The sequence below is a fragment of the Thalassophryne amazonica genome, chromosome 14 (assembly GCF_902500255.1).
Source record: "Thalassophryne amazonica chromosome 14, fThaAma1.1, whole genome shotgun sequence".
Classification (NCBI taxonomy): Eukaryota; Metazoa; Chordata; class Actinopteri; order Batrachoidiformes; family Batrachoididae; genus Thalassophryne; species Thalassophryne amazonica.
Window position 1 is genome coordinate 23,904,533 of NC_047116.1, and position 144,179 is coordinate 24,048,711.

Genomic DNA, 144,179 nt, shown 5'->3' on the forward strand with positions numbered 1-144,179 from the left:
ATAGCCAAAACATCCCACAGACACTGAGGTAATGAATGTGAAGGACAATAATCTGATCTCAAAGAGACAACCTTTTTCTGTGCCTGTTGCTTTAAATGGAAAGAATCTGTCCGAAGACAATGTGGGTGTGTCTCACTGAGCACAGAGTGGCTCAAGGGGTGTGTCTTCCAGAGAAATTCATGGCAGAATGTTTCAAGTCTAAAGTTTTGGAGTTTCTGCCTACACAGTCACATGACTGTGTGACTTTGAGGTTGTTTAACATGAAATCTAAACCACATGTAACTGTAAATTATTATTATTATTTTTAAATCCGCAACACTGCCCTCTCTAATGCATGTCACATTTATGTGTTGATCACAAAATTAATATGAAAGAATGATCATATTGACAAAATATATGTAAAAATTAACAATCACTTTCAGAAACAAACTTGTTTGTATTTAATAATTTGATACCAAAATGGTGACGTAGACAGTCAAAAAAATGATATAAATCAAAGGTTTGACATTGTTATGAGATCCTGAATTAGCAGGTATATGTGATTTTATTATGAAAAAATGCAAAATGTTGAGATTCTAATTCAATCAAAATTAGGAGATATATTATAATTATTATATTATAATTAATTATTATATTATAAATCAAAATTAGGAGATATATTGGGCTAAATCATTAATGCCCCCCCCCCCCAAAAGTAAAAATGATGAAAGACTAAAATTGTCTTTTTTGTTTTTTTGCAGAGCAAATGATCTTTACAGCACAATGTCCAGGTCCGAGTTTGAAGCAACAAATACAAATCACCAAATGTAAGATAAACCTGTCGAGTTGAATGACTTTAAGAGACGAAAAACACCTTGGCTTAGTTTGCTATATTTAAGTTTTAAAACTATATTTGCAATGGGGTTTGTGCAGACGGAAGTAAGCACAAGTCAATACTCTTGTATCCAACATAGGCTCTTTGACAGTACCGCCAAACTAACTTACGTTGTATATTTGTCACATATTTGGACACATGTATGCTTTTTCAGTGTGTTGTGGCTGTTTGATAGGAGTAATTCGTTTAGATGTTTTGTTCCGAAAAGTCACGGGAAGGCGTAAGTTAGCGGATGTGGCTAACTTGAGCTAACACTAGTTAGCCACTCGTTCACGTGTTGCTGTTATGAATTATTGCCGTGCTTTGGTTTGCGTATTTGAAAGGTTCACCACAGTTTAGTGTTACGATGGAGATGTTAATCTCCGACAATCTGAATGTAAACCAGCATATGTTATCCCTCTGTGGAAAAGTAACGATATTTAGCTGTAAACGTGTGTCTGACTTGATGTTCTGCAGCTTTAGTTATAAACATGAAGAGAACAGATTCGTAAGAGCATCCGATGGAGCAGCTGTCATCAGCAGAAAAAGTTCCACGCGTGTGGTCATCGTGAAATGTCAGTGTGCCACAGATCTCCGAAAAAGGGCTGCAACACAGTGCGTGTTAGTCGCCAAAAGAAGTCAGAAAAGTGAGAGTTTTCACTATGTTCTTCTCACAGTGGGCAGCTCCGGACTTGAGCCCCACATTGAGTTTAAACTCCCGTATCGAATCAGGGACAGTGTGTCCATCCTTCAGGGGCCCACAGTGCTGTGGAGCCACGCAGGTAATGTGTTCTACATGTCCCTTCAAGCCGGACAGGTGAGACAGATTCCCATGCAGCTGTCCCACAGTGTTTGTGGAGAACTTCCCCTTCAGAAAGCTCAGATATTCATTCTAGGGAAGCAAAATCTTACCAAAGAGCAGGTCAGCAGCACGGTTGGGAGCCAGACATTGGGATATTTTCTCGAGAACGGAGATCTGTTTGACAGCAGTATGCTTTTACCGCATCCTTACATTTCCATTACTCAGTGCATCATAGTGCTCTCAGCTGAAAAAGAATACAGCAGGCTCAGGACTGCAGTGGTTGCAGCAACGTCTAAACAACAGCTCGTTTATTTTGAGAACGGAATAGTAAAAGATGTCTGTCGGCTCCCTTTTGAGCATCCTGAAGCTATTCAGTTGGCTAACACAGGAAGAAATGGCTGCCTGTTTGTCGTCTGGTTTCACCAGGGGCATGTCTGTGCCGTACGCAAGGATACATTTCAGGTAACGTGCATATAGTCTGTCTGCAGCAGTGGTCTGTAACAAGTAAAATCAGATCTGGTTTTTGTGTATCCCTTACTTTTGCAGAGAATCAAGGCTGCTAAATGTCATGGTCTGCCCTCTTTGTCATAGAGTGCCTTAATTGAGAGAGTGGCGACATGATGAGTCGAAAAAAAAAACAGTCAGGTGACTCGTGCCATCTTGGGTTCAAAATAGCGTTCGCTGTTAATCTATCTGGATGTAAATCCAGTTATTTATTTATTTGCTGAAAATGATGGGTTGATGTGCATTTGGATGCACAAATAGACACAACAAGGGCTTCAACATGTACAGATTCCCTTCAAATCCGAACAGAAGAAAAGTTTGGGAAAGTAAAGTCAGCCGTGTGGGATGGACGTGACTTCATCATCAAATTTTGAGAGGTAAATTTATTGTTCAGTCCCATGTACAGTAAAACTTTATTTACTGTAAATAAAGTACTGTAAAGTAAAATTTTATAACGGATTTTCACTCACATCGGATAAAATGTCTCGTCCGATAGCAATGTATTTCCATTAAAAACCCAGAGCAGTCTGGATGTGCACACTAACAGAGCTGCAAATTAAAGTTCAGCGCTCTGACACTCACGGATTTGAGGAAAGTGGGACCGGAGTCATTTCCCTGATTAAAAGCCCGACCGTGTATTTTTTTTTTCACATTGTGCTCAGACTCTGACTCACAGCCTGGACGTGCACCTGTTAAATCAGACACAAAAGGCTGTGATTTGATGCTTTTCTCTTTCACTCTTTCATATTGTAATAGTTTTTGCGGTGCGCGCGCTGATTACAAATGGATCAGAAAAGTCTGCAACTTTACAACACTGAGTGGAAAAAGAGGAAATTGTTCATCTTACCTTCGAATTGGAGGTGATGATTGTAGAAAAAAAAGCTTGTTGAGGGTCAAATTAATCCATAATAAAGCGTAATCCAGCGACGGAGAACTTTAAAACTGTCACGTACATCATTGCATAACACAGTTACAGAGTTGCAGAAGCATAAAATCAGGCTTTAAATTCATTAAATAAATCATCATAAACTGTAAATTTATGTAAATTTGATAGCTTAACTATTTTTATTTTTATTTTGATAGTACCTGTACCTGGATGTGTTGCTGTATGTGGTTAAATGATTTTAAAAAATGTTGAAAACATAAAAGGTTCATTCATTAGTTCAGCACAGTGAACCAAAATGGTGCCATGTTCTGAGTTGACGCCATTCTCTCAATTAAGGTACTCTACTTTGTCAGTCAGACATTATACACATTAGATGATTCTGGTTTACAAAAGGGTCATTCCATGTCAATTCAGCGAATATTTGAGGGGCCTCGTGCACTTTGTCTCAGATTTTCTTTAAATTTTAATCAAATATTCCCAGACTATACAGATGCTTCAGTGTCTCAAACATGGATGCTCGCAATAGTCAATGTAATATCGTCCATAGTTTGAGCATACATAAACTTCACAGTTTAGTGTCATTGTCTGTTGTTTGACTATAGTCCAAGTCTGGGTGTCCATGACAACTGCCACAGAAAATTTCAGGCCTCTAAGTCCATTATTTGCTGAGATATTCTACTTTGAACATGGCTCCAGAAATGACGGCCATAATTTTTGCCTAAAAAACAGCAGACCCCATGCTCACTAAATTGGCCATATCTCAGAAACTACTTGACCTACAGGCCTCAAACATCAGATTTGTTGTTCTGAATAGTCTGGGAATATTTGATTAAAATGTGAAGAAAATCTGAGACAAAATGCGTGAGGCCCTCGTTGAATTGACATGGAATGACCCAAAACTCTTACTGGTCTGGTTCCGACCTATTTATACTGTTTACTTCAGAGATCTCAAAGCCGTTATGCTCTGTGCTCATATGACATGTTATGCTGTTGTGTACCTTGTGTCCGCTCTGAAGCGGGAAAGAAAGCCTTTAGTTTTTCAGCTCCCTCTGATTGGAACATTCTCCAATCCGAATTGAAACTGTCTGGATTGACTTTTCATGGACACCTTCCGGTCTATTTTATGAGATTGCGATGGGGTTCTTTTGCGCAATGGCTGTCTTTCTAAATTCTAAACTGTTTGAAACTTTACATCGATGCAGTGTTAATATGACCAAGAGGATTGTACTTTATTTACTACTAATGTTTTCATGTTGATGTTAATCTGTCTATTACAACCCCTGGCAATAATTATGGAATCACCGGCCTCGGAGGATGTTCATTCAGTTGTTTAATTTTGTAGAAAAAAAGCAGATTACAGACATGACACAAAACTAAAGTCATTTCAAATGGCAACTTTCTGGCTTTAAGAAACACTATAAGAAATCAGGAAAAAAAATTGTGGCAGTCAGTAATGGTTACTTTTTTAGACCAAGCAGAGGGAAAAAAATATGGAATCACTCAATTCTGAGGAATAAATTATGGAATCGCCCTGTAAATTTTCATCCCCAAAACTAACACCTGCATCAAATCAGATCTGGTCGTTAGTCTGCATCTAAAAAGGAGTGATCACACCTTGGAGAGCTGTTGCACAAAGTGGACTGACATGAATCATGGCTCCAACAAGCGAGATGTCAATTGAAACAAAGGAGAGGATTATCAAACTCTTAAAAGAGGGTAAATCATCACGCAATGTTGCAAAAGATGTTGGTTGTTCACAGTCAGCTGTGTCTAAACTCTGGACCAAATACAAACAACATGGGAAGGTTATTAAAGGCAAACATACTGGTAGACCAAGGAAGACATCAAAGCATCAAGACAGAAAACTTAAAGCAATATGTCTCAAAAATCGAAAATGCACAACAAAACAAATGAGGAACGAATGGGAGGAAACTGGAGTCAACGTCTGTGACCGAATTGTAAGAAACCGCCTAAAAGAAATTGGATTTACATACAGAAAAGCTAAACGAAAGCCATCATTAACACCTAAACAGAAAAAAACAAGGTTACAATGGACTAAGGAAAAGCAATCGTGGACTGTGGATGACTGGATGAAAGTCATATTCAGTGATGAATCTCGAATCTGGATTGGGCAAGGTGATGATGCTGGAACTTTTGTTTGGTGCCGTTCCAATGAGATTTATAAAGATGACTGCCTGAAGAGAACATGTAAATTTCAACAGTCATTGATGATATGGGGCTGCATGTCAGGTAAAGGCACTGGGGAGATGGCTGTCATTACATCATCAATAAATGCACAAGTTTACCTTGATATTTTGGACACTTTTCTTATCCCATCAATTGAAAGGATGTTTGGAGATGATGAAATCATTTTTCAAGATGATAATGCATCTTGCCATAGAGCAAAAACTGTGAAAACATTCCTTGCAAAAAGACACATAGGGTCAATGTCATGGCCTGCAAATAGTCCGGATCTTAATTCAATTGAAAATCTTTGGTGGAAGTTGAAGAAAATGGTCCATGACAAGGCTCCAACCTGCAAAGCTGATCTGGCAACAGCAATCAGAGAAAGTTGGAGCCAGATTGATGAAGAGTACTGTTTGTCACTCATTAAGTCCATGCCTCAGAGACTGCAAGCTGTTATAAAAGCCAGAGGTGGTGCAACAAAATACTAGTGATGTGTTGGAGCGTTCTTTTGTTTTTCATGATTCCATAATTTATTCCTCAGAATTGAGTGATTCCATATTTTTTTCCCCTCTGCTTGGTCTAAAAAAGTAACCGTTACTGACTGCCACAATTGTTTTTCCTGATTTCTTATAGTGTTTCTTAAAGCCAGAAAGTTGCCATTTGAAATGACTTTAGTTTTGTGTCATGTCTGTGATCTGCTTTTTTTCTACAAAATTAAACAACTGAATGAACATCCTCCGAGGCCGGTGATTCCACAGTTTTTGTCACGGGGTTGTATGATGTGTGCTGCCGCCTTTCTTGGCCAGGTCACCCTTGAAAAAGAGGTCTTGATCCCACAGGTTTTTTTGTCTATCTGGTTAAATAAAGGTGATTATTATTATTATTATAAATGTTAAAAAACCTCACCATAGTGACATCTTGTGGTCAGATGCCCATTTCATGTGAAAGGATGAATTAAATGGGATGTGAAGGTAAAACTTTGTCCTAGATTTGGTGTGTTTCTGTGTAAATTTTTATATATGTGTATGTTAATGTTTTTGTTTTGTATATCTTGTTCTGTCAATCAATCAACAATTATTTATAGAGTGCTTTACAGCACGGACTGATGTCCAAAGCGCTTAACATTAAAAAAGAAACAAATTCACAAAAATAAAACACATATACAATAAAATTTTAAAACGGTACATAAAAAACATGTCACCTCTCCACTAGGTGTTAAAAGCCATTTTAAATAAATAAGTCTTTAACTTAGATTTAAAAAGTGCTAGGTCAGGAATAGTACTTAATTCAAAAGGTAGCTTGTTCTACAGTCTGGGGCCAGCTACCGCAAAGGGATGATCACCCCAGGATTTATATCTTGGCCTTGGAACATCTCATTAAAGCTGGCCGTAAAGCTGGCCAGACGCCTGTAATGTCCTACTGTAAGTGCGCAAAGTTAAAATTTCAGACAACTAGGGAGGTGCAAGGCCATAAATAGCTTTAAAAAACAAACATTAAAATCTTAAAATCAATTCTAAAATGAACTGGAAGCCAGTGGAGTGAATACAGGACGGGCATAATATGCTCATGTCGAAAATGTTTATGTGTTTATGTGTTCTGTATTATAAATTATGAAGGGGGATTTTATTATGAATTGTAGGGACTGCCTAAGTTTTCTTAATCGCTTTTATTAAGATTAATTCATACATACACACACACACTTCAACCTGCTGCCATGCAAGGTGCTTTACTCCACACAGGGAGCAACTTGAGGACCTTCCTCAAGGGCACCTTTGTGATTTTTCTGTCTTTATGGGGAATCAAACCTGTTTTTACTGCTTAGGCTGGGAGGGTTTCTTCTTTTGCTCAAAACCTCTTCTGCAGTGGAGAATATTCTGTCACAGCTTTATACAAGTTTCTCTGAACAAGCAACAATGGCTTTAGAGGCCACAAGGACCCTACAATTGACCACAAGTCTTCACAAACAACTTGATAAGCCTGCTAGTCTCTGTTTTACATTATGCTGATTGTGCATGTTAAAAAATGGCAACATGGCCCAAAATAGGAGGTCCTCACCTGTATCTATTGGAACCCAAAACCTCATAGCTGAATATGCATTGTTATTAAGGACGTACAGAAATCTTGAAGATCTAATTGACTCCTTTGGGCTCGGGTCATTAAACATGGAAAGAGTAGCATCACACGAATGGAAAAACAGTTGCTTGTGATTGGTGATCACTTGGACCTTTCAGGAGTTATGTATACACTCCAGAATGAACGGTATATTATCCTGCAGACTATATTTAATCGTAAATGCTGCTGGCTGTCATCCGGTTCGCAGAGTGTCACTTATCAAGACTTACATCTCATCCAGCTGACAGGTTTTTATTGGTCTGTGTTCTTAAACGCTCTTTTCCAGGTAGCCTCCCATTGGTCCGGCGTCAGTTCTGTCCACGTAGATGACTTTGTGGGATGTGGAACAGACCAGATCCTGCTTGTTTTTGGGGATCAGTCGGTAACAGGACGTTGGTTGGATAATTTCCTCATCACAGACCTGTGCGGCATTTCGTATTCTGTAAGCAATAACCTTCCTCGTCTGTGATTATTCTGCTTTCCTGTTGCATGTGCTCACGTTAATAATGTGCAAATGTTAAATGGGTCATGATGACTAATTATACATATTTTAGCGTGGTCAGGACAATGGAGTAGCAGAGACACCGCCTCCTCCAGCAGAAAATCATCTCCTCACTCTTCGAGCTTTAGAGTCCAGGCTACAGGTAGGCAGTTCTAAAATATTGCTGTGTGAGTATAACGTCTGTGTCCCACAAGACTGTTATCGTCACACAAGGCTGTTTATGTGTCAACATATGTTCAGAAAATACAGATTTGACTTAAGAGTAGATAGTACAGAGTGTATTGAGTAAAAGACCTAACCAGAAATAAATACAAAACTTTATGTTGTGTTTCGCTGCTCCGATTCAGTCTACAGATCATAAAACGAAGCTCACGCACTTGTTGTCATGGAAATGGAAGGATATGCTAATATTCGTCCCGATCCAAAATGCTATTTTTATTTATTTTTTGTGTGTGTGCGCAGAACCAGTTTCCTCATGTGTTGAACATTTTGAGCATTTTTAAGCATCTTTCTGGAGAAGTGGGGAACTAACTGATCAGCGTGGGTGCAGGTTTTAATGTTCTGGTTTCTGTCATTGTCCTAATGACTACTGACTAATGAGTACTGAATAGTGGCAGCATATTTAGAGTCCTTCACCGCACCAAGAGATTCCAATTTTAGTTGAGGATAAGAAGAACAGCATTTCGACCTGGTTGAAGAAGTTCGGTCCCAATTCCAAGATCTAAACAGCTTTATTTACTCTAGGCTGTTATACCACCTTTGCAATTTCATTGAGATTTTGCTGTTTGCAGCTGACTGGAAGATCAGCCATTAAGAACCCTAGCACTGGAGATGTTTAGCATCCTGGCAGGCGGGTCAGCCATATACAGCTGATGATAGTAGCCAGTCCAATGGGACAGGACATCAGAGTTGTCTGTCAGGACTGTGCTGTTGCTTGCTGCCACTGCGTTGGGATGAGATGTAGGTTTGGAGGAACATAGCTGTTGGATTTGTCTGGAGCCAGGATCCAGCAGCTCATGGTGTCTTGACTTGTTGCTAGGCCATTTTCACAGTGGCTGCCAGATCCGTTGGGACAGATACAGTCCTTGTCAGCCCCGACAGTGTGCCAGTCGCTTTGAAGTCACCCATGATGAAAAGAGTGTCAAATTCAAACACAGGGTGATGCTCAAGAGTAAGATGTCGCCCTCTCCAAGATATCACTCATTGCAGTCGGAGTGTTGCCTGAGACAACAGACAAGTCACCCAAGTAATGCCAGTCCCTGAGCCTTATAATACGCTTGGTGATGGGGATAATGTCTGACATCATTGAAAGCAGCCAGTCAACCACAACAACTGCTGCTTCCCCCTGGAACATCAACCACTGGTACGATCAGATCACAAGCTGGTGTGTCCACACATCGAGATCTGGCCAATTCAAAGTCCGCTGACTTCCAAGACAAACCACAACAATGCAAAGCTTTACATTATTTAGCAGCATTATTTTTAACAGTGTAAATGGGGAGTTAATTTTGATGATAATGTCATTTAGGCTGTGTACTCTGTAACCTGTTTTAGACTCAGGCTTCTTGAAATATATATTTTCCCCTCAGGATCCATGAAGTTGGCCTCATCCACCTATAGTATCTGTTACTTTATACTATAGGTCTAATTTTGCCTTGTTTATTTATCTGTTTATTTCAGAGTGGGTTAACAGTGCTTCAGGACCTTCAGAGAGAAGTCCGGGTAAAGGACAGGGTTCTAATGCAGTCGATTCGAGCGCTTACTGATGTGGTCTCAGACAAAGAACCGACGCTCACCCAGCATGAAGAGGTACTCTGTGGATATAAAGAAATAAACAGCCATGATTTACCACCACTGATTTAATTTCATAATTAATGTTTGTAATACTCAATCGCACTTCCTTGAAAACTGATGCATTTAGTTGAATTCAATTTCTGACTTGCAGATTGATATTTGAAATATTAAAGGTGTTTATAAATTACATTTTAGACAATAACATGTCTGCCAACAACTATTTTTTCATATAAAGATTCAGTGGGTTAGTGCCATCCTGTACAAAGAATGAAATCAATCAATCAATTTTCAATCAATTTTATTTATATAGCGCCAAATCACAACAAACAGTTGCCCCAAGGCGCTTTATATTGTAAGGCAAGGCCATACAATAATTACATAAAAACCCCAACGGTCAAAACGACCCCCTGTGAGCAAGCACTTGGCAACAGTGGGAAGGAAAAACTCCCTTTTAACAGGAAGAAACCTCCAGCAGAACCAGGCTCAGGGAGGGGCAGTCTTCTGCTGGGACTGGTTGGGGCTGAGGGAGAGAACCAGGAAAAAGACATGCTGTGGAGGGGAGCAGAGATCAATCACTAATGATTAAATGCAGAGTGGTGCATACAGAGCAAAAAGAGAAAGAAACACTCAGTGCATCATGGGAACCCCCCAGCAGTCTAAGTCTATAGCAGCATAACTAAGGGATGGTTCAGGGTCACCTGATCCAGCCCTAACTATAAACTTTAGCAAAAAGGAAAGTTTTAAGCCTAATCTCAAAAGTAGAGAGGGTGTCTGTCTCCCTGATCTGAATTGGGAGCTGGTTCCACAGGAGAGGAGCCTGAAAGCTGAAGGCTCTGCCTCCCATTCTACTCTTACAAACCCTAGGAACTACAAGTAAGCCTGCAGTCTGAGAGCGAAGCGCTCTATTGGGGTGATATGGTACTATGAGGTCCCTAAGATAAGATGGGACCTGATTATTCAAAACCTTATAAGTAAGAAGAAGAATTTTAAATTCTATTCTAGAATTAACAGGAAGCCAATGAAGAGAGGCCAATATGGGTGAGATATGCTCTCTCCTTCTAGTCCCCGTTAGTACTCTAGCTGCAGCATTTTGAATTAACTGAAGGCTTTTCAGGGAACTTTTAGGACAACCTGATAATATTGAATTACAATAGTCCAGCCTAGAGGAAATAAATGCATGAATTAGTTTTTCAGCATCACTCTGAGACAAGACCTTTCTAATTTTAGAGATATTGCGTAAATGCAAAAAAGCAGTACTACATATTTGTTTAATATGCGCATTGAATGACATATCCTGATCAAAAATGACTCCAAGATCTCTCACAGTATTACTAGAGGTCAGGGTAATGCCATCCAGAGTAAGGATCTGGTTATACACCATGTTTCTAAGATTTGTGGGGCCAAGTACAATAACTTCAGTTTTATCTAAGTTTAAAAGCAGGAAATTAGAGGTCATCCATGTCTTCATGTCTGTAAGACAATCCTGCAGTTTAGCTAATTGGTGTGTGTCCTCTGGCTTCATGGATAGATAAAGCTGGGTATCATCTGCGTAACAATGAAAATTTAAGCAATGCCGTCTAATAATACTGCCTAAGGGAAGCATGTATAAAGTGAATAAAATTGGTCCTAGCACAGAACCTTGTGGAACTCCATAATTAACCTTAATCTGTGAAGAAGATTCCCCATTTACATGAACAAATTGTAATCTATTAGATAAATATGATTCAAACCACTGCAGCGCAGTGCCTTTAATACCTATGGCATGCTCTAATCTCTGTAATAAAATTTATGGTCAGCAGTATCAAAGCAGCACTGAGGTCTAACAGAACAAGCACAGAGATGAGTCCACTGTCTGAGGCCATAAGAAGATCATTTGTAACCTTCACTAATGCTGTTTCTGTACTATGATGAATTCTAAAACCTGACTGAAACTCTTCAAATAGACCATTCCTCTGCAGATGATCAGTTAGCTGTTTTACAACTACCCTTTCAAGAATTTTTGAGAGAAAAGGAAGGTTGGAGATTGGCCTATAATTAGCTAAGATAGCTGGGTCAAGTGATGGCTTTTTAAGTAATGGTTTAATTACTGCCACCTTAAAAGCCTGTGGTACATAGCCAACTAATAAAGATAGATTGATCATATTTAAGATCAAAGCATTAAATAATGGTAGGGCTTCCTTGAGCAGCCTGGTAGGAATGGGGTCTAATAGACATGTTGATGGTTTGGATGAAGTAACTAATGAAAATAACTCAGACGGAACAATCGGAGAGAAAGAGTCTAACCAAATACCGGCATCACTGAAAGCAGCCAAAGATAACGATATGTCTTTGGGATGGTTATGAGTAATTTTTTCTCTAATAGTTAAAATTTTATTAGCAAAGAAAGTCATGAAGTCATTACTAGTTAAAGTTAAAGGAATACTCGGCTCAATAGAGCTCTGACTCTTTGTCAGCCTGGCTACAGTGCTGAAAAGAAACCTGGGGTTGTTCTTATTTTCTTCAATTAGTGATGAGTAGTAAGATGTCCTAGCTTTACGGAGGGCTTTTTTATAGAGCAACAGACTCTTTTTCCAGGCTAAGTGAAGATCTTCTAAATTAGTGAGACGCCATTTCCTCTCCAACTTACGGGTTATCTGCTTTAAGCTGCGAGTTTGTGAGTTATACCACGGAGTCAGGCACTTCTGATTTAAAGCTCTCTTTTTCAGAGGAGCTACAGCATCCTAAGTTGTCTTCAATGAGGATGTAAAACTATTGACGAGATACTCTCTCACTTACAGAGTTTAGGTAGCTACTCTGCACTGTGTTGGTATATGGCATTAGAGAACATAAAGAAGGAATCATATCTTTAAACCTAGTTACAGTGCTTTCTGAAAGACTTCTAGTGTAATGAAACTTATTCCCCACTGCTGGGTAGTCCATCAGAGTAAATGTAAATGTTATTAAGAAATGATCAGACAGAAGGGAGTTTTCAGGGAATACTGTTAAGTCTTCAATTTCCATACCATAAGTCAGAACAAGATCTAAGATATGATTAAAGTGGTGGGTGGACTCATTTACATTTTGAGCAAAGCCAATTGAGTCTAATAATAGATTAAATGCAGTGTTGAGGCTGTCATTCTCAGCATCTGTGTGGATGTTAAAATCGCCCACTATAATTATCTTATCTGAGCTAAGCACTAAGTCAGACAAAAGGTCTGAAAATTCACAGAGAAACTCACAGTAACGACCAGGTGGACGATAGATAATAAATAAAACTGTTTTTTGGGACTTCCAATTTGGATGGACAAGACTAAGAGTCAAGCTTTCAAATGAATTAAAGCTCTGTCTGGGTTTTTGATTAATTAATAAGCTGGAATGGAAGATTGCTGCTAATCCTTCACCTCGGTCCGTGCTACGAGCATTCTGGCAGTTAGTGCGACTCGGGGGTGTTGACTCATTTAAACTAACATATTCATCCTGCTGTAACCAGGTTTCTGTAAGGCAGAATAAATCAATATGTTGATCAATTATTATAGCATTTACTAACAGGGACATAGAAGAGAGAGACCTAATGTTTAATAGACCACATTTAACTGTTTTAGTCTGTGGTGCAGTTGAAGGTGCTATACTATTTTTTCTTTTTGAATTTTTGTGCTTAAATAGATTTTTACATGTTATTGGTGGTCTGGGAGCAGGCACCGTCTCTACGGGGATGGGGTAATGAGGGGATGGCAGGGGGAGAGAAGCTGCAGAGAGGTGTGTAAGACTACAACTCTGCTTCCTGGTCCCAACCCTGGATAGTCACGGTTTGGAGGATTTAAGAAAATTGGCCAGATTTCTAGAAATGAGAACTGCTCCATCCAAAGTGGGATGGATGCCGTCTCTCCTAACAAGACTAGGTTTTCCCCAGAAGCTTTGCCAATTATCTATGAAGCCCACCTCATTTTTGGACACCACTCAGACAGCCAGCAATTCAAGGAGAACATGCGGCTAAACATGTCACTCCCGGTCCGATTGGGGAGGGGCCCAGAGAAAACTACAGAGTCCGACATTGTTTTTGCAAAGTTACACACCGATTCAATGTTAATTTTAGTGACCTCTGATTGGCGTAACCGGGTGTCATTACTGCCGACGTGAATTACAATCTTACCAAATTTACGCTTAGCCTTAGCCAGCAGTTTCAAATTTCCTTCGATGTCGCCTGCTCTGGCCCCCGGAAGACAATTGACTATGGTTGCTGGTGTCGCTAACTTCACATTTCTCAAAACAGAGTCGCCAATAACCAGAGTTTGATCCTCGGCGGGTGTGTCGTCGAGTGGGGAAAAACGGATAGAAATGTGAATGGGTTGGCGGTGTACACGGGGCTTCTGTTTAGGACTACGCTTCCTCCTCACAGTCACCCAGTCGGCCTGCTTTCCCGGCTGCTCGGGATCTGCCAGAGGGAAACTAACGGCGGCTAAGCTACCTTGGTCCGCACCGACTACAGGGGCCTGGCTAGCTGTAGGATTTTCCACGGTGCGGAGCCGAGTCTCCAATTCGCCCAGCCTGGCCTCCAAAGCTACGAATAAGCTACACTTATTACAAGTACCATTACTGCTAAAGGAGGCCGAGGAATAACTAAACATTTCACACCCAGAGCAAAAAAGTGCGGGAGAGACAGGAGAAGCCGCCATGCTAAACCGGCTAAGAGCTAGTAGCTGTGCTAAGCTAGCGGATTCCTAAAAACACACAAAGTGAATAATGTGTAAATAATTTAGAGGTGATTCAGCAGATGGAGTGCTTTAGTTAAGGCACGTGAAGATTACACTGTGAAACAAATCGTTATCTAGTTAGATCAAGATCTAGATATCTAGATCAATCTAACTGCGCAGATTAAACAGCTAACAGATACAGCAAAACACCGCTGTGCTCCGGAAAAGGAAGTGATACAATACCGCAGTGAGAGCCAACCAGCCAAGGGAAATAACACTCCCTCAGTGCTATTACGATTTCTGTCCCTTGTTGACATTCTTGGTCTGGCATGCAGGCATGTTTAGTGCATGAGGTTTCAGCATCCTACCCTAAACTGTTCATCCCCAACACCCAGTGTATAGATAGACAACAGTGGTCCCTATTCAACACATAACAGTTGAATTTTACAGGATGATGGACAGCAGTTACTTTCCAGACATATGTCCAAAAACCACAGAGGCCAAAAATACTTCTGACCAGTACAACTGAGTTTTCCCACATAGTGAGGCGTTCTACCGGTTAAAAGACTCCAAACGTCCAACGCTGTCTTCGGTGTGGAGGAGCGAGGTTTGGGAAGGAGTGGCTGAGAAGGGAAGCTTTGTTTTGATTCTGATACCAGAAGTATTGTGACATCTAGTGGCAGAAAAAAACAGGATTTAAACTGGATTTTGTTCCTGCAATAGAGGCTGATGTCATTTTCATCATAAAGTCAGTTTTTCCATGTCGGTCATGTGCTTCGTTTCACTCACTCATTCCATATGTGGGTTTCAGTTGAACAAGATGAACCTTTTGACATAAGCTCGTTGATGGTATCTGCCCCTAAAAGGTCAACTACGACTTACCACCTCAAAACAGTGATGTGTGCAGCATCATGAAGTGAAAATCAACATAAAGCCCTACCATTATTTAATGCTTCGATCTTAAATATGATCAATCTATCTTTGTTAGTTGGCTATGTACCACAGGCTTTTAAGGTGGCAGTAATTAAACCATTACTTAAAAAGCCATCACTTGACCCAGCTATCTTAGCTAATTATAGGCCAATCTCCAACCTTCCTTTTCTCTCAAAAATTCTTGAAAGGGTAGTTGTAAAACAGCTAACTGATCATCTGCAGAGGAATGGTCTATTTGAAGAGTTTCAGTCAGGTTTTAGAATTCATCATAGTACAGAAACAGCATTAGTGAAGGTTACAAATGATCTTCTTATGGCCTCGGACAGTGGACTCATCTCTGTGCTTGTTCTGTTAGACCTCAGTGCTGCTTTTGATACTGTTGACCATAAAATTTTATTACAGAGATTAGAGCATGCCATAGGTATTAAAGGCACTGCGCTGCGGTGGTTTGAATCTTATTTGTCTAATAGATTACAATTTGTTCATGTAAATGGGGAATCTTCTTCACAGACTAAAGTTAATTATGGAGTTCCACAAGGTTCTGTGCTAGGACCAATTTTATTCACTTTATATATGCTTCCCTTAGGCAGTATTATTAGACGGTATTGCTTAAATTTTCATTGTTACGCAGATGATACCCAGCTTTATCTATCCATGAAGCCAGAGGACACACACCAATTAGCTAAACTGCAGGATTGTCTTACAGACATAAAGACATGGATGACCTCTAATTTCCTGCTTTTAAACTCAGATAAAACTGAAGTTATTGTACTTGGCCCCACAAATCTTAGAAACATGGTGTCTAACCAGATCCTTACTCTGGATGGCATTACCCTGACCTCTAGTAATACTGTGAGAAATCTTGGAGTCATTTTTGATCAGGATATGTCATTCAAGGCGCATATTAAACAAATATGTAGGACTGCTTTTTTGCATTTACGCAATATCTCTAAAATTAGAAAGGTCTTGTCTCAGAGTGATGCTGAAAAACTAATTCATGCATTTATTTCCTCTAGGCTGGACTATTGTAATTCATTATTATCAGGTTGTCCTAAAAGTTCCCTAAAAAGCCTTCAGTTAATTCAAAATGCTGCAGCTAGAGTACTGACGGGGACTAGAAGGACAGAGCATATTTCACCCATATTGGCCTCTCTTCATTGGCTTCCTGTTAATTCTAGAATAGAATTTAAAATTCTTCTTCTTACTTATAAGGTTTTGAATAATCAGGTCCCATCTTATCTTAGGGACCTCGTAGTACCATATCACCCCAATAGAGCGCTTCGCTCTCAGACTGCAGGCTTACTTGTAGTTCCTAGGGTTTGTAAGAGTAGAATGGGAGGCAGAGCCTTCAGCTTTCAGGCTCCTCTCCTGTGGAACCAGCTCCCAATTCAGATCAGGGAGACAGACACCCTCTCTACTTTTAAGATTAGGCTTAAAACTTTCCTTTTTGCTAAAGCTTATAGTTAGGGCTGGATCAGGTGACCCTGAACCATCCCTTAGTTATGCTGCTATAGACGTAGACTGCTGGGGGGTTGCCATGATGCACTGTTTCTTTCTCTTTTTGCTCTGTATGCACCACTCTGCATTTAATCATTAGTGATCGATCTCTGCTCCCCTCCACAGCATGTCTTTTTCCTGGTTCTCTCCTTCAGCCCCAACCAGTCCCAGCAGAAGACTGCCCCTCCCTGAGCCTGGTTCTGCTGGAGGTTTCTTCCTGTTAAAAGGGAGTTTTTCCTTCCCACTGTAGCCAAGTGCTTGCTCACAGGGGGTCGTTTTGACCGTTGGGGTTTTACATAATTATTGTATGGCCTTGCCTTACAATATAAAGCGCCTTGGGGCAACTGTTTGTTGTGATTTGGCGCTATATAAAAAAAAATTGATTGATTGATTGATAAAGAGGAAAGACCAGAATGGTGCAACAAAGTTGAATTATCTGGGCGGTATAGCAACAGAAATCATGTGAAGGAAGGAGCAGACTTTGCTCGGGGTCATCACCTAGGGTGAGGCAGCTGCTTCTGCAGGAGATCTGAGATTAAGTGGTAGCAGAGGGTCAATGGTTCTATTCTCCAATGAGAGGAACAGGAAGTAATGACTGTGTTATTGTTGGTCACGCTTTCCTCTCTGTCAGTCAGGTTGACAAGTTGTCCTACTTGAAACGGCATTTCACATGAGGCGGAAACTCTCAGTGTCTATAATGCATCTGCAGACATGTAGACAGCAACAAGCAAATGCAGGCAATGTGCAATGCCTGGCTTTGCGGTTCAGACAGTAGGCATTAACCACATCCTATTGCACGTTCTACCCCTTGCTTTAGAAAATAATTATGCCTTAAAAGGATCAGACATTTTTTAAAATTATTGCCGCAACAATTTAGCTTGTTGTCAGTTTCCACAGTTTCTGTGGTCAGATGGAAATGAGTGAAACAAGCGCTGCCGCTGTCACTGCTGTCACATGCTTGTCATCGCTGATTACAGTCTTTGCACTTTCTGTCCAGGAAAGCCTGATTGCTCTGTGGGACGATGATGATGAGTCAAAGGATGACGTCTCGGTTGACAGGACACAAGAGATGCCAGCAGCGTCTTCAAATCCTCAAGTTGACAAGCTATGGCATCGTGTCATAGAGGGCCGAGTGATTGTGGGAGTGATACTAGCGACCAACAGCTCTACGTAAGTATTAATTGTTTTCAGTTGTTGTACTGCTTATGTTTTGCAAATTCTTGAAGTTTTCTGATTCAGGCTTTTCTGTTGTAATTCCTGGAAATAATTATTCACCTGGTGGCTCTTTAATCTTTATAGTTTGCTTGTTAATCTGGTTGGCTGGAGGTGTGTGTGTGTGTGTGTGTGTGTGTGTGTGTGTGTGTGTGTGTGTGTGTGTGTGTGTGTGTGTGTGTCTTGTTAAGAAAAAGGCCATATTTAGAGCTGATCACCAGGACAAACATCATCTTTGGATTAGCGGCTTCCTCTGTGATCAGCAGCCCTTCAGGTCATGGTGATGGAGCACCGTCTTAAATGGGGACTCTTTGCATTCTTTATGATGCATTCATACTCTGACTATTAGCTTGCCGTTTGCCGACGGACAGTGAAAAGTTGATTAATGTTGACCAGGACCAAGGTGCTCCAGACTCCGCAGGTGCTAAGTGGACATTAGTTGGACAACGCTGTTGTTAAAAAAAATTTTTCAACATGCTTAAAATCTACATTCATGCTAAAACACCAGCAAGAGTTGAGCTACGCTATCGCTACATCACCTCCGCTAGTACACAGTTACTGCTCTGTTCCCCTTCGTCGGCCTCCGCTGGCCAGCGTCGGAGGGTTGACTGGACACACCACCTGCTCTGGGTCTCTTGGGCATGAAGAAAAATGTGGAAATGTGTAGGAATATATAGAACCTGTCTTAACAGCGCACCAGTAGCAAGTGACGCAATCGCAGAGTTACGTCAAGTTTATATAGGCTATATCGCCTGAAGTCACAAACGTTAATTGACTATCAGCTCCGCCAAGATGTGCAACTTGGCTCGAGGTGGCTTCTCAGGAGTTTTGCCCTTGGACAAGACACTTCATCTGCATTGTCCCGGTCCACCCAGCAGTAAGTGGGCATCGAACTGAGGTGGGGAAGTTAACTGTGTTGGCCTGGCATCCTATCTGGGAAGTTGGGGGATGGTCATAGACTCTAATCTTCTTTATGTTCTGGAGACGAGTACCAGCACCAGTGGGTCTCAGGGCCAATATGAGACTTACTTTCCTTCTTCTTCTGAAGGAACTGGTCCTTTGGAGGTCCAAAACTGTGTTCCAGAAGCCTCGGCTTAAATCTTTATTTTCTTTTTTTTTTTTTCTGCTCTTAACAGCAAGAAGCTTTTACTCTTCATTCCATCAGTTTTGTACTTTTCCGTACTGACTGACTGAAAATCTGACACAAAGGGTGTTTTATGATTAATTTTGCACTAATGAACAGATGTGTATAAATACTAACATCCCCCCCATCCTACACACTGTGGTTTTAAGATGACAGCCAACTGTTGTGTCTCCAAGCAGGTACCTGCCAGTCACCAAATCACATTTATCACCAGTACTTCCATTGCTGTGTTGGTTTGTAATTCACTCTCATATGAACAATAAAGGCAGCAAATGCTGTGTACTGTAAGTTTTGTAAGTCCTAAATATAGCTGTGGCGTTTGCTCCTTTAACTCTTCCATCAGGTGCTCATATTTACTGTTTGTGTGTATTTGATTCTGTATTTGTGTATTTGAGATGACCTGTGGTTCATGTGATATACCGTTGTTTTTGGTGCGTTGCTTTTCTTCCAGACCGGTGGCCAGTGTGAGTTTATCCGTCCTGACAGAGATGGGCCAGAGCTCAGCGCCTGCGGTCATCCAGACCCACAGCCAAGTGTTCTGGCTTACCACTCTCAGCGCCTCCTCCTTTCCCTCTTCCTCACCCTCAGAGCCTGTAGCCAAAAGAAGCAGGCGGCACAGCGCCGGCAGACCCGGTGATCTCAGCACATGCGGACTGGCTGTGACTGCTGTGACCAGCCTGACACCTCTGCTGAACTCTGGATGTGTCAAGTGCCATGTCCTGCTCCATTATGTCCACCACACGCGTGATTCCTTTGGTCTTGTGAGCAATACAAAACCAGCGGTTCTACATTGTGGTCATGTAGCTTTACACAGCCGCAGCTATTTCCAAACCCAACTGCTGACAGACCCGAAACTCAAAACAGGTGAACTGTGATCTTTTAAAACTGCTCACGCGTGGGAGCCGAGCTGTTCTGACATTTGATTGTTTGTGCTTGTCTTCTCTTTGTGCTCAGGTGAGGTTAAGGAGGACTTTCTGAGTCTGTTGGCAGTGCTGGATCAGTGGGTTTTTCTCGTAGACTCTCCCGACCACAGCTTGGGTGACATCGATGACTGGATGGAGAAAAGAACAGCTTCTGTGAGAATAGCCGTGAGCCCAGAGTATCTGCTGTTCAACTCCTCGCAACTGTCTGACCTCATGCTGCTGCGCTGGAATCAGATAACACCATTCCAAGGAGAGCTGTCAGTGCACAGCAGGTAAATCCTTTTTATTTAACAATAATGTGGCTACAGTTTAGATCTTAAAGGTATACACTGCAAAACATTAATTCTTACAAAGCAGATTTGTCTAATTTCTAGTCAAAATGTATAATCTATAATATATAATATCAGTGGTGGGCACAGCTAACCAAAATGTTAGCCTTGATAATCGCTAATCATCTAAGTGAAAAGTTATCTTTTATAACGCTAAACCGATAAACCACCAAAAAAAAAATTATCAGAAGCTACAGCTAACCGCTAACTTTCAGTATTGTTCTCCAGTACGCTCTCAGCTACTAACAAGCCGATTTTGAGTTTAAACACCGCCAACACTTCTGAAAGAATCAAATGCGATCACAAACCCAGAGGCAGCCAGTGAGTCAGACCTTCTGTCTTTATGCACCCTACTCACTGCTGTAAGGAAGCGAAATATACCTTGATAGCATACAGTGGTCCAGCTATGAGGCAGATGTCTTGAAAAGGAAAGCAGGTTTGACTTGTGGTTTTGATTTATAAATCAAATTAATCCAGATAGAATTACTACACTCAACAAAAATATAAATGCAACACTTTTGGTTTTGCTCCCATTTTGTATGAGATGAACTCAAAGATCTAAAACTTTTTCCACATACACAATATCACCATTTCCCTCAAATATTGTTCACAAACCAGTCTAAATCTGATAGTGAGCACTTCTCCTTTGCTGAGATAATCCATCCCACCTCACAAGTGTGCCATATCAAGATGCTGATTAGACATCATGATTAGTGCACAGGTGTGCCTTAGACTATCCACAATAAAAGGCCACTCTGAAAGATGCAGTTTTGTTTTATTGGGGGGGGGATACCAGTCAGTATCTGGTGTGACCACCATTTGCCTCATGCAGTGCAACACATCTCCCTCGCATAGAGTTGATCAGGTTGTCAATTGTGGCCTGTGGAATGTTGGTCCACTCCTCTTCAATGGCTGTGCGAAGTTGCTGGATATTGGCAGGAACTGGTACACGCTGTCGTATACGCCGGTCCAGAGCATCCCAAACATGCTCAATGGGTGACATGTCCGGTGAGTATACCGGCCATGCAAGAATTGGGACATTTTCAGCTTCCAAGAATTGTGTACAGATCCTTGCAGCATGGGGCCGTGCATTATCCTGCTGTAACATGAGGTGATGTTTTTGGATGTATGGCACAATGGGCCTCAGGATCTCATCACGGTATCTCTGTGCATTCAAAATGCCATCAATAAAATGCACCTGTGTTCTTCGTCCATAACAGACGCCTGCCCATACCATAACCCCACCGCCACCATGGGCCACTTGATCCACAACATTGACATCAGAAAACCGCTCACCCACACGACGCCACGCACGCTGTCTGCCATCTGCCCTGAACAGTGGGAACCGGGATTCATCCGTGAAGAGAACACCTCTCCAACATGCCAAACGCCAGCGAATGTGAGCATTTGCCCACTCACGTCGGTTACGACGACGAACTGGAGTCAGGTCGAGACCCCGATGAGGACAACGAGCATGCAGATGAGCTTCCCTGAGACGGTTTCTGACAGTTTGTGCAGAAATTCTTTGGTTATGCAAACCGATTGTTTCAGCAGCTGTCCGAGTGGCTGGTCTCAGACGATCTTGGAGGTGAACAATGCTGGATGTGGAGGTCCTGGGCTGGTGTGGTTACACGTGGTCTGCGGTTGTGAGGCTGGTTGAATGTACTGCCAAATTCTCTGAAATGCTTTTGGAGACGGCTTATGGTAGAGAAATGAACATTCAATACACGAGCAACAGCTCTGGTTGACATTCCTACTGTCAGCATGCCAATTGCACGTTCCCTCAAATCTTGCGACATCTGTGGCATTGTGCTGTGTGATAAAACTGCACCTTTCAGAGTGGCCTTTTATTGTGGACAGTCTAAGGCACACCTGTGCACTAATCATGGTGTCTAATCAGCATCTTGATATGGCACACCTGTGAGGTGGGATGGATTATCTCAGCAAAGGAGAAGTGCTCACTATCACAGATTTAGACTGGTTTGTGAACAATATTTGAGGGAAATGATGATATTGTGTATGTGGAAAACGTTTTAGATCTTTGAATTCATCTCATACAAAATGGGAGAAAAACCAAAAGTGTTGCGTTTATATTTTTGTTGAGTGTACATTAATGCCAACTCTTAAGATGTACAAAGTGAAAATATAACACACATCTGTTCATTTTAAAATAATGCACTAATTCTGAAGATTTGAACATTAACACAGATGCCCAAAGGGATTATTGGTAAACTGAGCATCCGCTCATACTAATTGGTTGACTAATTCATTCTATGTAAAAACCAGCGCAAGTGAATGTAACGTGTGTTTAATAATAATAGCACTACTAAAAAGAGCTTCTATAGTTAATTTCAAGATCTTCAATCAAGAAATCTTCGGAGCATTTTAACTTGTTCCATTGGCATATTATTATTATTTATTTGTTCATTTATTTAATTTTTATTTTATTCCTTTATTTATTAAATTTGTATTTATTTTATGTGGGGGGGGGGGATTTTATCTAGTTAAAAACTGCCAGTGGAACAAGTGAAAATTCATTTAATTAATTTTCTACTACCCGCTTACTCGAGTTAAAGGTCATGGGGGAAATTTACTTAATAGTTTTTGAAATAAGATCTTGGAAAAAAAATCTGGGGTGGGCAGGACTAGAACACAATTTTGCATTTGTGCAGTAAGAGTTTTAGTTTTGTCACCAGTTCATTCCTGAATCAACAAACGATCCAATTTTTTTTTTTTCCATTTTCTTTGACTTTTACATGTTTCTAAATGTCATTTGTACATTTTATTATTATTACTTAATGCCCTTTACCTGATAAGAACAATGATATGCAAATGTAGTTGACTTCAACCCCAGAATTAATTCACCAGTTTAGTGGGTTTTTTTTAATCCACTGTGAACTGTGATATTTCTGTGAATGGAATTCCAGCAGTACTTAAAGCTACAGTGTGTAGAATTTCGGGACATTTATTAGCAGAAATAAAATATAGCGTTCATATCATCTATTCTTTATTGTATAATAACACCCAACAAGGAATCAATGTGTTTTCATAAGCTTAGAATGAGCATCACATATCTACAAGGGAACAGTGTTACACCACCATGTTGATACAGTAGCCCAAAAGGGACAAACCTATGCTGTCTTTTTGTATTTTGCAGTGTATCCACAACACTAAAGAAGACTGGTTGCAAGTTTAACAAATTTAACAAGTTTGATAATACTAAAGGATTATTAAGTAAGCAAGCGAGGTTAATTATTAGTTTATTATATGCTATATATATATATATATATATATACTCAACAAAAATATAAACGCAACACTTTTGGTTTTGCTCCCATTTTGTATGAGATGAACTCAAAGATCTAAAACTTTTTCCACATACACAATATCACCATTTCCCTCAAATATTGTTCACAAACCAGTCTAAATCTGTGATAGTGAGCACTTCTCCTTTGCTGAGATAATCCATCCCACCTCACAGGTGTGCCATACCAAGATGCTGATTAGACACCATGATTAGTGCACAGGTGTGCCTTAGACTGCCCACAATAAAAGGCCACTGTGAAAGGTGCAGTTTTGTTTTATTGGGGGGGATACCAGTCAGTATCTGGTGTGACCACCATTTGCCTCATGCAGTGCAACACATCTCCTTCGCATAGAGTTGATCAGGTTGTCAATTGTGGCCTGTGGAATGTTGGTCCACTCCTCTTCAATGGCTGTGTGAAGTTGCTGGATATTGGCAGGAACTGGTACACGCTGTCATATACGCCAGTCCAGAGCATCCCAAACATGCTCAATGGGTGACATGTCCGATGAGTATGCCGGCCATGCAAGAACTGGGACATTCCAAGAATTGTGTACAGATCCTTGCAACATGGGGCCGTGCATTATCCTGCTGCAACATGAGGTGATGTTCTTGGATGGCACAACAATGGGCCTCAGGATCTCGTCACGGTATCTCTGTGCATTCAAAATGCCATCAATAAAATGCACCTGTGTTCTTCGTCCATAACAGACGCCTGCCCATACCATAACCCCACCGCCACCATGGGCCACTCGATCCACAACATTGACATCAGAAAACCGCTCACCCACACGACGCCACACACGCTGTCTGCCATCTGCCCTGGACAGTGTGAACCGGGATTCATTCGTGAAGAGAACACCTCTCCAACGTGCCAAACGCCAGCGAATGTGAGCATTTGCCCACTCAAGTCGGTTACGATGACGAACTGGAGTCAGGTCGAGACCCCGATGAGGACGACGAGCATGCAGATGAGCTTCCCTGAGACGGTTTCTGACAGTTTGTGCAGAAATTCTTTGGTTATGCAAACCGATTGTTTCAGCAGCTGTCCGAGTGGCTGGTCTCAGACGATCTTGGAGGTGAACATGCTGGATGTGGAGGTCCTGGGCTGGTGTGGTTACACGTGGTCTGCGGTTGTGAGGCTGGTTGGATGTACTGCCAAATTCTCTGAAACGCCTTTGGAGACGGCTTATGGTAGAGAAATGAACATTCAATACACGAGCAACAGCTCTGGTTGACATTCCTGCTGTCAGCATGCCAATTGCACACTCCCTCAAATCTTGCGACATCTGTGGCATTGTGCTGTGTGATAAAACTGCACCTTTCAGAGTGGCCTTTTATTGTGGGCAGTCTAAGGCACACCTGTGCACTAATCATGGTGTCTAATCAGCATCTTGATATGGCACACCTGTGAGGTGGGATGGATTATCTCAGCAAAGGAGAAGTGCTCACTATCACAGATTTAGACTGGTTTGTGAACAATATTTGAGGGAAATGATGATATTGTGTATGTGGAAAAAGTTTTAGATCTTTGAGTTCATCTCGTACAAAATGGGAGCAAAACCAAAAGTGTTGCGTTTATATTTTTGTTGAGTATATATATATATATATATATATATATATATATATATACACACAAAAACTTAGAATATCTGCTTAGAATATCTGCAAAGCTGCTGACAGTTTTGGGCTCGTAGTCAGACCTGTTCACTTTACCTCCATGAAGAACTTGCTAACAGATGGTCCGGTCGTTAGCTGGTAAGCTTTCAATCTGTGTTTTTCAGATGCTGTTTTGATATTTATGAAATATGTTCATGTCCAACTTAGTTTTTCTAATCGTGTTTTTTTAGCTTTGTGCTTTGTGACGAATGCGATATGTGATCCAGACCGATTGTCATGGTAACAGTCGGATATGGGAAAATATCAGACCGGAAATCAGCCAATAAGAGTGCACGTAGGATTGTAGCCATATAATAAATATTATCGCCAAAGAAACAAAAACATGAAGGGAAATCTTACAACTAGTGTAGGCATAATGCAATTTCCAGCCTCACAACTAGAGGCCTTTAACTCCTCCACACTGTAGCTTTAATTTATATTGATGAATTCCACATTGAGGAGGCTTTGAAGCTGAAAATAGTGCGTGCCTCTTGAGATGATGTAATATCAAAGCAAAGAAATCCTCTGGTAAGCACAGTGACACATTTCAAAGTGCTGTAAATCAGCTGACAAATGAAAGCTGAGGAGGTAATTCACACCTAACGGCACACGCTGCTTGGTAATGTGGACATACGGGTGCTGTTGTGCTTTTGCAGCCAGTTACAGATGCTTCGGTTCCTGGACTCTCTGCTGACGTACTTCCCCGTATCCTGCTCCATCCAGCTTGTCAACAGCAGAAGAGAACAGAGTACAGCTCAAATGTTGTCTTTGGCTTTGGAAAAAGAGGTGGCTTCACTCGCACAGTGTTTGTCATCACTGCTGCGTGATGAAGAGGACAACGAGGACATCATGAAGAGCGTTGGAGCAAGACAAGAGGAAACCCTGAATCCAGGTTCCGCAGAGGGGATTCAGAGATGTAGAGAGGTGTGGCAGAGGGACAGAGAAAGGAGCAGGAAGAGGTTGAGCCCCCTAGTGGATGTGGGGAAGTATCGCATGTTTATACAGAATCTCACCAAAATCCAACTGGAGGCTGATTTGGCAGCAATATCACAGACACAGAGTTTTACACAGCTGATGCACTGAGAATATGTTACTGTTATTAGAACATCACTATTAAATCTGTGTAAAACCTCCTGGACAAGCAGTATTTGCAGCTGTGAAAATTCCTGTTGTGTACATTTGGGATGTTGTAAGGAGAGTCAAAGTACGGGCCAGTTTCCACTGCCAGGGTAAATTGTGGATTAAGAATTCTGTGGTTCTCAAACTGCTATGATTCTGTCAGTCAGTGTCGCATTAATAAAATCTGAGCATCATGGCCAAAAGAGGATGGGAATATTTCAGTTCTCAGAGGAGCCTTGCTTGTGCAGGAAAGACACTTGATGTGCAAATTGTGCTTTTGAAGAGTGGCTTCAAGAGGGGGCACCTACTGTCCACAGCTCTATATCAAATTCAAGGTTGCTTTAGTTATCTTGGTGAAATGAACTGGTTCATCAGCAAGTTCGATAACACAGAGAATTGGCAAGCCAGTTATTAACAAGTGTGTTGTTTTTTTTTGTGTGTGACAGTATGTCACAGTGCCTTGTGTCTCTGTGATACAAATCGGGCGAATCACGGCGGAAAAGCGCGTATGAGCGAACCACAAAAACATTGAGCTGACGAGCAGGCGTGAACAGTGCCACTGTGACGGTTTTGTGCACGCGACAGTTTTGTTCATGAAACCGTCACAGTGGGAACACACTGTGAGCAGCTGGAGCATGTGTAGCCACATCGCGCAGCTGCTGTGGAAAAAAAAAAAAGAAAAAAATACATGCCACCCACAGGATTCGAACCTGCAATTTCTAAAAGCTCTGATTGCCAGCCAGAAACTTTACCACTGCGCTACCATCGTAGGCCTGTAAATGGTGCGTAAAAATGCCTGAAATCAACAAGGAGATGGACGAGGTGCGCTGTGTGCGACTGCTGCAGCCCAGCGCAAAAGCGAAAGATGTTTTATGTATTTCCACGTGAGGACAGCAGGCAGAGACACGTGCCTTATGGAGGAATGACACACGCGGACACATGCACCACATGTGTGTTGCTTTTTGCAACTCCACAGTTGTGGAGACACATTTCACATCCAGCTCGAAAGTGATCGTCTCTTGACTGTTCTCGTGCTCACAGCACAAATGGCCACACATTTTCTAAGTGTCAAGCGAGCGGTGTTGGATGTTTGTGTGCGTCACCTGGAATTTGGCCGACACCTGCCGCGAGAGAGATCGAATGGGCTCTCACAGGGCACACTCTGTCTTTCAGCCACTGGTGTTGTAGCAACAGGTGTATGAGGCGTTGGAGGCAACTTCAATTTTACACGTTTTGCATAAGATTTCTGCTCCGTGCACAATTCATCCGCAATTCGACCACATTCGTACTATGTGTGAAGGGAGCCTAATGCATGTTTGAACAAAGTTCCACCTTACAAGAAAGCTGTTGAATTTAAGTTGTCTCGCTGATCGACTGTGCATTTTTGCAAGAAAATAGTGAAAATTCAAGTTGTGCGTCCTCAGCTGTGCAGTAAAGCGAAAGCAGCGCTTGTGTCTGCGGGTGTGCACGGTGATTCTGCTACTTTCCATTAGACCTCCTCCTGTGTTCTGCAGCCCTAATGTGATAGTGGTGTGATACTACTCTGCTCAGCTTATTGTCCTCTTCATGTCTCTTTAGACTCCCGCTGTTCACAAACCTGCTTTAATGTGCGGTGCCGCTGTGCACCCAGAACCAGGTTTGCTGCTTTCATCCCGAAGTGACAAACTGTTTGTGTTTAAGGAGAAAGATAAAAGCGGATTGTGGAGCTTGGTGGCTGGTGTTGACTGAAAGCTTTTAGAGGTGCTTTTCCCTTGTGTAGGGGAGGAAAAAAAAGCCACGTTTGAAGCGGTTTTGTGCTGTGATGTTGTGCAGGCTGTCGTAGCTGTTGGTTTAAGTGCTGCTGTTCAAGGCAACATCAAACGCTACTCAAAAATGACCTCTGCTGAACAAACAAGGTCGGTGGCCGTGTTGTGTTCAGAGCACATCCGCAGTGTTATTTAAAATTATTGTCATGTCTGAAGTTTATAAAGAGAAAATATCAGATATATGTTTTCGTTTTAAAGTAATGTGCTAATTTTTAAGGTTTTGTGAGCACATGCTGTGCCAGGCAGCAATGCATTATGGGTAGCATAAGGTAATCTCAGACATTCACGACAGGACAAATGCATTTCAGACACGCTGTTCAGGGTCCACAGATAACAGCATTAAACTCTAGTGCCTAAAACTCTCGTGAATATATTCTCTGGGTTTATAGACGTTAGTGTATTTGCGTTTGTTAAATTCCACGCATCTTAAATGTAGCAGACACGGATTATCTGGAATTTTGTTTGACATTTTTTCAAGGCCGCTACTGCCATCTACTGGCCAGGAGTGTTCATGGCAGTATTAAACGTCTGGGTACATGGCTGCTCTCAAAATGTTGGTATTGTCCATTGTCCAGGCACTTTTTGTGTGCATATATTTGTTAACTTTGTATTCTAAAACTACGGTTAGAAGTAATTCCGACTCCTTATCGGTCCACACGAACGAGGTTGGCGCCATGTTTTTGTGGAAGTGACTACAATACTGTACTATAGAATTTTAATCAGTACCGCCACCCAAAGGTTTGGCAGACTAATTACAACACATTTATACGGTTCGATGTGGATGGATTTTTTTTTTTAAACGACGTAGTGTGGATGAAGTTTTTTCCCCAAACTGAAAGGGTAAGATATTCGGTTTTACAAATACCCAACAACGTGTGTACATGGCCTTATGTCTGTGAAAGGCACTATATAAATAAATTTACTTACTTACTTACTAATATTGAGTGCACGTTTTACAACATCATAAAAGTTTTAAAACATGCAATTGCGATGATACTTCCAGGGCTCCGTAAAAATGCCTGTTTTTACAAATAAAAATGGAATATTTTACAAAAGCACATTTATCTTTAGACGTGTGTCGTGTGTTGGTTAACGTGTTGGTTTACATAATGGCTTACTGAACCAATCACTGTTTAGCACTTTTACCCAGAATGCTTTGCGGTCTGTGTTTGTTACAAAACCTCAGAATTAGTGCCTTATTCAACATTAAAAGATACATGTTATATTTTAACTTTGTACAAATGACAGAATTGACATTAATGGAGTTATTCTATCAGTATTTTCAAAAAACCATAAGTTAGTATGACTTTATTTTTCAAGACCTCCGCCTGACCGGAGTGTTGAAATTGATAGGGAGCTGGCTTTATGGCTGCTCTCGGTGTGTCTCTGTGGTGGGAGCGCTGTTGTAAACAAGAGCTTCCAGCAGGGGCAGAATGTTGAAAGAAAAATGATTATGATAAGTAAAGAGTTGATTTCGTGGGTGCTCTGAGGATTTCCTGCAGGGGGCAGCATGGTCAAACATTCTTGCTTATTCTTTAGGTCTTTTACCACTTTTGATGCTTTCAAAAGCGATCGTGTTAAAAATCAATTTCAGTTGTTTAGTAACTGCAAATGTCCCATAGACAACACCGGAATTTATCGGTTATCGATTATCTGTAACTTCCGATACATTTTTGGGTGGTTTATCGGTTTATCTTTATCAAAGATAACTTTTCAGTTATCTTATTATCTGTTATCGAAGTTAATTTTTTGGTTATCTGTGCCCACCACTGTAGTAGTGTGGCATTCAGTCAGTGAGTTTGTCAATTTTGTGGAACAAACAGGTGTGAATGAGGTGTCCCCTATTTAAGGATGAAGCCAGCACCTGTTGAATATGCTTGTCTCTTTGAAAGCCTGAGGAAAATGGGACGTTCAAGATATTGTTCAGAAGAACAGCGTAGTTTGATTAAAAAGTTGATTGGAGAGGGGAAAACTTATACGCAGGTGCAAAAAATTATAGGCTGTTCATGTACAATGATCTCCAATGCTTTAAAATGGACAAAAAAAAAAAAAACAGAGACGCGTGGAAGAAAATGGAAAACAACCATCAAAATGGATAGAAGAATAACCAGAATGGCAAAGGCTCACCCATTGATCAGCTCCAGGATGATCAAAGACAGTCTGGAGTTACCTGTAAGTGCTGTGACAGTTAGAAGACGCCTGTGTGAAGCTAATTTATTTGCAAGAATCCCCCGCAAAGTCCCTCTGTTAAATAAAAGACATGTGCAGAAGAGGTTACAATTTGCCAAAGAACACATCAACTGGCCTAAAGAGAAATGGAGGAAAATTTTGTGGATTGATGAAAGTAAAATGTTCTTTTTGGGTCCAAGGGCTGCAGACAGTTTGTGAGATGACCCCCAAACTCTGAATTCAAGCCACAGTTCACAGTGAAGACAGTGAAGCATGGTGGTGCAAGCATCATGATATGGGCATGTTTCTCCTACTATGGTGTTGGGCCTATATATCGCATACTAGGTATCATGGATCAGTTTGGATATGTCAATATATGAAGAGGTCATGTTGCCTTATGCTGAAGAGGACATACCCTTGAAATGGGTGTTTCAACAAGACAATGACCCCAAGCACACTAGTAAACAAGCAAAATCTTGGTTCCAAACCAACAAAATAAATGCCTCGTAGATGTGAAGAAATCATGAAAAACTGTGGTTATACAACTAAATACTAGTTTAGTGATTCACAGGATTGCTAAAAAAGCAGTTTGAACATAATAGTTTTGAGTTTGTAGCGTCAACAGCAGATGCTACTATTATTGTGAACACCCCCTTTTCTACTTTTTTTTAAATAATAGCTCAATTTCATAGCCTTAAGAGTGTGCATATCATGAATGCTTGGTCTTGTTGGATTTGTGAGAATCTACTGAAGCTACTGGTACCTTCTTTCCCATGTAACAATAAGAAATATACTCAAAACCTGGATTAACGTTTTTGGTCACATAGCACTACTATTATTCTGAACACTACTGTAGGCTTTGCAGGATTACGTCAAAACTACTTCATGGATTCTCACCAAATTTTCTCCACGGACATATATTATGCCATGGAAGACTCCAGTAAATTTTGGAGGTTATCCGGTGTCACAGACCGAACAGTCCCCCCTAAAAATCGGTCCACACTGCCTTCACTGAGTATGCATCAATTTAGACCACAGCAGCATCGCCACCAGCGATTCACCTATTATGACCTTGTTTGTGCTTCAAACTGCACTCCAGTCATCATCTATCTCAGCAACAGATATCTGAAGCTTTTGTACAACAATCATTTCCACATAAATTCAGCATTATTTCATAATAAAAGACGGGGGAAGCGATCAGAGCGCAGCAGCAGCACAGCTGACTAACATGCTGCTGCTGCTGCTACGTCATTTTGAAGCATTATTAGCGAAATGAGGCACCTTGTTTCTGCTTAAAACAGCCTTGTTTCTGCTTAAAACTGACTTACCGCGTGGGCTCAGGAACACTTCAGAAAACCATTGTCAGTTAACACAGTTCGTCGCTACATCTGCAAGTGCAAGTTAAAACTCTACCATGCAAAGCGAAAGCCATACATCAACAACATCCAGAAACGCACCGCCTTCTCTGGGCCCAAGATCATTTGAAATGGACAGACGTAAAGTGAAAAAGTGTGCTGTGGTCTGATGAGTCCACATTTCAAAATGTTTTTGGAAATCATGTACGTTGTGTCCTCTGGACAAAAGAGGAAAAAGACCATCCAGATTGTTACCAGTGCAAAATTCAAAGGCCAGCATCTGTGATGGTATGGGGGCGTGTTAGTGCCCATGGCATGGGCAACTTACACATCTGTGATGGCACCATCAATGCTGAAAGGTACATCCAGGTTTTGGAGCAACACATGCTGCCATCCAAGCAACGTCTTTTTCAGGGACGTCCGTGCTTATTTCATCAAGACAATGCCAAGCCACATTCTGCACATGTTACAACAGCATGGCTTCGTAGTAAAATAGTGCGGGTACTAGACTGGCCTGCCTGCACCCATTGAAAATGTGATGAAGCGCAAACATTATGAAGCACAAAATATGACAACGGAGATCCCGGACTGTTGAACAGCTGAAGTCGGACATCAAGCAAGAATGAGAAAGAATTCCACCTACAAAGCTTCAACAATTAGTGTCCTCAGTTCCCAAACGCTTATTGAGTGTTGTTAGAAGGAAAGGTGATGTAACACAGTGGTAAACATACCACTGTCCCAGCTTTTTTGAAATGTGTTGCAGGCATCCATTTCAAAATGAGCAAATATTTGCACAAAAACAATAAAGTTTATGAGTTTGAACATTAAATATCTTGTCTTTGTGGTGTATTCAATTGAATATAGGTTGAAGAGGATTTGCAAATCATTGTATTCTGTTTTTATTTACATTTTACACAATGTCCCAATTTCATTGGAATTGGGGTTGTATAGAAATAAGTGCAAATAGAGGTAAATTTAAAAACACTATAAAAATAATTAAATATATAGTTAGCAGATGATCTCTATGAGACTACGTGTGCTACTGCTGCTCTCAGTAAGCCAAAGAAATGAGGGGGACTTTTAATTGTGGATGAAAGTGCCAAAACATATCACACTAAACTTTTGCTGAATATTTGCTAGACTGAGGCAAGACCACTCACACAGGTCTGTTGTGTCAGATATAAATGCTTATCGTTAGTTACGACGTTTTTCTTGGTTTGCTAAAAAGAGTCTGTGGGGAGACATGTTCTGTCATTTTTCATTCTATAACTGGAAATATGAAGTTTCCTGTTTCCATGGAATGCAACATGAAGTTTAAACCTTGTGCATGTGGTTTCATCTTCATGTCTTCTGCAAAATCTATTAAAATGTGACAGTGAACTAACTACATTTGCCATACAACTACATCAACAAGATTAGCCATAATTATATCACAGAAATAAAGATATTTTATAATAACTAGACTATATTTGAATGCAAATTAAATGTAATAAATTTTGTGAAAAAACAAAGGATTTTGTGTGTGAAAGTGTATATATTGATTTTTAAAAAATATAAAAATTTGTTCAACAGAGAACTAAGTCCTCTGTTGAACGAATTGTGGGCAAACAAGTTTGATCCTGATACAGAGTTTGACAGCTGTTTCAACTGGGCAGAACGATTCTCTTTATTGAGTCCTGCTCTAGTTGCCTTATTTTTCTATTTTCATTAATATAAATGTTATATTACTTCAGCTGTAAAGGTTACAACAATTTTCATTTAATAAATGTATTTAAAAACAAAATCCTAACATGAATTCCTTGAAAGCTTCTCACGACATAACATAAAAATAATTCCACGTCATCATTCTATGATTTTTGATTGAATTATTTGGCATCTAAAACAAAAATGTGCCTTATCTTTTATCTTACAATAAAACGTCAGAGGGTGTATTTGCATTCTGGTAAATTAATGTAAAAACCTGAATAGTTGTAAACAAATTATCTTGTAACTTTCAGGAGACCACCTGAAAGAAAAGTTTTGTTTTTTTAAATAAGTGAAACATGATTACATTTTATATTAATTTATAAATATTTGATATTTAGCAGATTATCATTATTTTATAAAAGTTTTAATTAGATTAAACGTGCCTACAAATTGTGATAAACCTTTGCTTCCCCAAGTTCTATTTATTTAAATGGTTTAGGAGGAAAGTGGGTAAAAATCCTCAACACTTTAAGGTTTGCTGCAAGACAAACAAAACTGTCATTTCACAACACAGAAAAATCGTGAATCCCGGATAGTAAATGACACCACAAATGACCAGCAGCAAACATCACGTGTGAAAATGAAAATTCAGCTGTATCAGTGTGCCTGAACACCCTGACTGCCACCTTGACTAAAATATATGTTTTGTCATTATGGCATGTTAACTTATATTAAGTTTGAGCCGTGGAAGGCTGCAGGGTTTCTGCTTCTCGCTGAACTCGCCTCACAGAGGAATAAAAGCACGGTCGATGAAGGATGTTACCGTCATTTGTTGCAGTATGAAACACCCCAGACATGGAGAAAGCAAATTATACACTCTATCATCCAAACCTCAGAGACCCAGAGGCAAACAACGCCTGTGTATTCATTAACGCTTTGAGAAATTTATTTTGAATAACTTAGTCTTCCATACATTTTCTGACTATATTCATTAATCACAGTTTGTAGTTAGATGTTGATTTAAATCTGTACTGATTTTCTTTCTGCTTCACTATAGTACTATTATTTGTTTAGAATATTTCAGACTTGAGTCAATTTTGTGACTATTAATGAGATATTTTGGCATTATTTTCTCCAGCCAAGGTTGCGTTTTCATTATTTGTTGAATTAGGAAAAGATTACAGAGACAATTTTTATGGAGCTTTGAGAATAATTTATATAGTTATTTATTTTCACTTTACAAGACTTCTTTTTCCACATTCTAAAATAGTGCTTTTACTTGTGTTTAGTTAGTTATTACATTTTTATCAGTATCTTCAAAAAATATTACAAAATATTTACAGAAAACAGCATATTTATCGTATATGTTAATAAATATAGTTTCAAACTAGTCGTAGAAGTGGACCATTAACCTAGGCACCCATCTACACTCTGAGTGCCCAGTAATGCATTTTTTTAAAGCAACTGAGCTGATTTTCTTTCTGGTTATTTTTTTAAGAAGTGCACTTATTAGAATGCATATACCTCTACCAAGAACCAAAACACCCAAACTAATTTCACATCACATGGCATTATTTTCAAAAATTAAAGTTTCTTGCAGTTTACTATTTATATGAAGCTGGATTGAAAAGTATTCAAAGGTAGACACAAACCTTTCAGCAACTTCATGAAAACTGGTTAATTAGTACACCAAGTTTTGACTAACTGCTTTGAATAATTCTACTAAGTGGCCAAACAACTTTGTAAAATTATACACACTGTGGTCGTTGTATCATTCCACTACTGTGGAGCAGGTAACTCAGCGGGAAAAGGAGTTGGGCTACCAATATGTAGACCTGGCTTTGGTTTTCAGGCACCCTACCTGTCTGTGTCCTTGGAGAAGACACTTCGATATTGTCCAAGCCCATCCCGTTTTAAATGGGTACTGGCCTTTGCTTGGGAAGCGGCATACGTCGGATCAATACCTGTCCAGACTCCAATGCTGCAGAATCCAGGGATAAGCGATGGCATTAGGACATACATTACTTACTGTTTTTCATGGTGAACATCAAAACAAGAAATTATTAATAACTTGCCTTATTTTGTTATAGTGTATTGCAGGACTGTAATCATGCTGCAGCAGGTTTCAGTTCACGTTGTAGTGTTTGGTGGTCGATGCGTCCTCGGATGGGTTAGTCCTTTGGTAATAAATTTGTTGGAGAGATGTGTACTGATGAATGATGCTGCTGAGCCATACTGGTATTGACTGGGAAGGACGAGCAATGGTTTGGTCTTTCATTCCACTTGACAGTTATCGATCGGGGTCACAGGGCTTCTGTAGTCTTGATTCTGGATCTCAGCAGCTCAACCTAGCAAGCTGGGATTTATGATATGTAGGCTACAGGTCTGTTATAGTGAAGGTAAGATGGCGTGAAGCCCATCTAAAGACTGTTCACAGAGCTCTCTGCGTGAAATTCCTCATTAGATAATGGCCTTTAAATATAATTTTTTCAGATCACTTTGGTTGGGAAGTGAAGCCTTCTCAAATAATTTGTGCAGTTGTATTCAGGAGACATGAACATGAAGCTTGCCAGCCTTTTTTGCACATTTGTTGCCATCAAATAACACAGAGCCATGTTAAATGTTCTGTAAATAACAAAAGCCAGCCCCACCCCCATGGCAGAGTCAACCGAGAATGTCACACACTCTGTGAATGTAAAACCTTCAGAGAATGAGCTCACGTCTGGCAGACCTTCCCCAGATTAGAAAGCTAGTGGCTGACCGAGACGCCCTTTACATATCAGGATATGCAAACAGAAAGTAAAAATTGCCCTTTATATTAGTAATTTGTCCTTTTGCTTTTGGTGCGCTGAAGACTGAGGACAACATGGTTGAAATTATAGCAGGTAGGGGGGATGACCCCTCTAAAACATAGACAATCCCCCTCCAAAAAAGGGGGGTTAGGTTTAGAATATTTATATATCCTTAGCTGTAATTATAAATATTAGGAAACAAGCAAGAAAAGCGGCAGTTTTTCTGAGTATGTATTTATCGCTACTTTCTTTGTGCTTTCTGAATACACTGCGGGTTAGTTGGAGCCGGAAGTACGTTTGTAGGCCAACCTGGAAAAGGTTCAGGCAAAAAACAGTGTGCCCCGCAACTGAACAAAAATATAAACACAACACTTTTGTTTTTGCTCCCATTTTTCATGAGCTAAACTCAAAGATCTAAAACATTTTCTAAATACACAAACGACAGTGAGCCGAACACAAAAATGTGTTAGTGAGCCGAGATAATGTGACATATCAAGATGCTGATTAGACGGCATAATTATTGCACAGGTGTGCCTTAGGCTGGCCACAATAAAAGGCCTTTCTGAAATGTGCAGTTTTATCACACAGCACAGTGCCACAGATGTCGCAGGTTTTGAGGGAGCGTGCAATTGTCATGCTGACAGCAGGAATGTCAACCAGAACTGTTGCCCATGAATTAAATCTTCATGTCTCTACCATAAGCCGTCTCCAAAAGTGTTTCAGAGAATTTGGCAGTACATCTTACCAGCCTCACAACCGCAGACCACGTGTAACCACACCAACCATCAGTTTGCAGAACCACAGAATTTCTGGACAAACTGTCAGAAACTGTCTCAGGGAAGCTCACCTGCATGCTCATCGTCCTCATCGGGGTCTCGATGTGACTGCAGTTTTTCCATCATACCCAACTTGAGTGGGCAAATGCTCACGTTCGATGGCGACTGGCTGTGGATCATCTCTATGCGAAGGAGATGTGTTGCACTGTGTGAGGCAAATGTTGGTCACACCAGATACTGATGGGCTTTCTGACAACCCCCTCCCCCCAATAAAGCAAGACTGCACATTTCAGAGTGTCCTTTTATTGTGGCCAGCCTAAGGCACACCTGTGCAATAATCATGCTGTCTAATCAGCATCTTGATATGCCACACCTGTGAGGTGGGGTGGATTATCTCGGCAAAAGAGAAGTGCTCACTAACATAGATTTAGACAGATTTGTGAAAAATATTTGAGAGAAATAGGTCTTTTATGCATATAGAAAATGTTTTAGATCTTTCGGTTCGGCTCATGAAAAATGTGAACAAAAACAAGTGTTGCACTTATATTTTTGTTCAGTGTGGCATATGTTTTTGCTTCATATGTAGCAAAAACAACCAAAACTTCATCAATGTCTGAGTATTTATTGACGTAAATGTAGACTGTTAAAGGCAGATCATGTCTTGGTGAAGCACTTAACAAATGATGGGTAGAACTGTTTTAAAATGTCTGAAACGTAAGTCGTGACTGCTGCTTTTTGAAATCTGAGTCATTTTACATTTGCTGCTGAGCTAAATGTGCAACACTCTTACGAACAACCATTTCCACAAACACTTGATTTTCATTGATTATAGGTAAGTTCACTGTCATCCGTAAGGCGGGACTGGAGATCGATATTTGCAATTGACACACGACTGCACGCCAGCTTTGAAATAGCTGCTTGACGCTGAGTATTATTTCATCACTTTGGTGTTTAAAAGCAGAATCTGTAAAACGATAAATGCAAAATAGAATTCACATTGAGGATTATGCATTTTCCCCTCACTGCATTATGCAGCGCTTTCATAAGGTCGATGGATAATCATGGCGATAAACTGTAGATAAGCAGAATTGCTCCTCGTTATCACCTCAGTAGCGTTTTATTGTCTTTTAAATTTGATGCCATATCTGTGTTTAGGCCTGAAATATTCCTTCTTGAGAAATCACGTCCAGGTTTGCTTAACTCGCCTAATTTCCTCACACACTGGCCTTCGCTATCACTGCACAGTTGCTATGGCAACCATCCATTCCTGGCTCTCGGTCCTCACAAAGCTGCTTCCTAAACCTTAATGAATGACAGAAAGTTATTTCATCTTTAAGCACTCTAATTACATTTGAGCGTGTGAAGGCAGCCGCATTAGTGCAGATTCAAAGACGAAGGATGATGGACCACAATGTGAAGCTGTGTAAATGAAATGCACACCATTTCCAAGTGGGGATTATTTGTATTGATTAATTTATAATCCATGTGTGCATCATCTTCACTAAACTGACCATATGTGTCTGTAAAATTAATATGAGTGTTGTCGGGTGCGATAAATAGCACAGCTAGAAGAATGAAGTGATTGCAGGAAAATAATGGATAAACAGAGCTGTGATTGCTTTCACTCAGCCGGCTTGCATTTGGTCCAAACAAGTGGTATTTTGAGAAGTAGCCTCTTTAGCTTGCGTAATGGTTGTATGTGCAGTTTCTGGACAAATTTTTAAAACCAGTGAAAGCCAACACCACAGTATGAGCTCCGTGATGTTTCATTAGGATCTTCTGTCTGATGGTGTCCACCATCTGAGAGAACCTCGTGATCCTTGATGTGTACTTGCTTTAGGTCTTCATGAGATAAATGCTGATTTTGTTCTGCAACCAGGCACAGAAGGTGGTGTGTGTTATTTGCAACAATGGAATCATTCAGAATGCACAAATAATACTGAATTCTCCCTTCTGCTAAGGATTGTTGTAACAGCATTTTGCATTTTTCTTTAAACATTTATTGCTGTTTGGAAAATTGGTGAAATTGTTATCTGTAGCAAAAGGAAGAAGTGATATTTTTGTTATTGTTGTTGATTGGATTTTCTCCCAACAAGAGTTGGTGGTTGGATTGGCGTTCCACTCACTATAAAATTTACTTTATTTGTATGGCGCAACATCATAACATGTTACCGCAAGGTGTCATACATGATCAGCGTTTCTCAAACCTTAAAAAAAGAGAACCAACTTGGTTCAAAGTTGTTTCAATTGGTAACATCTAAATGAATGAAGTTGTTTGAACTTAAGTTAGTAAGTTAGAGTTGATCTAACTTACTAACTTAAGTTCAGGCAACTTCATTTAGAGGTTTCCAATTGAAACAATTCATTTAAGTAGGTTCAACTATTCTCTTTTTTCAGTGCAGGCCAAGCACCACTTACCCAATTAAAATAATAATAATAATCTTGCAGACCTCCTGAATCCCCAAATATCCTAAACCAATAGGTCTACTTACTATTCCAACAGTATGAGTAATTTTTAAACCATCTGAGAAACATTTTCAAATATGATATGAATTTAAAATGTGATATTTTATCAGTGTACTCTTGGATCACCAGGGGTTGCTCATTGACCACCAGTGGTCCACGGACCACTGTTTGAGAAAGGATGCTCTTGACCTTATCGACTCCAAGGATCAATTTAGGGGAAAAAACCTCCCTCAGCATTATCTTTTTTATTATTATTATTACAGGAAGAAACCTCAAGCAGACCAAACTAAGTGGGGGGGACAATCTGCTTTGGCCATTCAAACAAGACAGAACAGAAAGCACAGCACAAGATAGACAGAGCATGCAATGTGTGAAATGTTGCAGCTAAATAAACATGTATTACCCAGAGTTCACGATGACGGGAAGTAGAAAAGACAACCACAAGGTGAAGATTAGTGTCCTACAGAAACAGACTGTATGTCAGTGCAGGGATGGAGATTTCTCACAGTTCTCCCCAACCCAGTTGTACCTCAAACATCTTCCCGAGGTGCCCCTATTATCCCAAGTTCAAAATTTCCACTATTACTAGCACACACATTGACGCAAGTTCATACCCATTCATACATGTAATAACTCATCCACACCTGTTCAAAATCCTAAATTATTTCAATAAATGGCACTCATTAAAGCACCCACATTAGATCTAGAGAGTCTTGTTCAGTCACTCCAGGCATCAATCGATGTAATCCATCCAACAAAGTAATTCCTCAGGTCCAGGAAATTCTCCAAGCTGTTCACGTAGTTTGAAACCACACAAGGAGCTATCGCCCAATCTTTCAATTATTCAATTTCATCTTTTCAACTAAATATTGACTTTTGTTTCCTTTTTCCACACTGAATGGAATAATTGAAAGATTGGACGATAAGATGACTGTGGAGATCAGTACGGCACAAACTTGTCATTTCCCACAGTGATGTAGCGAGTCGCGTTAACTCCGCAGTGTGTTCAGATTGGAATCTCAGTGTGTATTCTGAATTTTTTTTTTTTTTAAGTTTTGTTTTGCTTTTTTACATTTCAATAAACTGGCCTTGCATTTCAGCTGATCTTCACAAAACTGGACCATTCATGTAGAGAAAGGTCAGTATGGAGTAGATTTAGAATTTTTTACACTCTTTAACAAAAAAAAGGTGACCGTGCCTGTTCTGATCAATTGATCAAATCTAATGCACTGTTTGGTTAGTGTCTGCTATGAGGTACATGTGACAGAGAGTTTGCATTTGGATGTGTTACTGAAGTTGCTATGTTGGGATAAAAAACAAAACAGCAATACAAATAAATTAATAAATAAATTATTCCAATGCACATTACTAGCTTGTTTGGCCTTGGTGGCCGTATTGTATTATACTGTGTAAAGGATGTTTTTAAGAAGTAATTAAGAATAGCTATAATATTATGTATATAATATTTCTCTGTATATACAAATATATGGTAAACCGACTGGATTTATATAGCGCTTTTCCATCTATATCAGAAGCTCAACGTGCTTTACAGTGATGACTCACATTCACACACGCACCGACGTCAGGGTGCTGCCATACAAGGTGTTCACTACACACCGGAAGCAACTTGCCCAAGGGCCCTTAGTGATTTTTCAGCCAGACTGGGGTTTGAACCGATGATCCTCAGGTCTCAGGCTCACTGCTTAACCACTAGACCATCACCTCCCCGATATATTGAATTTTTAATATGAAATGTGTAAGTCTATATATTCGTTATTAGGTAACAACATTGAACAATGGACGGTGATATCACTATGAATGAGTCTCTGCTAACCAGACAAACTGAACAAAGGAAATACAGTATTTCAGCCTTGCTAGTTGTAAAACATGACATCAGCAACATTTGCCAAATAAATAATGCAATTATTCACAAAACTTTCTCATTTTAATTTCCTGCACTTTCAATTAAAATCATTATAGAAACTTTGCATAATTTATTACCACCCTTGAAAAATGTCTCAGGTACCTATTTACCTATTTTATAAACATTACCCAATCTAGACCCCGTGGAATTTCACGGGCAACGCGATAGTTAAAGAATTTACTTCTATAATTAAATAGATAAACATCATTTGATTTTTGTGGATATGGAAATGTTTGGACATTTTGATTTTCATGCTGTAGTCATGCCGATTATGTGTGTGGCGGTGGTGGTGGGGGTGTGTTAAAGTCTACATTTCTCTAAAAGTTCTAGGGTGCCCAAAATTTTTGTGCATGTTTTCTGAGTTCTAGTCATCGCTGGATTCTCTCCACAAATGCATTCAACCAATTTGACACAAGAGGTACAAGTAAATACAATTAATTTTATTAATGCACAGCCCAGTAAATCATCTTTGCCAAGAATAGCATTCAAGAAAGTGTTCCCCCCCCACGCGCTACTATTTCAGGAATGTATATAGACCATTCCTTCCTTGAGGAGAGTCCGTCTTCAAACATGCATCACCATCCACTAAGAAAAAAATAATAAGGTCAAATAAAATCTCATCTGAAACAGTCCACAGCAAAAGATAAAACATACAGGAATTTATGTCACCGATATGAGAAAAACAATTTTACTTGTGTAACTGTAGTTTTAGTCTACACCTACAATATATTTTAAAAACCATACCTAAGATATCTGGAGCTTTTACATGGAATATAAGCAAATTCAAAAGGATATAACAACAGATATCACTGCAGTGCATGTTCACAGTTTGTACAGTGGCATAGAAAAGTTGGCTTTTACATAGTTAACAAAAATCGTGACATTAAATAAAAAATTCAGGCCTCTATATTACAGTTTTCTAATATGCCCTTTAAACTCACAATGTAAACAAATCTTCATAACAGAATAAATAAAAAAATGTCAAAGCCAATGCAGTATGTAACTTTGAACAATCTTTGGTTTAATACATGTAAATTATCACTTTTATTTGTGTCACTTTTATTCAGATTGGTCAGGGGATGGATACATGAATGTTTCAAAATCATTGACTATGGCCTGAATTACATTTACATGAATTACTAAAAAATGCAAACCGTATGGTACTATATGTTAAATCGGTCTGGAGTAGGCATCTCTCAGAGACTGTCCAATTACTTATGCATCTCACTCTTCATTTAGATGGACATGTTTATGTATCCATCGCCGACTTGTCTGTTCAATTTATACCATGTAGAGATTTGCTTTCACTTTGAGTTTAAAGTGTCTAATTTTATAAAATTTAACCTGGAGAAGCCTGGATTATTTCATATGTCCTTAAAAAATTTGAAATCTGTAAAGGCCCAAAACTTTCCAGATGTTTTCCCGTCACTGTATATAGTTTTACCAACACATTTGCTATAAATTGGTCATAATCTGGTCTATAACAATGCACTTTATCAGTTCTTTTAAAGTGAAAATTAGCTTTCAAAACCACTGTGTACATTGATTTTAGGAGACCTCTGTGGTCCATAAATATGATTTAAAATACAATTCCCCCAGATATCTGGCCTCCTGTAGAAGTTTAAATTATGTATTTGGCTCTGACAGACCACCAAACAAAAAGAACATTTTCATATCTAAGGCTGTAGCAATTTCTTAAAAATGCAATACTCATTTGCAGATTTATGCTGATATAACTTCTGCCCGGTGTTTTCGGGTTGTCTCTGTTTGCTCGCTGTTCCATATGGTCACAGGTTGCTGATTTAATTTGTGTGTAAACAGTGCAGAATTGACACAATAGTCATACCATATAAAACATCCTCAATATGAAATACCCCGTTTGCAGTAAAGGTCAGACTATAGCATCTAATTACAAATCCTTGGAATGTAACTTTGTTCCTTGGTTGTGCACATGTGAAGGCAGTGATATTTTAAAGAGAATTTGGTCAGTCGTCTCCAGCGTATTTGACCTTGAGTTCTGACTATTTTCCAAGAGCTGTTTGTCAAAACATGATGCTGAACAATTATGTGTTATCCCTGAAAGAACATGGCCATCACCATTGTGTCCCATCTCATCTCATCACAGTCACAATCTCAGTTACTTGCAGTTAGAGTTACTTGCTGTGGATGTCCTCATGCCTGATGATCTTATAGGTAATCCAGTAGAAGATGTTGAAGATGAGGAAGGCCATAGGAAAGGCGGCCCTGGAGATGGTGTCTATCCTCTTGGCTCTGTCCACAAACTTCTTCCTCATGGAGTCCGTGTCCTTTGGGGTGCATGGTGGAGGGTTCTGCACTGGTGTTGCGTTTTTAACAGCCGTGCCGTCCTTTGTGGGCAGACACTGGGTCATACTGTAGCCAGCGAAATTAAAGCGACCCTCACGTATGTCATCATCCTGGAAACCGAGCACATGTGGTTGGCAGAACTCATGATCTGTTTTTATGACTGCAGCTTAAATATTAAGATTTACTTTGTGATATATGCTACATCACAAGTAGGTCACAAAATGTCTTCAATATATTAACATTTGTAGCCCAAAGAGATATGATCTGTTTCTGTGCCTGTCACATTAAATGGAAAGAAGCCATAGTTTGCTACATCTCTACCTTAAAAGGAAACAAAATTTTTCAGCCTATGATCCGTGATGTGATGTGTTGAGATTCATTCTTTAACTTGGGATAAAGACAAGTTTAACTGGTGCAGTACTGATTTAGAACTCAAACACTATTATAAGCTAACCAGCTGTATAACGTAGTGGCACGAGGCAAGCTAAAACCACTGCTTCTAGTCACCACTGAACAGGTGAAAATGGAATTAGAAGTGTCGGGGAGCATGGAAAAGATTAATACAGATGTAAATGTGAATATATTACCTCACTAAATGCAAAATAAAATTTATATACTATGCAGTTAGCCACTTACCTTAGCCTCACCTTCACCTCCACAGGGCTTCTTGCCTTTGAGTCATTACAGTTCATTTGCCAATGTGGGGCTCGGTCTTGTAGATGAAGGCAACTGCATAACAAGTCATCTTAAAAAGTGCATTTACATTTAGTGAGGTGAACATGCACATAGGGACCTTTTCCGTGCTACCAGATGCTTTTATTTACTTTTTTGCCTGTTTAGTGGCGACAAGAACCTGTTAACCGATAATGTTTTTAACTTGCCCAGCTCTTTTTGTTGTGTGGGCTGCCCGAAGAGGAGGTACTGCTGGCCCAACACCAGAGGGCGCCCTGCCTGAAGGCGGGTTTTAGGCACCAGAGGGTGCAGCCACCGCAGAGGAGCCCCAGGAGCCCGGAGCTGACAGCTGTCACCGCTCACCATAAAAGCCTGGAGGAGACCCCACATCTCTGCCGAGAAATCAGCTTACCCGACAGGTAACCCTCTCAGCCGTCTCTGTGCCGTATGCACATAATTGCTTCTGAACTCTTTGCAGTCGTAACCTTCTGAATACTTTCAGCTTGGAGCTGGTTTTGTGGGAATTTGGAGGAGCTGGCGTTTCCACTCCTAAATTTCCTGAGTATTACATTAGGTACTGCACGTATGCAGTTTTCCTGCTACCTGGGAGTGGAGGACTTTTCCCTCAGGAAGGAACTGTGAGTTTGCTGACTGTTTTCTGGGTGTACACACACCCACTTGATCTGTTTGTGCTTCCTGCCAGCAGTACCCAATCCGACAGCTGGAGGCGGTGGCCACCTGGGGACTCAGGACTTGGCGGCTCCGGTGTATTGCAGGTCTCTGCTGGCAGTGGAAACGTGTGGGGCCCGACTCTTCTCTGGACAGGCGTCTCCTATTCTTGAGCCTGCCCACACGTCACTGATTCAATTGACTGTTACCTAAAGTGTTATCTGTATTCCGTTGTGCACATTTTCACAACATTAAATTATCTTTTGGCATTTCTATTGTCCATTCATTTGCGCCCCCTGTTGTGGGTCCGTGTCACTACACTTTCCCAACAGGATTTCTCGGCCAATCGTCATGGATCCCGAGGGGCGTCAGCCATCGGATGAACCACCAATGGAAACGCAAGGTGCACAGGCACCAGTCGGAGGCGTGTTAGGTGAGCTGCAGCAAATCCTACCCGCCTTCACTGCCCGGTTGGACTTGGTAACCAAGCAGAACGTTATACTCAATCGGAGGATGGAGGCTCTCACCACTCAGGTGGAAGCGCACGCGCAGGGCGCTGCTGCAGCACCTCCTCCTGCTGACCGAGTGCCGAATACAGACATTCCAGTGGTCGTTCAACGAACCCCTCCCCTGTCCCCTGAAGCATTCATAAGCCCTCTGGAGCCGTACGGAGGTTGTGTCGAGACGTGCACAGACTTCCTGATGCAGTGTTCGCTCGTCTTTGCACAGCGTCCCGTCATGTATGCGTCAGATGCTAGCCGGGTGGCTTATGTTATAAACCTGCTTTGAGGAGAGGCACGCGCCTGGGCTACGGCGCTCTGGGAGCAGAATTCACGGCTCCTAACAACATATGCTGGGTTTGTGCGGGAGTTCAAGCAAGTGTTTGATCACCCCAATAGAGGCGAGACCGCTTCGAACGTGCTGCTGTCAATGAGACAGGGACGTCGGAGTGCAGCCGAGTATGCAGTCGACTTCCGCATCGTGGCAGCGAGGTCCGGCTTGAATACTGTTGCACGCCGAGCCGCCTTCGTAAACAGACTGTCTCCGGTCCTGAAGGAGCATCTGCTGGCTAAGGACAAACCGCGGGATTTTGACGGGCTTATCGACCGGGTTATACGATTAGATAACCTATTAGAAGAACATCATCGGGAGCGGGGCGAAGGGCGTAGCCGGGCACGAGCCGTCCCTCTTCCTTCCAGGTCCGAAAGGGTGCCACCGTCCCCACGCTCCACAGCCAGAGAGCTCCGTGTGGCAACAGCTCCCCCTGCTGACGAAGCTATGGACATGAGCAGGGCCAAAGTCAAATCAAATAACAGACAACGGAGGCTGGCCCGCGGGGAATGTTTTTCTGTGGCTCGAGTGAGCACATACAGGAGAACCGCCCCAAGCGGTTAAACTACAATGCCTGCCCTTAGAGACTGGGCTAAGGGTGGGCCATAACACTCACGCGGGGAAACCCCGTAAATCCGCACGCATCCCAGTCACGATCCTGAGTGGGGATCTAACCCTTCACGCCCCAGCACTGGTGGACACGGGGTCGGAAGGGAATCTGCTGGATAGCAGATGGGCAAAGGAAGATGGGCTCCCTCTAGTGGCCCTACCTTCACCATTGAAGGTACGGGCCCTAGATGGCACCCTTCTTCCATTAATCACACACCAGACACAGCCCGTGACATTGGTTGTGTCTGGGAATCACAGGGAGGAGATTGTGTTTTATGTAACACCTTCTACCTCCCGAGTGATTTTGGGCTTTCCATGGATGATCAAGCACAACCCCCGGATAGATTGGCTGTCTGGGGTTGTGACGCAGTGGAGCGAAACCTGCCACCGGGGAGTGTTTAGGATCCTTGGTTCCACTCGTTGTGACAGCTAAGGAGGAGGTTCCAGTCCCCCCCAATCTGGTGGCGGTGCCAACCGAGTACCACGACCTTGCTGATGTCTTCAGCAAGGATCTGGCACTCACGCTGCCCCCGTACCGTCCATACTATTGTGCCATTGATTTGATCCTGGGCGTCGAGTACCCGTCCAGCAGGCTGTACAACCTCTCGCATCCGGAGCGTGAATCAATGGAGACCTACATCCGGGACTCTTTAGCTGCCGGGTTGATCCGGAACTCCACCTCCCCGATGGGTGCTGGTTTCTTTTTTGTGGGCAAGAAAGACGGCGGACTCCGTCCATGCATTGATTACAGAGGGCTGAACGAGATCACGGTTCGCAACCGATACCCATTACCTCTGTTAGATTCAGTGTTCACGCCCTTGCATGGAGCCCAAATTTCACGAAACTGGATCTTAGAATGCGTATCACCTGGTTCGGATCCGGAAGGGAGACGAGTGGAAGACGGCATTTAACACCCCGTTAGGTCACTTTGAGTACCTGGTCATGCCGTTCAGCCTCACCAATGCGCCCGCGACGTTCCAAGCTTTGGTTAATGACGTCTTGCGGGACTTCCTGTGTCGGTTCCTCTTCGTATACCTTGACGATATTCTCATCTTCTCCCCGGATCCTGAGACTCATGTGCAGCATGTACGTCAGGTCCTGCAGCGGTTGTTGGAGAACCGGTTGTTTGTGAAGGGCGAGAAGTGCGAGTTCCACCGCACTTCTTTGTCCTTCTTGGGGTTCATAATCTCCTCCAACTCCGTCGCCCCTGATCCGGCCAAGGTTGCGGCGGTGAGAGATTGGCCCCAACCGACAAGCTGTAGGAAACTGCAACAGTTCCTTGGCTTCTCAAATTTCTACCGGAGGTTCATAAAGGGCTACAGTCAGGTAGTTAGCCCCATGATGGCCCTAATCTCCACTAAAGTCCCCTTCACCTGGTCGGATCAGTGCAAAGCCGCGTTTAGGGAGTTGAAACGCCGGTTCTTGACTGCACCAGTTCTGGTGCAGCCCGATTCCAACCGCCAGTTTATAGTTGAAGTGGATGCTTCTGACTCAGGGATAGGAGCCGTGCTATCCCAGAGTGGGGAGTCCGCCAAGGTTCTCCATCCTTGTGCCTATTTTTTTGACCCTGGCTGAAAGGAACTATGACGTCGGCAATCGGGAACTTCTGGCGGTGAAAGAGGCCCTTGAGGAGTGGAGACACCTGTTGGAGGGAGCTGCGGTGCCTTTCATGGTTTTCACGGACCATTGGAACCTGGAGTACATCCGGACCGCTAACCGTCTGAACCCCAGGCAAGCCCGTTGGTCACTGTTCTTCAGTCGGTTTGACTTCCAAATTACGTATCGCCCCGGGACCAAGAACCAACAGTCCGATGCACTGTCCCGGGTGCATGAAGAGGAGGTCAAGCCAGAGCTGTCGGATCCACCGGACACCATCATCCCCGAGTCCACTGTCGTTGCAACCTTCACCTGGGATGTGGAGAAGACCGTCCGGGAGGCCCTGACACGACACCTGGACCCCAGCGATGGACCAAAAAACAGACTGTACATCCCACCAGAGGCCAGAGCTGCAGTCTTGGACTTCTGTCATGGTTCCAAGCTCTCCTGTCACCCAGGGGTGCGAAGAACTGTGGCAGTCGTCCGGCAGCGCTTCTGGTGGGAGTCGATGGAAGCCGACGTCCGGGAGTACGTCCAGGCCTGCACCACCTGTGCCAGGGGCAAGGCAGATCATAAGAAGGAACAGGGACTCCTCCAGCCGCTGCCCGTGCCACGTCGCCCCTGGTCCCACATAGGCCTGGACTTTGTCACTGGTCTCCCTGCGTCCCAGGGTATGACCGTCATCCTGACGATAGTGGACCGGTTCTCCAAGGCGGCCCACTTTGTAGCTCTCCCGAAGCTCCCAACTGCCCAGGAGACTGCAGACCTCCTGGTCCACCACGTCGTGCGTCTGCATGGTATCCCCACGAACATTGTCTCAGATCGTGGTCCCCAGTTCTCCTCGCAAGTCTGGAGGAGTTTCTGTAGGGAACTGGGGGCCACCGTGAGTCTCTTATCCGGGTACCACCCCCAGACAAATGGACAGGCAGAGCAGGTGAATCAGGATCTGGAGCAGGCCCTGCGGTGTGTGACCTCCTCGCACCCAATGACCTGGAGTCAACATCTGGCCTGGATCGAGTACGTCCATAACAGCCAAATCTCCTCGGCGACCGGCCTCTCCCCCATTGTTCCCAGCCATAGAGGGAGTGGTCGAGGTCCCCTCGGTCCAGGCCCACCTCAGAAGGTGCCGTCGGGTGTGGTGCACAGTCCGCTCTGCCCTTCTGAAAGCCCGGACGAGGGCTAAGGACCATGCAGACCGCCGGCGTACCCCGGCTCCTGCATACCAGCCCGGGCAGGAGGTATGGCTTTCTACCAAGGACATTCCTCTGCACACTGAATCCCAGAAATTGAAGGACAAATTCATCGGACCATTTCCCATCATCAAAGTCCTCAGCTGAGGCTACCAGCTTCACTGCGGATACATCCAGTTTTTCATGTTTCCAGGATCAAGCTGTGTCACACCTCAAACCTCTGCACCCCCGGACCAGCGCCGCCTCCTGCACCGCATCATTGACGGTGAGCCTGCATGGACCATTCGCAGGCTCCTGGATGTTCGTCGGAGGGGCCAGGGATTCCAATATCTGGTGGACTGGAAGGGTTACGGACCTGAAGAACGCTCCTGGGTGAAGAGGAGCTTCATTCTGGACCCGGCCCTCCTGGCCGACTTCTACCAGCGGCATCCCGACAAGCCTGGTGGCGCCCGTTGAGGGGGGGGGTGTCCTGTTGTGTGGGCCGCCCGAAGAGGAGGTACTGCTGGCCCAACACCAGAGGGCGCCCTGCCTAAAGATGGGCTTCAGGCACCAGAGGGCGCAGCCACCGCAGAGGAGCCCCAGAAGCCCGGAGCTGACAGCTGTCACCACTCGCCATAATCAGCATCACCATAAAAGCCTGGAGGAGACACCACATCTCTGCCGAGAAATCAGCTTACCTGACAGGTAAACCTCTCAGTCGTCTCTGTGCCGTATGCACATAATTGCTTCTGAACTCTTTGCAGTTGTAACCTTCTGAATACTTTCAGCTTGGAGCTGGATTTGTGGGAATTTGGAGGAGCTGGCGTTTCCACTCCTACATTTCCTGAGTATTACATTAGGTACTGCACGTATTCAGTTTTCTTGCTACCTGGGAGTGGAGGACTTTTCCCTCAGGAAGGAACTGTAAGTTTGCTGACTGTTTGCTGGGTGTACACACACCCACTTGATCTGTTTGTGCTTCCTGCCAGCAGTACCCGATCCGACAGCTGGAGGCGGTGGCCACCTGGGGACTCAGGACTTGGTGGCTCCGGTGTAGTGCAGGTCTCCGCTGGCAGTGGAAATGTGTGGGGCCCGACTCTTCTCTGGACAGGCGTCTCCTATCCTCGAGCCTGCCCACACATCACTGATTCAATTGACTGTTACCTAAAGTGTTATCTGTATTCCGTTGTGCACATTTCACAACATTAAATTGTTATCTTTGGCATTTCTATTGTCCGTTCATTTGCGCCCCCTGTTGTAGGTCCGTGGCACTACACTTTCCCACACTTTTGTAGTATGGCACCAGTATAATGACTTTTTGTCCCAAGTGAAAACATCCAAAAATAGAAACCTAGGCTGAAAAAATGTCAAATGTCCCCTTTAGGAGACATTTGACAGATGTTAAAATGTAGATAACATCCTAATTTGGTCAAACATGATGCCTTTAAATAATAGTAATAAACCCCACTTTGACTGGAAACAGGCCTCAGTCCTTTATCTCTGTCAAACTTTGATGGATGACTTTAGGGGGTGTATTCGACACTAAACTTGCCAAGAATGCAAAGGCCCACCTTATGATTCCTTCTTTGGCCGTCGCCTCAAACGAAGGACTCTTTCTGTTGCCTGGAGACAAAATTAACTCCAGCATATTCTAGCAGTGCAGCAAATACAAACAGCAAACAAACAGCCATCCAGATATCAATGGCTTTCACGTATGAGACCTAAGAGCAAGAAAAAACAGATTTCTACAGTTAGATCACCCAAAGTGGCATCACTCAACACGTCATATGCATTATAGGCTTTATAATTTCATCTGACTATATCATTTTTGCTCGAGGCCATCAAATATGGCCATCAGGCATTGCGAAGACTTTGCGTCCTTCCATCCGTAAAAGAATATCAAATCAAATCAATTTTATTTATATAGCGCCAAATCACAACAAACAGTTGCCCCAAGGCGCTTTATATTGTAAGGCAAAGCAATACAATAATTACGGAAAAACCCCAACGGTCAAAACGACCCCCTGTGAGCAAGCACTTGGCGACAGTGGGAAGGAAAAACTCCCTTTTAACAGGAAGAAACCTCCAGCAGAATCAGGCTCAGGGAGGGGCAGTCTTCTGCTGGGACTGGTTGGAGCTGAGGGAGAGAACCAGGAAAAAGACATGCTGTGGAGGGGAGCAGAGATCAATCACTAATGATTAAATGCAGAGTAGTGCATACAGAGCAAAAAGAGAAAGAAACACTCAGTGCATCATGGGAACCCCCCAGCAGTCTACGTCTATAGCAGCATAACTAAGGGATGGTTCAGGGTCACCTGATCCAGCCCTAACTATAAGCTTTAGCAAAAGGAAAGTTTTAAACCTAATCTTAAAAAGTAGAGAGGGTGTCTGTCTCCCTGATCTGAATTGGGAGCTGGTTCCAGAGGAGAGGAGCCTGAAAGCTGAAGGCTCTGCCTCCCATTCTACTTTTAAAAACCCTAGGAACTACAAGTAAGCCTGCAGTCTGAGAGTGAAGCGCTCTATTGGGGTGATATGGTACTATGAGGTCCCTAAGATAAGATGGGACCTGATTATTCAAAACCTTATAAGTAAGAAGAAGAATTTTAAAATCTATTCTAGAATTAACAGGAAGCCAATGAAGAGAGGCCAATATGGGTGAAATATGCTCTGTCCTTCTAGTCCCCGTCAGTACTCTAGCTGCAGCATTTTGAATTAACTGAAGGCTTTTCAGGGAACTGTTAGGACAACCTGATAATAATGAATTACAATAGTCCAGCCTAGAGGAAATAAATGCATGAATTAGTTTTTCAGCATCACTCTGAGACAAGACCTTTCTAATTTTAGAGATATTGCGCAAATGCAAAAAAGCAGTCCTACATATTTGTTTAATATGCACATTGAATGACATATCCTGATAAAAAATGACTCCAAGATTTCTCACAGTATTACTAGGGGTCAGGGTAATGTCATCCAGAGTAAGGATCTGGTTAGACACCGTGTTTCTAAGATTTGTGGGGCCAAGTACAATAACTTCAGCTTTATCTGAGTTTAAAAGCAGGAAATTAGATGTCATCCATGTCTTTATGTCTGTAAGACAATCCTGCAGTTTAGATAATTGGTGTGTGTCCTCTGGCTTCATGGATAGATAAAGCTGGGTATCATCTGCGTAACAATGAAAATTTAAGCAATGCTTTCTGATAATACTGCCTAAGGGAAGCATGTATAAAGTGAATAAAATTGGTCCTAGCACAGAACATTGTGGAACTCCATAATTAACCTTAGTCTGTGAAGAAGATTCCCCATTTACATGAACAAATTGTAATCTATTAGATAAATATGATTCAAACCACCGCAGCGCAGTGCCTTTAATACCTATGGCATGCTCTAATCTCTGTAATAAAATTTTATGGTCAACAGTATCAAAAGCAGCACTGAGGTCTAAGAACAAGCACAGAGATGAGTTCACTGTCTGAGGCCATAAGAAGATCATTTGTAACCTTCACTAATGCTGTTTCTGTACTATGATGAATTCAAAAACCTGACTGAAACTTAAAATAGACCATTCCTCTGCAGATGATCAGTTAGCTGTTTTACAACTACCCTTTCAATAATTTTTGAGAGAAAAGGAAGGTTGGAGATTGGCCTATAATTAGCTAAGATAGCTGGGTCAAGTGATGCTTTTAAGTAATGGTTTAAATTACTGCCACCTTAAAAGCCTGTGGTACATAGCCAACTAACAAAGATAGATTGATCATATTTAAGATCGAAGCATTAAATAATGGTAGGGCTTCCTTGAGCAGCCTGGTAGGAATGGGGTCTAATAAACATGTTGATGGTTTGGATGAAGTAACTAATGAAAATAACTCAGAACAATCGGAGAGAAAGAGTCTAACCAAATACCGGCATCACTGAAAGTGTTATATGGCTGGGGGGGGCCTGGCTGCCGGTTTGTTTCTGTTTTTTGGTTTTCCTCCCAGGTGGCGTGCATTTGGGACTGAGTGGCTGTGTTGCTGAGGCTGTCAGTACCTCAACCCTGATCACCTGCGCTCGTCAGACTCACAGCTGTGGTGCATCTGGATGGAGTGAACATGTTGGCATTTAAAGACTGGAGTGCACAGTGTGTATTGCCAGAGACTCGACCTTGTGACCAGACGGTGAGATCGTCGTCTCGGGAGCCATCTCATCAGCAGCGGATGCTGAGAACGTCCAGGTTTGATGCACAGTCTGTGAAAGAGGAGGGGGTGAGGTCTCACGCTCGTCATCACACTTCCTGAGGTACGTTAGATTTTGTGACTAACAGTTATACAGTCAGTAAATGTGGTGTCCCTCACACCTTATTGTATTGAGCTGTTTGTTAGTCATGTATCAGCTTCCACTGCGGTGGAGTTTTGTGAACTGGATGTTCCATGCCTGCCGGTTTGGAAGCTGATCAGTAATCAAGCCAGGAAGTGTTTGCTGTTGTACACCTTTAAGTGTTCTGTGTGTAGAGTGGTGGACTCGCATAATGGTTCCTTCTTTCACAGACTCGTTGTTGCGGTCACCTGGGGGGTGTCGGCGGGGTCCTTGGGTCCGAAACAGCTTCTGGCTCCGGACCGTTAGCGCTGCTGGAGCGCACCACGCCAGGCCGCACCTTTTTGTTATTATATTTCACACTGTTATGTATTAAATTCAGTTAGCCTTTATACGTGCTCTGCTTATTTCATACTGGGTCCTTCAAACGCTGGTCGGTTCTCCGAGCTGCGTCCGACACATAACAGTAGTCTCTGGCCAAACATCACGGACCAGCGGTAGCAGAGACGGTAACGCGCCGGGAAGGCGGCAGCAGACGTTCAGTGGTTATCCGGATCAGTTGCGGGCTTTCCTCCCGGAAGGTGCGTGTTTGAGACCCATTACTGGATACTGATTTGTGCTCTCTTGCAGCCGTGTTCCTGTTGTTGTGCCTTATCCGTGGGTCGTGGTGGAGTGTGACTGGCGACGGCTTCCGCGTCACACTCCGACCGGATAAGAGGTGTAAACGGGAGCTGCAAGAGTGCGTTTGTAATGGGTTCACGCGCACGGCGGAGCTCTGTTAGCACGGGTCGCTGGGCTTCCTGTGTTACAGTCGTAGCCCCGTTTCCCCGGACAAAGGTAACTACTGCGTCTGTTGTATCAGCTCCGGCGTTATTTAGTTGAGCACATTTTGGTTGTGTGTTGCACTCAGCTGCGCACATAAAAGCAGCTCGTTTGTTTTTTCTGTCGCCAAAGGGATTTTTTCATTTTTTGCACTCTGGCTCCCCCTTGTGGTGACTGAATCACGTTACCGTCAAGCTCTTGAGTAGGAACAGGTGTGTTCCATTTGGTTGAGCTTGACGGTATAACTCACTGATTTGTTTTGTGTTAGTTCATTTTGGGTGGGTGTTTTTTGAGTTGGTTTTTGTGTGGGATTTTATTTTTTTGTTGTCCACTATTTGTCTGGGGTTGTGACCCTGCAGCCTGTCTGACAAAGAACAAAAAAAAGAAAAAAAAAAAAAAAAGGACCCAACGACTGTGTGTTGGGTCTGTTTTGTTTTTCTTTTATTTCTTTTTGTTTCACATCCCAGGGTTAGATGGACGGTCCCCTGGGGGGTGATGGGGTGGTACTTTGGGTTGGTTTTTTCTCTTTGTTTTTGTTATGCCCCTCTTCTCCTCTGACTCCAGCCGGGTGTGCCGTAGTGTCGGCATTGCTGGAGGGGTGCAGTTAGGTTGTGCTGGGCGTTTCCCAGGTAGCCTCTGCACCCGGGAGGGGAGGGGGGGGTTTGGGGTGTCTTTTTGTTTTCCCCCCCAGTTTCCGCCCTCAGGGTTTGACTGTGGTGTCCTCTGGGGGGGAAAGGGCGTTGGGTCCATCTAGCCGTGGACGGCCGAGGCTGGGTCCATTGGTCATGATGGGGAGCGTCTCCTGGGGTTGACGAGTGGTCCTCTGGGAGGCGCTGGTAGTCCCCGTGGGTGACGTTGGATCCCAGAGGGACCTCGGCCGTGGTTATTACTCCTGGAGCTGGCGGGTGGCCCTCTGGGGGGTGTTGGTCCCTACGTGTCGTTTGGGGGGAGGAGGGGGGGTATTTTGGCATTTTTGTTTGTGAGCTCGAGTTTGGGTTTTTCTTTTCTCCCCTTCCCTGGGGTTTGATGGAACGGTCCTCTGGGGGGGGGGGGGGGGGTATTTTGGCATTTGTGTTTGTGAGCTCAAGTTTGGGTTTTTCTTTTCTCCCCTTCCCTAGGGTTTGATGGAACGGTCCTCTGGGGGGGGGGGGGGGGGTGTTTTGGTTGTTTTGTTTTATGACTAATCACACATGTTTGGATAAAGGCTGACCGCACAGGTGTAAGAACTCCTGGCCACACCTGTGCTAAGAGACTGTCGGAGACAGGGGCAAAGATGCAGCCAGTTCAACCAGTCTGTTGGAGGATGAACGCAGACGCGGTTTCCAGCCATGGTCCCTGGAGGGGGGTGTTTCTCCTGGGCCAGGTGTGTGTGGTCGCCGGGAGGCTTCCCGTGAGGGTGGGTACTGTTATATGGCTGGGGGGGGCCTGGCTGCCGGTTTGTTTCTGTTTTTTGGTTTTCCTCCCAGGTGGCGTGCATTTGGGACTGAGTGGCTGTGTTGCTGAGGCTGTCAGGACCTCACCCTGATCACCTGTGACTCGTCAGGACTCACAGCTGTGGTGCATCTGGATGGAGTGGAACATGTTGGCATTTAAGACTGGAGTGCACAGTGTGTATTTGCCAGAGACTCGACCTTGTGACCAGACGGGTGAGATCGTCGTCTCGGGAGCCATCTCATCAGCAGCGGATGCTGAGAACGTCCAGGTTTGATGCACAGTCTGTGAAAGAGGAGGGGGTGAGGTCTCACGCTCGTCAGCACACTTCCTGAGGTACGTTAGATTTTGTGACTAACAGTTATACAGTCAGTAAATGTGGTGTCCCTCACACCTTATTGTATTGAGCTGTTGTTAGTCATGTATCAGCTTCCACTGCGGTGGAGTTTTGTGAACTGGATGTTCCATGCCTGCAGGTTTGGAAGCTGATCAGTAATCAAGCCAGGAAGTGTTTGCTGTTTGTACACCTTTAAGTGTTCTGTGTGTAGAGTGTGGACTCGCATAATGGTTCCTTCTTTCACAGACTCGGTTGTTGCGGCCACCTGGGGGGTGTCGGCGGGGTCCTTGGGTCCGAAACAGCTTCTGGCTCCGGACCGTTAGCGCTGCTGGGAGCGCACCACGCCAGGCCGCACCTTTTTGTTATTATATTTTCACTGTTATGTATTAAATTCAGTTAGCCTTTGTACCGTGCTCTGCTTATTTCATACTGGGTCCTTCAAACGCTGGTCGGTTCTCCGAGCTGCGTCCGACACATAACAGAAAGCAGCCAAAGATAACGATACGTCTTTGGGATGGTTATGAGTAATTTTTTCTCTAATAGTTAAAATTTTGTTAGCAAAGAAAGTCATGAAGTCATTACTAGTTAAAGTTAATGGAATACTCAGCTCAATAGAGCTCTGACTCTTTGTCAGCCTGGCTACAGTGCTGAAAAGAAACCTGGGGTTGTTCTTATTTTCTTCAATTAGTGATGAGTAGAAAGATGTCCTAGCTTTACGGAGGGCTTTTTTATAGAGCAACAGACTCTTTTTCCAGGCTAAGTGAAGATCTTCTAAATTAGTGAGACGCCATTTCCTCTCCAACTTACGGGTTATCTGCTTTAAGCTACGAGTTTGTGAGTTATACCACAGAGTCAGGCACTTCTGATTTAAAGCTCTCTTTTTTAGAGGAGCTACAGCATCCAAAGTTGTCTTCAATGAGGATGTAAACTATTGACGATATACTATCTCACTTACAGAGTTTAGGTAGCTACTCTGCACTGTGTTGGTATATGGCATTAGAGAACATAAAGAAGGAATCATATCCTTAAACCTAGTTACAGCGCTTTCTGAAAGACTTCTAGTGTAATGAAACTTATTCCCCACTGCTGGGTAGTCCATCAGAGTAAATGTTATTAAGAAATGATCAGACAGAAGGGAGTTTTCAGGGAATACTGTTAAGTCTTCTATTTCCATACCATAAGTCAGAACAAGATCTAAGATATGATTAAAGTGGTGGGTGGACTCATTTACTTTTTGAGCAAAGCCAATAGAGTCTAATAATAGATTAAATGCAGTGTTGAGGCTGTCATTCTCAGCATCTGTGTGGATGTTAAAATCGCCCACTATAATTATCTGAGCTAAGCACTAAGTCAGACAAAAGGTCTGAAAATTCACAGAGAAACTCACAGTAACGACCAGGTGGACGATAGATAATAACAAATAAAACTGGTTTTTGGGACTTCCAATTTGGATGGACAAGACTAAGAGTCAAGCTTTCAAATGAATTAAAGCTCTGTCTGGGTTTTTGATTAATTAATAAGCTGGAATGGAAGATTGCTGCTAATCCTCCGCCCCGGCCCGTGCTACGAGCATTCTGACAGTTAGTGTGACTCGGGGTGTTGACTCATTTAAACTAACATATTCATCCTGCTGTAACCAGGTTTCTGTAAGGCAGAATAAATCAATATGTTGATCAATTATTATATCATTTACCAACAGGGACTTAGAAGAGAGAGACCTAATGTTTAATAGACCACATTTAACTGTTTTAGTCTGTGGTGCAGTTGAAGGTGCTATATTATTTTTTCTTTTTGAATTTTTATGCTTAAATAGATTTTTGCTGGTTATTGGTAGTCTGGGAGCAGGCACCGTCTCTACGGGGATGGGGTAATGAGGGGATGGCAGGGGGAGAGAAGCTGCAGAGAGGTGTGTAAGACTACAACTCTTCTTCCCGGTCCCAACCCTGGATAGTCACGGTTTGGAGGATTTAAGAAAATTGGCCAGATTTCTAGAAATGAGAGCTGCTCCATCCAAAGTGGAATGGATGCCGTCTCTCCTAACAAGACCAGGTTTTCCCCAGAAGCTTTGCCAATTATCTATGAAGCCCACCTCATTTTTTGGACACCACTCAGACAGCCAGCAATTCAAGAGAACATGCGGCTAAACATGTCACTCCTGGTCTGATTGGGGAGGGGCCCAGAGAAAACTACAGAGTCCGACATTGTTTTTGCAAAGTTACACACCGATTTAATGTTAATTTTAGTGACCTCCGATTGGCGTAACCAGGTGTCATTACTGCCAACGTGAATTACAATCTTACCAAATTTACGCTTAGCCTTAGCTAGCAGTTTCAAATTTCCTTCAATGTCGCCTGCTCTGGCCCCCGGAAGACAATTGACTATGGTTGCTGGTGTCGCTAACTTCACATTTCGCAAAACAGAGTCGCCAATAACCAGAGTTTGATCCTCGGCGGGTGTGTCGTCGAGTGGGGAAAAACGGTTAGAGATGTGAACGGGTTGGCGGTGTACACGGGGCTTCTGTTTAGGGCTACGCTTCCTCCTCACAGTCACCCAGTCAGCCTGCTTTCCCGGCTGCTCGGTATCTGCCAGGGGGTAACTAACGGCGGCTAAGCTACCTTGGTCCGCACCGACTACAGGGGCCTGGCTAGCTGTAGAATTTTCCACGGTGCGGAGCCGAGTCTCCAATTCGCCCAACCTGGCCTCCAAAGCTACGAATAAGCTACACTTATTACAAGTACCGTTACTGCTAAAGGAGGCCGAGGAATAACTAAACATTTCACACCCAGAGCAGAAAAGTGCGGGAGAGACAGGAGAAGCCGCCATGCTAAATCGGCTAAGAGCTAGTAGCTACGCTAAGCTAGCGGATTCCTAAAAACACGCAAAGTGAATAATGTGTAAATAATTTAGAGGTGATTCAGCAGAAGGAGTGCTTTAGTTAAGGCATGTAAAGATTACACTGGGAAACAAATCGTAATCTAGATAACTAGATCAATCTAACTGCGCAGATTAAACAGCTAACAGATACAGAAAAACACCGCTGTGCTCCGGAACAGGAAGTGATACAATACCGCAGTGAGAGCCAACCACCAGTAGAGGCAAGCAAGAGACTCTGTTGACCCAGTAAGTCGTCAGAGAACAGAGACACCAGCAACCATTGACTATGGTTGCTGGTGTCGCTAACTTCACATTTCTCAAAACAGAGTCGGCAATAACCAGTTTGTTCCTCGATGGGTGTGTCGCAGAGTGGGGAAAAACGGTTAGAGATGTGAACGGGTTGGCGGTGTACACGGGGCTTCTGTTTAGGACTACGCTTCCTCCTCACAGTCACCCAGTCGGCCTGCTTTCCCAGCTGCTCGGGATCTGCTGGAGGGGAACTAACAGCGACTAAGCTACCTATATATATATAAAACAATATAATTCGATGCAGGCTTCACAATACAATTATCACGATTTACAATGCATTGTTACACCCCTTATTGGCCAGGATTTATGACTATGGACTACCAGTCAACAGGTGAGTGGAAAGTTTTTGCACCTTCTTGCTAAATGCCATGAAAGCAGTGTGAATATGCAAACCTGTATTGGAAACATCAAAAGCAGTTCTACCTATATTACATATTTTCAAAAATAAGAACTGGCAATGTTGAACTCTGAAAACAAAGATTTTTGGACTATTATTTTCAGTCAATGGTGATATAGTCAATGAGGCCAGCAGACCAGATACCAGGTTGGCTTCATCATGAAATTGAATATCTGGATGTTTGTCCAATACATCGTGTAAACTTCATAAAAATAAGAGAAAATGTGTTCAAGAAAATTTGTGGTGGAATGTCCAGAAAAACAAGAGTTTGTGCAAGTGTAATGAACTCCTGGATATCTTGTGTCTATATTGTGTTTGGTCTATAGAGGAATTTAGATCAAAGGAACTTGTTACTGAGTGACAGTGTATCTTGTGGAGAAATGGGGATCCTGCTGTTTTGGAGAGGGCTCTGGGAACTCGCCTGCCTTTGCTGACTTTTCTGATGTTGCCACAAACACTGAATCATGAACACAGTATGTTTCTCTGGGATTCTGATCACTGCAAATAATAATTCATATATCATATACAAGACAGACTGGCATCCTGTCCTGGGTGTACCCCGCCTTACGCTCTATGACTGCTAGGATAGGCTCCAGCCCCCTGCGGCCCTTAATTGGACTAAGCGGTTGAAGATGATTGAGTGAGTGATATCATATACAAGTTTTTATTGCGCACTCTGTCATATGTTTGTTCTGTTTCTGTTTGTTTGCCAGAATGGGCCCGACAGATGGTCACCCAAGTTAGTCTTGTCTGCGTAAGAGTTCTTCCTGTAACCAAAAAACAATGTTGGAGTGTTTCCTGTTTGCGTATAAGTTGCGCAATGTTCACAGCTAGTTCACTCAAGTGGCACAAAATTTATGCGTGCCAGAAATTTGAACATTTCAAAATCTTTGCGCACTGGCATGCAGCCGTGCACAGTTCACGGACAGTTTACGAGTTTACTCATTGGCACGCTAAATTACGTGGCAGTGCAGGGAACAAATTTGTGCAAGTGTCAAGGCCCCTTTACTCATACGTTGCCCTCTCAGGTGACTTATGATGTATCGCTATATAAATAAATTGATTTGGACTTTATTGAACTTAATGGATTTGTACGTTGAAACTCCAGAGTCACAATGCTGTTCTGCAATCAGGCGCTAGTGAAGCCAAGTTGTCTATATTACCACTTTTCAGGAGCTCTTGCACTGTCCAAACTGAAAGTCACTGGTCCTCACGTTTCTGGAGGATTACAGTGTGTAAAAGGAAAATCAAAGCAGAAATTTATCTCTTCATTAGGAGTTAATCACTGCAATTTGACAACACATAACTGCTTCTTTAATTAAAGAGAATCATGGTGTTTATGCTTTTAGTCTAATTGAAACACTTCATTCGCTTGACTGCACATCGGCACAACCTTGCCTGCCATTACCGATGACAGCTGATTCACATGCAGGGAGGAAAAACAACTCATCTTTTCCAACGCACATAAAGAAGAACTTAGTATTCCTTTTCTTGAAGGTGTCAAAGGCTTCCTATGAAATATTAATCACACCAGACACCTTGCAAGTGACTCTGACTTGAGCAAGGTGCATAATAATGTGGACATTAACTGATTATCAATATGTGACTCTCAGTACCTATCTGATCAATCCCATGATTGTTTAACCTGATTGACGGCAATAAAAGGGCAGCATCTCCATTGGTCTTAGAGAAGTGAAGAGCAAAAATACTGTAATGCCCGTGTGATTGCACTTTCATCAGCAGGAAATCATTCCAAAAGTAGGTCTTGTGTTGTCTGCTGATATCAGAGGCTTTTACATAATAGATTAAAAAATCTAAACGGTTTCAGTAGGCAAGTACTTTAAACTGTCATCAGTTTGTACTGGATAATCTTTAAATGATTCATTTATGGGTCTTTTTTAATGTAGTGATCGTGTATATTGTATTTATTTTTATATTTGCTCTTTTGAATCAAATTACACTGAAATATTAGTGTCATTAAACAGCTTTACAAATCCTCATTTTAATTTATCTGAACTGAATACTTAAAAAAATCTCTTCTGAAGTGAATCAACGGAGCAGAATGAATCCCAGATTTGAATCATAATCATCCTTCTTGATCTCATCTTTTAACACCATCTCTCGTTCCATTTTCCCAGACAGATTCGTCTCAATTGGTTTCACAGGTACCCATCTCTCCCGGTTCAAGTGCTATCTCTGCGGCCAATTGCAATTTACACAGCTCTAAACCGATCACAGCACTCCTCAGTCATCACAGGTGTTCCTCAGGGCTCTGTTTTGGGTTATCTTCTCTTAATTATCTACCTCCTATCACTTGGTCACATTTTCAAGAAATTTGGCATTCCATTTCATTGCTATGCAGATGACACCCAACTCTGTGTGTCCTCCAAACTGAACTCAACCCTTCTACCATCTTCCCTTTCTGATTATGTCCTTGAAATTAAAACCAAGTTTTCATACACCTTCCTTCGCAATAAAAATGATGTTCTTCTCATTGGCTCTAAAACAACTTTGACCAAATTGAGTAGCTTTTCACTCACCATGGACAATTCCATAGCCCCCCCAAATAATTATATCACAGAAATAAAGATATTTTATAATAACTAGACTATATTTGAATGCAAATTAAATGTAATAAATTTTGTGAAAAAACAAAGGATTTTGTGTGTGAAAGTGTATATATTGATTTTTAAAAAATAAAAATTTGTTCAACAGAGAACTAAGTCCTCTGTTGAACGAATTGTGGGCAAACAAGTTTGATCCTGATACAGAGTTTGACAGCTGTTTCAACTGGGCAGAACGATTCTCTTTATTGAGTCCTGCTCTAGTTGCCTTATTTTTATTTTCATATATAAATGTTATATTACTTCAGCTGTAAAGGTTACAACAATTTTCATTTAATAAATGTATTTAAAAACAAAATCCTAACATGAATTCCTTGAAAGCTTCTCACGACATAACATAAAAATAATTCCACGTCATCATTCTATGATTTTTGATTGAATTATTTGGCATCTAAAACAAAAATGTGCCTTATCTTTTATCTTACAATAAAACGTCAGAGGGTGTATTTGCATTCTGGTAAATTAATGTAAAAACCTGAATAGTTGTAAACAAATTATCTTGTAACTTTCAGGAGACCACCTGAAAGAAAAGTTTTGTTTTTTTAAATAAGTGAAACATGATTACATTTTATATTAATTTATAAATATTTGATATTTAGCAGATTATCATTATTTTATAAAAGTTTTAATTAGATTAAACGTGCCTACAAATTGTGATAAACCTTTGCTTCCCCAAGTTCTATTTATTTAAATGGTTTAGGAGGAAAGTGGGTAAAAATCCTCAACACTTTAAGGTTTGCTGCAAGACAAACAAAACTGTCATTTCACAACACAGAAAAATCGTGAATCCCGGATAGTAAATGACACCACAAATGACCAGCAGCAAACATCACGTGTGAAAATGAAAATTCAGCTGTATCAGTGTGCCTGAACACCCTGACTGCCACCTTGACTAAAATATATGTTTTGTCATTATGGCATGTTAACTTATATTAAGTTTGAGCCGTGGAAGGCTGCAGGGTTTCTGCTTCTCGCTGAACTCGTCTCACAGAGGAATAAAAGCACGGTCGATGAAGGATGTTACCGTCATTTGTTGCAGTATGAAACACCCCAGACATGGAGAAAGCAAATTATACACTCTATCATCCAAACCTCAGAGACCCAGAGGCAAACAACGCCTGTGTATTCATTAACGCTTTGAGAAATTTATTTGAATAACTTAGTCTTCCATACATTTTCTGACTATATTCATTAATCACAGTTTGTAGTTAGATGTTGATTTAAATCTGTACTGATTTTCTTTCTGCTTCACTATAGTACTATTATTTGTTTAGAATATTTCAGACTTGAGTCAATTTTGTGACTATTAATGAGATATTTTGGCATTATTTTCTCCCCAAGGTTGCGTTTTCATTATTTGTTGAATTAGGAAAAGATTACAGAGACAATTTTTATGGAGCTTTGAGAATAATTATATAGTTATTTATTTTCACTTTACAAGACTTCTTTTTCCACATTCTAAAATAGTGCTTTTACTTGTGTTTAGTTAGTTATTACATTTTTATCAGTATCTTCAAAAAATATTACAAAATATTTACAGAAAACAGCATATTTATCGTATATGTTAATAAATATAGTTTCAAACTAGTCGTTGAAGTGGACCATTAACCTAGGCACCCATCTACACTCTGAGTGCCCAGTAATGCATTTTTTTAAAGCAACAGAGCTGATTTTCTTTCTGGTTATTTTTTTAAGAAGTGCACTTATTAGAATGCATATACCTCTACCAAGAACCAAAACACCCAAACTAATTTCACATCACATGGCATTATTTTCAAAAATTAAAGTTTCTTGCAGTTTACTATTTATATGAAGCTGGATTGAAAAGTATTCAAAGGTAGACACAAACCTTTCAGCAACTTCATGAAAACTGGTTAATTAGTACACCAAGTTTTGACTAACTGCTTTGAATAATTCTACTAAGTGGCCAAACAACTTTGTAAAATTATACACACTGTGGTCGTTGTATCATTCCACTACTGTGGAGCAGGTAACTCAGCGGGAAAAGGAGTTGGGCTACCAATATGTAGACCTGGCTTTGGTTTTCAGGCACCCTACCTGTCTGTGTCCTTGGAGAAGACACTTCGATATTGTCCAAGCCCATCCCGTTTTAAATGGGTACTGGCCTTTGCTTGGGAAGCGGCATACGTCGGATCAATACCTGTCCAGACTCCAATGCTGCAGAATCCAGGGATAAGCGATGGCATTAGGACATACATTACTTACTGTTTTTCATGGTGAACATCAAAACAAGAAATTATTAATAACTTGCCTTATTTTGTTATAGTGTATTGCAGGACTGTAATCATGCTGCAGCAGGTTTCAGTTCACGTTGTAGTGTTTGGTGGTCGATGCGTCCTCGGATGGGTTAGTCCTTTGGTAATAAATTTGTTGGAGAGATGTGTACTGATGAATGATGCTGCTGAGCCATACTGGTATTGACTGGGAAGGACGAGCAATGGTTTGGTCTTTCATTCCACTTGACAGTTATCGATCGGGGTCACAGGGCTTCTGTAGTCTTGATTCTGGATCTCAGCAGCTCAACCTAGCAAGCTGGGATTTATGATATGTAGGCTACAGGTCTGTTATAGTGAAGGTAAGATGGCGTGAAGCCCATCTAAAGACTGTTCACAGAGCTCTCTGCGTGAAATTCCTCATTAGATAATGGCCTTTAAATATAATTTTTTCAGATCACTTTGGTTGGGAAGTGAAGCCTTCTCAAATAATTTGTGCAGTTGTATTCAGGAGACATGAACATGAAGCTTGCCAGCCTTTTTTGCACATTTGTTGCCATCAAATAACACAGAGCCATGTTAAATGTTCTGTAAATAACAAAAGCCAGCCCCACCCCCATGGCAGAGTCAACCGAGAATGTCACACACTCTGTGAATGTAAAACCTTCAGAGAATGAGCTCACGTCTGGCAGACCTTCCCCAGATTAGAAAGCTAGTGGCTGACCGAGACGCCCTTTACATATCAGGATATGCAAACAGAAAGTAAAAATTGCCCTTTATATTAGTAATTTGTCCTTTTGCTTTTGGTGCGCTGAAGACTGAGGACAACATGGTTGAAATATAGCAGGTAGGGGGGGATGACCCCTCTAAAACATAGACAATCCCCCTCCAAAAAAGGGGGGTAGGTTTAGAATATTTATATATCCTTAGCTGTAATTATAAATATTAGGAAAACAAGCAAGAAAAGCGGCAGTTTTTCTGAGTATGTATTTCTCTACTTTCTTTGTGCTTTCTGAATACACTGCGGGTTAGTTGGAGCGGAAGTACGTTTGTAGGCCAACCTGGAAAAGGTTCAGGCAAAAAACAGTGTGCCCCGCAACTGAACAAAAATATAAACACAACACTTTTGTTTTTGCTCCCATTTTTCATGAGCTAAACTCAAAGATCTAAAACATTTTCTAAATACACAAACGACAGTGAGCCGAACACAAAAATGGTTAGTGAGCCGGAGATAATGTGACATATCAAGATGCTGATTAGACGGCATAATTATTGCACAGGTGTGCCTTAGGCTGGCCACAATAAAAGGCCTTTCTGAAATGTGCAGTTTTACACACAGCACAGTGCCACAGATGTCGCAGGTTTTGAGGGAGCGTGCAATTGTCATGCTGACAGCAGGAATGTCAACCAGAACTGTTGCCCATGAATTAAATCTTCATGTCTCTACCATAAGCCGTCTCCAAAAGTGTTTCAGGAATTTGGCAGTACATCTTACCAGCCTCACAACCGCAGACCACGTGTACCCACACCAACCATCAGTTTGCAGAACCACAGAATTTCTGGACAAACTGTCAGAAACTGTCTCAGGGAAGCTCACCTGCATGCTCATCGTCCTCATCGGGGTCTCGATGTGACTGCAGTTTTTCCATCATACCCAACTTGAGTGGGCAAATGCTCACGTTCGATGGCGACTGGCTGTGGATCATCTCTATGCGAAGGAGATGTGTTGCACTGTGTGAGGCAAATGTTGGTCACACCAGATACTGATGGGCTTTCTGACAACCCCCTCCCCCCAATAAGCAAGACTGCACATTTCAGAGTGTCCCTTTTATTGTGGCCAGCCTAAGGCACACCTGTGCAATAATCATGCTGTCTAATCAGCATCTTGATATGCCACACCTGTGAGGTGGGGTGGATTATCTCGGCAAAAGAGAAGTGCTCACTAACATAGATTTAGACAGATTTGTGAAAAATATTTGAGAGAAATAGGTCTTTTATGCATATAGAAAATGTTTTAGATCTTCGGTTCGGCTCATGAAAAATGTGAACAAAACAAGTGTTGGCACTATATTTTTGTTCAGTGTTGGCATATGTTTTTGCTTCATATGTAGCAAAAAACAACCAAAACTTCATCAATGTCTGAGTATTTATTGACGTAAATGTAGACTGTTAAAGGCAGATCATGTCTTGGTGAAGCACTTAACAAATGATGGGTAGAACTGTTTAAAATGTCTGAAACGTAAGTCGTGACTGCTGCTTTTTGAAATCTGAGTCATTTTACATTTGCTGCTGAGCTAAATGTGCAACACTTCTTACGAACAACCATTTCCACAAACACTTGATTTCATTGATTATAGGTAAGTTCACTGTCATCCGTAAGGCGGGACTGGAGATCGATATTTGCAATTGACACACGACTGCACGCCAGCTTTGAAATAGCTGCTTGACGCTGAGTATTATTTCATCACTTTGGTGTTTAAAAGCAGAATCTGTAAAACGATAAATGCAAATAGAATTCACATTGAGGATTATGCATTTTCCCCTCACTGCATTATGCAGCGCTTTCATAAGGTCGATGGATAATCATGGCGATAAACTGTAGATAAGCAGAATTGCTCCTCGTTATCACCTCAGTAGCGTTTTATTGTCTTTTAATTTGATGCCATATCTGTGTTTAGGCCTGAAATATTCCTTCTTGAGAAATCACGTCCAGGTTTGCTTAACTCGCCTAATTTCCTCACAAACTGGCCTTCGCTAATCACTGCACAGTTGCTATGGCAACCATCCATTCCTGGCTCTCGGTCCTCACAAAGCTGCTTCCTAAACCTTAATGAATGACAAGAAAGTTATTTCATCTTTAAGCACTCTAATTACATTTGAGCGTGTGCAGGCAGCCGCATTAGTGCAGATTCAAAGACGAAGGCTGATGGACCACAATGTGAAGCTGTGTAATGAAATGCACACCATTTCCAAGTGGGGATTATTTGTATGATTAATTATAAACATGTGTGCATCATCTTCACTAAACTGACCATATGTGTCCTGTAAAATTAATATGAGTGTTGTCGGGTGCGATAATAGCACAGCTAGAAGAATGAAGTGATTGCAGGAAAATAATGGATAAACAGAGCTGGTGATTGCTTTCACTAGCCGGCTTGCATTTGGTCAAACAAGTGGTATTTTGAGAAGTAGCCTCTTTAGCTTGCGTAATGGTTGTATGTGCAGTTTCTGGACAAATTTTTAAAACCAGTGAAAGCCAACACCACAGTATGAGCTCCGTGATGTTTTCATTAGGATCTTCTGTCTGATGGTGTCCACCATCTGAGAGAACCTCGTGATCCTTGATGTGTACTTGCTTTAGGTCTTCATGAGATAAATGCTGATTTTGTTCTGCAACCAGGCACAGAAGGTGGTGTGTGTTATTTGCAACAATGGAATCATTCAGAATGCACAAATAATACTGAATTCTCCCTTCTGCTAAGGATTGTTGTAACAGCATTTTGCATTTTTCTTTAAACATTTCTTGCTGTTTGGAAAATTGGTGAAATTGTTATCTGTAGCAGAAGGAAGAAGTGATATTTTTGTTATTGTTGTTGATTGGATTTTCTCCCAACAAGAGTTGGTGGTTGGATTGGCGTTCCACTCACTATAAAATTTACTTTATTTGTATGGCGCAACATCATAACATGTTACCGCAAGGTGTCATACATGATCAGCGTTTCTCAAACCTTAAAAAAAGAGAACCAACTTGGTTCAAAGTTGTTTCAATTGGTAACATCTAAATGAATGAAGTTGTTTGAACTTAAGTTAGGTAAGTTAGAGTTGATCTAACTTACTAACTTAAGTTCAGGCAACTTCATTTAGAGGTTTCCAATTGAAACAATTCATTTAAGTAGGTTCAACTATTCTCTTTTTTCAGTGCAGGCCAAGCACCACTTACCCAATTAAAATATAATAATAATCTTGCAGACCTCCTGAATCCCCAATATCCTAAACCAATAGGTCTACTTACTATTCCAACAGTATGAGTAATTTTTAAACCATCTGAGAAACATTTTCAAATATGATATGAATTTAAATGTGATATTTTATCAGTGTACTCTTGGATCACCAGGGGTTGCTCATTGACCACCAGTGGTCCCGGACCACTGTTTGAGAAAGGATGCTCTTGACCTTATCGACTCCAAGGATCAATTTAGGGGAAAAAACCTCCCTCAGCATTATCTTTTTTATTATTATTATTACAGGAAGAAACCTCAAGCAGACCAAACTAAGTGGGGGGGACAATCTGCTTTGGCCATTCAAACAAGACAGAACAGAAAGCACAGCACAAGATAGACAGAGCATGCAATGTGTGAAATGTTGCAGCTAAATAAACATGTATTACCCAGAGTTCACGATGACGGGAAGTAGAAAAGACAACCACAAGGTGAAGATTAGTGTCCTACAGAAACAGACTGTATGTCAGTGCAGGGATGGAGATTTCTCACAGTTCTCCCCAACCCAGTTGTACCTCAAACATCTTCCCGAGGTGCCCCTATTATCCCAAGTTCAAAATTTCCACTATTACTAGCACACACATTGACGCAAGTTCATACCCATTCATACATGTAATAACTCATCCACACCTGTTCAAAATCCTAAATTATTTCAATAAATGGCACTCATTAAAGCACCCACATTAGATCTAGAGAGTCTTGTTCAGTCACTCCAGGCATCAATCGATGTAATCCATCCAACAAAGTATTCCTCAGGTCCAGGAAATTCTCCAAGCTGTTCACGTAGTTTGAAACCACACAAGGAGCTATCGCCCAATCTTTCAATTATTCAATTTCATCTTTTCAACTAAATATTGACTTTTGTTTCCTTTTTCCACACTGAATGGAATAATTGAAAGATTGGACGATAAGATGACTGTGGAGATCAGTACGGCACAAACTTGTCATTTCCCACAGTGATGTAGCGAGTCGCGTTAACTCCGCAGTGTGTTCAGATTGGAATCTCAGTGTGTATTCTGAATTTTTTTTTTTTTAAGTTTTGTTTTGCTTTTTACATTTCAATAAACTGGCCTTGCATTTCAGCTGATCTTCACAAAACTGGACCATTCATGTAGAGAAAGGCAGTATGGAGTAGATTTAGAATTTTTTACACTCTTTAACAAAAAAAGGTGACCGTGCCTGTTCTGATCAATTGATCAAATCTAATGCACTGTTTGGTTAGTGTCTGCTATGAGGTACATGTGACAGAGAGTTTGCATTTGGATGTGTTACTGAAGTTGCTATGTTGGGATAAAAAACAAAACAGCAATACAAATAAATTAATAATAAATTATTCCAATGCACATTACTAGCTTGTTTGGCCTTGGTGGCCGTATTGTATTATACTGTGTAAAGGATGTTTTAAGAAGTAATTAAGAATAGCTATAATATTATGTATATAATATTTCTCTGTATATACAAATATATGGTAAACCGACTGGATTATATAGCGCTTTTCCATCTATATCAGAAGCTCAACGTGCTTTACAGTGATGACTCACATCACACACGCACCGACGTCAGGGTGCTGCCATACAAGGTGTTCACTACACACCGGAAGCAACTTGCCCAAGGGCCCTTAGTGATTTTTCAGCCAGACTGGGGTTTGAACCGATGATCCTCAGGTCTCAGGCTCACTGCTTAACCACTAGACCATCACCTCCCCGATATATTGAATTTTTAATATGAAATGTGGTAAGTCTATATATTCGTTATTAGGTAACAACATTGAACAATGGACGGTGATATCACTATGAATGAGTCTCTGCTAACCAGACAAACTGAACAAAGGAAATACAGTATTTCAGCCTTGCTAGTTGTAAAACATGACATCAGCAACATTTGCCAAATAAATAATGCAATTATTCACAAAACTTTCTCATTTAATTTCCTGCACTTTCAATTAAAATCATTATAGAAACTTTGCATAATTTATTACCACCCTTGAAAAATGTCTCAGGTACCTATTTACCTATTTTATAAACATTACCCAATCTAGACCCGTGGAATTTCACGGGCAACGCGATAGTTAAAGAATTTACTTCTATAATTAAATAGATAAACATCATTTGATTTTTGTGGATATGGAAATGTTTGGACATTTTGATTTTCATGCTGTAGTCATGCCGATTATGTGTGTGGCGGTGGTGGTGGGGGTGTGTTAAAGTCTACATTTCTCTAAAAGTTCTAGGGTGCCCAAAATTTTGTGCATGTTTCTGAGTTCTAGTCATCGCTGGATTCTCTCCACAAATGCATTCAACCAATTTGACACAAGAGGTACAAGTAAATACAATTAATTTTATTAATGCACAGCCCAGTAAATCATCTTTGCCAAGAATAGCATTCAAGAAAGTGTTCCCCCCCCACGCGCTACTATTTCAGGAATGTATATAGACCATTCCTTCCTTGAGGAGAGTCCGTCTTCAAACATGCATCACCATCCACTAAGAAAAAAATAATAAGGTCAAATAAAATCTCATCTGAAACAGTCCACAGCAAAAGATAAAACATACAGGAATTTATGTCACCGATATGAGAAAAACAATTTTACTTGTGTAACTGTAGTTTTAGTCTACACCTACAATATATTTTAAAAACCATACCTAAGATATCTGGAGCTTTTACATGGAATATAAGCAAATTCAAAAGGATATAACAACAGATATCACTGCAGTGCATGTTCACAGTTTGTACAGTGGCATAGAAAAGTTGGCTTTTACATAGTTAACAAAAATCGTGACATTAAATAAAAAATTCAGGCCTCTATATTACAGTTTTCTAATATGCCCTTTAAACTCACAATGTAAACAAATCTTCATAACAGAATAAATAAAAAAATGTCAAAGCCAATGCAGTATGTAACTTTGAACAATCTTGGTTTAATACATGTAAATTATCACTTTATTTGTGTCACTTTTATTCAGATTGGTCAGGGGATGGATACATGAATGTTTCAAAATCATTGACTATGGCCTGAATTACATTTACATGAATTACTAAAAAATGCAAACCGTATGGTACTATATGTTAAATCGGTCTGGAGTAGGCATCTCTCAGAGACTGTCCAATTACTTATGCATCTCACTCTTCATTTAGATGGACATGTTTATGTATCCATCGCCGACTTGTCTGTTCATTTATACCATGTAGAGATTTGCTTTCACTTTGAGTTTAAAGTGTCTAATTTTATAAAATTTAACCTGGAGAAGCCTGGATTATTTCATATGTCCTTAAAAAATTTGAAATCTGTAAAGGCCCAAAACTTTCCAGATGTTTTCCCCGTCACTGTATATAGTTTTACCAACACATTTGCTATAAATTGGTCATAATCTGGTCTATAACAATGCACTTTATCAGTTCTTTTAAAGTGAAAATTAGCTTTCAAAACCACTGTGTACATTGATTTTAGGAGACCTCTGTGGTCCATAAATATGATTTAAAATACAATTCCCCAGATATCTGGCCTCCTGTAGAAGTTTAAATTATGTATTTGGCTCTGACAGACCACCAAACAAAAAGAACATTTTCATATCTAAGGCTGTAGCAATTTCTTAAAAATGCAATACTCATTTGCAGATTTATGCTGATATAACTTCTGCCCGGTGTTTTCGGGTTGTCTCTGTTTGCTCGCTGTTCCATATGGTCACAGGTTGCTGATTTAATTTGTGTGTAAACAGTGCAGAATTGACACAATAGTCATACCATATAAAACATCCTCAATATGAAATACCCCGTTTGCAGTAAAGGTCAGACTATAGCATCTAATTACAATCCTTGGAATGTAACTTTGTTCCTTGGTTGTGCACATGTGAAGGCAGTGATATTTTAAAGAGAATTTGGTCAGTCGTCTCCAGCGTATTTGACCTTGAGTTCTGACTATTTTCCAAGAGCTGTTTGTCAAAACATGATGCTGACAATTATGTGTTATCCCTGAAAGAACATGGCCATCACCATTGTGTCCCATCTCATCTCATCACAGTCACAATCTCAGTTACTTGCAGTTAGAGTTACTTGCTGTGGATGTCCTCATGCCTGATGATCTTATAGGTAATCCAGTAGAAGATGTTGAAGATGAGGAAGGCCATAGGAAAGGCGGCCCTGGAGATGGTGTCTATCCTCTTGGCTCTGTCCACAAACTTCTTCCTCATGGAGTCCGTGTCCTTTGGGGTGCATGGTGGAGGGTTCTGCACTGGTGTTGCGTTTTTAACAGCCGTGCCGTCCTTTGTGGGCAGACACTGGGTCATACTGTAGCCAGCGAAATTAAGCGACCCTCACGTATGTCATCATCCTGGAAACCGAGCACATGTGGTTGGCAGAACTCATGATCTGTTTTTATGACTGCAGCTTAAATATTAAGATTTACTTTGTGATATATGCTACATCACAAGTAGGTCACAAAATGTCTTCAATATATTAACATTTGTAGCCCAAAGAGATATGATCTGTTTCTGTGCCTGTCACATTAAATGGAAAGAAGCCATAGTTTGCTACATCTCTACCTTAAAAGGAAACAAAATTTTTCAGCCTATGATCCGTGATGTGATGTGTTGAGATTCATTCTTTAACTTGGGATAAAGACAAGTTTAACTGGTGCAGTACTGATTTAGAACTCAAACACTATTATAAGCTAACCAGCTGTATAACGTAGTGGCACGAGGCAAGCTAAAACCACTGCTTCTAGTCACCACTGAACAGGTGAAAATGGAATTAGAAGTGTCGGGGAGCATGGAAAAGATTAATACAGATGTAAATGTGAATATATTTACCTCACTAAATGCAAAATAAAATTTATATACTATGCAGTTAGCCACTTACCTTAGCCTCACCTTCACCTCCACAGGGCTTCTTGCCTTTGAGTCATTACAGTTCATTTGCCAATGTGGGGCTCGGTCCTTGTAGATGAAGGCAACTGCATAACAAGTCATCTTAAAAAGTGCATTTACATTTAGTGAGGTGAACATGCACATAGGGACCTTTTCCGTGCTACCAGATGCTTTTATTTACTTTTTTGCCTGTTAGTGGCGACAAGAACCTGTTAACCGATAATGTTTTTAACTTGCCCAGCTCTTTTTGTTGTGTGGGCTGCCCGAAGAGGAGGTACTGCTGGCCCAACACCAGAGGGCGCCCTGCCTGAAGGCGGGTTTTAGGCACCAGAGGGTGCAGCCACCGCAGAGGAGCCCCAGGAGCCCGGAGCTGACAGCTGTCACCGCTCACCATAAAAGCCTGGAGGAGACCCCACATCTCTGCCGAGAAATCAGCTTACCCGACAGGTAACCCTCTCAGCCGTCTCTGTGCCGTATGCACATAATTGCTTCTGAACTCTTTGCAGTCGTAACCTTCTGAATACTTTCAGCTTGGAGCTGGTTTTGTGGGAATTTGGAGGAGCTGGCGTTTCCACTCCTAAATTTCCTGAGTATTACATTAGGTACTGCACGTATGCAGTTTTCCTGCTACCTGGGAGTGGAGGACTTTTCCCTCAGGAAGGAACTGTGAGTTTGCTGACTGTTTTCTGGGTGTACACACACCCACTTGATCTGTTTGTGCTTCCTGCCAGCAGTACCCAATCCGACAGCTGGAGGCGGTGGCCACCTGGGGACTCAGGACTTGGCGGCTCCGGTGTATTGCAGGTCTCTGCTGGCAGTGGAAACGTGTGGGGCCCGACTCTTCTCTGGACAGGCGTCTCCTATTCTTGAGCCTGCCCACACGTCACTGATTCAATTGACTGTTACCTAAAGTGTTATCTGTATTCCGTTGTGCACATTTTCACAACATTAAATTATCTTTTGGCATTTCTATTGTCCATTCATTTGCGCGCCCCTGTTGTGGGTCCGTGTCACTACACTTTCCAACAGGATTTCTCGGCCAATCGTCATGGATCCCGAGGGGCGTCAGCCATCGGATGAACCACCAATGGAAACGCAAGGTGCACAGGCACCAGTCGGAGGCGTGTTAGGTGAGCTGCAGCAAATCCTACCCGCCTTCACTGCCCGGTTGGACTTGGTAACCAAGCAGAACGTTATACTCAATCGGAGGATGGAGGCTCTCACCACTCAGGTGGAAGCGCACGCGCAGGGCGCTGCTGCAGCACCTCCTCCTGCTGACCGAGTGCCGAATACAGACATTCCAGTGGTCGTTCAACGAACCCCTCCCCTGTCCCCTGAAGCATTCATAAGCCCTCTGGAGCCGTACGGAGGTTGTGTCGAGACGTGCACAGACTTCCTGATGCAGTGTTCGCTCGTCTTTGCACAGCGTCCCGTCATGTATGCGTCAGATGCTAGCCGGGTGGCTTATGTTATAAACCTGCTTTGAGGAGAGGCACGCGCCTGGGCTACGGCGCTCTGGGAGCAGAATTCACGGCTCCTAACAACATATGCTGGGTTTGTGCGGGAGTTCAAGCAAGTGTTTGATCACCCCAATAGAGGCGAGACCGCTTCGAACGTGCTGCTGTCAATGAGACAGGGACGTCGGAGTGCAGCCGAGTATGCAGTCGACTTCCGCATCGTGGCAGCGAGGTCCGGCTTGAATACTGTTGCACGCCGAGCCGCCTTCGTAAACAGACTGTCTCCGGTCCTGAAGGAGCATCTGCTGGCTAAGGACAAACCGCGGGATTTTGACGGGCTTATCGACCGGGTTATACGATTAGATAACCTATTAGAGAACATCATCGGGAGCGGGGCGAAGGGCGTAGCCGGGCACGAGCCGTCCCTCTTCCTTCCAGGTCCGAAAGGGTGCCACCGTCCCCACGCTCCACAGCCAGAGAGCTCCGTGTGGCAACAGCTCCCCCTGCTGACGAAGCTATGGACATGAGCAGGGCCAAAGTCAAATCAAATAACAGACAACGGAGGCTGGCCCGCGGGGAATGTTTTTCTGTGGCTCGAGTGAGCACATACAGGAGAACCGCCCCAAGCGGTTAAACTACAATGCCTGCCCTTAGAGACTGGGCTAAGGGTGGGCCATAACACTCACGCGGGGAAACCCCGTAAATCCGCACGCATCCCAGTCACGATCCTGAGTGGGGATCTAACCCTTCACGCCCCAGCACTGGTGGACACGGGGTCGGAAGGGAATCTGCTGGATAGCAGATGGGCAAAGGAGATGGGCTCCCTCTAGTGGCCCTACCTTCACCATTGAAGGTACGGGCCCTAGATGGCACCCTTCTTCCATTAATCACACACCAGACACAGCCCGTGACATTGGTTGTGTCTGGGAATCACAGGGAGGAGATTGTGTTTTATGTAACACCTTCTACCTCCCGAGTGATTTTGGGCTTTCCATGGATGATCAAGCACAACCCCCGGATAGATTGGCTGTCTGGGGTTGTGACGCAGTGGAGCGAAACCTGCCACCGGGAGTGTTTAGGATCCTTGGTTCCACTCGTTGTGACAGCTAAGGAGGAGGTTCCAGTCCCCCCCAATCTGGTGGCGGTGCCAACCGAGTACCACGACCTTGCTGATGTCTTCAGCAAGGATCTGGCACTCACGCTGCCCCCGTACCGTCCATACTATTGTGCCATTGATTTGATCCTGGGCGTCGAGTACCCGTCCAGCAGGCTGTACAACCTCTCGCATCCGGAGCGTGAATCAATGGAGACCTACATCCGGGACTCTTTAGCTGCCGGGTTGATCCGGAACTCCACCTCCCCGATGGGTGCTGGTTTCTTTTTTGTGGGCAAGAAAGACGGCGGACTCCGTCCATGCATTGATTACAGAGGGCTGAACGAGATCACGGTTCGCAACCGATACCCATTACCTCTGTTAGATTCAGTGTTCACGCCCTTGCATGGAGCCCAAATTTTCACGAAACTGGATCTTAGGAATGCGTATCACCTGGTTCGGATCCGGAAGGGAGACGAGTGGAAGACGGCATTTAACACCCCGTTAGGTCACTTTGAGTACCTGGTCATGCCGTTCAGCCTCACCAATGCGCCCGCGACGTTCCAAGCTTTGGTTAATGACGTCTTGCGGGACTTCCTGTGTCGGTTCCTCTTCGTATACCTTGACGATATTCTCATCTTCTCCCCGGATCCTGAGACTCATGTGCAGCATGTACGTCAGGTCCTGCAGCGGTTGTTGGAGAACCGGTTGTTTGTGAAGGGCGAGAAGTGCGAGTTCCACCGCACTTCTTTGTCCTTCTTGGGGTTCATAATCTCCTCCAACTCCGTCGCCCCTGATCCGGCCAAGGTTGCGGCGGTGAGAGATTGGCCCCAACCGACAAGCTGTAGGAAACTGCAACAGTTCCTTGGCTTCTCAAATTTCTACCGGAGGTTCATAAAGGGCTACAGTCAGGTAGTTAGCCCCATGATGGCCCTAATCTCCACTAAAGTCCCCTTCACCTGGTCGGATCAGTGCAAAGCCGCGTTTAGGGAGTTGAAACGCCGGTTCTTGACTGCACCAGTTCTGGTGCAGCCCGATTCCAACCGCCAGTTTATAGTTGAAGTGGATGCTTCTGACTCAGGGATAGGAGCCGTGCTATCCCAGAGTGGGGAGTCCGCCAAGGTTCTCCATCCTTGTGCCTATTTTTTTGACCCTGGCTGAAAGGAACTATGACGTCGGCAATCGGGAACTTCTGGCGGTGAAAGAGGCCCTTGAGGAGTGGAGACACCTGTTGGAGGGAGCTGCGGTGCCTTTCATGGTTTTCACGGACCATTGGAACCTGGAGTACATCCGGACCGCTAACCGTCTGAACCCCAGGCAAGCCCGTTGGTCACTGTTCTTCAGTCGGTTTGACTTCCAAATTACGTATCGCCCCGGGACCAAGAACCAACAGTCCGATGCACTGTCCCGGGTGCATGAAGAGGAGGTCAAGCCAGAGCTGTCGGATCCACCGGACACCATCATCCCCGAGTCCACTGTCGTTACAACCTTCACCTGGGATGTGGAGAAGACCGTCCGGGAGGCCCTGACACGACACCTGGACCCCAGCGATGGACCAAAAAACAGACTGTACATCCCACCAGAGGCCAGAGCTGCAGTCTTGGACTTCTGTCATGGTTCCAAGCTCTCCTGTCACCCAGGGGTGCGAAGAACTGTGGCAGTCGTCCGGCAGCGCTTCTGGTGGGAGTCGATGGAAGCCGACGTCCGGGAGTACGTCCAGGCCTGCACCACCTGTGCCAGGGGCAAGGCAGATCATAAGAAGGAACAGGGACTCCTCCAGCCGCTGCCCGTGGCCACGTCGCCCCTGGTCCCACATAGGCCTGGACTTTGTCACTGGTCTCCCTGCGTCCCAGGTATGACCGTCATCCTGACGATAGTGGACCGGTTCTCCAAGGCGGCCCACTTTGTAGCTCTCCCGAAGCTCCCAACTGCCCAGGAGACTGCAGACCTCCTGGTCCACCACGTCGTGCGTCTGCATGGTATCCCCACGAACATTGTCTCAGATCGTGGTCCCCAGTTCTCCTCGCAAGTCTGGAGGAGTTTCTGTAGGGAACTGGGGGCCACCGTGAGTCTCTTATCCGGGTACCACCCCCAGACAAAGGACAGGCAGAGCAGGTGAATCAGGATCTGGAGCAGGCCCTGCGGTGTGTGACCTCCTCGCACCCAATGACCTGGAGTCAACATCTGGCCTGGATCGAGTACGTCCATAACAGCCACATCTCCTCGGCGACCGGCCTCTTCCCCCATTGTTCCCAGCCATAGAGGGAGTGGTCGAGGTCCCCTCGGTCCAGGCCCACCTCAGAAGGTGCCGTCGGGTGTGGTGCACAGTCCGCTCTGCCCTTCTGAAAGCCCGGACGAGGGCTAAGGACCATGCAGACCGCCGGCGTACCCCGGCTCCTGCATACCAGCCCGGGCAGGAGGTATGGCTTTCTACCAAGGACATTCCTCTGCACACTGAATTCCCAGAAATTGAAGGACAAATTCATCGGACCATTTCCCATCATCAAAGTCCTCAGCTGAGGCTACCAGCTTCACTGCGGATACATCCAGTTTTTCATGTTTCCAGGATCAAGCTGTGTCACACCTCAAACCTCTGCACCCCCGGACACCAGCGCCGCCTCCTGCACCGCATCATTGACGGTGAGCCTGCATGGACCATTCGCAGGCTCCTGGATGTTCGTCGGAGGGGCCAGGGATTCCAATATCTGGTGGACTGGAAGGGTTACGGACCTGAAGAACGCTCCTGGGTGAAGAGGAGCTTCATTCTGGACCCGGCCCTCCTGGCCGACTTCTACCAGCGGCATCCCGACAAGCCTGGTGGCGCCCGTTGAGGGGGGGGGGTGTCCTGTTGTGTGGGCCGCCCGAAGAGGAGGTACTGCTGGCCCAACACCAGAGGGCGCCCTGCCTAAAGATGGGCTTCAGGCACCAGAGGGCGCAGCCACCGCAGAGGAGCCCCAGAAGCCCGGAGCTGACAGCTGTCACCACTCGCCATAATCAGCATCACCATAAAAGCCTGGAGGAGACACCACATCTCTGCCGAGAAATCAGCTTACCTGACAGGTAAACCTCTCAGTCGTCTCTGTGCCGTATGCACATAATTGCTTCTGAACTCTTTGCAGTTGTAACCTTCTGAATACTTTCAGCTTGGAGCTGGATTTGTGGGAATTTGGAGGAGCTGGCGTTTCCACTCCTACATTTCCTGAGTATTACATTAGGTACTGCACGTATTCAGTTTTCTTGCTACCTGGGAGTGGAGGACTTTTCCCTCAGGAAGGAACTGTAAGTTTGCTGACTGTTTGCTGGGTGTACACACACCCACTTGATCTGTTTGTGCTTCCTGCCAGCAGTACCCGATCCGACAGCTGGAGGCGGTGGCCACCTGGGGACTCAGGACTTGGTGGCTCCGGTGTATTGCAGGTCTCCGCTGGCAGTGGAAATGTGTGGGGCCCGACTCTTCTCTGGACAGGCGTCTCCTATCCTCGAGCCTGCCCACACATCACTGATTCAATTGACTGTTACCTAAAGTGTTATCTGTATTCCGTTGTGCACATTTTCACAACATTAAATTGTTATCTTTTGGCATTTCTATTGTCCGTTCATTTGCGCCCCCTGTTGTAGGTCCGTGGCACTACACTTTCCCAACACTTTTGGTAGTATGGCACCAGTATAATGACTTTTTGTCCCAAGTGAAAACATCCAAAAATAGAAACCTAGGCTGAAAAATGTCAAATGTCCCCTTTAGGAGACATTTGACAGATGTTAAAATGTAGATAACATCTAATTTGGTCAAACATGATGCCTTTAAATAATAGTAATAAACCCCAGTTTGACTGGAAACAGGCCTCAGTCCTTTATCTCTGTCAAACTTTGATGGATGACTTTAGGGGGTGTATTCGACACTAAACTTGCCAAGAATGCAAAGGCCCACCTTATGATTCCTTCTTTGCCGTCGCCTCAAACGAAGGAACTCTTTCTGTTGCCTGGAGACAAAATTAACTCCAGCATATTCTAGCAGTGCAGCAAATACAAACAGCAAACAAACAGCCATCCAGATATCAATGGCTTTCACGTATGAGACCTAAGAGCAAGAAAAAACAGATTTCTACAGTTAGATCACCCAAAGTGGCATCACTCAACACGTCATATGCATTATAGGCTTTATAATTTCATCTGACTATATCATTTTTGCTCGAGGCCATCAAATATGGCCATCAGGCATTGCGAAGACTTTGCGTCCTTCCATCCGTAAAAGAATATCAAATCAAATCAATTTTATTTATATAGCGCCAAATCACAACAAACAGTTGCCCCAAGGCGCTTTATATTGTAGGCAAAGCAATACAATAATTACGGAAAAAACCCCAACGGTCAAACGACCCCCTGTGAGCAAGCACTTGGCGACAGTGGGAAGGAAAAACTCCCTTTTAACAGGAAGAAACCTCCAGCAGAATCAGGCTCAGGGAGGGGCAGTCTTCTGCTGGGACTGGTTGGAGCTGAGGGAGAGAACCAGGAAAAAGACATGCTGTGGAGGGGAGCAGAGATCAATCACTAATGATTAAATGCAGAGTAGTGCATACAGAGCAAAAAGAGAAAGAAACACTCAGTGCATCATGGGAACCCCCCAGCAGTCTACGTCTATAGCAGCATAACTAAGGGATGGTTCAGGGTCACCTGATCCAGCCCTAACTATAAGCTTTAGCAAAAAGGAAAGTTTTAAACCTAATCTTAAAAGTAGAGAGGGTGTCTGTCTCCCTGATCTGAATTGGGAGCTGGTTCCAGAGGAGAGGAGCCTGAAAGCTGAAGGCTCTGCCTCCCATTCTACTTTTAAAAACCCTAGGAACTACAAGTAAGCCTGCAGTCTGAGAGTGAAGCGCTCTATTGGGGTGATATGGTACTATGAGGTCCCTAAGATAAGATGGACCTGATTATTCAAAACCTTATAAGTAAGAAGAAGAATTTAAAATCTATTCTAGAATTAACAGGAAGCCAATGAAGAGAGGCCAATATGGGTGAAATATGCTCTGTCCTTCTAGTCCCCGTCAGTACTCTAGCTGCAGCATTTTGAATTAACTGAAGGCTTTTCAGGGAACTGTTAGGACAACCTGATAATAATGAATTACAATAGTCCAGCCTAGAGGAAATAAATGCATGAATTAGTTTTTCAGCATCACTCTGAGACAAGACCTTTCTAATTTTAGAGATATTGCGCAAATGCAAAAAAGCAGTCCTACATATTTGTTTAATATGCACATTGAATGACATATCCTGATAAAAAATGACTCCAAGATTTCTCACAGTATTACTAGGGGTCAGGGTAATGTCATCCAGAGTAAGGATCTGGTTAGACACCGTGTTTCTAAGATTTGTGGGGCCAAGTACAATAACTTCAGCTTTATCTGAGTTTAAAAGCAGGAAATTAGATGTCATCCATGTCTTTATGTCTGTAAGACAATCCTGCAGTTTAGATAATTGGTGTGTGTCCTCTGCTTCATGGATAGATAAAGCTGGGTATCATCTGCGTAACAATGAAAATTTAAGCAATGCTTTCTGATAATACTGCCTAAGGGAAGCATGTATAAGTGAATAAATTGGTCCTAGCACAGAACATTGTGGAACTCCATAATTAACCTTAGTCTGTGAAGAAGATTCCCCATTTACATGACAAATTGTAATCTATTAGATAAATATGATTCAAACCACCGCAGCGCAGTGCCTTTAATACCTATGGCATGCTCTAATCTCTGTAATAAAAATTTTATGGTCAACAGTATCAAAAGCAGCACTGAGGTCTAAGAACAATCACAGAGATGAGTTCACTGTCTGAGGCCATAAGAAGATCATTTGTAACCTTCACTAATGCTGTTCTGTACTATGATGAATTCAAAAACCTGACTGAACCTTAAAATAGACCATTCCTCTGCAGATGATCAGTTAGCTGTTTACACTACCCTTTCAATAATTTTTGAGAGAAAAGGAAGGTTGGAGATGGCCTATAATTAGCTAAGATAGCTGGGTCAAGTGATGGCTTTTTAGTAATGGTTAATTACTGCCACCTTAAAAGCCTGTGGTACATAGCCAACTAACAAAGATAGATTGATCATATTTAAGATCGAAGCATTAAATATGGTAGGGCTTCCTTGAGCAGCCTGGTAGGAATGGGGTCTAATAACATGTTGATGGTTTGGATGAAGTAACTAATGAAAATAACTCAGAACAATCGGAGAGAAAGAGTCTAACCAAATACCGGCATCACTGAAAGTGTTATATGGCTGGGGGGGGCCTGGCTGCCGGTTTGTTTCTGTTTTTTGGTTTTCCTCCCAGGTGGCGTGCATTGGGACTGAGTGGCTGTGTTGCTGAGGCTGTCAGGACCTCACCCTGATCACCTGCGACTCGTCAGGACTCACAGCTGTGGTGCATCTGGATGGAGTGGAACATGTTGGCATTTAAGACTGGAGTGCACAGTGTGTATTTGCCAGAGACTCGACCTTGTGACCAGACGGGTGAGATCGTCGTCTCGGGAGCCATCTCATCAGCAGCGGATGCTGAGAACGTCCAGGTTTGATGCACAGTCTGTGAAAGAGGATGGGGGTGAGGTCTCACGCTCGTCAGCACACTTCCTGAGGTACGTAGATTTTGTGACTAACAGTTATACAGTCAGTAAATGTGGTGTCCCTCACACCTTATTGTATTGAGCTGTTTGTTAGTCTGTATCAGCTTCCACTGCGGTGGAGTTTTGTGAACTGGATGTTCCATGCCTGCAGGTTTGGAAGCTGATCAGTAATCAAGCCAGGAAGTGTTTGCTGTTTGTACACCTTTAAGTGTTCTGTGTGTAGAGTGTGGACTCGCATAATGGTTCCTTCTTTCACAGACTCGGTTGTTGCGGTCACCTGGGGGGTGTCGGCGGGGTCCTTGGGTCCGAAACAGCTTCTGGCTCCGGACCGTTAGCGCTGCTGGGAGCGCACCACGCCAGGCCGCACCTTTTTGTTATTATATTTTCACTGTTATGTATTAAATTCAGTTAGCCTTTATACCGTGCTCTGCTTATTTCATACTGGGTCCTTCAAACGCTGGTCGGTTCTCCGAGCTGCGTCCGACACATAACAGTAGTCTCTGGCCAAACATCACGGACCAGCGGTAGCAGAGACGGTAACGCGCCGGGAAGGCGGCAGCAGACGTTCAGTGGTTATCCGGATCAGTTGCGGGGCTTTCCGCCCGGAAGGTGCGTGTTTGAGACCCATTACTGGATACTGATTTGTGCTCTCTTGCAGCCGTGTTCCTGTGTTGTGCCTTATCCGTGGGTCGTGGTGGAGTGTGACTGGCGACGGCTTCGCGTCACACTCCGACCGGATAAGAGGTGTAAACGGGAGCTGCAAGAGTGCGTTTGTAATGGGTTCACGCGCACGGCGGAGCTCTGTTAGCACGGGTCGCTGGGCTTCCTGTGTTCACAGTCGTAGCCCCGTTTCCCCGACAAAGGTAACTACTGCGTCTGTTGTATCAGCTCCGGCGTTATTAGTTGAGCACATTTTGGTTGTGTGTTGCACTCAGCTGCGCACATAAAAGCAGCTCGTTTGTTTTTTCTGTCGCCAAAGGGATTTTTTCATTTTTTGCACTCTGGCTCCCCCTTGTGGTGACTGAATCACGTTACCGTCAAGCTCTTGAGTAGGAACAGGTGTGTTCCATTTGGTTGAGCTTGACGGTATAACTCACTGATTTGTTTTGTGTTAGTTCATTTTGGGTGGGTGTTTTTTGAGTTGGTTTTTGTGTGGGATTTTATTTTTTTGTTGTCCACTATTTGTCTGGGGTTGTGACCCTGCAGCCTGTCTGACAAAGAACAAAAAAAAAAAAAAAAAAAAAAAAAAAGGACCCAAACGACTGTGTGTTGGTCGTTTGTTTTTCTTTTATTTCTTTCTGTTTCACATCCCAGGGTTAGATGGAACGGTCCCCTGGGGGGTGATGGGGTGGTACTTGGGTTGTTTTTTCTCTTTGTGTTTTTTGTTATGCCCTCTCTTCTCCTCTGACTCCAGCCGGGTGTGCCGTAGTTCGGCATTGCTGGAGGGGTGCAGTTAGGTTGTGCTGGGCGTTTTCCCAGGTAGCCTCTGCACCCGGGAGGGGAGGGGGGGGTTTGGGTGTCTTTTTGTTTTCCCCCCCCAGTTTCCGCCCTCAGGGTTTGAACTGTGGTGTCCTCTGGGGGGGGAAAGGGCGTTGGTCCATCTAGCCGTGGACGGCCGAGGCTGGGTCCATTGGTCATGAGGGGAGCGTCTCCTGGGTTTGACGAGTGGTCCTCTGGAGGCGCTGGTAGTTCCCCGTGGGTGACGTTGGATCCCAGAGGGACCTCGGCCGGGGTTATTACTCCTGGAGCTGGCGGGTGGCCCTCTGGGGGGTGTTGGTCCCTACGTGTCGTTTGGGGGGAGGAGGGGGGTATTTTGGCATTTTTGTTTGTGAGCTCGAGTTTGGGTTTTTCTTTTCCTCCCCTTCCCTGGGGTTTGATGGAACGGTCCTCTGGGGGGGGGAGGGGGGGTATTTTGGCATTTGTGTTTGTGAGCTCAAGTTTGGGTTGTTCTTTTCTCCCATTCCCTAGGGTTGATGGAACGGTCCTCTGGGGGGGGGGGGGGGGGGTGTTTTGGTTGTTTTGTTTTATGACTAATCACACATGTTTGGATAAAGGCTGACCGCACAGGTGTAAGAAACTCCTGGCCACACCTGTGCTAAGAGACTGTCGGAGACAGGGGCAAAGATGCAGCCAGTTCAACCAGTCTGTTGGAGGATGAACGCAGACGCGGTTTCCAGCCATGGTCCCTGGAGGGGGGTGTTTCTCCTGGGCCAGGTGTGGGTGGTCGCCGGGAGGCTTCCCGTGAGGTGGGGTACTGTTATATGGCTGGGGGGGGCCTGGCTGCCGGTTTGTTTTCTGTTTTTTGGTTTTCCCTCCCAGGTGGCGTGCATTTGGGACTGAGTGGCTGTGTTGCTGAGAGCTGTCAGGACCTCACCCTGATCACCGTGTGACTCGTCAGGACTCACAGCTGTGGTGCATCTGGATGGAGTGGAACATGTTGCATTTAGACTGGAGTGCACAGTGTGTATTTGCCAGAGACTCGACCTTGTGACCAGACGGGTGAGATCGTCGTCTCGGGAGCCATCTCATCAGCAGCGGATGCTGAGAACGTCCAGGTTTGATGCACAGTCTGTGAAAGAGGAGGGGGTGAGGTCTCACGCTCGTCAGCACACTTCCTGAGGTACGTTAGATTTTGTGACTAACAGTTATACAGTCAGTAAATGTGGTGTCCCTCACACCTTATTGTATTGAGCTGTTTGTTAGTCATGTATCAGCTTCCACTGCGGTGGAGTTTTGTGAACTGGATGTTCCATGCCTGCAGGTTTGGAAGCGGATCAGTAATCAAGCCAGGAAGTGTTTGCTGTTTGTACACCTTTAAGTGTTCTGTGTGTAGAGTGTGGACTCGCATAATGGTTCCTTCTTTCACAGACTCGGTTGTTGCGGCCACCTGGGGGGTGTCGGCGGGGTCCTTGGGTCCGAAACAGCTTCTGGCTCCGGACCGTTAGCGCTGCTGGGAGCGCACCACGCCAGGCCGCACCTTTTTGTTATTATATTTTCACTGTTATGTATTAAATTCAGTTAGCCTTTGTACCGTGCTCTGCTTATTTCATACTGGGTCCTTCAAACGCTGGTCGGTTCTCCGAGCTGCGTCCGACACATAACAGAAAGCAGCCAAAGATAACGATACGTCTTTGGGATGGTTATGAGTAATTTTTTCTCTAATAGTTAAAATTTTGTTAGCAAAGAAAGTCATGAAGTCATTACTAGTTAAAGTTAATGGAATACTCAGCTCAATAGAGCTCTGACTCTTTGTCAGCCTGGCTACAGTGCTGAAAAGAAACCTGGGGTTGTTCTTATTTTCTTCAATTAGTGATGAGTAGAAAGATGTCCTAGCTTTACGGAGGCTTTTTTATAGAGCAACAGACTCTTTTTCAGGCTAAGTGAAGATCTTCTAAATTAGTGAGACGCCATTTCCTCTCCACTTACGGGTTATCTGCTTTAAGCTACGAGTTTGTGAGTTATACCACAGAGTCAGGCACTTCTGATTTAAAGCTCTCTTTTTTAGAGGAGCTACAGCATCCAAAGTTGTCTTCAATGAGATGTAAAACTATTGACGAGATACTCTATCTCACTTACAGAGTTTAGGTAGCTACTCTGCACTGTGTTGGTATATGGCATTAGAGAACATAAAGAAGGAATCATATCCTTAAACCTAGTTACAGCGCTTTCTGAAAGACTTCTAGTGTAATGAAACTTATTCCCCACTGCTGGGTAGTCCATCAGAGTAAATGTTATTAAGAAATGATCAGACAGAAGGGAGTTTCAGGGAATACTGTTAAGTCTTCTATTTCCATACCATAAGTCAGAACAAGATCTAAGATATGATTAAAGTGGTGGGTGGACTCATTTACCTTTTTGAGCAAAGCCAATAGAGTCTAATAATAGATTAAATGCAGTGTTGAGGCTGTCATTCTCAGCATCTGTGTGGATGTTAAAATCGCCCCACTATAATTATCTGAGCTAAGCACTAAGTCAGACAAAAGGTCTGAAAATTCACAGAGAACTCACAGTAACGACCAGGTGGACGATAGATAATAACAAATAAAACTGGTTTTTGGGACTTCCAATTTGGATGGACAAGACTAAGAGTCAAGCTTTCAAATGAATTAAAGCTCTGTCTGGGTTTTTGATTAATTAATAAGCTGGAATGGAAGATTGCTGCTAATCCTCCGCCCCGGCCCGTGCTACGAGCATTCTGACAGTTAGGTGGACTCGGGGGTGTTGACTCATTAAACTAACATATTCATCCTGCTGTAACCAGGTTTCTGTAAGGCAGAAATAAATCAATATGTTGATCAATTATTATATCATTTACCAACAGGGACTTAGAAGAGAGAGACCTAATGTTTAATAGACCACATTTAACTGTTTTAGTCTGTGGTGCAGTTGAAGGTGCTATATTATTTTTTCTTTTTGAATTTTTATGCTTAAATAGATTTTTGCTGGTTATTGGTAGTCTGGAGCAGGGCACCGTCTCTACGGGATGGGGTAATGAGGGGATGGCAGGGGGAGAGAGCTGCAGAGAGGTGTGGTAAGACTACAACTCTTCTTCCCGGTCCCAACCCTGGATAGTCCACGGTTTGGAGGATTTAAGAAAATTGGCCAGATTTCTAGAAATGAGAGCTGCTCCATCCAAAGTGGAATGGATGCCGTCTCTCCTAACAAGACCAGGTTTTCCCCAGAAGCTTTGCCAATTATCTATGAAGCCCACCTCATTTTTTGGACACCACTCAGACAGCCAGCAATTCAAGAGAACATGCGGCTAAACATGTCACTCCTGGTCTGATTGGGGAGGGGCCCAGAGAAAACTACAGAGTCCGACATTGTTTTTGCAAAGTTACACACCGATTTAATGTTAATTTTAGTGACCTCCGATGGCGTAACCAGGTGTCATTACTGCCAACGTGAATTACAATCTTACCAAATTTACGCTTAGCCTTAGCTAGCAGTTTCAAATTTCCTTCAATGTCGCCTGCTCTGGCCCCCGGAAGACAATTGACTATGGTTGCTGGTGTCGCTAACTTCACATTTCGCAAAACAGAGTCGCCAATAACCAGAGTTTGATCCTCGGCGGGTGTGTCGTCGAGTGGGGAAAAACGGTTAGAGATGTGAACGGGTTGGCGGTGTACACGGGGCTTCTGTTAGGGCTACGCTTCCTCCTCACAGTCACCCAGTCAGCCTGCTTTCCCGGCTGCTCGGTATCTGCCAGGGGGTAACTAACGGCGGCTAAGCTACCTTGGTCCGCACCGACTACAGGGGCCTGGCTAGCTGTAGAATTTTCCACGGTGCGGAGCCGAGTCTCCAATTCGCCCAACCTGGCCTCCAAAGCTACGAATAAGCTACACTTAGTACAAGTACCGTTACTGCTAAAGGAGGCCGAGGAATAACTAAACATTTCACACCCAGAGCAGAAAAGTGCGGGAGAGACAGGAGAAGCCGCCATGCTAAATCGGCTAAGAGCTAGTAGCTACGCTAAGCTAGCGGATTCCTAAAAACACGCAAAGTGAATAATGTGTAAATAATTTAGAGGTGATTCAGCAGAAGGAGTGCTTTAGTTAAGGCATGTAAAGATTACACTGGGAAACAAATCGTAATCTAGATAACTAGATCAATCTAACTGCGCAGATTAAACAGCTAACAGATACAGAAAAACACCGCTGTGCTCCGGAACAGGAAGTGATACAATACCGCAGTGAGAGCCAACCACCAGTAGAGGCAAGCAAGAGACTCTGTTGACCCAGTAAGTCGTCAGAGAACAGAGACACCAGCAACCATTGACTATGGTTGCTGGTGTCGCTAACTTCACATTTCTCAAAACAGAGTCGGCAATAACCAGTTTGTTCCTCGATGGGTGTGTCGCAGAGTGGGGAAAAACGGTTAGAGATGTGAACGGGTTGGCGGTGTACACGGGGCTTCTGTTTAGGACTACGCTTCCTCCTCACAGTCACCCAGTCGGCCTGCTTTCCCAGCTGCTCGGGATCTGCTGGAGGGGAACTAACAGCGACTAAGCTACCTATATATATATAAAACAATATAATTCGATGCAGGCTTCACAATACAATTATCACGATTTACAATGCATTGTTACACCCCTTATTGGCCAGGATTTATGACTATGGACTACCAGTCAACAGGTGAGTGGAAAGTTTTTGCACCTTCTTGCTAAATGCCATGAAAGCAGTGTGAATATGCAAACCTGTATTGGAAACATCAAAAGCAGTTCTACCTATATTACATATTTTCAAAAATAAGAACTGGCAATGTTGAACTCTGAAAACAAAGATTTTTGGACTATTATTTTCAGTCAATGGTGATATATGAGTCAATGAGGCCAGCAGACCAGATACCAGGTTGGCTTCATCATGAAATTGAATATCTGGATGTTTGTCCAATACATCGTGTAAACTTCATAAAAATAAGAGAAAATGTGTTCAAGAAAATTTGTGGTGGAATGTCCAGAAAAACAAGAGTTTGTGCAAGTGTAAGATGAACTCCTGGATATCTTGTGTCTATATTGTGTTTGGTCTATAGAGGAATTTAGATCAAAGGAACTTGTTACTGAGTGACAGTGTATCTTGTGGAGAAATGGGGATCCTGCTGTTTTGGAGAGGGCTCTGGGAACTCGCCTGCCTTTGCTGACTTTTCTGATGTTGCCACAAACACTGAATCATGAACACAGTATGTTTCTCTGGGATTCTGATCACTGCAAATAATAATTCATATATCATATACAAGACAGACTGGCATCCTGTCCTGGGTGTACCCCGCCTTACGCTCTATGACTGCTAGGATAGGCTCCAGCCCCCTGCGGCCCTTAATTGGACTAAGCGGTTGAAGATGATTGAGTGAGTGATATCATATACAAGTTTTTATTGCGCACTCTGTCATATGTTTGTTCTGTTTCTGTTTGTTTGCCAGAATGGGCCCGACAGATGGTCACCCAAGTTAGTCTTGTCTGCGTAAGAGTTCTTCCTGTAACCAAAAAACAATGTTGGAGTGTTTCCTGTTTGCGTATAAGTTGCGCAATGTTCACAGCTAGTTCACTCAAGTGGCACAAAATTTATGCGTGCCAGAAATTTGAACATTTCAAAATCTTTGCGCACTGGCATGCAGCCGTGCACAGTTCACGGACAGTTTACGAGTTTACTCATTGGCACGCTAAATTACGTGGCAGTGCAGGGAACAAATTTGTGCAAGTGTCAAGGCCCCTTTACTCATACGTTGCCCTCTCAGGTGACTTATGATGTATCGCTATATAAATAAATTGATTTGGACTTTATTGAACTTAATGGATTTGTACGTTGAAACTCCAGAGTCACAATGCTGTTCTGCAATCAGGCGCTAGTGAAGCCAAGTTGTCTATATTACCACTTTTCAGGAGCTCTTGCACTGTCCAAACTGAAAGTCACTGGTCCTCACGTTTCTGGAGGATTACAGTGTGTAAAAGGAAAATCAAAGCAGAAATTTATCTCTTCATTAGGAGTTAATCACTGCAATTTGACAACACATAACTGCTTCTTTAATTAAAGAGAATCATGGTGTTTATGCTTTTAGTCTAATTGAAACACTTCATCGCTTGACTGCACATCGGCACAACCTTGCCTGCCATTACCGATGACAGCTGATTCACATGCAGGGAGGAAAAACAACTCATCTTTTCCAACGCACATAAAGAAGAACTTAGTATTCCTTTTCTTGAAGGTGTCAAAGGCTTCCTATGAAATATTAATCACACCAGACACCTTGCAAGTGACTCTGACTTGAGCAAGGTGCATAATAATGTGTGGACATTAACTGATTATCAATATGTGACTCTCAGTACCTATCTGATCAATCCCATGATTGTTTAACCTGATTGACGGCAATAAAAGGGCAGCATCTCCATTGGTCTTAGAGAAGTGAAGAGCAAAAATACTGTAATGCCCGTGTGATTGCACTTTCATCAGCAGGAAATCATTCCAAAAGTAGGTCTTGTGTTGTCTGCTGATATCAGAGGCTTTTACATAATAGATTAAAAAATCTAAACGGTTTCAGTAGGCAAGTACTTTAAACTGTCATCAGTTTGTACTGGATAATCTTTAAATGATTCATTTATGGGTCTTTTTTAATGTAGTGATCGTGTATATTGTATTTATTTTTATATTTGCTCTTTTGAATCAAATTACACTGAAATATTAGTGTCATTAAACAGCTTTACAAATCCTCATTTTAATTTATCTGAACTGAATACTTAAAAAAATCTCTTCTGAAGTGAATCAACGGAGCAGAATGAATCCCAGATTTGAATCATAATCATCCTTCTTGATCTCATCTTTTAACACCATCTCTCGTTCCATTTCCCAGACAGATTCGTCTCAATTGGTTTCACAGGTACCCCTCTCTCCCGGTTCAAGTGCTATCTCTGCGGCCAATTGCAATTTACACAGCTCTAAACCGATCACAGCACTCCTCAGTCATCACAGGTGTTCCTCAGGGCTCTGTTTGGGTTATCTTCTCTTAATTATCTACCTCCTATCACTTGGTCACATTTTCAAGAAATTTGGCATTCCATTTCATTGCTATGCAGATGACACCCAACTCTGTGTGTCCTCCAAACTGAACTCAACCCTTCTACCATCTTCCCTTTCTGATTATGTCCTTGAAATTAAAACCAAGTTTTCATACACCTTCCTTCGCAATAAAAATGATGTTCTTCTCATTGGCTCTAAAACAACTTTGACCAAATTGAGTAGCTTTTCACTCACCATGGACAATTCCATAGCCCCCCCAACCCCACCCCCACCCAAGTTGAGAGTCTGGGTATCATCCTGGATGGCAAACTCCAATTTGAAACACACATCAAATAATATCACTCAGTCATCATCATATTTCCACTTACAGAGCATCAGCCATCTCTGCCCATCGCTCACCTAGTAGCACTGCCATCCTTGTCAGTACCCTGGTCACCTCACACACTGAGTATTTCAACTCTCTCCTATCTGGTTCACCACTCAAACTCCTCCATAAACTTCAGTTGGTCCAGAACTTCACTTCCTGCATCATAGCCAGAACCCCCTCCATTGACTACATCACCCCATCCTTCAGGAACTCCACTGGTTCCTTGTCATACACCATAAGATTCTCCCCCTCACATTCAAATCTCTCCATAAACTCGCAATATTGTACCTCTCTGCCCTCCTTCATCCCCACAAACCCTCACGTACTGTTCGATCTTCCTCCTCTGTGCGCCCTACTCCATCTCTTGCCTGTTTTTCAAGTTGGGTACAGTGCTTTTAGCTGTTTAGCCTCCATACTGACTCTCTCTCTCTCTGCTTTAAACCCAGCTTCAAGACTTAAAGTTTTAAATTTGCTTATTCTGAGTGACAACAGTGTGTCAAAATTTAAATTAAATCCAGTGAGACACCTGCACCCTGTTCTGTGCATGGTGGGAAATAAACAGCACAGAGAAACCACTAGAGTGCTCTGTGGGAAAAGACCTAATCAGAGAACATCAGTTCATGGGGGGAGAATGAAATGAATAACAATCAAATAGAGAAGCCCTGTGCAAAAGCACAGATGCTCACAGCCCGTGACATTGCTTAATGAAGTTAAATCAGGAGATAGAATATATTCTGTGCATACTGAGGTATCACACAGCAGACCGATCAACTCATGACACAATCACAGCTGTCAAAGTTTCAGTTCTGACATGTCCCTTGACCCCATTTTTTGTTATTATAGATTTATCCCTTTTTTAAGCAGGCTGACTGTCTGAAGAATCGATTGACAGACCTTAGAATGGCTAAAAGTGTTTCTTTTTTCACATCTGTCACCATCTTAACCTTGTGAATCTTCACAAAAAGAATGGTGTTAAAGAAAAGAAAAGATAGACCAACAAGGAGGTGACTTAGTAACACAATAAACATGGTTGGCTACACAAGATGCAACCAGAATTACAGACCTTATTTGATGGAGTGCTTTCCCCACAATGACTCAGATTCTTTATAACTTTATTTCGACTCGGGAGACAGTGAAATGGGTTTGGCTCAAGTTTTCCACCAGCAGCTCAGAGTTGGCACACCATTCCATGGTAGTAGATTGGAAAATGTCAAGTTGTGTCTGGTCGAGAATGCGGTATAAGGTGTCAGAAGAGGTCTAGTCAACCAGAACAGGTGAAATCACCCATTTGGTTGTGCAGTGCCTTTCATCATGTCTTACAAAGTGGCCTTTGTGCTGAACAAACTTCACTCAACCTCACACAACTCCACAATATCAATTTCTTTTTTCTTTTTTTTTCTTTTTACAGATATGGCCTCCTCCCTATCATTGTTACTGATGACTGGGATCACTATGATGCTAGATGACAGGAAGAGTGGTAGTGAAGTGTGACCATTTCATGGTGTTTTCAGACATTTACACACCCTATAACTTGGGACTTTCACCATGCCTCAAATTTGACCAAGTTTATTACACTTCACACAACCTTCACAAAGGATAAGAAGATACTTTCTTCACTTTTCCAAAGAGAGATGACTCACCTAAATGCAGGGGTGTTTAGTTTTGATGGCATGTTGAGGGGTAGCATGGTGGCTTAGTGGTTAGCACTGTTGCCTCACAGAGAGAAGGTCCCAAGTTCGCTTCCAGCCTGGTCCTTTTTGTGTGACGTTTGCATGTAATCTCCATGTTTGCCAGGTGCTCTGGCTTCCTCTCATTTCCAAAGAGAGGCAAGATAGGTGAATTGGTAACTTTAAAATTGACCGTAGGTGTGAGAATATGTCTATATAACAGCTCTGTGGTAGATTGGCAGTCTGTCCAACTACTATACTGTATTTGAATCTGCTGGGATATGGAGGTGATTGAGTCAATGGAGATGGAGAAAGTGTTGCAGGAACAAGTTGCTCAACTGCTTCACCTCAAGGACATTTGGTGGATACTTCCAAAAGTAATCTGCTCATGTACTTTGATGGCTTGTTTGCAGATCCCTTTCCTTGCCAGAAAACCTCTCACTTAATAGTAGTGGATCCATTTCCAGTGCACACTGCCATTAAAGGGAATGACACATGATAATCTGATTGGTTTATTTCATGTTACCGTCAAAACTCCAATATTTAATTAAGAGACAGAATATAAAGTAGAGCGAGGGGATCAGCGGATAAACAGGTATTGATATCTAGACATGGGTTTGATTCCCAGTCACACCATCTGTCTGTGTCCTTGGATAAGATACTTTATCTACATTGTCTCAGTCCACCGAGCTGTAAATGTGTTGGGTGGGAAGTAACCTGTGTTGGACTGGCGTCCTGTCCAGGGGAAGTTGTAGAAAAAAATGTTTTAATTAAATCCAGATAAATGGGCAGAACCGCGAAATGCGAGCTGGCGTATTTTAGCATCTCCTATTTGGCAACAGTACTGGTTGTAATGAATGTCCTTCAAATGAGGTTTACCTTTGGAAGTGAAGCTCTGGAGCCTGAGCTCTGAGTGGTCATGGTCAGCACAGTGGTGATACCCAGTGCCACTCGAGCAGGTGCGGCATCCATGTTGATCCAGAAAGACACCCAGGAGAGGATAACAATCAGAAGGGATGGAATGTACATCTGGATCAGGTAGTAGCCCATCTGTCGCTCCAGATGGAATTTAACTTCAATACAGGTAAATTTGCCTGTTCAACAGCAGGACAAGCAAACACCATTTAGCCACAGCACTGGTATAAACGTTAGATGGATAAAATAGGAACAGTGTAGGGTAACGTGCATGTTTTCTAACCAGTGTTGTAGTGTTTGGTGCAGTAGTCGAGCTCCTTCTCTTCCTTCATAATGAACTGAGGCAGGGTGAGCCCCTCTGACACCTGCACGGCTCCTTTCTCCATCCACTCGAAGATCAAATCATTCATTGTGTAGCCAACTAAAAAAAGAATGCCCCAAAAACAAAATAATTTGTGGATACCCACTTGGGGCAAATCAGACCCAAAATTCAAGTTGGACAAATTGGTTGCTTACAACTTTCAAGTTGCATTGTGCAAGTCTGGACATCCATGGGAAAGTTCTTTAGGTCCATTGGGCAGGACAGAATGAGAGTCAGCCTGTGATGTGGAACAGAGATTACAGTAGGTAATCTGATTCAAATAAATCTTATTCAGGTTTGGGCTTTTGGTTTTTACACAAAAGTTACAGAAGGCACACTCTGGGGAGTTTAGTGCTGAATGCTTCGTGTTCTTCAGCCGCCTACTATCACACCTTGTAGGATTCCCTTCAGCGGGTTTCGATCACACTTTCATTCCTGCAACATATTGTCTCTGTAATGTGTTCTGCAGTCGGCTCCCTCTCTAATATCTCACGGATAGAGAAAGTGGCTAACCGCTTTTCATCTCTCCCAGTGACCCGGTCCACCCCTGCAGCTGAGCACCGCTCAGCCCGAGCTGCTCTCTAAATGAACACCGAATTGATCTACTTTATATTGCATTGCGGCAGAGAAAATTGAAAGCTGCATTTCATTGACGTTATACTAATTTTAAATAAAACATACGTATACCCAGTTTTACTCAAATGCCGGTATGGTGCCTTTAAATGTGTAATATTTTTGAATGTTTTAAGTCATAAAACAGTTTTCTTTGGCACCACTATAATTTTGTTCCACAACAATCAAATAAAGGATTCTGGTAAAAAAAAAAAAAATGCAGGAAAATGTCATGATATACTTGAAAACTCAGTTTCCCAGAATGCTGTTGAAGAGTCAAAGGGCACTGCTACACTGCGTACAGTATGCTGCTAGTGTTAGCTTTATGGAGCTAAACAAAAATAGTTTAAAATGAAACACAATGCAGAGGCAACTAATACACAGGTCACTGGAGATCCTACTAGAAAGAACTAATCTGGGCTTATTTCACGTGACAGTTTTGCTGAATATCTGCTCGACAGGTAAGACAACACACAACCAAATATACTGCACCACTTGTCAGTGCTAAGATTAGTTACAGTTACAACATTTTTACTTTGTTCTCCAAAATTAGTCAGTAAGGTGAATGTTTAATTCTAGCTTTAATAAAATTATTTTTATAATTGTACGTGGGAATTCCACTAAATGCAACATAGACTTTGCATCTTGCACCTGCAGTTCCACCTTCATCTCTTCTGCTAAAACCCATGGAGCAAACAATATATTTGTCATAGAATTCTCCCAAAATAAATATTTTTCTCACATTAAAATTAGCTTAATTTTATTTCTGTCATATACATATATGACAGAAATAAAGGTATTTTATAATAACACAATGTCATCAAGAAGTGACTTTTTCCCCTCCAGTTATGTCTGATTTGGCCACATCCATACGAAACCCTTTCCTTAGGGTTGTGTGGACTTGTGATCATGATATTTGAGTTTTAAAACGCAGCCACTAACCGTTTATTTATTTTAATTTAGTAAATCTGACTCTGTAAATGGTGTCTATCACAACCCTGTTCACTTCATATGTTGCTTGACCCTCTTTTTCTTTTGTGGCTAAATTCAGCCTTTCTGCAGGGTTGTGTGTGGAAGCGTGATTGTGTTATTTGTGTTTTAGTAAGTACTGTAACAGCTGTGAAACAATTCAGAATTAGTTTCTCTGATACATTTCTAAGCAGAAATGGTCTATTTCATTGACAACCACACCTGCTCCTAATCCATCATCAATCCAGTATACATTAACCATCCAATAGGTGGCAGACACATCTAGGAGATATTACACAGGCAAAACAAGGTAGCATTTTGGATTGATGTGCTGCATCACAGTTCACTGTGTATTCTTTTAATTTAGTGAATGACAACATGATGGCATTTGTTATTGTTGTTGAAGGTGAAGAACTCACTCATTTATCTCGTTTATTTGCATTTCAGAGGGCGCATGAAAAACAGCAACAACATGAAGTTGAAAACTAGGGTTTGGGGACAATTTTTAACACATGGACACTTATGAAAGAGTGCACATCCACCAGCATGTGGAGTTTTTCACAGTGTTTTTAAGGAGTCCAAAAATACCATGTGCAGAAACCACGATGAACAAGCATTTAAAGATCTATTCTTTACTTTCTGATTAGATCTCAGCATTAAATTGTCAATGATACCCTGGAGTTCAGTCGCTCTCTTGCAATCACTGTTCCTTCATTAAATCTGCATAGTACAAGTGGATGTACCATGAGATCAAATCAGTTTGAAACTGTAGCTTCTAAGCTGACCGTCCTTCATGTCTGACAGAAAGCAGTGAGTGAATATGTCCTTGGTTAAATTCTCCTGTAGCATCTCATTTGTCATTGCCACAGAATTTGTGTAGAATGTGATGAAGCTCACTTATTATCAGCCAGCGTGCACGACTCTACCTGATGCTGTAAAGGACGGTTCCATCCTTGAAAATCCTCAGGAGCTTGTTGTCTGTGGTGACGTCGTGAAAGTTGGCACCTTTCTCGTTGGCAAAGAAGAGATCGGGCTTCCATATGGAGTCCAGCATGGAGGGGTCCAGGTCGAGTGAAGAATCTGGGTATTTGCTGTACGCCAGCCGAGGGTCATTCCACTTCTGCCGAAGGAAGATGTTCACTCTGTAATCCTGCCAAGATGAAAAACAGCTTGACATATTTAGTATTGCAGCCCTAAGAGTTAGAAAAACAAAACCTTAAGAAATGTCAGCACCTTTTATTAATTTATACATATGGTTGCCTTACTAATTAATTAATTAGTTAATGGAATTCTGCATCCACATTCGGAATTATGTCTCTAAAACATGACAGAAATATCTATAATAATTAATGTTTGGCTGCTTCTACTACATCCAGCAGCACTGCCTATATGCCAAATCTTATATTTCTTCACAGATTGATGTAAGTTGCATTCAATAAACACTGACCTTTAAAAAAAAGTGTTATTAGTCGCCTGTATTTTAGTCAAATGAAGTCTGATGAATTAAATTCTGACAGTGGCAAATTGAGCGTCACAAAGCTGAGCTGCTCAGACTAATATGTCATGATGATGATAAGCTATCATCTTGTTTGACGTTTCACCAGCATATTGGTGCTTCCAAATATTTGCATCTGTATCAAAAGCTATGTTATTCCCTTGCATTTTTTTCTTCCGTAAATTAACACACTTAATCTATGAGCCAAGTATTTAATATTACTCATTAGGAATGCTTGGATAAGGATCAGTTGTTCTGGAATGATTAAACCTGCAATAACACTTTCACAAGAGGGAATCATAGGAGCAAAAATCCAGTATTTATTCTAGTAATCAGGATTAATGCTTGATTTTTGCAATATGAGGATTGTGGACCCACCAATAAACAGCTGGATGGGAAAAGTACAGAGTTTCTGTGATCAGGCTAAACAGAATAATGACAAACTTAAAGGGGTCATATTGTGTCCTTTTTTTTTCTTACAATTTATATTTTAGACTTAAATATAGATGGGGTTTTGTCATTGTCCCTGTCTGTGCATGTACATACTGCCACTATATCAAAAATTCAGATTTTAAAGTTGCATTATTGTCACATCTAGGGCATAAGTCACAGATGCACATACATGAACACTGGCTTGGTCTGCAGGACACTCCCATGTGGTATGTGGAAGGAGACTGATTGTTCAGCCAATGCCATCTGTGTAGTTTTAGTTCATTACATATATATTTTTATCTCTCCCTCTCTCTGGGGATGGGGGAGGTTGTCCATTTTCTCAATTTGTTTGTAAAATTGTTTCATTGCCTATGTGGGAAGTAAATGAATAGCAAATTGATTTTGAATATGGAACTTTCTACACATGCAAGATGTTATATACATTGGTCAGTCCGAAAAACCTCCAGAGATTTTCAGACTAAAGTGATTTTAAAACCGTTAAACAAAAATCATTAATTGTTTTGATGGCCAGAAAAATCTGGATGCATATCTAATGTGCACGAACTCCGTGGCAGGGCTGCACTGGAGTGTGTTCTGAAGACAGCAAAAGGTAGAGGTAAACAGTGCACAATGTGGTGTGATTCTGCTGCTCTCTTTATGAAAATAAAACCTCTCTATGTAGTTTGAGCAGTGAAACTAATGTCGGCCCATTATTGAAATAACTGGTATCTGCCAGTTGCAGCAGTCAGGAGGGGGTGTTAGCTCTGTCGCAGTGCAAGAGCTTCTGGAAATTAACTGTAAATAATCATTTATTACATTATTTGTGAGTGGTTTATACTGGTTGTTGTGGTGAACTTGTAAAAGTTATGTAGATAAGTGGCCTGGTATGGCCCAAGCAGAGGGTCACCCCTTGGAGTCTGGCCTGCTTGAGGTTTCTTCCTCAGAGGGAGTTTTTCTTTACCACTGTCGCCTGTGTGCTTGGGGGTTGGTAAGGTTAGACCTAGCTCCTTGAGGCAACTCTGTTGTGATTTGGTGCTATATAAATGAAAATAAATTGAAATTGAAATAAAATGAAATTGAATTGAAATAAGTGATTGTGGTGTCATACAAAGAAGCAGCATTCAACACCATGAGTGTAAATTTTTACCTCACAGCAGAACTTCACTAGCTGTTGGCTGTTGTTGGTGGTTGTGAAAAAAAGTAGGGAAAAGGAGGATACTCTTTTCAGAGGTTTTTCTCACCATCTGCAGATGTGTATGTGTATGGCACGTAAAAGCTAGTCCAGTTAGTTTTCAGACATATTTACGGTGGTGGTGATGGGGGTCCAGTCTTATATTTGAGCCAACATGATAATATCGAATAGATCTGCCTACCACCTGCTGATCGCTGCCGCCTACTGAATGTTTGCTGGATGTTAGATGGATGATGGAAATTATGAGCAGTTGAGCTTGAAGGTGCATGTATCTTGTATTGAGGTTGTTTGTCAGATTCTTTCATTTGGACACCAAGGCCAGCACTGCTTATGACATTGTAATGAAGTGAAGTTGTCCTTTAATGAACAGTTCTTTCAGTCAGTGTGCATAATGTGACCCCTTTAAATACATAGTTCATATTAGGTAACAGTAGAATGACAAGGGCAGACCATTATAAGTCACAATACTCCACTCACCATTGTAGTTTCTGCTATAGAACCAAAGCTGTTGATAAATATGTTGCAGGTAACATTAACTGGTGGACCTGCAGATTGAGGGACAGCACATGGACACATTGTACAAGAAGAGATCAGTCAAACGCCAGAGGACTCACCATTGTTGTCTCTGTGACAGAGCCGAAACTGTTGATAAAAATATTGCATGTAACGTTTACAGGGGGACCTGTGGGATGGAATGACAATGACATGAGAGGAAAAGCCTTAAATGACATCATAAATGACCCCTGGGTTTGGAAACATGAAGGCATTTCATATGGAAAATGACTTCTGTTAGTTCCAAACTGTTTCATTGTGTACATCAACATGCATTACTACATAAAACCTTTTTTGTGATTCCTGCAAAAATGTTCACAAATTGCATGCTCTGTTTCACAAGATGCAAAGAGCAAATTAAACACATTTTTCACACTTATTCAGCTTTGCATGAGACAAACTCAGGATGTGCACGTCCATACACACAATTGAAATACACACAAAAAACATGGTAAAATGAAAGTAGTTCTCACCAAAACCTTCTGTGTTTGTCATCGTCTTTCATTTTCTTTCATTGTTGTTGTTTTGTATTGCGTAATGGTAACTGTGGTTGTATGACTATTTTACACACAGGAAATGATACCTGTTGCCATGGATAAACAAAAAAAGCTGACGTTCAAATCGATCAAATCCTCTTCTGCTGTCAAACTGCAGAGAAGGACTTTAAAATTTAAATAATATCATCAGAAGGCAACAAGAATACACATTGGCGTCTGATGGATTTGTGTTGGTATCACACAGTCATAAAATGACATGAAGCATTAGCACTCACCAATATATGCATATTGGAAGCACTGGAAACTCTGCCTATGGTCATGGCTAAACAAAAGGTATTACCACTGTCAACCCATCAGCCATACGGTCACATCACAGAGGACTTTAAAATTTAAAGGCCTCTCACAAGTCATGTCAACAAGAAATGACAAAGCTACATGTTGGCCTGAAGGCCATCTTCTTTTATTACCTCCACAAAGGTGGAGGAGGTTATGTTTTCACTTCTGTTTGTTTTCTGTTTGGCCCTGAGCCCACAGTTTTTCATATGATATGATATTTTGATAATTTAGCTGAAGATTCATATCCTGATGGGCAAGAACTTATTCAATTTTTAAGGTCATAGGTCAAAGGGCAACATCAGGAAAAACCTTGGAAAATTGGAAAAATCCAGATCTTTAACACTGAATGAATTTTCAAAAATAATTCATAACTCTGACAAAAACAATCAAATTTCTTTCATATTTGACAGTGTTATGTAGGATGGTATCCTTTATCGACTGATAAAGTTTGATCTGGATTTGATCCAGATTATAGATTTTATGGCCATTTAAATTTAACATTGAAAACCCCATTTAATGTATATTTTTGCATTACGGTATATTTTAATCAAACATGCCCCAATCACTCTCATATTTGACAGTGAGGTGTAGACTGGGACTCACTATCACCTGACAAAGTTTGATACAGATTGTGGATTTTGTGGACATTTGAATTTAATATTGATAAGCCCATTTGATGTACATTTTGCATCATATTTCAATCAAAAGTGCCTCAATCACTCTCATTTGTGACAAGGAGGTGCAAAGTGACACTCTTAATGAACAGACTAAGTTTGATCCGCATCTTATCCGTATTGTGGATTTAGCGGATATTTGATTTTAACATTGAAAAGTACTTTTGATCTATATTTTGCATTACATTTTAGCTTATGAAAAGCGACTTCTAACAGGACTTTGACCTTGAAAATTTTCCCCAAGGTAAAAATTTGTGGAATTGGAAACTAGTGTTGGCAGAGGTTTGCACTCTACGAGCGCAGTGCTCTAGATAGATAGATATATGCATATCATAAGCCCTGGAAACTGCCTGTTGCTGTGGCTAAACAAAGGTTAATACAGCTGCTAACCCATCAATTAAATCCCCTGCTCGTCTAGAGTCAAATTACAGAGAAGGACTTTAAAATTTAAAGTTTGACCAATACTTCTGACTACACTTGTGTAGCAACATCCTGGTGTATTCCAAATCCAATTACAACATCCTTCTGATTCACATACTGCAAGGAACAAATGAACCATCACATTTTGGAGCAGCTCCAGATAAAGATGGAAAGAATTACTTACATGATAAAACATTTTTTATAAACTTAACTTTTTTTTTGTCTGTAGCACAAACACATTTCAGGATGGATCTGTTAAAAAAAAAAAAATCAGCAAAACGTTGGGCCTAACTGCAGTAAAGATTTTAATGAGCGTTAATCTACTTCATAAAGCAATGTAAAACACGCCATTTTAAGTCCCCACTGTTTTTTTCTCCTCATCCGTTTAAGCGAAGCCATCAGGCCACCAACAGTTGCTTTCTTGTGCTTCCCTCATCAATAGTGCATGAAACTTGGTATTAATATATGCCTTGGTTTGTTGTTAGGTGGCTATATTTAACAGCAGCAACAGAAACACAAAGTGGCTCCTCACGACAAATCTAGGTCAGGCGTCAGAAACAGAGTTCAACACTACAGAGTTCAAAGTATGACAAATAGTTTCGTCCAAAATCCAGATCATACCATACTGAGTTCATCCAAAAGTCTGCTTTTTTTTTTTCTGGTGATATTTTTTTATGCTTTAGAATCTTATTGAAATGCTTAATCTAGTGCATCAAAAGAGAATCTTATTTTACGAAACAAAACAGTTGTTGTGACTCATCCACACTTTAGTTCACGTCTCTGATCTTCTCCCAAAAAATCTGTGCTGTTTTTTTTTTCTGGATTGAGACTGTCCAATCCCTGTGCTACTCTGCTTCTACGACCATGATCCTCGGGCTCATCTGCCCAGAATCCCAGCTCACCTGACCCAGCCTGGACCAGACCTGGGTCCCAGTGGGCTACCCGTCCTCACACAGCTCAATTCTGATTGACAGATTCTGCGTATGTCCCAAGCATCACAACACAACAACACAGGAAGTCAGCAGCCGGCGGTCTCACCACAGGGCCACGATCCATCAGGTCACTGTGTTCCCTGCTGCGAGCACAAAACGGAAATCTCTGCATAATTTTAAAGTCTATTTCCTGTTTGAGATTGTTCTTTTAATGTGTTATTTGACATAACCCTGCTGAATGAACAGAAACACAAAGCTTTGGTGAAGAGTGATTTCAGTCCTGACAAGACAATCACAATTGACTTGATGTAGGTTACGTTAAAGGGGTCATGTTGTGAGAAATGAATTTGACCTATGTGTTACAGTTGCCATATTTTCCGGACTATTAGTCACACAGGAGTATTAGTCGCATCTGTCCAAAAATGCATCAAGAAGAGGAAAAACATATATAAATTTCACCCATCTACAACTCGTATTTATTTTTGTGAATTTAATAAATGCATTATTTGTTTCAAACACAAATACTGCATTAGTGAGCAGAAGCAAATGAGCTAATGAGAATGTTATTGTATGAGGCACAAAATGCAAGTAAACTCCTTCTTGTCACCACTGAACAGACTATCATAGTTGAAGTAAACATATTATGTAATTAAAGATTTGAAAACATGGTGCATTATTTACTAAGAAAGCAAAAAATGTAAAATGTAGCTTAACTGACTTATTTTTGCTGTTCTTGTTGTCTCCCACAGTCCATACAAGTGATGTACTGATGATCAGTCATATTCCTCTTTTTATTCAAGAGCATGGTCTTTCAGTTTGAGAGCATGATTTCTTAAATTTAGTCATTATCTAAGGCAAAGAAAGACTTTCTTCTTCTGCTGCTCAGGAGTGTAAATGGTAAATGGACTGCATTCATATAATGCTTTTCCATCTGCATCAGATGCTCAAAGTGCTTTACAAATAATGCCTCACATTCACCCCAAGTGTAAATAAAAGTACTGCATTACTGAGTATACAGGAGCAGCTTTTCATGATGATAATGCAGTATTTCTTCATATATAAGTTAAACTAGCAAACAAAAAGTGCCTCACAGTCAGGAAAATATGATATGTATGGCTCCTATGTTAAACATCCTCAAGTCCCGATAATTACACTTGTACAAACTCCCCTGCTATAGATAAACTTTTGCCTGGTAATGGCTTGTTTTAGTCTTCTGTGGCATATGTCAAAGACTTCTATATCTGAGCTCCTGTTCGCTGTGTGAGATGTGCCCACTGAGCACTGTTACAACCTGATGAGTTCACCGCAAGATATGTCACGACACCCAATATGTGCAAATATCCTGACTTGCTGATGACAGTATTTTCAGGTTTACTTATTATAAGAGCTTAGAATTTATCACTTTTTAAAAATTTGGGAGTTGAGGTTGTGTGGAGCTTGTGTCCAAAAACCAATTTCTGGATTGTCACGGACTCTTCACTGCCACTCATCCATTAAGTGTCTCACTCGATTGACTTTGCGTCAAATGAACCATTACTTATGCATACTCAGATGAAGAGTATCATTTACATTGGGAAGGAACATCAGCTATGACATTTTGACTATGTGGCACGTTTCTCTGTCCATGGTCCATCATGTGGGTGCCTCAGTGTTGATGATCCCAGAGGGTGGAGAAGACCAAGGGGGTGCCCACATTTCACCTGGCTATGGCAGATAGATGATTGCTGCCAAGAGATACAAGCTGCATGTCTGGGTGGTTGCTGTCCAGGACACATGGCAGCTCTGTGGTGTGGTGGCTACACCAATGAATGTCATCAACGCATTCTCCCAGACCTGACCTGCCACCTAGTGGAGATATTGTCTACTGCACTCTTCATTACATAAAACGAGTGACTTCCCTGAAACTCATCTGTGTCCACCACCTTTACTCCCTCAAACTACACATTCCAACATGCTCCTAATAACTTTCATTCCCCTTTTCTCCAGAGTGTACCTCCACCTCTCCAGGCTCACCTCAACCTATTCTCACACTACACATCACAAAGCCATCTACAAACATCAGCAGCCTCATGTATGATCTGGGTCTGATTTGTGATCTGCATGTTTAGAGCAGTTGTTTGCCTGGATGGTTGCCATATACAGCACTCAAGGCAGTTCTGTAGTATTGTAGCACTAGTGATGTGCAGCACGAGTGTAAGCTCCTAGAGTAGACCTGACCTGATATTTGATTTGACACAATTTATGCTGGAACCATTCTCATTTATCTGGACTTTGGCGGTGCACTGACAGTGCATGGGTTTATGCACCCCATGACCCCTTAAACACAAGTAATTTGAAGAAAAAACATCACAGCCAAGTCAGGAGCAATGATTATGTTCATGTGTGGACTAATGCACAATTAGACTCATAAAATTGAGATGATGGCGCTCCCTTCATCATCTCTTGTTGACCAAAGGTGGTGGATATGTTTTTTGGAGGGAAAATGAAGGAATTTAACGGCAAAAAAGACGGACAAACCTTTAAAATTCGGTCTAATTCGTGCGTCATACCCGGACGTGCGACCCATGAGTGAGTCCAGAAAGTCTGATGGAGACATATTAGAGGATGATCTGGAATCGTGCTCTTTGGCATCCACAACTCTGAAACAAACAAACAAAACAAAAAAATAAAATCAGATGTTTAGAAGAAATTTCTCGTAGTGCTGAGCGTGCGCAGAAAAAAGAAAACTGTTAACGGGGATATTGTGTTATTCGCAAGATTTCTGCGCATATATGGCAACCAAGCTACAGTTTCTGTATTTTATTTTTTTTTAATTTCTGTAATCATTTTTAAAAGTCGACAAACAGAGTGGCACAGGCGCACGTTTCAGGAATATTTTACAGCACAAATTGCCAAAAAAATAATAACAAAAAAAATAGCTAAACTCTATATATGTTTAAATAACCCAATCACTAGGTCTCCAAAGCAATAAATAAATTAAGATAAATAAATAAATCAAATAATGGTCTATTTTTTCCCAAACTTTACAAAGATATTTATAATTATTCCTTAAATCGACCCACCTGAAGTTGCTCGTCTCCATGAAATACGTACACAAAGCTGTCAGGACTTTAATAACAAAGGAGCGATTCATTCCTCTGGGATTTCTCATATGTTCACTTTTTGTATTTCTTCCATATGTTTGCACTGGTCAGACGCATCATCCAAAAACAGGGGTTCCGCGTTCTTCCTGAGCCAATCTCGTGCGTTTTGCTGCTCCTGCGGCGCACAGAAATACGCGAAACATTCCAAGTCGTAGCCGTAGATCATGGTTTACTTTCATGAAACTCTGCTTCCCAAAAATAGATCTCTGGAAAAGGTGCGAGGAAACATCGGTGTTGTTTTTGGAACGTCGAGAAAAGAAAAGAAAAAACTCCGCCTCAGAAAAGAAGAGTGGAGGTGATTTTTTTTTTAAATTTTTAAATTCAAATTTAAAGCCACCTCCGCCTTCTGGTGTTGTCACTCGTGAGGTATCTCGCAGGTGGAGGACTGTTCTCTGTTGAGGAATGGGAGCGCAATGTCTTTTCTCATTTCAGCACTTGGACAGCTCCCGGCTCCGTTACGCGCAAGCGCGCCGCGTAAAAAAGTGGTGGACGTGCGCTGATTTTTAAATCAAGCCAATAAAGGAGGCAGACAATTAACACAAAACAACCGACTTCCACCTGTTACGCAAGAAAATGTACCATTTTTAACCTTAGGACAGGAGGAGATCAGCGTGATTGGATGCAAACGCGCGTCCTTCTCATTCATTCTAATGATTCAGTTCCACCCTTCCCCCTCAAAAAGGTGAAGATGCTCTCGTGAATTTTTCAAATCAAATAAGATTTATTCTGACACATTCTTCAGCTATGTTTTTTTTTTTTTCAAATAAATTCACTCATATCTGCACAGAGATGTGTAAACAAAGGGACACACCAGCGAGAAGCCGCGCTGGGAGAATATTTGGTACCCTGGTTGCCCTGGAAACAGATTTCAGAGGCACATCATTGGAAATGCTGAAAGGTTGGCCTCCCAGAGCGAGACGGAGCAGAGCTGACTGACAGACGGAGACAGTGGGGTGGCTGAAGCCAAAGGGGGGGAGAAGAGGAGAGAAACGCGCATTCTTCAGTAATCATCCTTCCTTGTAATGTGTGTGTGTTTTGGGAATGTGGGCTTATAGCTCTGAGTGGGCTGTGAGGCTTTCGTGGACCACGGGCTGAAATGACTCATTCCACATGAATGCACAGGCATGTGCTGTGGAGCAAACAGCGAGGTGATGGTGTCTCATTCACATCAAGCCAACCCACAACCACAGGCATGATGTTGTGCGATTGCGCTCAGCGCATCACATGGCGCCGCACTGTGACACGCTCATCAGGGCCATATTACACTTGGGTGCCGACCGCTTTCCAGATCGTTTAAAGATTGAGCTGTTGGCGCCCGGGGAGGACTCATTCTGTTCTCATCCACCCCCTCCTTTAATGCTAAATTCCAAATTACAAGTGTCACATTGTGTTTTGTTGTTGGGTAAATGCATGACTGCACGGTTTGCTCTGGTCCTAATATTAAACATTAGTGTGTCATTAGAGGGATAATGCATGCAACCTCTGCAGGATGCTATATACTTTAAATAATGCACGAGTTACATCAAGTAATGAAGCAGGCCTGAATAAATTCCAATTTTATGCAATTAACTGCGAGTAATGTGATTCTAAAATGTCCCATTTACCTTTATCAAATGTTATCCATGAGAGCATCAGAGGGCTGATGTAGAAGAGTATTAATACTTAAAATTTTAAGTATTTTGTGTTGAGTACCTGATGAAGAATTATAGAGCATAGAGCCATCTGAATGAGACAAAATTGCAAATTTTCACTCCACGATTGACAGAACTCCAATGATACTGACTCTTTAGCCTGCAATGGGCTGTGACCCTTCAAATTAATTAAAAAGATTTAGTGTAAACTCAAAGTTGCGAGAAAACATTCTACTTAAATATTTCAATTTTGTGTAACATGGTCTTGCTTTTAAGTAAATTCAACTCAGAATTTTTGATTGACTTGAACTAATTGTATATTAAGTAAGCAACACTTCAAAGCATTACTTAAACACAACTTAAAATAATTAAGTAATCATATTTGAAAATATTAGGGTTGGCCAAGTGCTTAGTGTGCTTGGTTTTGGTACAGAACATTTCCGGTTCAAACCCCACCCCTGCCACATTTCTCTGTGTAATGTGGAGTTGCGTCAGGGAAGACACACTGAAAAAAGAGATTGTCCTCCCCGGGCACCTCTGTTCATTTGTAAATGAACACTTTAACTGTAATCACGAGGTACAGGTAGCATATAATCAAAACTTTTAAGTTCTGGGAACAATTGACTTTTAATATTATGAACTCAATTCCATTTATGGATGATGAAGACCACTGTGGTCATTTGGACCTTGAAAGCAGCAGAAATGTTTCTGTATCCTTCCCCAGATTTGTGCCACGAGACAATCCTGTCGTGGAGGTCTACAGACTGTTGTGTGGGCCGCCAGAAGAGGAGGTACTGCTGGCCCACCACCAGTGGGCGCCCTGCCTGAAGTGCGGGCTTCAGGCACGAGAGGGCGCTGCCGCCACGGACACAGCCGGGGGTGACAGCTGTCACTCATTATCTCTTGACAGCTGTCACCCATCTACTCTACATCATCTCACTCCATAAAGACCAGACATCATCTCCACCTCGTTGCCGAGATATCGTACTTCTTTAGAGGTAATAGACTCAGCCGTTTATGTTATGCAATATATCTGTATATTGTGAGTGTTTGCAGGAGTACCGGTCCCTCTTTCTGTGGAAGCTGAGTGAGTGCAGGACGGCACTCTTTTCCCCTGAGGAATCACTGCGGTACTCTGCAGAATATTGAGTGAGAGGTGGAGGTGGCATTCCCACCGTTGTTGTTACAGGGTGTACACACACCCACACTTGACTGTCTTTGTTCTTCGCCAGCAGTACTAGATCCGACAGTCGGGGACGGTGATCACCTGGGAATTCAGGACTTGGCGGCTCCAGTATTCACCAGGTTCGGTGGCGGCGGAAATCGTGTGGTTCCGGCTCTTCTCAGGACAGACGTCTTCTATCCTCGAGCCTGCCCACACGTCACCTTTGTGGATTGACTGTAATCATATTCTGAGATTGTATGTTCGTTGTGCACCTTCACAACATGAAATTGTTATTTTTTGGCTCATCTATTGACCGTTCATTTGCGCCCCCTGTTGTGGGTCCGTGTCACTACACTTTCACAACACAGACAATTGCTTTGACTTCATGCTTGGTTTGTGCTCTGACAACTGTGGGACCCTATATGTCGACAGATATGTGCCTTTCCATATCATGTCCAATCAACTGAATTTACCCCAAGTGGACTCCAATTAAGCTGTAGAAACATCTCAAGGATGATCAGTGAAAACAGGAGGCACTCAAGCTCAATTTTGAGCTTCATGGCAAATGTGATTTCTAAGTTGTTTTTTTTTTTATTGTCATTATGGGTATTGTTTTTATGTCTGCATGTTTTCCATGTGTACCTCAAGTGTCTAACTCAAGTTACACCTAAGTTTTTAAAAGTGGTGTCTTCCAGCTCTTGATTTGCTGAGCACACCTGGTTGAATTAATTACCTGGGAGTGGAACAGGGAGAGTTAGAAAACATGAAGGGCAGGTGCCCTCCAGGAACACGGTTGGTGGCTCCTGGTGTGTAGAATTTTGAGAAAAAAAAAGAATTTCGTCCATTTTGGAATAAGGCTGCAACATAAAAAATGTGTAAAAAGTGAAGCCTTGTGAATACTCTCCTGTACAATCGAAGAGTTAAATTACAAACTTGGAACATAGTGGTGATAAGGCATGCTATTGGTGGTGATCTTCAGCTTTGCCAGCTGCCACATTCAGCCCTCTGCTCTGCTCAGAGGCAAAAATAACATTTTGGAATATGGATTTTTTTTGAAGTGGTTTTAATGAATATATGATCCACTGGTAAGGGTCAAAATTCACTTTGTAGCACTCGTCACCCCCCCGCCCCCCGAATCTCTGAGACAGCTACCATTGGCTCTCCTATGTAATGACAACCAACCAGACCTTCAATTTGCCATTAGTTTCAATATGGCAACACTTTGGGGCAGGTGGGTCATTTAATTAACGGAAGAAAAGTCAAATCTTTGTGGCATTAAGAGAAGAAATAGATGTAGTTTATTCCTGTCTGGGAAAGGACTGAATTAAACAGAGCAATCCTCCAGACAAAAACTGTCTGTCTCATTTACCCAGCAGGTTCCATAGCCATTAAAATTAAAGGCTGACAGACGAAGCCTGGATTTTAAAACTGCCCACACACGGCCTGTTATTCTGTGGAGAATTAAGGGTTTTTACATCAGCCGCTGTTTTCAGGCTGTGTTGTCAACAATCAATTTGCAGCTCGATTTCTAAAGATTTTGCCTTTGAAAGCTTTAAGCATCCCAAAATAACAGACATATATTCATGTGGACAGCACTCCAATTATAACCATAACAATGAAATGAATAGAATGAGGTTGGAGCAGTGACTGACCGCAAGCTCCTCTAGTCTGGGTGTTGGCTGCATTCACATTGATCTCTTGGAGTTACTGAAGTGTGGAGGAGACAGAGAGCTCACCTGGAAGCAACATGCAGGCTTTAGCCACTCTGACGCTCATGTTCATCCGAGTGGAGACAACCAAAAGCAGCAGAGGATCCACTGCTCCATCCATTCTTGGTATCCATATCCCACCTAATGACTGCTTGGGTCTATAATTCACCTTGTGGATCTGATCGTGGGCACGGATAGGGTGTGATCGTGGCGAGAGCTGTTTCATCATTCCGCTGTCAGTTTGGATGAAGAATGTAAGGGGTTTAATGAGCGGATTCTTGAAGAGAGGAAAAGATTTGTGAATTCTTCAGTGACACAACATTCGACATAATTATTATTATCTGTCAGTTATAGCACAGTGGAACTATTTTGAGATCCTTCAACATGAACAAATTAATTTTTGGTATCTCTGTCCCATTTGTCTGAGTTGTCCATCAATTTTACCAAAAAGAAAGAAAGAACAAAAGCAACAGTATTCACTTAGGGTGAGCCTATCCAGTATTTTGCATTAGATATCGGGAATAAAAAACAAATAAAACCTGATCCACACTTGAATGAGTTTGTTAGATGGGGCAAGTACATTCAGACTAACATATTTATTAACACATTAGTTGTTTTAAGACAGGGGGCAGTCATGCCACTCTGTGTATGTCTAATCCCATTACATCTCAGAAGTGAACCTATCCTGATTTTGGCAGACGACCCCAACATAGAGAACTATAATGGAAAGTAGTTTAAAAATAAATCAATTAATAAATAATTAAATCAATAATGGTTTACTGTCCACAGAAATGATGCACAATATATTGACTGGCAACAGGCTTGGTCAAAAACAGGCAAAGGTCAGGCACACGGGTAATCAGTCCAACAGGCAATTGTCTTTCAAATGGAGTAGAAACTAACTTATTCAAATACAAGCAATAGGTCAATACACAAATAACTCGGAAAAGCAGCAACATTTGGTATCAGGCAAAAACACTGGAAAAAAAAACCTTAGAAATATGACACAAGTGAGAGCAGGACAAACCTATGCAATCAGGCGATGAGGGAAAGCTCTAGCATCACTTAAACAGGCAACCAAACAAACAAATTCAAAACTGCGAGGACACATGAAACTGGATGTCCAGAAACAGGACGTTAAGCTACACAAAAATAGAAGAAAACTATACAAAATTAGAAGAAACTTCAAATTTCAGTTGTACATGTTTGGGCACCCCTGATGATTTCCATGATTTTCCTTCATAAATCATTGGTTGTTTGGATCAGAGATTTCAGTTAAATATATCATATAGCAGAGGAACACACTGATGTTTGAGAAGTGAAATGAAGTTTCTAGTATTTACACAAAGTGTGCAATAATTATTTAAACAAAATTAGGCAGGTGCATACATTTGGGCACTCTTGTCATTTTATTGATTTGAATACATTTATCACTAATTACTGGAACACAAAATTGGTTTGGTAAGCTCACTGACCCATGGCCTCCTTACACAGGTGAATCCAATCATGACAAAGGGTATTTTAGGTGGCCATTTGCAAATGTTTCTCCTCTTGCGTCTCTTCTAATGAGTGGCAACATGGGAGCCTCTGAACAGCTCTCAAATGACCTGAAAACAAAAATTGTTCAACATCATGGTTTAGGGGAAGGATACAAAAAGCTATCTCTGAGATTTCAGCTGTCAGTTTCCACTGTGAGGAACATAGTGAGGAAATGGAAGACCACAGGCACAGTACTAGTTAAGGCCAGAAGTGGCAGGCCAAGAAAAATCTCAGATAAGCTGAAGCAAACGATGGTGAGAACAGTTATAGTCAACCCACAGACCTGCAACATGATCTTGTTGCAGATAGTGTCTCTGTGCATCGTTCAACTATACAGTGCACTTTGCACACAGAGATGCTGTATGATGCTATAATGCAGAGGAAGCATTTTCTGCGTACACGGCACAAACAGAGTCCCTTGAGGTATGCTATAGCACATTTGGACAAGCCAGCTTCATTTTGGAATAAGGTGATGTGGACTGATGAAACTAAAATTGAGTTATTTAGAAATGACAAGGGGCAGTATGCAAAAGAACACAGCATTCCAAGAAAAACACTTGCTACCTACAGTAAAATTTGGAGGTGGTTCCATCATGCTGTGGGGCCAGTGCAGGTACTGGGAATCTTGTTAAAGTTGAGGGTCACATGGATTCCAGTCAGTATCAGCAGATTCTTGAGAACAATCTTCATGAATCAGTGACAAAGTTGAAGTTGAACCGGGGCTGGATCTTTCAACAAGACAACGACCCTAAACACTGCTCAAAATCTACTAAGGCATTCATGCAGAAGAACAAGTACAACGTTCTGGAATGGCCACTCAGTCCCCAGACCCGAATATTATTGAAAATCTGTGGTGTGATTTTAAGTGAAACAAAATCTGTCATTTTGTTCTAAAATCCTGGAAAAAGTGGTCTCGCGACAGCTCGTGGACTATCTCACTGAGAATAATCTTTTTGAGCCACTGCAGTCTGCCTTTTGAAGATTTCACTCCACAGAGACAGCACTTACTAAAGTAGTGAATGACCTTTTGTGAGCAATGGACTCGGATATCACTACAGTCCTGGTGCTGCTGGATCTTAGTGCTGCATTTGACACAGTGGATTACCATATTCTACTCAATAGGCTGGAGAATCACTTTGGGATTACTGGAACTGCTCTTGCATGGTTGACGTCATACCTGTCTAGTCGTTCCTACTGTGTATTGTGTAATGGAACCTCCTCCGATCGTAGAGACATGAAGTTTGGGGTTCCTCAGGGATCCGTTTTGGGCCCCTTGCTTTTTTCTCTTTATGTAGCACCCCTCGGGAATATATTGTGGCGTTTTGGGATTCCCTTTCATTGCTATGCTGATGACACTCAATTGTATATGCCAATAACTGCTGGTAATCTTACTCACATAAAGTCCTTGGAGGATTGTCTTGCATCAGTGAGAAGTTGGATGTCTAGTAACTTCCTACTTTTAAATTCTGATAAGACTGAGGTTATGGTTTTTGGTCCAGCGAGATATCAGCATCAATTTGATCAGCTAGCATTTAGCTTAGGTCCGTGTGTTATACATCATACGGATAAAGTGAGGAACCTTGCAGTAATTTTTGATCCTGCATTGTCCTTTGATCTCCACATTAGAGACATTACAAGGACTGCCTTTTTTCATTTGCGAAATATAGCGAGGATTCGTCCTATTCTGTCTATGGCTGATGCTGAGACTTTGATTCATGTGTTTGTCTCTTCTAGATTGGACTATTGTAATGCTCTATTCTCTGGGTTACTGCAGTCCAGGATCAGGGATCTTCAGTTGGTTCAGAATGCTGCTGCCAGACTTTTGACACGGAGCAGAAAGTTTGACCACATTACGCCAATTTTGGCGTCCCTGCACTGGCTTCCTGTTTCTGCAAGATCTGATTTTAAAGTACTGATTTTAGTTTATAAAATTGTTCATGGACTTGCACCTCCCTATCTGGCTGACTTGATAAGCCCCTATGTACCAGCTTGGGCCCTGCGTTCTCAGGGTGCAGGACTTCTGTGTGTTCCCAGGGTGAATAAGAAGTCTGCCGGTCACAGAGCTTTCTCCTATCGTGCCCCAGCTCTGTGGAACGATCTGCCGGCACACATTCGGCAGTCGGACACTGTGGAGACCTTTAAATCACGTTTAAAGACTCATTTGTTTTCCCTGTTTTATCATTAGTGTTATGATGTGTTTTTAATCTTGTACTTTTTTACTGCTGTTTTTTTTCTTATGGTTGTTTTTATTGTGTTTTAAATTTTTAATTGTTTTTATGTTGTGAAGCGCCTTGAGACGATTTTGTCGTGAATTGGCGCTATATAAATTAATACATTTGAATTTGAATTTGAAGTGAGCTGTCCATGCTTGGAGACCAACAAACCTGACTGAAATGATGTTTTGTAAAGAAGAATGGTCCAAAATACCTTCAACCAGAATCCAGACTCTCATTGGAAGCTATAGGAAGCATTTAGAGGCTGTTATTTCTGCAAAAGGAGGATCTATTAAATATAGGTGTATTTTTTCTGTTGGGGTGCCCAAATTTATGCACCTGCCTAATTTTGTTTAAAGAATTATTGCACACTTTCTGTAAATACTAGAAACTTAATTTCACTTCTCAAATATCACTGTGTTTGTCTTCTATATGATATATTTAACTGAAATTGCTGATCCAAACAACCAATGATTTATAAAGGAAAACCATGGAAATCATCAGGGGTGCCCAAACTTTTACATATAACTGTAAAAGCACTAGAGAATATTTACCACAAGGGAGACTTAGTCAGATACCATGGCTAAGAAAAGTGAAAAGTGGTGTCGTAGCATCACTTAATATTCACTCATCTTTGGATATATTTGAAAGCTATTGAAGATGATGGTCATAATGCTGCCTGTGACACTTTTGTGAAGGTGTCAGCGGGAATCTTTTTAGCTTTGAAAAATTCCTTCTGCTTTTTTCAAATTCTTCATGCTCAAGTGTGAATGCTCAAGATCATACTGCTGTTTTGTTCCTAATTTCTGTGAGTCAGCAGAAGGCTTAAATTTATCACCATGTCTTGTTAAAAAGTAAAAGTAGTTATTTAAAACTATCATATTTAGGCATATTTTGATATATTAAGATTATCTTGAGGGTCATGGTCATACTGCTTTGGAAAATACATGCCACACTTTTCAAGTTGTTCATACTTAGATTGAAGCTCAATTTGGTTTAATTAGGGTAAGACAAAGTCCTACGAGGACCCTATTGTAATTGCACTGTTTATCATTATTATTATTTACGTTTTGCAAGCCTTAGCTCGCCCCTTTCCCATACTCAAAAACTCACCAAACTTTGCAAAGTCATTTGGCCTGATGCGATGTTTGATATTTTGGGGGTTGCGCACATGCACGTAGCGAAATTGCGCCCCCTACACATTTTCAAAAGACCCTCCCCATTGGGAATTTTTTGTCGTAGCCTCACGAAATTTGGTACACATATTTGCCATGTTGGGATGCACACAAAAAGGTTGCTTAAGGTCGTGGTGAAATGTCAACAGGAAGTCGGCCATTTTGATTTTAAGTTTCAATTTTGAGGTAATTTTTGCCATTTTTGGCCATTTCCACTACTTACATTTGAGCGAACTCGTCCTAGGGATTTCATTGAATCATCTTCAAATTTGCTACACATCATCATGACCCCATGGTGATCAAACGTTATCAATAGAATTTCTGTAGGTCAAAATGCGTGGCTGACAGTGTTCATCAAATTTTGGTGAGCATTTCGGAGCACGTTGTTTCACTTTGAATGGCTGTCACGCCCACATACCTCATCGTAGAGCCTTCAAACATGCTGGACATGGTGAGGGCTCTGCCCTGAACATTGCCATATATTAACTTCCCACCTAACTCATAGCACCCCCGGTGGTAACAGGAAATGTTCTGTTTATACTTTAACAGGTGCTGATGTCACATAGTTAACCCCATCGACTTCATTCCACTTCTAAAACATGCAGAACAAGTTGGTGAACACACATGGTGATTGCAGTGAAGCTACGAGTAATAGCGTCCGTGTGGTGGCGTGACGAATATCGATCCTTCGCCATGAAATTACGTTCTTCCTTTTGATGGCTTTAATTTTTTCATATCATCATGAAAATTGATACACAGGTCAAGAATGACAACCCCTTATATGTCACAGGGGCATCGCCCATGGGTGGGGCAAAATGCCTCTATAGCGCCCCCTTGCAACGTTCAAAAACCCCTCCCCATAGGGTTTTTTTTAGGAGTAGGGAGATGAAAATTGGTACACGTGTGACTTGCATAGACGTACAAAAAGTCTTTTGCACCAGTGCTCTATTCCAAACAAGAGGTTGGCCATTTTTAATTTTGTGATTTCCACAGTTGCATTTGAACAAACTCCTCCTAGGTATTTTGTCCAATGCACTTCAAATTTCTTTCAGATCATCCAGAGACTATGCTGATCAAAAGTTATCAAAAGCTTTTTTTCTATGTCGAAGGGTGTGGCTGCTATGGCGCCGCCATTTTGACCCTTCACCATGGAACATCAAGTCATGATAACTCGTTCATGCTTTGTCTGAATGTCTTGAAACTTCACATGTATGATGAGGGTCAGCCCCTGAACAGATATCGGGGTGGCTCGGGGAGGTGGTGGTGTGGACACGAGGGCCCATATATGACTGCTTGCAGTCCTAGTTCAAAATATTTTTGCAGCAACACATCATACGCATAGTTGGGTCCATTAGTATTTGGACAGTGACACAATTGTGATCCCACATGAGAGTTGAAAGTAAACAGTCAATTCATATTCAGTGCCGGTTTTCAGGTTTAATGTTCAGAGGTTTATCAAAAATATTGCTATTTATTAAGTCCAGTCATTTTTATACATTGTGCCTCCATTTCTAATCTTACAAGCAGGTGGGTGAAAGAAATGTTGGGATTATTTTGAATACAAATCATCCCTTTCACAACCAATTTCCTATAGACAAATGAAGGGATGGATACATGAACATTTTCAAGTCAATGAATATTTCTTGAACTTTGTTTACTTCAATTATTAAGAAATGCAGACATACGGTAACGGTACTCTGTAATCAAGTGATGGTGCAAGAAGAAAATGATGGCTTAAGTCACCAAGACACCTAGGAAAACTCTTGTAGGGCTATAGGCTCCCATAGTTGTAGTTTGAGAGACTTTGCATGATGCAACATTTGTCTGTTGCATCTCCAGTTGCACAGCATCATGAGGAAACAGAACAAAGAAGGATTTTAAAACCAACTTTTTTTTCAGGCAATCAAAGGTCACAGGAAGCACATTAATACTCTGACTTTTTTCTTCCAAAAGTAGTTCTAGCATTTCCCTTGAATAATATTTAAGAGCACTGTTTTTCATGGTAGTGGGGAATATTTATTGTCATTTTTTTCATTAGTATTTACTCCATCTTTCACATTTTGTGGCTGGAAGACAGCAGGAAAAAGAAGAGAAACCAGCGGTTGTTCCCTTGTGCACTGTCTACTGGTTGTTAGTGCAGGATAACAAGTTTGAGAACCCTCAGACATAATGCTTATCACAAGAGAAGCCAACGCAGCATGATTCCCTGTCACCAAAGAAGCAAAAATTAGAAGGGAAATAAAATCATGACCAGCATAATGACACTAAATCCTACACACTCAAGCTTTAAGACAATAATTATCATCAGTTCAGGTATATGCAAAACACACACACACACACACACACACACACACACACACACACACACACACACACACACACACACACACACACACACACACACACACACACACACACACACACACACACACACACACACACACACACACACACACACACACACACACACACACACAAAACTCTCCAAAGGCTGTTTATTTGAAATGCATTCCACTGTATGTGAAGTTTAGGTGCATTATGTGATTGTGCAGCATAGAACAGCCTAAATTTCCATGAGGCCACTGCTCTTGATGTCATGCTGTGCCTGAAGTCAAATGCAAAGGGCAGCAGTTTTCACTGAAACTCTTCTGTCAATCAGCGCACTCCCTCTTCAGTCACAGAGGTTTTCTCCATCACTGATCGCCGGAAAGCTGCTGATCCTCATCCCAAACCTTCATGCATGCCTCGCTCTTCCTCCGCCTGAGGGCCTTTGGTGAGATGATATGCACACACATCATAGCAAACGCTCGTAAACATTTTAATTCTGCAAGCAAAACCAGCAGAAATTGAAACCATCTCACTTTGGCTCAGATGTGAGTTCCAGGTTAAGTCTCCTGGTCCCTGGTCCCTGTCTGCACCATGCCTCACTCTTCATCTGTGTCCAGTTTGCAGCCTTGTCTCATTTAGTAGTGCATCTGTCAAAATTATGAAACAGATTGAAGACTGAATGCAACAGATTAACAAGTTTACATCAGTTTTTCTTTCCAGTGGAGCTCAGAAGTCTGTTATGGGACCAACTACCCACAAGGCGCAGTCTGGCGAAAAGCTTTTTGCTTAAAAAAAACAACAACAACATATTCATGGGGAAACTGATCTCTTTTATGCAGCATCTTGTGTTGAATATTAATGAATGCTCATATTGCTCCCTAATGCAACTATTTCCAAAAGTTCCCTCTGGCATTGAATTTGTCTGCGGGAACATGTGACCAGGACTGTAAGAGGAAACAGGGACATTTCTTCAATTACAGCTGTGCATGTGTGGACTTTAAGGATGCCTGTGTGCACAGAATATTGAATGTGCTTGCACAAGCATGGCTCCATAAAAGTGATTAGCGTGCAGCCTGTCAAGTGGAAGAAGACTTAGTGCCACACTGACAAAATCAATCCAGCACATGCTCCCACAGCAGACCTACACAAATGAACTAGAGTTTATTGTCTAAGCTGTTTTCTGTCCCAGAGGTCAATTTTAATATTAAAAAGGTTGTTTTGTGTCAGGTAAGATTTATTCAATGTTTTTCCTGTTACACAAGGGTTTCATTTCCCAGATTTCAAAAATTTTATGGCAGGCAGCTCAACAAATTTCGGCAGCTCCACTATAACACCACCATTCAAAATCTTGAGTTATAGATCCGTTTCCCACCACGCTGTAAAAAAAAAAATTATCAAGGTTACTTAAAAACTTAAGTTCAGTTACTGCCTTAAAGTTTCAAACCTTTTATACTGAAGCAAAACTTATTTTGAGGTTGAGTTTACTCATGTTTTTAAGACAGCTATTGAGCTCACATTGTTAAGTAGAACCACCTTGATCATTTTTTACAGTGTAGACAGCTCTATGGGAGATGCCATAAACAAACAAGGTTGCTTTATGAATTGTTTTAGTGCATCAAAGTTAACCAGTGTTTAATTATTTTAGCCTCATTACATGCCATTTTAATTTTGTGAGTTGCAAGATTTTTGAAGTTGTATTTATGACTTGGAGTGGATAAACGTGTTTACCTGTGAATTCATTCACTGCTTTTTTGGGGTACATGCATAGCAGTAGTCCCAGTAATAATAATAATAATAATAACACTATGTAACACAATTTTTGTTCCTGGCTTCTAAGTGTTATATTTCAACTGCTTATGTCTAAAGTCTATGGAAAAATGACTACATTCAGCACAAACTTTGATTTTATTTTATTTTTTAACATTCTAGAAAGTTCTAAACTGAAATTTCTAGATAATTCTGGAAACTTCTTGAAAATTCTGGACAGTTCTAGCAGTTCAAGAATATTCTAGAAGACTACTCAGCAGTAGTGAAGGCGAATCAAGAATATTCTTGAAAACATACAAATTTCAAAATATCATTGTCATAGAAGCAAAGTTTCTGTGGAATAACAGCTATTTTCTATTTATTTAAGGCATAACAGGTTAGGAAAACACACTGTGTACCCAGGAACAAAACAAAAATAAAAATTTGTTACATAGTGTGATAATAATAATTTATATTGCACTTTTCAAGCAGAAAATTTACAAAGTTGCTATACATAATTAATAACTCAAGACACAAAAAACCAACAACAACAACAACAAAAAATGCATCCTTCAGAACAATTCAATTTTAACAATATGAACAAATAAAAAAGACAAACTAAAAAAAAAAAAATACTCACTGGATGAACTCAGTTAAATTTTAGGCTGGATTTCCATCCAATAAATATATGTAGCTCCAACTCAAATAAATTAAAATGTGTTGCATGGATACACTTTGTTTGAGTTGAGGCCCCATATATTTATTGGATGGAAATCAGGTGCAAATCAATGCAATATTGAATTGAGTTTGTCCACTGAGTCATTTTTAGTGCCTTTGATATAATTAAATAAGATAAAAATATAAAGCCAATTATACTACGTATATGCAACTGCGTAAAGACCATTATATGTTTGTTTTTTTTATTAAACATAAATACTTACAATAATTGCACTAATTCTGCAAAACTGCATGTGCTCCAGCTGACTCCCACCTTATGATTCAGTCCAAGCTTAATCATCATCCATATGTCATATAATTCCATTTGCTTCAGCATCTTGTGTACAGTTATAATAAGCAAAATTAGCCAACCAATAAATTAATCAGTAAAATGATAGAGTTTGCAAATAAGAAAATATAAACAGATGCAAAGGGCCACATTACATTAAATGTTTTACGTCTAGGCTGCTGCACGTGCAGACAAATTCATTCTTTACAGTTCTCCACTGGGGGCAGTGCTGTGTACAGCGTCAGAAAGTGCAGCAATAGAAGAAACCCAGAAGAAGAATCCAGGACTTTTCAGCCTGTAACGTTTACATGCAGCCAATAACCCTTTCATAACCGGAATATTAGCAATAACCCTGTTGCGCACGGCCATGTAAACACCCGCAAAAACCCAAATATGCTCATATTCCAGTTTTTAAAAACCCGAATATGACCCCTGGGTTACTCCTTTTCTAACCCGAATATCAGGTCATATAAACGCGCGTCGGAATATCCCCATAGAAAGGAACAGTATTTTGTGTTCTGTGCATGTCCTATCCACAAGGAATCTTGGTCTTTTGAGTATGGCAACTACTTGTATGCGGCGCACGCAACCCACCGGACACCACAGAAGCAGAGGTAAACAAGCATGGGGAAATCCAGATGCGGCAGCACAGCACCACACTTTTGGAGCAAGGAGGAAACTGAGTACTTTATTAGTATCGTGAAATACATGAATATAATGTCTTTTATTGATGGTAGAAGGTACCGAGATAGCGACATTTACAAGAAGGTGGCCGAAAAGTTACGCGGAGCAGGATTTGCATGAATGCCAGACCAAATCAAGCACCAGTGGAAGACGTGTGTCGCTGTTTAGATGGGGATATTCCAAATGATACCAAGGACCATGTATACAGGAGTAACTCTGTCTGCTTAAGCATGTAAACTGGTTATTCTTAATGATTCAGAAACTGGAATATTGACCTTAACCCGAATATTAACAGCATGTAAACGTAGCCACTGTTTCTTGAAGTTTCTTGATTATTTCATCATGGTTCTAACTTTGCAGAAGAGGTAATGTTCCAAGTTGGCAGGGATGCATGTCAACAAAGGTTTGTTGGCCATTTGATTACCCATAATTCTCTTGTTTGTGTCAATCATAAATAATGCCAACCTATTCTCGCAATCAGGTATATGTCACTTCTGGCAGAAGTTAGGCAAGAATTCATACTTCCACACACGTGTGACTGGCCACTCGGTGAAAACACACTTGGGCTGCTTTTCAGTTGAAGTCAACTGGTTTTGTATTGTGTCTTGCTTGTTTTGTCGACCAGCTGAAGGTCTAGAATTGTCTAGAATGGTGAGATTTATTCATCAAGTTGGGGATGGAGTCATCAATAAAGTGAGTTTAATGGACAATGGTTCATTTCACGGCTTTGAAAGTGACCAAACTGTATGTATTTGAACCATAGAGTTACATACATGAAAGCTAGAGGGCAGACTCACGCGTGGCCGTGTGCCGGCAAGGAACATGCTGTGCCATTACCAAAGAGAGCAAACAGCTGTGTCTGTCATGGGTTTTTATTTTTATTTTGTTGCTCTTTTTGTTTTCTTTCTGGCTTTCTGGCATCTACATTCACTTAACACACACACTGTATTGCACATCAGAGTACTTCATGTCCTTTTTGCCTTCTTTTGTAATGGCGGCTGTGCACCCATGTAGGCAAGGCAGCGTTACATTAGCAGTATAGGGAGTGTGCACTCTAGCTTTCATATACGAGGTCTATTAGAAAAGTATCCGACCTTATTATTTTTTTCAAAAACCATATGGATTTGAATCACGTGTGATTACATCAGACATGCTTGAACCCTCGTGGGCATGCAAGAGTTTTTTCACGCCTGTCGCCTGTCGGTTACGTCATTCGCCTGTGGGCAGTCTTTGAGTGAGGAGTGGCCCATCCTCTCATCATTTTTTTCATTGTTTAGGAATGGCTCAGAGACTGCTGCTTTGTTTGATCAAAATTTTTTCAAAACTGTAAGGCACAAATGAGTGGACACCATTTGATCAATTCAGCTGGTTTTCGGTAAAAATTTTAATGGCTGATGAGAGATTTTGGTCTGGTAGTGTCACCGTAAGGACGGCCCACGGCACCTGACGGCGATCTGCGCTTCGAGGTGGCAGTGTCTCGCCGTTTCAAGTTGAAAACTTCCACATTTCAGGCTCTGTTGACCCAGTAAGTCGTCAGAGAACAGAGAACTTTCAGAAGAAGTCGGCATGAGGAGTTTATTCGGACATTCCATTGTTAACGGACATTTTGTAATGAAAGAACGTGCGGGCAGAGTCGCATGTCGGGCCGGACCCGACCGCGGGGGGTCGCGACAGGAAACACACCTCCGTTGGAAACCTTAACGGGCAAGTTGGAACATGCCCAAGCTGTTAAACAATTTCTGTTACTCACTTGTTGAAAGCCATCAAAAGCCGCCTGAATTTTACAAATGGTTTTCAACACGGAGGTGTTTTTCCTGTCGCGGTGCACACAGATTTGCCGAGTCGTCACGGAAACGACTCGGCGAATTTGCGCGCACGTCTTTCATTAAAAAATGTCCTTAAACAGTGGAATGTCCACATAAAGTCCTCATGCTGGCCTCTTCTGAATCTTCTCTGTTCTCTCACGACGTCCTGGGTGAATTAAGCCTTAAATTAGGATGTTTTCAGGTCGAAACAGGCCGACGACGGCGCCTGGAAGCGCTGCACGATGTCCCGCTGCATGGGAAGTCCTTACACTGACAGAAACACCCCATAATCTCTCATCAGCTGTTAAACTTTTCACCGAAAACCAGCTTAATTTCTCGAATAGTGTCCACTCGGATATTCCTCACAGGTCCAGAAAAAATTTTGATAAAGCAACGCGCGCCGTCTCGAGCAGCGTGTGAAACAAAGGAATTCAGCCGAGAGGGCGGGACCACATCTCACTCAAAGCCTGCCCACAGGGTAATGACGTCACCGACACTCGTGAAAAAACTCACGCATGCGCACGAGGGTTCAAGCATGATTGGTGTAATCGCACATCATTCAAATCCATATAGTTAAAAAAAAAAATAAAAGGGTCGGTTTATTATCTAATAGACCTCGTATGTAACTCTATGAGTTGTACTGAGTTTGGTAATATTTACACTGAGTGAAAAACGACCACCAGGGTGTGCTGCTGGATGAGCGTCCTAATTGTCAAAGGTCAAATTTAAAGTATTTAAGGCCATATGTGGCCCCTGGGCCACGGGTTTGGGATGCGTGAATTAACCGTTACTTCAGATGTTCCAGGGGAAATGGTTTGATATAAAGAATGGCTTCTCTCATGAATAAAATCCTTCAGTTCTTGTTGGACACAACACGGAGCTGTCAGATGGTGCGATGACAGGAGACATCAGGAACATCTGACAGATCACTGGATGTAAATGAGTCTTTGGAGGAGCCCTGCTCTTATTAAAAAATTAAATATAAAAAACACAAAAGAAAGAAATTTGCACTGTCAAGATTATATGCAAATCTACAAAGGAACATGTACAGAGGGATCTGAGGAAAATTTTCTCCAGCAGTTCACATTTCAGCGATCAAACAATATCAAAGCTTTTCTAAAACTGAACTTTCCCCAGCAATAAAAAAAAAAGTACTTGAGATTTGGTGAATGTAAAGTTCAAATTTCATCCTGGCTGATTGCCATGGGAACCATGCTGACTGTCTGCTCCTGCTAAAGTGCAGCTGATAATTGTCTCAGTCTCATCAGTTTATAGCACACAGAGTGCAAGAAGTAACAGTACCAACATACACCAGCAGTCAAGAGGTTTGTTAAAGCATGCATTATTTAGAATTTACTCTACCCCTTGTGATGAAAAATACAAGGCTTTTTGACACTTTTCAACCAAATAAACCAATTGTTTCAGAAAATAATTTACTGTTCAAAATGGTCACAATAATAAAAGAAACAATTACTTAAGAAAATATTTTCTTTTGAAATGCCTAAACCCCCAAAAGAATCAATTACGTAAAAATGATTGACAATTTTAAAAAGCCATGGTACCCTAAAAGAAACATTTGCTTCTGGAAAAGAGTCACTGCTTTGACATGCTTGTTATACATTGTGATGATGAGAGTGTGGATTCTCTGTTCTGACAGTAACAATCATTCAAAACATTTGAAACGTTAATTAATTTAGAAAATAATTAAATGGTTTGAAATCTTCAAAACACTAAAATGCTAAAAATTTTGGTGTTATAATATAATGTTCCCTATCCTCTGTTGACATGGTGAAATAAACACACAGTCTCTCCCAATGGTCTTTTGGTAATTTATTCAAGATTAAAGTCCCCCACCGGTCCCACACAGTAAAAAGTAATCTGCAGGAAGGTGAAAGGCAACCCCTGACCCCCCCACCCCCATCCTGCATTTGCACATTTAAGGCCCGAGAGCTTAATTTGGATCAGGGGTGAGCTCAGAGAGGCATAATGTTAGTAGTTTAGTTGAAAGCAAAATAACAACATTGCTGATAACTACTGTCTGGAACATACATCTTAGCCAATCATGTAAGGCTGTTCCACTTAGACAAAGCACTGCTTAACTGTTGTTTTTATATGAGGGCATGAAGCAGCATAGACATTTGTAAGATATCCTAAGCATCTGTAAGATTTCCTCTACAATGGGGTCACGAAAAGTTATGTAATCTATTAATTTGTGATACCATCACGAAACGTCTTACATTTTTGTCAATGTATCATATATCCCATAATTATTTCGTGGTGGTATCACAAAATTTGGGGTGACGGGGGAGGGGGGTTTGTTTTGGGGAAATGGTTTGGGTTAAAACCTGACAGTGTCATGAATATGTGGCGCATTAGTATATGACGTTATCGTGAAAAGAAAAAAAAAAACATGAGACTGGACTGAAAATAATCAGTTCTTCAAAAAAATGGATGACTGTCAAAATGATCAAAACACTATAAATTTACCAACTGTTTCACAAAAATGCTTCACTGTTTCAAAATGGTGAAACCCTGAAATGAAACAGTTCATTCAGGAACAGTTTCACTGTTCTAAAATGCGTGCCATACTATTGGTAACAGGAGGGATTCTCTGTTGTGTCACATTGAAGAAAGATTTAATCATTTGCTTCAGAAAACTATAATTTGAAACGCTTGTAGGATAAATGTAGCAATTGCTTTAGAAAATGCTAACAAAACAAAGATGTGTTTGAAAATGTAACCGCATTGTAACATTGTTAATGGACTGGATGCCTTTCCAAAATGTGGCCTCACAGTTTTTTTTTTACTGTGTTATTTAACCCCCCACCTGTTGCAACGTCTTTGTCAGTGACCATCACATCATTGCTTTCACAAGTCTGGTATTTATCACTTTGGAACCATTTTTAGAACACTGTGGGGCAGTAAACACAGTTCCCATGGAAACATCACTGAGACGCACATTGATAAGCGGATCGGTGCAGCTGCACGTCTGTGATGACGAATGAAAGCTCAAAAGCTGAGATGGTTTCAGCATGGGAACACAATTAAATGCAGCCAATATTCAGAAGGAGGGATCCACACTGGCAGAAGACTGTTTGATTTGTGGTGAAACTCTTATCTGATTTCACCCAAGTGCCCTGTGGTTCTGCCATCTGAGGCAACAGTATCAATTAGATTTTACCTTTCAAATGAATATATTGATTTCAGGCAGCTTTTCTCATTAAGATGGTGAGACACTATCAGGCACAGTTTAATTTGGCATCAGTCAGTAGCCTTAAGAAATAAAAATGAGAAAGGTCGGGTAAATACAATGGTGTAAATTATGCAGCCATCAGAATTGAATTATCAGCACAGTTTGCCTTTGGTTTGTTAAATGCTTCACACAGAAAGGCCTTCAACCGCAAACCAGGACCAACTTGGGAATTTTGGACACTAGGTAATAGTACTCCTGCCATGACGACATTAAGGGTTATGGCAGTTTGGCATTTAATCCCAAGGACCTTGACCTTCACCCAAATGATTGCCCTCTGGTGGACATTGTCAGAGCAATTCTCCCTATCACATATAGTCACCTCTGAGGCATCGTAAGGCGCACACTTGCTTCCTTACTTCCCATCAACAGGAGATGGCCAAGGAGATGGCCACATGTCACCTGGCTGTAGAAGATAGATGGTACTTTCAGGAGTTGGGCATGCACCAGTGGGCTGACCGAATGTTTTTCACTCAGTGGCCAGGTTGTGTAGTATGGTGGATGGGGCAATGTGTGCCAAAAGTGCATGATCCCTAAACTGTAGCGTCCATATTAGAATACCATTTGTATAGATTTGTGATGAATCATCTTTGGTTGACTACAAAATGTTTTGTTTGATTTGATCTTTTTGGTGAACTCACACTAACATAATTGGCAAATAAAATGTGTAAAAATAAAAATCACGCGGGTGCACAGGCGCCAGCAGGAGGCATGTTCTTAACCACCTTCACTGCTCGGATGGACTTAGTGACCGAGCAGAGCAATATACTCAATCGCAAGATGGAGGCTCTCACTGCGGAGGTGGAGGCGCGCGCACAGGGCGCGGATGCAGCTCCTCCTCCTGCTGTCCTGGTGCCGCATACAGACATTCCACTGGTCGTTCAGCGAACCCCCCCCACCATCCCCTGAAGCATACATAAGTCCCCCGGAACCATACAGAGTTTGTGTAGAGACGTGCGCAGACTTCTTAATGCAGTGTTCGTTCGTCTTTGCACAGCGTCCCGTCATGTACGCGTCGGACTCGAGCCGGGTGGCTTATGTGGTTAATTTGCTTCGAGGTGAGGGACGCGCCTGGGCTACGGCGCTTTGGGAGCAGAATTCACGGCTCCTAACGGTGTATACTGAGTTTGTGAGGGAGTTCAGACTGGTGTTCGATCACCCACATAGAGGCGAGACCGCTTCAACGGTGCTGCTGTCTATGAGACAGGGGCGTCGGAGTGCAGCCAAGTATGCAGTCGACTTCCGCATCGCGGCTGCAAGGTCCAGCTGGAATACTGCTGCACTCCGCGCCGCCTTTGTAAACGGACTGTCTCTGGTCCTAAAGGAGCATCTGGTGGTGAAGGACGAGCCGCGGGATTTGGACAGCCTTATTGATCTAGTCATACGATTAGACAATGGGTTAGAACAACGCCGTCGGGAGCGAGACGATGGATGTGGCCGGGCACGCGCCGTCCCTCTCCCTTCCGGGACCGAAAAGGTTCCGCCCTCCCCACGCTCCACAGCCTCAGCGCTCCGTGTGGCAACAGCTCCCCCTGCTGACATTGCTAGGGAGACGAGCAGGGCCAAAGGGAGATCAGATGACAGAATGAGGAGGCTGGCCCGCGGGGAGTGTTTTCTCTGCAGCTCAAAAGAGCATATACAGAAAAACTGCCCCAAACGGCCAAAATGACAACACTCGCCTTTAGAGACTGGGCTAAGGGTGGGTCATAACATTCACGTGGGACGTACATGCCTATTTGCACGTCTCCCAGTTACGATCCTGTGTGGGGATCTAACCCTTCAGGCCCCAGCACTGGTGAACACGAGGTCAGAAGGGAATCTGCTGGACAGCAGATGGGCAAGGGAAGTAGGGCTCCCTGTAGTGGCGCTCCCTTCACCATTGAAGGTGCGGGCACTAGATGGCACCCTTCTCTCTTTAATCACACACAAGACACTGACAGTCACTCTGGTAGTGTCTGGGAATCATCGGGAGGAGATTGAGTTTTATGTAACTCCTTCTACCTCCCGTGTGATTTTGAGCTTCCCGTGGATGATAAAACACAATCCCCGGATTGATTGGCCGTCTGGGGTTGTGGCTCAGTGGAGCGAAACCTGCCACCGGGAGTGTTTAGGATCCTCGGTTCCCCCCGGTGTGACGGCTAACGAGGAGGCTAAAGTCCCCCCCAATCTGACGGCGGTGCCCGAGGAGTACCACAATCTTGCTGATGTCTTCAGCAAAGATCTGGCACCCACTCTTCCCCTGCACCGTCCGTATGATTGCGCCATTGATTTGATCCCGGGCGTTGAGTACCCGTCCAGCAGGCTGTACAGTCTCTCACGCCCAGAGCGCGAATCAATGGAGACCTACATCCGGGACTCATTAGCTGCCGGGCTGATCCAAAATTCCACCTCCCCGATGGATGCTGGTTTCTTTTTTGTGGGCAAGAAAGACGGCGGACTCCGTCCATGCATTGATTACAGAGGGCTGAACGAGATTACGGTTCGCAATCGATACCCGTTGCCCCTGTTAGATTCAGTGTTCACACCCCTGCATGAAGCCAAAATCTTCTCAAAGTTGGATCTTAGGAATGCGTACCACCTGGTTCGGATCCGGAAGGAGAACGAATGGAAGACGGCATTTAACACCCCATTAGGTCATTTTGAGTACCTGGTCATGCCGTTCGGCCTCACTAACGCCCCCGCAATGTTCCAAGCCTTGGTAAATGACGTCTTGCGGGACTTCCTGCACCGATTCGTCTTTGTATATCTAGACGATATACTCATCTTTTCCCCAGATCCTGAGACTCATGTCCAGCATGTACGTCAGGTCCTGCAGCGGTTGTTGGAGAACCGGCTGTTCATGAAGGGCGAGAAGTGCGAGTTTCACCGCACTTCTTTGTCCTGATACGGCCAAGATTGCGGCGGTGAGAGATTGGCCCCAACCAACAAGCCGTAGGAAGCTACAACAGTTCCTCGGCTTTGCGAACTTCTATAGGAGGTTCATCAAGGGGTACAGTCAGGTGGTTAGCCCCTTGACAGCCCTGACCTCCTCCAAAGTCCCCTTCACCTGGTCGGATCGGTGCGAGGCCGCGTTCAGGGAGTTGAAACGCTGGTTCTCGACTGCACCGGTTCTGGTGCAGCCCGATCCTAACCACCAGTTTGTGGTTGAAGTGGACGCCTCTGACTCAGGGATAGGAGCCGTGTTGTCCCAGAGCGGAGAGTCCAACAAGGTTCTCTACCTGTGTGCCTATTTTTCACGCAGGTTGACCCCGGCGGAGCGGAACTATGACGTGGGCAATTGGGAACTCCTTGCAGTGAAAGAGGCTCTTGAGGAGTGGAGACATTTGTTGGAGGGAGCTGCGGTGCCATTTACGGTTTTCACGGACCACCGGAACCTGGAGTACATCAGGACCGCCAAGTGGCTGAACCCCAGGCAAGCCCGCTGGTCACTGTTCTTCGGGCATTTTGACTTCCAGATCACCTATTGCCCCGGGACCAAGAACCAAAGATCGGATGCCCTGTCCCGGGTCCATGAAGACGAAGTCAAAACAGAGCTGTCGGATCCGCCGGAATCCATCATTCCTGAGTCCACTATCGTGGCCACCCTCGCCTGGGACGTGGAGAAGACCGTCCAGGAGGCCCTGGCACGGAACCCGGACCCAGGAAATGGACCGAAGAACCGCCTCTACGTCCCACCAGAAGCCAGAGCTGCAGTCCTGGACTTCTGCCATGGTTCTAAGCTCTCCTGTCATCCAGGGGTGCGAAGGACCGTGGCAGTAGTCCGGCAGCGCTTCTGGTGGGCGTCCATGGAAGCCGACGTCCGGGACTATGTCCAGGCTTGTACCACCTGCGCCAGGGGCAAAGCTGACCATCAACGCGCACAGGAACTCCTCCAGCCGTTACCTGTGCCTCATCGCCCCTGGTCCCACATCGGCCTGGACTTCGTCACGGGCCTCCCGCCGTCCCAAGGCATGACCACCATCTTCATGATAGTGGACCGGTTCTCCAAGGCGGCCCACTTCGTGGCCCTCCCGAAGCTCCCTACGGCCCAGGAGACAGCAGACCTTCTGGTCCACCACGTCATGCGTCTGCATGGGATACCTACAGACATTGTCTCCGATCGTAGTCCCCAGTTCTCCTCTCAAGTCTGGAGGAGTTTCTGCAGAGAACTGGGGGCCACGGTGAGCCTCTCGTCCGGGTATCACCCGCAGACTAATGGACAGGCAGAACGGGTCAACCAAGAAATGGAACAGACCTTACGCTGTGTGACATCCGCACACCCAACGGCCTGGAGTGAACATCTGGCCTGGATCGAGTATGCGCATAACAGCCAGGTGTCCTCTGCCACCGGCCTCTCCCCGTTTGAGATGTGTCTGAGGTTCCAGCCCCCATTGTTTCCCGTGGTGGAGGGAGAGGTCAGTGTGCCCTCGGTCCAGGCCCACCTGCGGAGATGCCATTGGGTGTGGCGCACCACCCGTTCTGCCCTGTTGAAGGCCCGGATGAGAGCTAAGGCCCATGCAGACCGCCGGTGTTCCCCGGCCCCTGCATACCACCCCGGGCAGGAAGTGTGGCTATCAACGAAGGACATACCCCTGCAAGTGGACTCCCCGAAACTGAAGGAACACTTCATTGGTCCCTTCAAGATCCTCAAGATCATCATCCCGGCCGCAGTGAAGCTCCAACTCCCAGCTTCACTGCGGATCCACCCTGTTTTCCATGTGTCCAGAATGAAACCACACCACACCTCACCCCTCTGTGCTCCCGGACCGGCGCCGCCTCCTGCCCGGATCATCGACGTGGAGCCGGCTTGGACGGTGCGCCGGCTCCTGGACGTCCGTTGGAAGGGCCGGGGGTTCCAGTACTTGGTGGACTGGGAGGGGTATGGACCCGAAGAACGCTCCTGGGTGAAGAGGAGCTTCATCCTGGACCCGGCCCTCCTGGCCGATTTCTACACCCGACACCCCGACAAGCCTGGTCAGGCGCCAGGAGGCGCCCGTTGAGGGGGGGGGGGGTCCTGTTGTGTGGGCCGCTGAAGAGGAGGTACTGCTGGCCCACCACCACCAGAGGGCGCCCTGCCCGAAGTGTGGGCTTCGGGCACGAGAGGGCGCTGCCGCATTGCAGAGACAACCGGGAGTGACAGCTGTCACTCATCACCCCTGCCAGCTGTCACTCATCAGCCATCACCACAAAAGCCGGGCAGCATCTCCACCTAACTGCCGAGACATCAGTCTACCTGGAAGGTAAACACTCAGCCGTAGTTTTGTGCCGTACAATCATTCTGAACATTTGCAGGCGTTCCTGTTGACTGGTCAGCAGCTGGAAGCTGGGAGGAGACGACGCTCTTCGCTCCTCGGATAAGTAGTCAAACAGGCGCTGCACGTTATTGTTCCTGCGTGACTGTGATTAAGAGTTGGAGGTGGAGGTGTTCCCTCCAAGTGAAAAAGAACTGTTTGCTGACTGTTTTGCTGGGTGTGCACACACCCACCATAAACTGTTTTTGCTTCCTGCCAGCAGTACCGATCCGACAGCTGGAGACGGTGGCCACCTGGGGAGATCAGAACTTGGCATCTCCTGTGTGTTTCCAGATCCGCTGGCAGTGGAAATCGTGTGGGGCCCGGCTCTTCTCTGGACGGTGCTCTCCTATCCTTGAGCCTACCCACACGCCCCCTTCGTGTAATTGACTGTAATTTAAATTCTGTTTCCGTCTGTATTCCGTTGTGCACATTTACAACAGTAAATTGTTATTCTTTGGCTCATCCATTGTCCGGTTCATTTACGCCCCCTGTTGTGGGTCCGTGTCCCTACACTTTCCCAACAAAAAATGTGTGGTTTCTATTTATTGTGCAGTTTGTCATTGTGTAAAGGCCCCAGTATCAAACCTTGAGGTATGCCTTATTTGAAGACTGGCTGTGCCATTCTCTAGACAGTTCTTCTTCAGTCTATTTCTTTTTCTTTTTTTTAAAATAACTCTTGAAACTGTTGAAAGGAATGAACAGTCATGGCAGTTGTGGTCATGTGTACATCACCTGTTTGTTGTTTGATATATGTAAATAGATTACAATTTGGAGATAACTGTCATATTTATGTCTTTTTTTAATTTTTAGATTTTTCTTATTTTTAGTGACTGCCATTTCTAATCCAGGTATTTCTTTATTTATTTGATCAAGAGAGGATCCTTACTTTCCCCAACAGAAAGCCTTGTTTTCTGGTTGATGGAAGCACATAAGACCAAAGTTATTGTATTGTTTCCAGACGGTTCTGATACCTTCAAAATGGTTCTTAACAAGCTCTGAACAACCCTATGGACATGGATAGGCTCACCTCTGGAGCGCACATTTCTCACACCACTGAGTGTGAATCAATTTTGTTGAAGTTTAGTGATGAAGACTGATGTCTCTGCTTCCTAATGAAGCAGGACTCGAGAGAAAATGATGACGAAGTGATGTTCTCTGTCACTGAGAACAGCTCAGGCAGACAAGCTCAGTGAACTGTAAACTCCAACAAGGGAAAGATGTAAGTGATTACAACAAATGACAAAATGTTTATGCATGAAAATTCAGTAATCTCCAATTCTAAGGTGGAACTATGCCAGTATACAAAGGTATATCAAATATCTAAAAAGGAAGAGTAAAATAGGAGAGTAGAAAAGAGTAGAGTAGAGCCACTTAGGTGCCTGGTCTTGAGAACCAGGGATGGTAGGTTAAAAAGCTTTTTTATCCCATGGGAACTCTCCCTACCCACCCAAGCAGCTCAAGAAAAAGGAATATACAAAGTCTGTGATGAAAAAAGCGGTCCTTTTTATTTTTTTCAAAAAATAAATGGATTTAATTCATATGTTTTTACGTCAGACATGCTTGAACCCTCGTGCGCATGCGTGAGTTTTTTCACGCGTGTCAGTGACGTTATTCGCCTGTGGGCAGGCCTTGAGTGAGGAGTGCTCCACCCCGCCCGACGGAATCTCTTTGTCTTTGTCTGCAGGCTTACTTGTAGTTCCTAGGGTTTGTAAGAGTAGAATGGGAGGCAGAGCCTTCAGCTTTCAGGCTCCTCTCTTCTGGAACCAGCTCCCAATTCAGATCAGGGAGACAGACACCCTCTCTACTTTTAAGATTAGGCTTAAAACTTTCCTTTTTGCTAAAGCTTATAGTTAGGGCTGGATCAGGTGACCCTGAACCATCCCTTAGTTATGCTGCTATAGACTTACACTGCTGGGGGGTTCCCATGATGCACTGAGTGTTTCTTTCTCTTTTTGCTCTGTATGCACCACTCTGCATTTAATCATTAGTGATTGATCTCTGCTCTCTTCCACTGCATGTCTTTTTCCTGGTTCTCTCCCTCAGCCCCAACCAGTCCCAGCAGAAGACTGCCCCTCCCTGAGCCTGGTTCTGCTGGAGGTTTCTTCCTGTTAAAAGGGAGTTTTTCCTTCCCACTGTCGCCAAGTGCTTGCTCACAGGGGGTCGTTTTGACCGTTGGGGTTTTTCCGTAATTATTGTATGGCCTTGCCTTACAATATAAAGCGCCTTGAGGCAACTGTTTGTTGTGATTTGGCGCTATATAAATAAAATTGATTTGATTTGATTTGAATAGCCGCTGCGGACGGCGCGCGTTGCTTTATCAACATTTTTTCTGGACCTGTGAGGAATATCCGAGTGGACACTATTCGAGAAATTAAGCTGGTTTTCGGTGAAAAGTTTAACGGCTGATGAGAGATTATGGGGTGTGTCTGTCGCTGTAAGGACTTCCCACGGAGCAGGACGTCGCGCACCGTCGTCGGCGTGTTTCAACCTGAAAACATTCTAATTTAAGGCTTAATTCACCCAGGACGTCATGAGAGAACAGAGAAGATTCAGAAGAGCCCGGCATGAGGACTTTATGCAGACATTCCACTGTTTAAGGACATTTTGTAATGAAAGACGTGCGCGCAAATTCGCCGAGTCATTTCCGTGACGACTTGGCGAATCTGTGTGCGCCGCGACAGGAAAAACACCTCCGTGTTGAAAACCATTTGTAAAATTCAGGCGGCTTTTGATGGCTTTCAACAAGTGAGTAACTGAGAAATTATTTAACAGCTTGAGCATGTTCCAACTTGTCCGTTAAGGTTTCCAACGGAGGTGTTTTTCCTGTCGCGACCCCCCGCGGTCGGGTCCAGCCCGACATGCGACTCTGCCCGCACGTTCTTTCATTACAAAATGTCCGTTAACAATGGAATGTCCAAATAAACTCCTCATGCCGACTTCTTCTGAAAGTTCTCTGTTCTCTGACGACTTCCTGGGTCAACAGAGCCTGAAATGTGGAAGTTTTCAACTTGAAACGGCGAGACGCTGCCGCCTCGAAGCGCAGATCGGCGTCAGGCGCCGTGGGCCGTCCTTAAAGCGACACTACCAGACCAAAATCTCTCATCAGCCGTTAAAATTTTTACCGAAAACCAGCTGAATTTATTGAATGGTGTCCACTCAGTTGTGCCTTACAGTTTTTGAAAAAATTTTTATCAAACAAAGCAGCAGTCTCTGAGCCATTCCTAAACAATGAAAAAACGACGAGAGGGTGGGCCACTCCTCACTCAAAGACTGCCCACAGGTGAATGACGTAACCGACAGGCGTGAAAAAACTCTCGCATGCCCACGAGGGTTCAAGCATGTCTGATGTAATCACACGTGATTCAAATCCATATGGTTTTTGAAAAAAATAATAAGGTCGGATACTTTTATCACAGACCTCGTATAATATAATTTTCTTTTTTGTGTGGTATAATGCATGCATATACTGTATATATAATGTTTTGAGTTATACCACAAAAAAGAAAATCTGAAAATGAAGAGAAATATCTGAAAATTAACAGAAATCACTGTTTTGACCTTCAACTGTATATTCCCATACACTATATCTCAGTAACTAGTGAGAGTCGACAGCAGATCTTGGGCCTAAATTTGTTGAGGACCCCATGTTTCGATTTCGAGGAAATCAACATTTTTATTGTCCAACAATGACTGGAAGTTCCTGTTTTTACCTTCAACCGTAATTAATGTATGCAAGGCTGAATCTCAGTACAACTTCAGACTGGAGAGCAGATTTTGTCCCTATGTTGCTCAGGGACCCTAAGTTTTTATTTGCTCCAAGTCAACTTTTTTTTTCCTTCATAAAAATGACTGGACATTCGGTTTTGATCTTCAATCCTGATGAAATTAGCCCATGCTGTCTCTCATAACATAGTGAAGTTTATGAGGAGATTTTGGCCCCAAATTGTTTGAGGAACCTATGTACTTCATTTGATCATTTTGCCTTAAATTTTTTTTTTTTTTTTCTCATGGGCAACTTTCCATCACGTGCAATATCAGGCACAGAAATGTGGGAATTTGGAGATGTTTCCCTTAATATCCCAGTAATTTGCACCCACAAAAAATAGATTAAAAATTAGTTTTTGCACAGTATGACCTCTTTAAAATGGCAAAGGATGCTTGAGATCAGGTCCTCAAAACACAACCTACAATTACAACATGCTGATAATAACCATAATCATAAAATCTAAATTTTGTTTTCTAGAGACTCGCTGGAGGCAAAGATGCACAAACATCAGTGAAATAAACAGTATATTACAGCAAAATTGGAGAGGGTGCAGATCATGTTATAAAAGGTGCACACTGTCAAACTGATTATAAAGACGTGAACTGCTTTCTCCCACCATTCAGTCTTTCTGAGGAAACAATAAGCACTGATGTGACACTGTGGAAATAATTCCATTTGGCATACAATCATCTAAAAAGATATAAGGTATTTCAATCTGTAGTTCAATAACATCCAACTTAGAGAGCTAATGGCTTCCCCAAGAATCACATCTTGTTTGTTGGTGGTGAAAAACTCAGACACAAACCTATAAATGAAATAAATATGAGTGGATGCATTTAAATGCAATTAATATTGACATTGTGTTTTGGAAAGACACAGCAGGGAAATTGTGTTGCGAGCCTGCAGACAGTAATCAGCCCCTAAAATTTAGGGGTGGGCAACGAGGGCCGAGAGTGCAGGTTTTCCTTGCAACCAGTCACCTCAGCAGGTGGGTGCTGATGAGCTTCGCCTCTGAACATAAACACCTGATAGTCAGTGAAATCACCTGCTGAGACACCTGATCTTTAATGAAATCACCTGCTGAGGTGATTCGTAGAAAGGAAAACCTGCAGTGTTTTGGCCCTTCATGGCACATGATTGCCCACCTCTGCTAAATGGAAGTTATGATGAATTACTTCAACATAAAGTGTGAAAGAAGCTGCTGTTCAATTTGATATAATTGCCTTCAGGATTGGCAATAGTCTGAATGATAATAAATGTTTGCCCACTAAATGTTGAAGGTTAACCAAATACAGAGCTGTTCGATGAGGCGTTGTTTACATGGTAATAAACATGATTAAAACTGATAATGTCGCTGTTTTAAATAGGTCGGGTGAGCAGTTATGGATGTCGAGAACTACGGAAGCTGAGAATGGTCATGCTTACCCATTTTTTAAAAGCTGTTTTCTCATGATAACGGGTTAATCATTTTGCACTAATGGCTCACTTTCTCATGAAAATTAATTCATTTAGTTTATTATAATGATAAAACAAAGGGCTGATTTGTCAAGATAATCACATATAAGTAACGTAAGACCCTACAGCCTGTAGCCTTTAAGTATGAAATTCAACTTGTGTTTAATATAATTCAACACCAGAGGGGACAAATTGAGTGGAGAGTTTTGAAGCATTTATTTCAAGTCAGTTGGTGACATATTGAGGCCCATTTAGCACAGCTTTGTGATGTATTATTTTTGATAGTGACTCAGAAACAATGTCCTAAACAGGTTTTTGGATCATTTCAGAGCAGTGTTTTCGACTTAGTCCACACTAATTTGCAGTAATGATGAAATGTTCTGGCACCATCCCCACTCCCCAGGCACACATTCTATCTATTGTTTAATTCCAGTTTTAATTTCCTTTTCTATTGTATACAGTGGCTTGCAAAAGTATTTAGCCACTTGGTATTTCACACATTTCAATTTGTTTATGGCATTTCAAATACAAAAAGTAAATCAGGCTTCTCAAGATAAAATTTCTAAATTATCTTCCTTAGACTCAACCTGAAAGTAAATATCTAAAACTTGATATAAATTAATTAGAAATATAAAAGACAAGATGATGGGTTGCATAAGTAATCACTCCCTTTGGAATAATACCTGTAAATAATCAGTTTTATTGCCAGTCAGGGGATGGATACATGAACATTTCCAAGTCACTGAATATTTATTTATATTTCTTTCTTTATTTATATTTATATTTATTTATATCAGTTATGAAGAAATACAAACAGTATGGCACTCTTTGGTAAATCTGTGTGGAGTAGATAGTTCTCAAAAACTGAGTGACTGTGCAAGAAGAAAAGACATGAAAGCCACCAAGACACCCACACGACCCAGAAGAATTTATAGGCTTCTGTGGTTGTGACTGGAGAAATTGTGCATCCTGCATGTTTTGCATTTTGTATCCCCAGTTATCCATCTTCATGATGAAGTGGTATAGAGAAGGATTTTATTAAAAAGAAGACCTGAAAGTTCAGCTACAATTTGTCCGAAGGTACATCTGAGATGCAAACCTAGATTTAAATGTTTTTGTGAAAGAAAATTTTCCTCTGTACCACCTCATCATGAAGCTGTATAACTAGTGATACAAAATGTAAAACTTGCACTGTGCACAATTTCTCCAATCACAGCCACAGAAGCCTATAATGTCTTCTGGGTTGTCTAGGTGTCTTGGTGGCTTTCCTCACTCTTCTCCTTCTTGCACAGTCACTCAGTTTTTGAGAACTGTCTACTCCACACAGATTTACCATAGAGTGCAAAACTGTTTGTATTTCTTCATAATTTATGTAAATACTCGTAAAGTTCAAGACATACTCAGTGACTTGGAAATGTTCATGTATCCATCCCCTGACTTGTCTGAAGAAAACTGGCAATTAAACTGATAATTTACAGGTATTATACCAAAGCGTTTCATTACTTATACAACCCATCATCTTGGCTTTTATATTTTTAATTAATTTATATCAAGTTGTAGAGATTTACTTTCAGTTTGAGTCTAAGGAAGATAATTTACAAATCTTATATTGAGAAGCCTGATTTACTTTTTGTATTTGAAATGCCATAAACAAATTAAAATGCGTGAAATATCAAGGGGTATGGATACTTTTGCAAAGTGGGCATCCTATTTGTCTCTCTGAGGTTGTTAGTTTGTTAGCTGAGCAGAGTGATACAATGACAACACAATATATATCCAGTATTCAGGAGACAAACTACATGAGAATTCAACCACAGCTGTTAGCAAGTTTTTGCTAATTTTTTGATTTTATTTATTTATTTATTCATTTGCATTGGCTTGTATGTTCCCTGGTTGTATCCATGAACAAGGCACTTCAGCTATATTGTTCCAGTTCACTCTGATTTAAATGGGGAAGTAACCTACAAGGGGCGATTTGAGCCTAACCCAGAAACCGTAGGGTGTGGTTCTTCATCTTGTGCATTCTGAGAAACCAACATTTCTCAACATTGCACCCAGTGAGTCAAAACTTCATACATTCTTGAGAAATGCCAGTTTCTCAAAATGTAAAGGATGGAGAACCATGCCTTGCTTTTCTGGGTCAGACTCAAAGCTTCTCAATCGCCGCTCGTATGATGTAATGGCATCCCATTCAGTGGGAGTTGTAGACTCTCATCGGCTTCATGCAAATTGAATCTGGGGAAACCACCAGCACCAATGGACCTCAGAACCTATATAGGAAATACGTAAATCCTATATAAGTCCAGAGGCTCGCTGGCGGCAGTACATATCTCTAGATTCCATATCATGAAGCTGATGAGAGCCTATGACTTCCCCTGGGGGAAGCTCCAGTGTGACGCAGGTTAGTTTATCAGCCAATACAGATTCCCATTTACAAGTAGTTGGACGGAGACACTGCAGATTAAGTGTCTTGTCCAAGGACACAGACAGGCAGAATGAGCATGACTCAAACCCAAGTCTGCATATTGGCAGGCCAGTTAATTATCCACTGAGCTACGACCTAAAATTTGGGCTGCCCCACTTGCCGGAGCAGATTCACAATGGGATTTGGCACAAATTTTACACCAGATGTCCTTCCTGAAGCAACTCCAGTTCTGCATGGAGGAAACCCACACACAGTTCTACTAGTGTTCCCACACAGTCTCCTGCCAAAAACTAATAAATAAATAAATAAATAAATATATAAATATATAAATATATATATATATATATATATATATATATATATATATATATATATATAGCCACTGGACAAATAATTTCAATCCCTTACTTATCAGTTTACTCGATCCGTCACAGTGTGACTTCACCTAAAGGGTAAAAGTGGGACTGTGTTTAAAACCAAATGCACTTTCACATCATTCAGGAATCTACTCTGAATTCTAGTCATATAAATGCTGGCAGGCTTTTCTAAATCCAGGACTCTGTTTATATTTTAAAAGATGCAAATCTCATAAGTTCAAAAAGAGAGGTGGCCTGCTGCAGAGTGAACAGGAAGTGACCCTGTTCAAATAACAAGTCGTCTGTCATCTGCTTAATGTTTATAATGTCAAATTGAAAGGAGGCCTCTGGAGGAGTGTGTCTTCCTACAGATGGGATGGGAAAAGAAATCGTGCCAGTGTTACATGTGTTAGTTAACCCTCATCAGCGCACACGAGGTCCAAGTGGAAAATGTTGATCTTTGTGTCAATTTTTTTTTATAACTACTGCGCCAACAATGCAGTTTTTATTCAGGATGTTTGCATCAGAACGGCTGCAGGGAGTAGTAGAGGTTCTGAATTTTATATTAAAAGTCATGCTTGAAACAAAGATGATGACAAAGATGTACAGATTACTACATTTTAATGTGTACTGCAGAACTTCACACACCTGGGCACAAGGTGGCAGAACAGCCTCATGGTTTTACTCTAAGCAACAGTTATTGTTATATGTGATTGGGGTTGAATTTTGAAGACTGAACTTTCTTGAACCTGACGTTGTACTTTCTTCTGCCCTCCTGCATCACGATGAAAGGGGGGAAAGCAGAAGAAAGCTGACAAATACATGACCAAACGATACGTGTCCACTTGATGGCGCCATAGAGCAGTGTTGACTCAACGAGGGAACTTTGTTTTATAAAAGTAATTTTTTAAAAGTACAGTAAACAAATGATAAGAAGGTGCTCCCTGCATTGTATCCAATTTATGATGTTTGAGAGAAATTTTGGACAATTTTTTCTAATTCAGTTGAAAGTGACTTAAAAATTAAAAAGAAAATGAACTTTTTTCCAGTTTCTTTTCTATTTTCATTGTCTTATAGTGCTCGTGGCATTTCAGCAACCTAAACAAACAAAGAGATGGATAGAATTATCTATTTATTGGGCTTTGTTCTGTAAAAACATTCTACTTTCCCATTTTAACTAAAGGGAAGCTGACAAATCTGTAACTGAATCAAGATAAACAAATGTGACATAAATATGAATTTATTATTATTGTAACCTTAAAAAAACAAACAGATAATATGGCATGTTCGATCAGTGGCTCCAAAATCACACAATAATTTGAATAAAGCATGCATGTCTGTTTCTTCAACTCGTCACAGGCCCTTTGGGCCAATTTCCACCAAACCTGTCCTGTGGATTCCTGAGAACCAGACACGTCTGAGTTTGTTTTTCATTTGCATGGGCAGACTGTGAATTAGGCTAATGTGTTTGAAGTACATGTCCCCAGAAATGTCCTCCGCAAAGTTCATTTGGGCAAAGGACAAAGTCATTAGAATCAAAGGTCAAAAGGTTTGATGCTTACTCCAATTTGTACCAAACGTGGCGCACACACAGACACACACACACACACACACACACACACACACACACACACACACACACACACACACACACACACACACACACACACACACACACACACACACACACACACAGACACACACACACACACACACACACAGACACACACACACACACACGCACACATGCGCGTGAGGAACAGAGCACTGCCTCCCACTCTGTCCTGTGTTTGCCATCCAGACGTTTGGACATCGGGTAGTCTGCAGCACCTTTTATGGCCATGTGATGGCAGTCTGTGTCATCTAACTGTTGTCTACCTGCGCTTCGGATGCCATTGTGCAGGTGTGGACGAGGTAATCTGGATGCGTTCTGACACTGCTAACCACTCCTCTTTTCTTCCTGACTGTGTCGGATTATGGCAATATTTGCTGTGTTACGCATGGTTCCTGCACATTCTTGCTAAATCTGACGGGGCCTTGTGTAGGTCTACATGAAACAGAGAAATCAAATACTGTCGTCACCACCAGTTACCATGCATCATGTACATGTAAATTAATGTTTGCAAACAGGAACACTGGGTGTCAAGATGGTGCCTGTTTGTCACGGGATACAAAATCTGGATCTGTTGTGTCCGTGGCCAGTCGTTGCCAGCCAACCACCAGTGGGAGTGGTGGGTGTATCACTCATTTATTTCAGTACCACTGCAGGGTATGCACGAGCAGCTGATCACTTCTGAACCAGCATCTGATTCAGTGCTTGTTCTCTTTAGTTTCTGTGATCTGCTTGTTTAAGATGTGCTGGAATTACATGTGGAAAATTAAAGACTGTTGCCTCTGAATGTTCCACACACAGCTGACTGTTTCCTCATGATGCATCCTGAATGGGAGCGCTGCAATGACCCGATTATCTCTGGAGACAGTCACAAGGGTTTTCATAGTTGCTCTTTGTTTTCTGTTCCCAGAGTTAAAGTCTGTCTGTTGAGTCTTCAGAATTTGTTCATGGTGAAACACCACAGGAACATAATCACAGCAGATCCAATGTGAGTTGTAAACTGTTATTCAGCAATGGAACTGTGTTCTTGCAGAGTAGATTTCATGGATGTACATCCAGAAGGATCTTTCAGGGTTCTTTATTTTCTTTCTTTCATCTCCAAGGAGGCTGTGCTTTTGTTGTCTCTTAGTTTTTTTGTTTTGTTTTGTTGTTGACAGGATTTTTTTTTTTTTTTTTTGGAGAGGTACAGCTTTAGGTTAGAGCAGAGTTGATAAAATTTTCCTACACAACCAGAAATAGTTTTGATTTTAATCCTGGTTCCATTGATCCTTGATTTCTGATCCTAATTCCTTTCATTTTGGACTTGCTAATTAGTTCAGGATCAGGATCAAAATCCAGATATGTCCTTTGATCCTGATTCTTGAGATGTCAGAATCAGAATCAAAGTCAGGGTCAAAGATCACATATCAGTCATCATAATCAAAGATGATCTGGATCAAAAATCAGAATCACAGTTAAGCAATTGGGATGTAAAGACAAGCTCAAAGCTCTGTGGTCAAGGTCAAAGGTTTGATTATGCCTTTTGATCCCAATTCTTATGATGTGGATTGCAGAATAAAAGTCAGACAGACTGCAACACCTACATAATGTCTGTGGTGAGATTTTAAGATGAAAGATCAGTCATCATGATCAAAGACTATTGGGATCAAAGAACAGGATAAAACCTGATTGATTAGGATTTAATGTTATTGTCAAAGCTCAGTGATCAGTATCAAATGTTGGCAATCAACAGTAGGTCAGGAGATAAAATCTCAGGTCTGCAAATAAAAATGAGAAAGATAAATGATCAGGATCAAAGCTCAGGATTAAAGAACAGCAATCAACAATCGTGAGAAGTTAAAAGTTTAGGATCTGGATCACAGGTCAATAACCAGCCACAAAGGGATCAGGATCAATGGTCTGCAACTAAAAACAAAGAAAGCAATCAGGATCAACGTTCAATGATCAGGGTGAAAGAAGCAGGATCAAAGTACAACAGTCAGGACCTAATAGTTACATAAGGGATGAAAGAATAACAAAAGCCCATTTAAATAACATGTCAGCAGAGATGGAGAGAACACAGATTGGGACCTTAGCAGAGGTATGCACACTGAGTGACTCTGTAATTTATTTCAGCTGGACTTTGGGGCTTGTGGAGATAACCGCGGTCCCACTGCTGTGCTTAGAGCTTTTAAGCGATGACACTGTCTGGGGAAGAGGAATAAATTAAACTCAGTTTTCAGCACTTCACTTGCAGCAGTTCTGTCCATTTTGACTGGTGATCGGTGGTGTTGCTTTGTCTTTGCGCGGCCTCCAGCATGACACCTCCAAGTCTCTTCCAAAACCTTTATTTTGTTAAACTCCAAGGAGAGTTTACTGAGTCTTAAGCCAATCCGCTGTTTCAGTGAAGGTTGACATCATCAGAAATCCTCAATCAAGTTTCTCAATCAGTGCAGAAAACTGTTGGATAAAAAGAATCAAGCACAAGCATCCATTGTTCTTCAGCAGCGCATGTTTTTAACAAGCAGGATTTACTTTTATAGCCACGCTGGATAGATTACAGTCGTTCGATAGCCTTTTGTGGTTCATGGTAAACAATACATTTCCTCTGCTTTTTCCTTCACCAGGCAAAGAAACATTCTTTTTCCACTTCTTCTAAAATACTAAACCAGATGTCGGTTACACACTGAAACATATACGAGGTCTGTTAGACAAGTATCTGACCTTATTATTTTTTTCAAAAACCATATGGATTTGAATCACGTGTGATTACATCAGACATGCTTGAACCCTCGTGGGCATGCGAGAGTTTTTTCACGCCTGTCGGTTACGTCATTCACCTGTGGGCAGTCTTTGAGTGAGGAGTGGCCCATCCTCTCGTCGTTTTTTTCATTGTTTAGGAATGGCTCAGAGACTGCTGCTTTGTTTGATAAAAATTTTTTCAAAAACTGTAAGGCACAACTGAGTGGACACCATTCGATAAATTCAGCTGGTTTTCGGTAAAAATTTTAACGGCTGATGAGAGATTTTGGTCTGGTAGTGTCGCCGTAAGGACGGCCCACGGCGCCTGACGGCGATCTGCGCTTCGAGGCGGCGTCGTCTCACCATTTCAAGTTGAAAACTTCCACATTTCAGGCTCTGTTGACCCAGAAAGTCGTCAGAGAACAGAGAACTTTCAGAAGAAGTCGGCATGAGGAGTTTATTCGGACATTCCATTGTTAACGGACATTTTGTAATGAAAGAACGTGCGGGCAGAGTCGCATGTCGGGCTGGACCCGACCGCAGGGGGTCGCAACAGGAAAAACACCTCCGTTGGAAACCTTAACGGACAAGTTGGAACATGCCCAAGCTGTTAAACAATTTCTCAGTTACTCAC

The 144,179-nt window shown here is 42.4% G+C and overlaps 2 protein-coding genes across 4 annotated transcripts; one reads left to right on the forward strand and one right to left on the reverse strand.

Annotated features, from left to right (window-relative positions):
• The first annotated feature begins 938 nt into the window (after positions 1-938).
• On the forward strand, positions 939-103,017 carry fancb (FA complementation group B). Of its 2 annotated transcripts, none has more exons than XM_034186479.1 (8): positions 939-2,117; positions 7,631-7,786; positions 7,899-7,988; positions 9,527-9,655; positions 17,738-17,910; positions 19,548-19,960; positions 20,051-20,291; positions 102,440-103,017. In XM_034186479.1, exons 1-8 carry the CDS (start codon positions 1,221-1,223, stop codon positions 102,477-102,479), a joined length of 2,139 nt encoding a protein of 712 aa, XP_034042370.1. In that variant the 5' UTR covers positions 939-1,220; the 3' UTR covers positions 102,480-103,017. The 2 variants fall into 2 exon arrangements, with proteins under 2 accessions (XP_034042370.1, XP_034042369.1); XM_034186478.1 differs by lacking the exon at positions 102,440-103,017 and adding an exon at positions 25,968-26,444 and having other exon boundaries at positions 942-2,117.
• glra2 (glycine receptor, alpha 2) lies at positions 42,855-106,299 on the reverse strand. Of its 2 annotated transcripts, none has more exons than XM_034186481.1 (9): positions 105,606-106,299; positions 105,061-105,182; positions 99,610-99,677; positions 96,940-97,163; positions 94,588-94,670; positions 94,355-94,492; positions 94,036-94,250; positions 79,931-80,080; positions 42,855-43,838 (listed from the first exon to the last, which is right to left on the reverse strand). In XM_034186481.1, the coding sequence occupies exons 1-9, from the start codon at positions 105,692-105,694 to the stop codon at positions 43,557-43,559; spliced, it is 1,371 nt and encodes a 456-aa protein (XP_034042372.1). In that variant the 5' UTR covers positions 105,695-106,299; the 3' UTR covers positions 42,855-43,556. The 2 variants fall into 2 exon arrangements, with proteins under 2 accessions (XP_034042372.1, XP_034042373.1); XM_034186482.1 differs by lacking the exon at positions 42,855-43,838 and adding an exon at positions 71,938-72,917 and having other exon boundaries at positions 105,606-106,297.
• Positions 106,300-144,179: the final 37,880 nt, after the last annotated feature.

Bases quoted from the DNA above. Each gene is read 5' to 3' on its own strand.
- glra2 (XM_034186481.1), bottom strand. From the start codon at position 105,694: ATGAGAAATCCCAGAGGAATGAATCGCTCCTTTGTTATTAAAGTCCTG. The intron at 97,164-99,609 runs GTGAGTGGAGTA...TCATCTTGGCAG, and splicing joins CTATAGCAGAAACTACAATG to GATTACAGAGTGAACATCTT. The intron at 80,081-94,035 runs GTAAACCTCATT...TCTTGCTCTTAG, and splicing joins CCAGAGCTTCACTTCCAAAG to GTCTCATACGTGAAAGCCAT.
- fancb (XM_034186478.1), top strand. From the start codon at position 1,221: ATGGAGATGTTAATCTCCGACAATCTGAATGTAAACCAGCATATGTTA. The intron at 9,656-17,737 runs GTACTCTGTGGA...CTTTCTGTCCAG, and splicing joins CGCTCACCCAGCATGAAGAG to GAAAGCCTGATTGCTCTGTG. The intron at 17,911-19,547 runs GTAAGTATTAAT...CTTTTCTTCCAG, and splicing joins CTAGCGACCAACAGCTCTAC to ACCGGTGGCCAGTGTGAGTT.